At 33.5% G+C, this 144179-nt stretch overlaps 10 protein-coding genes, 2 long non-coding RNA genes and 1 other non-coding gene across 15 annotated transcripts in view; 5 read left to right on the plus strand and 8 right to left on the minus strand.

The window, feature by feature from the left end:
- Positions 1-7853: 7853 nt before the first annotated feature.
- LOC108991682 (exocyst complex component SEC3A) lies at positions 7854-31711 on the minus strand. The gene is made up of 25 exons (XM_018966017.2): positions 31422-31711; positions 29968-30038; positions 26367-26447; positions 26002-26069; positions 25757-25859; positions 25521-25666; positions 23481-23598; positions 23250-23354; positions 22441-22542; positions 22199-22336; positions 21195-21323; positions 21017-21097; positions 20830-20904; positions 15309-15482; positions 15072-15225; positions 14890-14954; positions 13888-14058; positions 13716-13795; positions 12470-12551; positions 10384-10481; positions 10154-10262; positions 9987-10055; positions 9221-9286; positions 9057-9146; positions 7854-8399 (listed from the first exon to the last, which is right to left on the minus strand). The coding sequence occupies exons 1-25, from the start codon at positions 31594-31596 to the stop codon at positions 8289-8291; spliced, it is 2661 nt and encodes an 886-aa protein (XP_018821562.1). The 5' UTR covers positions 31597-31711; the 3' UTR covers positions 7854-8288.
- LOC118344770 lies at positions 11076-11214 on the plus strand. The gene has a single exon (XR_004798519.1). It is a non-coding gene; the product is annotated as a small nucleolar RNA snoR83 (small nucleolar RNA).
- Positions 31712-35125: 3414 nt separating the features above from the next.
- Positions 35126-36008, minus strand: LOC108991684 (dirigent protein 6). Its single transcript, XM_018966019.2, has one exon. It carries the CDS (start codon positions 35684-35686, stop codon positions 35126-35128), a length of 561 nt encoding a protein of 186 aa, XP_018821564.1. The 5' UTR covers positions 35687-36008.
- A 310-nt stretch (positions 36009-36318) lies between these two features.
- LOC108991683 (protein DETOXIFICATION 33-like) lies at positions 36319-40899 on the minus strand. The gene is made up of 9 exons (XM_018966018.2): positions 40402-40899; positions 38855-39050; positions 38172-38517; positions 37994-38080; positions 37836-37892; positions 37350-37588; positions 37096-37214; positions 36813-36899; positions 36319-36692 (listed from the first exon to the last, which is right to left on the minus strand). Exons 1-9 carry the CDS (start codon positions 40660-40662, stop codon positions 36633-36635), a joined length of 1452 nt encoding a protein of 483 aa, XP_018821563.1. The 5' UTR covers positions 40663-40899; the 3' UTR covers positions 36319-36632.
- Positions 40900-44164: 3265 nt separating this feature from the next.
- Positions 44165-48265, minus strand: LOC108991704 (F-box/FBD/LRR-repeat protein At1g13570-like). The gene is made up of 4 exons (XM_018966063.2): positions 48125-48265; positions 45474-46319; positions 44988-45143; positions 44165-44765 (listed from the first exon to the last, which is right to left on the minus strand). The coding sequence occupies exons 2-4, from the start codon at positions 46278-46280 to the stop codon at positions 44484-44486; spliced, it is 1245 nt and encodes a 414-aa protein (XP_018821608.1). The 5' UTR covers positions 46281-46319; positions 48125-48265; the 3' UTR covers positions 44165-44483.
- A 2241-nt stretch (positions 48266-50506) lies between these two features.
- Positions 50507-54265, plus strand: LOC108991705 (type IV inositol polyphosphate 5-phosphatase 11). The gene is made up of 8 exons (XM_018966067.2): positions 50507-50572; positions 50712-50898; positions 51064-51200; positions 51982-52061; positions 52199-52327; positions 53273-53460; positions 53579-53716; positions 54002-54265. The coding sequence occupies exons 2-8, from the start codon at positions 50761-50763 to the stop codon at positions 54164-54166; spliced, it is 975 nt and encodes a 324-aa protein (XP_018821612.1). The 5' UTR covers positions 50507-50572; positions 50712-50760; the 3' UTR covers positions 54167-54265.
- A 13078-nt stretch (positions 54266-67343) lies between these two features.
- LOC108991703 (protein DA1-like) lies at positions 67344-77319 on the plus strand. 2 transcript variants are annotated; one of them, XM_018966061.2, is made up of 13 exons: positions 67344-67586; positions 68043-68209; positions 69003-69129; positions 69329-69419; positions 71279-71414; positions 71740-71860; positions 71978-72061; positions 73223-73342; positions 73443-73655; positions 74424-74486; positions 74603-74721; positions 76423-76481; positions 76806-77319. In XM_018966061.2, the coding sequence occupies exons 3-13, from the start codon at positions 69019-69021 to the stop codon at positions 77114-77116; spliced, it is 1428 nt and encodes a 475-aa protein (XP_018821606.1). In that variant the 5' UTR covers positions 67344-67586; positions 68043-68209; positions 69003-69018; the 3' UTR covers positions 77117-77319. The 2 variants fall into 2 exon arrangements, with proteins under 2 accessions (XP_018821606.1, XP_018821605.1); XM_018966060.2 differs by having other exon boundaries at positions 67344-68209; positions 68977-69129.
- Positions 77320-84410: 7091 nt separating this feature from the next.
- Positions 84411-86242, minus strand: LOC108991731 (probable galacturonosyltransferase-like 1). The gene has a single exon (XM_018966109.2). The coding sequence runs from the start codon at positions 85913-85915 to the stop codon at positions 84803-84805; it is 1113 nt and encodes a 370-aa protein (XP_018821654.1). The 5' UTR covers positions 85916-86242; the 3' UTR covers positions 84411-84802.
- Positions 86243-100995: 14753 nt separating this feature from the next.
- LOC118344664 lies at positions 100996-102114 on the minus strand. The gene has a single exon (XM_035685768.1). The coding sequence runs from the start codon at positions 102112-102114 to the stop codon at positions 100996-100998; it is 1119 nt and encodes a 372-aa protein (XP_035541661.1).
- A 22189-nt stretch (positions 102115-124303) lies between these two features.
- On the plus strand, positions 124304-127642 carry LOC108991652. Of its 2 annotated transcripts, XR_004798448.1 has the most exons (5): positions 124304-124723; positions 124865-124965; positions 125399-125501; positions 125598-125743; positions 127432-127642. It is a non-coding gene; the product is annotated as an uncharacterized LOC108991652 (long non-coding RNA). The 2 variants fall into 2 exon arrangements; XR_001996178.1 differs by lacking the exon at positions 127432-127642 and having other exon boundaries at positions 125598-127099.
- A 7793-nt stretch (positions 127643-135435) lies between these two features.
- LOC108991671 lies at positions 135436-141655 on the plus strand. The gene is made up of 3 exons (XR_001996191.2): positions 135436-135447; positions 138401-138408; positions 141559-141655. It is a non-coding gene; the product is annotated as an uncharacterized LOC108991671 (long non-coding RNA).
- Positions 141656-142810: 1155 nt separating this feature from the next.
- On the minus strand, positions 142811-143584 carry LOC108991625 (protein FAR-RED ELONGATED HYPOCOTYL 3-like). Its single transcript, XM_018965956.1, has 2 exons — positions 143054-143584; positions 142811-142960 (listed from the first exon to the last, which is right to left on the minus strand). Exons 1-2 carry the CDS (start codon positions 143582-143584, stop codon positions 142811-142813), a joined length of 681 nt encoding a protein of 226 aa, XP_018821501.1.
- Positions 143585-143655: 71 nt separating this feature from the next.
- Positions 143656-144179, minus strand: part of LOC108991626 (protein FAR1-RELATED SEQUENCE 5-like) — a 2297-nt gene continuing 1773 nt past the window's right edge. The window contains exon 6 of the mRNA XM_018965957.1: positions 143656-144179. This exon is cut by the window's right edge and continues 58 nt beyond it. Within this exon, the coding sequence (XP_018821502.1) occupies positions 143656-144179 (524 nt within the window).

The raw sequence follows: 144179 nt of genomic DNA on the forward strand, positions 1-144179 counted from the left end.
AACATAAATATGAACTTGGAATATAACATGAACATAAACTTCAACATAAACATAATATGACATAAACATGAACTTGAAACATATTTTTGTCTCATGGGGTCACCATGATTGAGTAATCTTATCTCATGAGGTTACCATGATTGCATATTCTTATCTCATGAGGTTACCATGATTGCATATTCTTATTTCATGGGGTTACCATGATTGACATGAACTTGAAACTTAACATAAATGTAAACTTGAACATAACATAACGTGAAACATAACTTGAACGTGAAATACATGAACTTGGAATCTTATTCAATAGACTTAATTAATAAAGGTGACTATACGGGTGCTACATGAGTCCCCTTAAGCCATGTGTCCCTGCCGATTACTGCATCACAACACAAGTGTCTATACCAGCTGTGAGTGCATTAATACATACGCCCCACGTATTCTACGTGTCACAATTGTTGTGTCTCACATAGTGTATGCTTCGCAATTATTGTGGCCTCATACTTCATACTCCACAGTTATTGTGGCCCTATAAATTGTTTGTGCCACACTTGTTGGGGACACACGTAACATAAAGTGTGACTCCATCGGCGTCAGTGTCTGGCGCGCTCCGGTGACCAGCTAATTAGCCACATTCACAACTTATTGACTGTATTTCATCAATCGAGAGAATTTCACACCTATTTAGACACTTCAACTTGAACAAAAGAGATCCACTAGGATATTACTATATCCTAACGCTTAGGGACGTGATTAACTGACATACATGACATTTCGTAACGTGAAGTAACATGAATTTAAGACAACAGACATGGCATACTTTGAGACATAAGTATAACAACCAACATTTCATAACATGACATACATGTAACAGATCATATTTCATAACATGGCATAGCATGTAACAGACAATATTTCGTAACATGGCATAACATGTGACAGTGAATATTACGTGACATGACATACATGTAACAGAATATAAGCCAGCCTTTCAATTATTTGGTGATAAAGATATTCAATGTCAAATACTTTGATGAGCATGGGGATTAAGAAATCCTAATGGTGATGATTGAGAGGTAATTTCTACTTTTTTTATTTTATTTTCTCAAGCTTTTTTACGAAGTTACATTGAAGTTATCTAATTCTTTGTATCCTACATCCCATGAGTTTTGCCAACAAATATGTATGGGGAAATAAGAATTAGACGACATGTGTAGGGGTTCCAATCTAAGGATGAGAGGGATGACATTGACCATGAAAGTCAAATATGACAAGTATTGGGGACATTTGAGTAAACTAAATATTTTGTTATATGTGGCTATTATTCTTTACCTCCATTTGAAAATTTCAGGCATGCTATATGGTTTGAGACTTGCGCACGATCAGGCATGGACTGATCTTATTGGTGATATGGCCCGAGATACCCTGGCTAAATTATATGATAAGTTTAATGCGATTAAGAGTGATATTGCATCTACTACACCTACACATACCCCAACGCCTTCTCCAAATATCGAGCTAACAAAGAAGTGTAGATTGGCGTGGACTAAGACCCTTGGACAGAATCACACACTAGTCCGTCAATCTACGGAGGTGGTTTCAAAGTTAGATAACTATTTGTCAATAGATCTTATTCAAGATGATGATGATTTGGAGGGGGAGGGGATTTCCTCCCCGTCCCCTACTCTCGAAGTGCAGGAGTGGGGTACCCCATCCTCGTATTAGGGTGCGGGTTGGGGAGGGGGTCAATCCATCCGCCCCCTACTGAGCCTTTGGCTTAAAAGCGGTTTCTGGGTCATTTTTTACTGAGAAACCACTGAAATAGGCCTAAAATGGCCCAAAAGCTTTTCTATTAGGCCCAGAAATAGCTTTTAGGCCATTTTGGGCCCATAAATTAGAAGTAAAAAAAAAAAGTTAAAAAATCAGATTAAAAAAAAATTACATCAATAAAAGTAATATATACATGATATAAATTTACTAATTTAGAGCAAATGAAGTATTACTACAGAGTATTAGTCTACTACCTAATAAACTAATAATAATAATTAAGCTATTACAAAATTGAAATTCTATAAAGAATTACAAATATAAAAGTGTCCAAGAGACATTGTATCAACCTTACAAATAATTGAATACATAATACGTACAAATGATTCAAATTTCAATATTCTAAGAATCTAAAGATAGAGTTGTTGAGTCATTGATTGTGACATTTGGGGCGGCCCGGGCAAGTAGTCATTTTTATTAACTCATTGTGATTTGAGGCTTGAGCACATATTCATATTGTAGTGGAAGTAGACGTCGTTTGAGTGGTCTCATATGTTTCTACAACAATTAATATTAAAATTAATACCGATGAAATCGAAATGAATATAAATAAATCAAAATAATAAAATAAAAACAACGATTACCAGGTGGTCCAGATCCAAACTGATCACCACCCTCCTCGTCGATCTCTTTAAAATCTAAAACATCTGGAACATGAATATCATTTCCCATCGTCCAACTCTATATGCATATCAAAGCCTTCACAGTTGTAGGAGACAATGAATTACGGAAAGGATCCAATATGCGCCCTCTAGTACTAAAGGCTGACTCTGAGGCAACAGTGCTAATAGGGATGACCAAAATACAGTGGGCCATCTTAGAAATGATGGGATATTTCTTTGCTGCCACCTTCCACCATCATAATATATCCAAATCATCATCATCTTGAATAAGATCCATTGACAAATAGTTATCTAACTTTGAAACCACCTCCGTAGATTGACGGACTAGTGTGGGATTCTGTCCAAGGGTCATAGGCCACGCCAATCTACACTTCTTTGTTAGCTCGATGTTTGGAGAAGGCGTTGGGGTAGGTGTAGGTGTAGTAGATGCAATATCACTCTTAATCGTATTAAACTTATCATATAATTTAGCCAGGGTATCTCGGGCCATATCACCAATAAGATCAGCCCATGCCTAATCGTGCGCAAGTCTCAAACCATATAGCTTGCCTGAAATTTTCAAATGAGGGTAAAGAATAATAGTCACATATAACAAAATATTTAGTTTACTCAAATGTCCCCAATACTTGTCATATTTGACCTTCATGGTCAATGTCATCCCTCTCATCCTTAGATTGGAACCCCTACACATGTCGTCTAATTCTTATTTCCCCATACATATTTGTTGGCAAAACTCATGGGATGTAGGATACAAAGAATTAGATAACTTCAATGTAACTTCGTAAAAAAGCTTGAGAAAATAAAATAAAAAAAGTAGAAATTACCTCTCAATCATCACCATTAGGATTTCTTAATCCACATGCTCATCAAAGTATTTGACATTGAATATCTTTATCACCAAATAATTGAAAGGTTGGCTTATATTCTTGGGCCTCCTCCAACATCAAGAAGGTTGAGTTCCATCTGGTAAAAATATCAGTACAAAGACCCTTCTTCAATATTATGCCCACAGTCTTCGCAACAACATTGAATTTCTCTAATTTAGAAGGAGAAGATCTCACAAATTTCACAGTCATTCTAACTCGTGCAGTTGAGTCATCAACATCTTTCAACCCCTTAGTCACAATTATATTTAAGATATGTGCAGCATATCTAACATGCAAATATTCACCACCTAAGAGAATGTCTTATTTGCCTCTCTAAGATAAGTCTTCAGATATCTCAAGGCGACATCATTAGACGAAGTATTATCAATTAAAACTATCAAAACTCGTGCCAATCTCCACTCCTTTATTGCGGCCTCCAATGCCTTCCCAATCTTCTCACCTTTGTTATCAATTATTTGATAAAATTTAATAATCTTTTTGTGAAGAATCTAACCAAAATCAACAAAATGAACAATCAAAGACATGTAATTTATATTTTGGACAGAAGTCCAAGTATCGGTAGTGAGACAAACTACCAAACTCGCCAATTGATCCCTCAAAACATCTTTATATTTTTCTGTACATCTTTTTAATATCATTTGCCACAATATGGCGAGAATGAAGCATAAATCTAGGTTTCAATTCTTGGACAAGTTCTTGGAACACTCTCTCCTCCACAAACTGAAAAGGTAGCTCGTCTATGATAACCATACAAGCTAACTTCCTTCTACACTCATCAGTATTATACTTCTAGATTGACTCTTCTCCAGTAAAGATCTTAATATTGGACTCTTCTTGCATTGTTCCTCTAAATAAACCTTTAACTGGGATGTACCATGTTTCCTATAGTAACATTCATATATTTTCCCACAGTAATTACATTTAGCTTGTGAATTATTGGGGTCATCACCCTCTAGTTTGGTAAAATGAGACCAAACTATGAAAATAGATTTATTGCCCTGTGTGGGTTTGGGATGGGGCAAGATGTACTCCCACTCCCAGGGATTGGAGTAGGGTTAGGTTCTCAAGTAAGGATACTGGTAGGGGTTGGAAAGTGCAACACAATTATATTCGTATTTTCATAATTTGTTTACATTGATATGCTCATATGTAAACTCCAAAAATAAGGCAAAGTGCAAATCCAACACAATTATATTCGTATTTTTTGTTATGTTGTTTATATTCTGATTGTACCTCCCAAACGCACTAAGATGGGCCCTCAACGAAGACTTGATATTTATATTAGTTTTGATTCTCCTTCTATTATTAAATATCTTGAACCTTTAACTAGTGATACTTTTAAGACACGTTTAAAAAATTGTTATTTTGATAAAACAATTTTTCCACCATTAGAAAAAGAAAATGTCTCTGAAGCACAAAAAGAAATAACATGGAATGCATCAACATTATCTCATATTGATCATCATACAAATTAATGTGAACTGAAAGTTCAGAGGATTATTCATTTACAAGGTATTACAAATACCAGATGCATTTATTGATAGTAAGAAAATAATAAAATCTCATATCTCAGCTGCTAATATCTCTATGCAAATTGAAGTCTCTATAGGACAATTAAGAAATCAAGTAGCAAATGAATCTAAGATTGAAGCGTGGAAGACCTATTGGTACAAAGGATAAGATTTCCCAAAAGAGAAAAGCAAAAGAAATTGGTATTCTTGAAGAAACCATACCCATAAAACAAGCAACAAAATCAATTTATCCATCCAAACTTTCAACACTAAATTCTCCTGAAACAGAATCTTCTGAAAAGAAATATCTTGAAGAGATATCTCCTAAAGAGGAACAGGTACCTAAAAATAAAGAGATATCAATAAATTATGTATGTACAAAAGAATTATGGGATAGAAATAAATTATTTTCAACAATATATTTTCATTTAAAGTTGCAATTGAAATTACCAGAAGTAATAATGAAATTGAACCACAAACCGTCACAGAATATCGACGTAGAAATGATTGGCCAAAATGAAAAAATGCAATTAATGCATAATTGAATTCACTTACAAAACGTGAAGTATATGGACCTGTCGTCCAAACATTTAAAGGTGTTACACCTGTTGGATATAAGTAGGTATTTGTACGAAAACGTAATGAGAAAAATGAAATCGTGAGATATAAAGCACGACTTGTCGCACAAGGTTTCTCGCAGAAACTTGGTATTGATTTTTAAGAAACATATTCTCCTGTAATAGATTTAATTACATTCAGATTTTTTATTAGTTTGATAATAATGTAAATTTTGGATATACATTTAATGGATGTGGTTACGACAAATTTATATGGATCAATAGATAATGATATATACATGAAAATCCATGAAGGATATAAACTGCCCGAAACATATAATTCAAAATCTAGAAGTATTTATTCTATCAAGCTACAAAAATCATTATATGGTTTAAAGCAATCCGAACTCATGTGGTACAATCGTCTTAACGAATTTCTATTAAAAAAAAGATTTGAGAATAATACAATTTGTCTATGTGTTTTTATTAAGAAGTCAGAGTTTGGATTTGCAATTATTGCATTATATGTGGATGATTTAAATCTCGTTGGGACTTCAAAAGAGCTCACGAAAACTGCAACTTGTTTGAAAAATAAATTTGAAATGAAAGATTTGGGAAAAACCAGATTTTGTCTTGGTTTACAAATTGAATATTTTTCAAATGGAATTTTAGTTCATTAGTCTACATATACAGAAAAAGTCCTAAATTACTTTTATATGGATAAAGCTCTCCCTTTGAGCACTCAAATGGTTGTTCAATCACTTGATATTGGGAATGACCCTTTCCATCCTCAAAGAGAAGATGAAGAAATTGTTGGTCCTGAAGTACCATATCTTAATGCAATTGGTGCTTTAATGTATCTTGCAAATTCTACAAAACTTGATATTGTATTTTCATTCCAACTTACTAGCAAAATATAATTCCGCACCAACTGAAAACATTAGAATGAAGTCAAATATGTCCTATGTTACATTCATGGTATGATCGACATGAGATTATTTTATCCAAAATAATCAAGCACACAATTAATTGAATATGTTAATGCAAATTATTTATCCGATCTGCATAAAAGGCATTCTCAAACAGGATACCTATTTACATATGGAGGTACATCTATTTCATGGAAGTCTGTCAAACAAATAATAGTAGCTATTTCTTCCAATTACTTAGAAATTATTGCAATACATGAAGCAAGCTGTGAATGCATTTGGTTAAGATCAGTAATTCAGTATATTCAAGAAAAATGTGGTTTACATACAATCAAAGGCGGCCCAACAATATTATATGAAGATAATGTGGCATATATTATGCTAATAAAAAACAGCTATATCAAAGGCGATAGGACCAAGCATATTTCACCAAAATTCTTTTATACACATGAGCTTCAAAATAGTGGCGACATTGATGTCAAGAAAATACAGTTAAGTGATAATTTGACAGACTTATTCACTAAAACTTTATCAACTGAAAGATTCAAAAATTGGTACACAATATTAGAATACAAAAGCTCAAGGATTTTTCATCATGAACAACTAAAGATTTGCATACCTACGAGGGGAAGTTAATTATCATATGGATTGTATTCTTTTTCCTTCGCTAAGATTTTTTCCACAGGGTTTTACTTTGCAAGGTTTTAATGAGGCAATCCTAAAGCATTCAAAGACACATTAAAATATACTCTTTTTCCTGCGCCACAAGTTTTTTCCACTGAATTTTTTTTGGCAAGGTTTTAACGAGACATATTTTTTGTATATGGTCATCCAATGAGAAGTGTTGTAAATTCATGGAATGAATTTAATGAATGATCATTAGAATTCTTTTATATTCATGTATCTCTATTTCCCATGTTCATGCATCCCTTTGATTTATGTATTATCATTTCCTAAGTCCATGTACTCATTTAATATCATGTATCATTCATACCTATAAAATGGTGTCTTGAAGATCATTTATAGTAAACTTACAACAAGGATGTTGAAAGAAATCATATTTAGTTCTTGAAGAACTACTTCTAGATATTGTGATCTTTCAATTCTCATGCTACTTTTCTTTAGTTTTACAACAATTTTCAAATTTTACATAATTACCTTCCATTTAAAATAGAGATGTACGTATACCACATAATATACATTTATTTAAAATAAAAATGGACGAAAACCACATAATGCACATACTTTCCGACCCGGACCCGGACCGAGCCACCCCCTATCCCCCATCTAGCAACAAAGTAACAGGTGAGGGAAAAACAGCCAATGTAGCATGAATTTGTTGAGATCGGATATATAAATCTCTAATGTTTGTCCACTAACATGGTAGCATGTTTGAATTTGGCTGATTTATCTAATAGCATAGATGAGATTGTAGATAACTCTTAGGCAAAGAGAATATCCTGATTTTTAATCTTTTTTTGTAGAGAAAAGAGGAAGTGAAAACTGATAACAATTATAACAGTACCGTGAAAAGCTAATGGAACCCCCTTCAATAATCAATACAATATTATACAATACTAAAGAATGGGTGCAAATCATTGAAAACATCCAGAAGAAACAGATTCCGGGGCAGGAAGGAAAACATCCTCTGATGCAATCACTATTTGCATAGACCATGAAAAGCACTAAGCACAAACCAAGATACATGGACGCTACACATAATATATGCATATTCCGTCTTCTCGAGTGACAATTATGCGCGAGTTTTACACAACCTATTCTGACTATGAGAAACACCCGAAATATGCAAAAGCATATGAAAATAATGATAAAACACCTCTTTCCTGAAAAGGGAACGTTCAAGATCAACTCTCTCCACATGCAAGCCGGAAGTAAAATAACGATTACAACAAGCCACCCTTTTGCTGAAAAGAAACATTCAAGCCGAATACTCTTTCTACATGGAAGCCAGAAGTTCCCTCATTTCCACAACCGACGGAATGGTCTCTGTGGGGTAAATCTTGGCAACAAGTTGAGCAAAACTTTCATACTTATCCAGAAACTCCTTCTGGTAAAATAATAAACACCCTTGATTAGATATTGTCAACAAGCAGCATGTTAAGCCCACTACTAATTATTTATTTATTTTTTATAAGTAACATGCTAAGCTCATTATTGGTGTTCACAACATGAGGCCATTAGGAATCAAACCCAAAACAGCAATTAACTCTTAAAACAAATGAAAAGTCTATTTGGGTAACAAAACTGGATGACCATAGAAATATTCAACTTAACCAATGGAAGAGGTAAAGGAAATAATGGTTTTATGTAACAGATTCATCATGAGGCATGAGCTACGGCCATACAACCAATATCATCAAGACACAATGTTTTATATTTACGACTGCAAGACTTAAGGGTCACTTCCTATACTTTTGATAGCATAGGTTGAGAGCCAAGGATATTGCTTTTGAAAATTTCATAGGGCTCAAGGCTTTCTTTCACTTTCTTTTCCTTTCTTGTTCTGTGCCAATATTTATGTTCCAAAATTGGGTTCCTCCGTACTTTGCCCACCAATCAATTAGATTTCTACTTAATGCAGCAAAAGAACATTAGAGTTTGGCACATATCTATTCACAATTATGCCAAAGACCTTTCAAAAGAGCATTCAAATACCATGTCCTGAACATATTGTAGAAAAAAAAAAAAAAAACACCCAACTTACCTTGCACTTATCCCATAAAGAAGGCAACAGTTCCTCTGAAGTCAAATTCTTCTGCAACTTCTTATACATTACGCTAATGTTCTTGTCAACCTGTATCATGGAAGCCACAATATTATACCAAAGCATGTTTGAGAGGAAGGGATAATCTAGTAGTAGCCACTTACCGCAGATAAACTAGATTTTACCATCTTCCGGAGATCCATTTTTGACAACCCAAGCTGGAATGGAATCTGAAATTTGTGAGGCCATAACATCTGGCTCAATTAATAATGTGGAGAAATATAACAAATGAATAACGTAAAATAAATGGCTACCACAAATTAAACGTCTAGCAACTACTAGAACCTAACAGTTCTTTAAAACAACTATTTTATCAGAAAAAGAAAACTAGAGCCATAAGTGCTTTCTGATTGAAGTCCTAACATGGAGAACAGCACCATGGACAGTTTCAAAAATTATCAAACAAAAGACTACAGAAGATGTGTCAATGGCATAAACTGATGGTGTAAGCATTTCAAGCTAATTATGAATTTCTTGCTTGCCAAAACTTAAAGATACACACACACACACAAAAAGACGTATATATGATTAAAAAAATGGTGTTAAACTTAAAACAACTTTTAGTCCAAAAGAATTAGTTGCATACACATAGTAATTACTTCTGCAACAGCAGCAATGAAGATATTTTGAAAAGTTATCTAATGGAACATTCTTGACAAATTTATGAGCATTTTTTTTATTGGCACCGGGTGTCCGAGAATAACGTCCAAACTAATCCTAGGGGAGCACAGGCCCTTGGCACCCACAAGTGCACCTCGGGTAATTCAAGGGGAAGTTCACCCAGTCCAATGACCCCTAGAAATTGTTTGCACCCAAGAGGATTTGGACAAATTTATGAGCATAGGATGATACAATCACCAACACACTAACCTCTTCTGGCGTGATTGTGTACATTAGATCCTCTATTCTCCGAGTAAACTGGAAAAGTCGTTCAAATTGCTGCAAAAGCCAAAATGAGGATGTGGACCTTCTAAATAAAATACTAGGGATTGCATCAAAGGTGCAAAACCCCAAGGCAGTAAAGGTGGATTACTTACAGAATAAATAATCACGGTAATGTGCCGGGTGCAAGCTTGTTCATAAGCTTCACTTGCCTGATGATAAAATTTGGCTAACGTAGGCACAACGTTGGCTAGATCATACAAACTGCATGTAACTGATTCTAATCAGCTAACTGAATTCGATAGAGATTGAGACGCATAATCTCTTTGCAAAACACTAAGAAGATCAACTTATAGCTACACAAATTTGAAGGGAAGAAAAATACCTATTCTGAAAAGCTGCATAGTTCTCTAACAGAAACATGTCGGCATTTTTTGGATCTGTTTGTGCAATTTTCTCCAATGTAACAAACATTATGCTAACCTGTTAAAAAATTAAAAAAAAGTTAAAAAAAAAAACCCTCTTTACCATATCAAACTATCAAGCAGTAGATTCAATCCACCATTATATGATAAAAAGAAAAAAAACAAATGATATCATCTGCAACGACTATCACACTGAGGCCACTTTTCCAAAATATGCAGTCCCAGATTTGATATATTTAGGACCGCACCGGAAAAACCGACTGGACTGGACCAGACCAATAGTCTTATTAGTTGGTCTCGAAATGGTTTTTTTGGACAGAACAGGAGCGAGACCCAGCCGAATGTGTGTATATATATATTAAATATTTTTTTTATATATAATATATTATTTTATATAGTAGTTGTATAAGTTAATTATGTAATTTTCATTCAAGGGATCACCATTGACCATATATACAATGAAATTATTTAATATTCATTAACCATATATAAAATGTTAAAGAAATCACTTAATTTCATTAACCATATATATATAATAAAAAAATTTTCATTGACCAAATCAAACCGAATGGACCAACCGGTCCAGTTTTGGTTCGTGACTCCCTCCGGACTGGACCGATTACACCCCTAGATATATTGTTTGTATTTTGTAATACTAAAATGGAGAGACAAACCAAGGTTTTTATTGATTCATGGGAGACCAAATGCAAAGTTGGGAAGTTTCGCTGATTAACGCCCTTTTTTATATTCATTGCTTTGAGGCATTTACTTAGTAATTTTTCCATACATGCATTTCAATTTTGTAGTACTTATAAAAAAAGGTAATTAACAGGAAAAAAAAGTTCCCATTAGTATGGGTTTTTGTCTAAGTGAGTACTTCGGTGGACGATTGGGTTCACCACTACCTCCCATCCCCAATTATCAGTAGAAACTTGAGCAAAGTCATTTCATATCAAAGAAGCCAACACTTGATAATTAATGAATTACTATTCTAATTCATTACGGTTTTGCTATAAGTTTGAATTAAGTTTTGAATGAAAGGACCTAATTAGAATAGGTTATGGACAGCCAGAGAGAGAACAACAGCTCCTTTATACACTTCTTGCATGCTTAGGCTTTTGCCCTTTCATTTCTCTTAGTAAGATTTTACTAAAAGAAAGGTGGAGCAAAGATAAAAACTACGCAATAAAGGCATATTCGTTTTGAGAAATGCTTTAAAGACAAGAGAGTTCACAATAGTAAACTCACAAATAGCGTGGCTTGATATGGTATATTAGATTGTAAAGCTACTTTTATTATAAAATAGATGTAACGTATCATATGAAGCCACGTCAGTTTGTGAATTTACTTTTGTAGAATCTCTTTGTGGTTATATCACTTCTCTTTGGTTTTTGCACCTTGGTTTGGGTTTTCTTAGATATTGTAACTCCAAGGTGTTTTGAACTGTAACCACAGTATTCCTCTGCCATTAGTGAGAGTTTTTTAATAAAATTAGTGGGGTATCATCATATTTTTTTAATAATTTTTTTTTTTTTTTAAAAAAAAAGAAGGTAAGGAAGGCCTCAACAAGATGATGGGAATCTTAAATAAGTGAGAAAAAGCAAAATTTTAATAGGGCCCAGTATTTACTTAGGCTTTCTATTGTAAAATAGTCAAATGGACTCTATGGTTTAATGACTAGTGGTGAAGCACCAATACCATATTCATCTCCGAGTCAAGGTCTTGTATCTAGTTCTACAAGCACCTAAAATCTGTCTAAGAACCCTAACCAAGAAAAAACTTGTTTTATTTCAGAAAAAGCTTTCAAGGGCACAAAACACTACCACAAGAAAAATCAACCTGACTAGATTAACGCTTAAATCAAAAAGCGCTAATGATACTTTAGTTCCCATTGCAACACTGAAAGAAAAAAACCGCTGAACTGAATACACTCTAACCCAACAACTCACATTCCTGCATTGGATTTCAAGTGATAAAACAATTATTTTGTTATATTGAACCACTCATACAACAACATGAATACATCTTTGAGAAGAAAGTACTCACAAATTTTGTGTAAGCTTGATCAACTAAATCCCGAGATTGACCCTGGATGTACTGCTCCATTCGTGTTGCAAGAGTTGCAAATCTACCCAAAAGAATGATGGAAACATATTGATAAAAGAAAAAAAAAAGTGGTATTTATTGTCAATACCATTAATTAAATATTCCAGGTCTTTGGCCCACTTATTGAAGGGTAGTATAGCTCACACGTGAGGGGAGTGTTAAAGTTAAAATATATATTATTGAATCTACCTCTTCCCATCAGCGTAAACTCTTGGGATGAGTGGAGATGTCACAAAGTGTAAAATAAATTTTTTCCTACCAAATCGTTGTAGTAAAAGTTGTATCTGTACATAATTATGTTTTTTTTTATCAGTAAACAATTTATTGATAATAAGGATAGGCAATAACCCGGATACACGGGACATATCTGTAGATAATTATGTTAATGAATTAAAGAATGTAAATTCATACAACTGAACTAGAACGTTTGGTAATATTTCTGAAACCAGTATGCGCAGGCAACAAATTATTGAATTACTTTGTTTAAAAATTACTGAAAGCATCACCACCAAACAAAAATTCCTTACTTCTGCAGATAGCATGCTCTTCAAAACATATGAAGAGTACTCAGCCTTGCTTTATATATGTTTCATGCTTTTGAATCATGTTGCAAAGCAGACTTCTCTTACTTATTACTAGACGTTTTGGATCCTCCACCCCCTTGTTCAAATAACAATTTTTTTAATAAAGGCATTGCCCGAGTAAGGAAGCATGCAAAAGGAACTTGTTCAAAATAAAAGTTATTCTGCATCTAAAAGTCCCATGTACTTGGCTCTTGCCTATCCGTATTATCAATAAAATCTTTCTTACCGATAAAAAAACAAAAAGTTACTATGCATCTATGCCATAATCACCCTTTTATGGTTCTCATAAATAATTATATCAGGTGAACATTATCAGGTGTAGCTCATTTGTAATTAGTTGGGCTCACTGAAGACAGTTAGAAAAAATGAAAAACAAGCAATATAGATATTCCCAGCTTGGACAGCTCACGTGTATTTTCAGGAAATCTTGAATCCATAAATTAGAAACAACAGCCTCTGACTACTGCTTCCTTTTTCTGTAACTTATATTTTGTATCAGCTAGACAAAAAGTGTGATGTTTCAATCTCCCATTTCCATATTCTCAAAAAGTAGTCAATTTACACGAGATAAAAGAAGCTTAAGCCTTGGGTTTCAACTTTACCGTGAGATGTATGATAATACACCCATCTGCTTAACATTGCGCTCATTTCTTTCAATCTGGTGACAAGCTTCATCTACGAACTGCAACACAATTCACAAGTTACATGGGCAACTGAATAACATGCTCTTCAATGCGGCCATCATCTGTTTACACTTTTAAGTTTAAATCTTACACGGCTAAACTGTGTAGAAATTCTCAACTCTAGGTCACCAAGCAAGAGACGCACAAATCCTGCTGCATCAGCTTTCTGCCCTGAGAGATAGCGCTCTGTAATTCCATGCATTGATATGCATCGTAAAGGATCAATCTTGTATGCCCAGTCAACCACAGCATAAAAATCTTCCTGCAATTTATATAGAATGACACCTGCTCTCAAAACTAAATTACACACCTCCAAGCAGTGCCGAGTACTAAACAACAATTTTATAGGTAGAATATAGAAGACCAGTTATGAAGAGGATGAAAGCCACTCAAAACCCAGATCCATGTTATAAACTTAGAAAGATGGAAATATAAGAAAACCTTTAGATAGAGTGAACAAGGGGCACCCAAACACATAATTAGGTTCACTCTAGTAAATTTTGGCGCATGTATTTTGTTATCTCAAGATTTTCTAGCACATTTTGGAGAATATCCACTTGTCCAACCATCATCACTCCATCTGTTCCTATTATTGAGTTGATAATTTGGTTATCATAACCAAACAGAGAGCTGGGAGTTGGACCTTGACATTTTAAACCCCTAGTCTTTAATATCTTATTGAACACGATGAATTACTTTGCATACGCGGAAAGCATTAACAACCGTCCATGTATAATCTTCACAACAATCTTGCGAACCAACCAGGTACCACTATGTAAACTGCCCAGATCACTCTTGAAAAAGTAACCAGCTGGCATTATATTCCACTTCTAAGCTCCTTAGTGGTCAGTCATCATCCATTGAGCTTCAGATCTTGATTGGATGTCACAATAACACAAATAACAGAAAGATTGGTTTTGCAAGTCTTGGCCAAAGAACAGGTTTTGAATTCTGAAGTCATATCCACAATTAAAGATGGGCTTCACTTTCTAGAAATTCATGGGAACTTTCAGATAGGGTCAACATGTTATTGCATAACAAAAGCAACTACAAATGAAATGGACATAAACAAGCAGTATCTTTTGTACATTACTTGGATTCCCTCAAGTAAATCCTGAAGAGACTCATTTAATGCTGCAAGCTCTGCTGAGCTTTTACCTGCAGAAGATAAACACTTCATTAATACAACAGTTATAAAACTAAGGGCTGCAGAACTTCATAGCATACATTACAGACAAACTTAAACAGCACTACAGACAACAGGAAAAAAAATACCAGTTTTACTGTCATTGTCATCAATATCCATAATCCCCAGATCATCATCATTGACATCATCATTGTCATATGCAGTTTTGTTACCATTGACAAGACCTCCTGGAGGAACAAGTGCAGGAACTTCAAAGCACATGAAGTGTGCAAAAAAAGAACTCTGCAGTTTGAGAAATAAAATAAATCTTTTGCACAGAATATAAGTAACATTTTACAACATATGCATATAATTAGGTTTCTGACCTCATCTACAAGAAGTGGTATAAAAATTGTCAGCATCTTAGCATAAGCCTCAGAAACTGTAGAAGTGTCTGCAGCATTCGAGTTTTGACCAGAACCAGTGGATGCTTCAAGCCAGACAGTTGGATTTCTTGAGGCTTTTGTACTAGCACGTAGCTCATTTGCAAACTCACGAGCCTGTAAATTATTTAAAGAAATTCCAAAAATTAATTTAGAATTGATACTGCATAAATACTACAAATAATATCAAAGACAAGATATAAATGACAAGAACAGTGCATTCGCCAGCATAGAACACTATAGCAAACTTGCAACCATGTATCAGCATCCTTATTTTTTTTTTGATAAGTAAACAAGTATTATTAATTCAATAATGGGCAACAAAGTGCCAGTTACAAAGGTCATTATGCCCTATCTACGTAGGCGCATTAGAAACTAAGAAATCATGAAAGTTCATGCCATTGAAGTCTACAGCAATAGCCCAAGTACAAAGAGTCCTAAAAAAAGAAAACTTTAAGCTCTGCCATAGATCTTTCTTTGTCTTCAAATGTCCGCTCATTGCGTTCCTTAGATAGGCACCACATGATACAAATCGGAATCATTTTCCAACCCGTTTTGATCTGTTGCACATCTCGAATAGGGGTCCAACTTGCCAACATTTCCACCACAGATTCTGGCATCACCCACGCTAGGTCCATTCTGTTGAGCACCTCATACCATTATCCTCCTCTTTCTCAGATTATCTGTAGTGAGAATCTTACCTAAGGATGCTGTCCACACAAAAAATGAAGCTTTGGGTGGAGCCTTGTTCTTCCAAAGCCTTCTCCAAGGAAACTGTATCTCAGGTACTTGTGTGAGAACCTTATAAAATGATCTAACTGTGAATACCCCTCTTCCTGCAGGAGTCCACCACAAACCATCTTCCTGCTGGACATTCGGACGACAAGAATACAACAGACTATACAAATCTACAAAACTCTCCACCTCCCAGTCTTGTGCCACCCGGATGAAATTGATATTCCAATGTGTGCTCCCACCCGCACTTCCCATAACCTCCGCCACTGTAGCATCTTTATCACTTGCAATCAAGAAAAGTAAAGGAAACAAATCTTGAAGGGCACTGTTACCACACCAAGCATCCTTCCAAAATCTGATCCTAGACCCTGGACCCTATACCCAGCTGAAACCGAGTATGATGATGGAAAGCCTCCCACCCTCCTCTTATATGTTTCCATAGCCCCACTCCATAGGTGCCTCTAACTTCTCTAGTACACCAACCCTCCCCTAAACCACCATACTTCTTCTCAATCACTACTTTCCATAAGGCTTCAGGTTCTTTAGTATAACGCTACAACCATTTTCCAAATAACACCCGATTAAACAACCTCAAGTTTCTGATACCCAAACCGCCACTGGAGATAGGACGGTACACCTTCTCCCACTTGACTAAATGAAATTTAAATTCCCCTCCTAAACCACCCCACAGAAAATCTCTTTGTAGCTTCTCAAGTCTACCGGCCACACTTACCGGTATAGAGAATAAGGATAAGAAATAGGTAGGTAGGTAGGTTAGAAAGTGTACTCTTGATCAACGTAATCCGACCCCCTTTCGACAAGTACATTCTCTTACAACCTGCCAGTCTCCTTTCTATTTTTTCAATCACCGTATCCCATATCGAGCAAGTCATCGAATTTATACCCAACGATAGTCCCAGGTACATCATAGGAAGAGACATTATCTTACAACCCAATATCCCTGCCAACTCCCGAACATTCTAGACTCCCCCAATTGGCACCAACTCGGATTTATCATAATTCACTTTTAAGCCAGACACAGCTTCAAAACAAAGAAGCAACGCCTTCACAGCATGCAACTGATCGGGATTGGCCTCACACATAATAAACATATCATCTGCAAATAACAAATGAGAAATAGTAGTAATACCCCTACTCGAGGATCCACCTTGAAAACCACTTAAAAAAACGTTAGCCACCAAAGCCGAGATCATCCTGCTTAGTGCCTCCATCACAATGACAAAAAGTAGGCGAGATAACGGATCCCCTTGTCTCAAACCACGAGAACTCGCAAAAAAACCTTCTAGGCTGCCATTGATCAATACAAAGAATCTTGTCGTGGAACTACACCAGTTGATCCATGACCTCCACCTCTCCCCAAAACCACACCTATCCAGTAAATATAGAAGAAAATCTCAATTAACATGATCATACGCCTTTTCCATATCTAGCTTGCACAGAATCCCTGAACTCCCAGCCTTCAATCTACTGTCTAGACATTCATTAGTAATAAGAACGGCATCAAGAATCTATCTACCATTTACAAAAGCATTTTGCGGCTTAGTAACAATCTTCCCCAACACCACACTCAACCGATTAGCTAGTACTTTAGAAATAATCTTGTAGACTCCATTCACTAGACTGATAGGCCAATAATTCATAATCTTACACACCCCCACCTTTTTAGGTATTAAAGCAAGGATAGTGGTGTTAAGACTTTTCTCAAATTTCTCAACCGAGTACAACTCCTGAAACACCTTCATAAAATCATCTTTTATCACCTCCCAACAATCTTGGAAAAACCCCATAGAGAAACCATCAAGTCCAGGGGCCTTATCTTTTACCATATTCCTTACTACATCATACACCTCATCCTCCTCAAAAGCCCTCTCCATCCTAGCTACATCTCCCGTCTCAATGGTGTCAAAAACCAACCCATCAAGAGTAGGCCTCCACCTCACCTGCTCAGTAAGGAGCTTCTCAAAGAAATCAGTAACATGATCTTTAATAACTTCTTCTTCCCTACACTCCACCCCCTCAATTTTCAGTACCTCTATGTTATTGTTTCTTCTATGCGAATTTGCAATGCAATGGAAAAACTTCGTACTCCGATCCCCTTCCCTTAACCATAATGCTCTTGACTTTTGTCATCAAGACATTTCTTCTTATAAAATAATTCTCTCAAGATCTGCGACCAACACAGTTCTTTGTGATTGCTCCTCCTCATAAAGTGGCCTCCCATTTTGAAGTCTATCTAACTCCTGAATCTCCAACCACTTGATATTTTTGTTCTCCCTTATGTCTGTAAACGACTGTTTATTCCACTCCTTCAGGTCTCTTTTTAAGGCCTTCAGCTTGTTCGCAAAAATGAAACTAGGTGTACCATTGAACTAATAAGAAATCCAACTATGTTTAACCCTCCCCACAAAACCTTCTGATTTCAGCCACATATTCTCAAACTTAAAGTATCCTCTCCCACTATGAATGCCTCCGCAATCTAGCAAAATAGGCCAGGATCCAAATTTAAGCGTACCAAACACTTTTGCCATACCTCAGGAAAATGGCTTTCCCACTCAGGTGAAATTAAAAAGTGATCCAAGCGAGACCAAGTCTGGTTATTTGACCCCTGCGAGAGGAAGGTCTATCAAATTCAAGTCAAAGATACACTCTAAGAACTCCACACTTGCAGGCCTCACTCTTCTTCTTCTGAAGCTTTCACTTGGAAATATCACAACATTGAAATCACCCCCAATACACTATGGAAGATCCCAACAACTATGTACCCATGATAGTTCATCCCACAATAATCCTCTGTCAGCGTCTAAGTTTGGACCATAGACACCTACAAAAGCCCATAAGAAATTATCGAACACACTTTTAAAGGAGCACGCTATCATATATCTCCCTATAAATTCCTCCACTTTCTCCACCACCCTCCTATACCACATCACCACAATTCCTCCCGATGCCCCTATAGAGGCCAAGTAAACCCAATCCACATGAACACCGCTCCATAAACTTCGCACAATCTTTCTATCTATCATTTTCAACTTCATCTCCTGTAAACACACAATGTCCGCTTTCCACTCACGAAGCAAGTGCCAAACCCGGTGGCACTTATCTACCTCGTTAAGCCCACGCACATTCCAAGACACAATCTAAGGCTTCATTTGGGAACAGCCAGCCCCTTCCCTTTTACCCTACTCCTACTGGAACTTCCCTCCGAATTCATCGACCACGCCAATTTTTTCAGTTCCCGATTCTTCTTCGAATCCCCTTTCCTTTTTTGTTGATGTCCAGCTTCCATAGCAGCTAACACTGCTATGAACTGCTCTTCATATCCTTCACAATTAATCCACACATAATGTTGGATCTCTTTCACCTTATTTATGACCCAATTTGAGGCTTGGGTTGGATAGCAGTAGTTTAATGGAATAGGAATCCCCGTCCTATCAATCTGAAAATTCTGGAACTCTTCACCCATCAAAATCCCTTCCAAGCCCACCTGATCACACGCCTGAGGGAGAAAAAATTCATCCTCCACCGAATGCAAAAGCTGGTCGCACGACTCAGGGAGAAACAACTCATCCTCCACCGAATGCATAAGGTCGACCGAATCATCCTCCTCCTCAGCCACCTCAAAATCCTCATACAACTTGACAGACAGGTTCGCCGGAGCAAGACCCTCATCTCCTCCAAACATCGGCGACATCTGAGCTTCCTTTGGGGGAGAGAAACACGATAATTTTAGATAAGTTCACCATCCTTATTTAGCATAAAGACTTGAAAAACAATAAGTTTTGGACATCAACTCAGTGGATGATTAATAAGACAACTCTTACATCTTTTGTAGGTAGATTAGTTGAGATTTCTTCTTTGAAACATGGTGTGACATTGTATGAAGAAAAGGTTCTATCTACTACTCATATTAGCTGTGTTTTGACCATATTTGATCAGCGTGGCCCAATTTTAAAGTCAACCATCAGTTAGACTATATATATATATAACTTGCTAGCTGGCCATAATACATGCCCTAAGTTCTGAAAGGGTATTAGTAGACAGAATGCACCAAGCTAGTCATTGTATCTTCTGCTAGACAGAACAATGACCCAATCCATCAACTAGAGCTTTTTAAGTAAGATGTTTTCCACTTTTTTTTTATAGGTAAGTAAGATGTTTTCCAATGTTGTGGTGGGTCTTTAACAAAGTATGGATTATAAGCAAATATATATCCAAATATAAGCCTCTTCCAGCCAAGCAAAGATAGGATAGAAATAGACAAGCATGCCAAATTGTTCTCATATCAAAGGATAGCTAAAATGGAGCCTTGCAGTTCTAGCATCAAAGTTAAAAGTTGAAACCACTCTCCCTAAGTAAGGCTGATAGCTGAACTCTTATGCAATGATGCAAAACTGAACTAGTTGAACATGACATTCACAGCATCCTATGGCCAAGAATGCAGATATTCTCTTCTTGACTGGAATGTGAGTACAGAAACCTAGCCTGTCCAAGAGAAACCATAATGTGTACAAGCCATTATAGCACCCACGTCCTCACTTGGCTAAGGGGAAAAAATAGGATAAAAATATGTCCTTGCTTGAAATGAGATGAAAAGGAAAAAAATAAAGTAACTAAAATAAAGTTGCACGACCTTAACACTCATATGTTGATCGTGCCAAAACTCAAATAAAATCAAGACGATGCTATAAGAATATTTCTATTCTCTGACCTCCCGACGAAGAAGCAAGTTAAGGGAGCCACAATAAGCTTTTCTCAGAGCACCCAGGCAATTCTTATCAAGACTCTGCACATGTAAACAGGTAAAAAACAATAAGAAAATGAAAATGAGACATATGTCGGCATGCGAACTCAAAACTTGACTTTCTACATGTACTGCAATTTGTCTCACAATTGACCTTTAGATGTTGTAGAAGGCGAGCATATGTCCTGCATTTGTACCGCAAGTCAGCATGATCAGGCCTCTTCAACTGTCCTCGCTGTAAAATAAAACCAGACGAGACATATTTCGACTTCCAAATCACTAAAAAATCTGGTAGTAACAAGATTTAAACACGAGGGTGGGGAAAAAATTACCTGAGAGAAGTAACTCTTGTCACTTATCATGAAATCCACCAAGCTGGCAAAGTAGTTTCTCAAGAACTCAGAAGCTCTCCTGACAAATGTACTTCTTAACTTTTCAAGTTCTGCTCGCTTCTCTTTGACCTGAAAATTTTTGTTACTACAATTAAAATGAGCCAGCATCAATGAGAGTAAGAAGTTAATTCATAGTTGCACATTCAGGTTCAACTAATATTGTCAGTTTGGCAGCTAGAGCTATGACAAATATGGAGCCAAGATACTAGCAGTTGAGGTTGGAACCAAGATTAGAAATAAAGACTGGTCAAAACCTGGAACATTTGAAAGTAAAAGTTAAAAATAGAGAGTGATGGTACAAGGATGCAAGATTTTCATGTCCTATGAGTATCTGCTGTGGAGTCGGAACAACAGATTTTCTGTAGCTCTGCTCCATTGTTATAGCTTCTATTCTCTGAACTACAGCTATAAAAGAGTGAACACAAGACCTCGACTTCCCTCACTTGTTCTATGGAAGGAGATATCATCTGGTCCAACAACCATGTGCAGCTAAAGTTCTCTTAAGTTCTGATTTATTTCTTTAACACTCCAGCATAAGTATGGAAAGGAGGATGAATGAGATCCTACATCGCACGGGAGGGAAAAATTTTCGTGATTTATAATGATTCAAAGGAGCTCCAATTGTAAGTTGAGTCCTTTCGGAGTATAAGCCAAATGCGGCTTGGGCTTTTTCTTAGGTGGTGACAATAGCAAATCATAATCCATTAGATCCTACCACAATGTTAGTCCATTCTATAGGTTATGAAAAGATAAAGATCATCAAGCACAATCTCACTTTTTAACAAGCATGTGGGAATAACTTATACATATATAAGTGCATATTGGAATAAGCATAAATATAGAATAATGGAAAGTCCTATATTGTCTGGAACAACAGTCTGCTGGACCAGATAATTTGTTTAAAGAAAAAAGATGATGAAAAAAGAGAGAGTCAGAGTGCATACAGCTCGCATTTTTGCATAGTTACGATCCAACTTAGGTGCTTCAAGGCCACGCAAAGCACCAGTTAACCACTCACATGCTTCTATATTTTGAAGCATGCGAGCCTCATCAAATGAACCTCCTGTTAAACTTGCTGCATACTACAACCGAGAAAATTTCATTAGAAAGAACAAAAACGGTAATAGCAAGCTAACCAACTCAAACTAAAAATCTGATTTTTACAATGAAACAATTGACAAAGTACCTCCGAAGGGACACGCAATCGCTCAAGAAGCTTATCAAGTTCCTCAATGAGACCTTTATTATTCACAGATTGCATCTCCAACTTGTTATTACGGGTTTCTATCTGTATGAGTCAAGAAGGTTAGAGGATAACTTGAGGTCATGGCCACAATTAAACAATATTCCTATGCTGAAATGAAGCTAAACACATGTTTTAGAAGCAAAAACAGAAAGAGTGATGATACAGAGATGGAACAGTGCTCATGAACAGTAAATTATTTTGCCTGTTCATGAATCCGTCCCATAGTAGCAACTAACCCTGTTCGTGGGTCGTCTTCAGCATTTTCCAAACAGATATTTGTATGAAAAAACTAGCCCCTTTTAGTTACATGGCATATAGCACAATCATTCTTTAGACGACCCATAGTAGCAACTCAAGTCAAAATCCAGGTTACTACCATCAAAGAGATTGTTGGGACTATAATTGAAACATAAAAACAAAGAGGATGAGACATAAATAACTTACATTTAAGAATTAGAAGAGAAAAGAAAGTAAGTTAGACACCTGAGATGATCGACATCCTTTTAGAATAAATTGCAATGTAAAGACAAAAAAATCAGGCAGAATGAAGCAGCATGGCCTCGAACAGAGACACAAAGAAAACTGTGCATGCGTATGTGCACTTGCGTGCATGTGTTTTTGGAAGCAAGGAAAGGTAACGGGGAAAGGATGAAAAAAATTAATCACGTGTACTGACAAGCTAGGTAAAAAAAAACATGGTGGGCCGGAAGAGAAACATCACATGAAGGATAGTATGGAGAAGTCCCTACCGACTCAATGTCCTCTCTCATGTGTCTCAGTTTGACATTAAAGATGCCTAACCATTCATCCATGTCGTCAACACAATTTGTCGCTGCCTCAAGCCCGTGTAATACCTGCAAGACCCCCAAATCAACAGAAATCACAAAAATATAGTTGTCACTGTAAAGAACTTAATACATGATAACCATAAACAGCAAAACCATTCACCAACTGCACTGAAAAAAGAGAGTCAAAATTACGTCATCTATCAAAGGTTCACTTTCCAAAATGGCATGCACATTTGCTGCTTCCAAAGCCTGGAGTTCCCGCTTCAACCTTTCAGAAAATGCCTCTGCCTCGCCAATACCCATGACATAACTGCAAGTCATACCATTTTCAGAGAACTTTTCTTTTTTATAAGAATACAATTTTCAGAAAACTCGACTATATTGAGATAGTTTGAACAAAACAACTAAGAGAGATGCAAGAATTTAGCTTTCTTTCTAATAATAACCAAAATCAGCTTCAAGGCAAAGAGTAGTATAACTGGACTCTCAAACTCCTATTCATCAAATTGAAAACCTTGGAAGTAATTGGTCATTACTTCTTCAATATGCGCATGAAATATTACTCTCTACATCTATTAAACTTTAAGACCTTAACAGAAAGTGAAACTTAAGTTTTTTTTTTTATATAAGTAAGCTAACATGTTATTAACAACCAAAGAGGGTGATACCCCGGTATACAGGAAGTATACAGAGATCCACCAAATTAGCAAAGAAAAAGTGCTAGAAGTTCGTGGAAGGTAGAAATAGAAGACTCTACACTACTGTGGACCGCTATTCAATAATACAAAGTATAAAGAAAGGAGGACTTAGGCTGCGTATAGATGTTGAGCTGAGCTCAGTTCTTTATAAATAGTAGTGAGTTGAGTAGTGGAGGGAGTTCTGTGGGGCCCATCTAAACTGAGTTTAAAGTGTGTTTGGATGTTAAAATGAGTTTCGTACTTTTTATAGAAAGTTGAAAAAGGTTGTGGGTTTCACGTATAAAGATGTGTTAAGTTGAAAAGAATTGTGGGTCCCACTTGTAGGAAGGTTTTGAGTTTAGATGAGTTTAATAATTTGAGAGTTGGGTGTTTGGATGTTAGACTCGGCTTAAAATTAGACTGAGCTCAGCCGAGTCTTGCAACCAAAAGTAGCCTTAAGCTCCAACACCCTTTTTTCACAATTTTCGGACTTACACACATTTCTTTCCTTCCAAATACACCACAACAAACAAGCCGGTGTCGTATTTGACAAGAGTGCACATTGATGGCTCTTAAACTGCAGTTTCCAACATGCTAGGAGATCCACTACCCAAGAAGGCATCACCAACTCTATCCCAATTAGGCCAAAAAACATGTTACATAAAGCACTAGCAACACCTATTAATTACTTCAATGTCCCACTCCTTCGCATTATCCAATGTAAGAATCCTCTCAATGCCACTGTCCAAAAAACGAAATTCATCAAAGGGAGATCCTTATTCCTCCAAATAAGCTTCCAGGGGAAAGAGGTCCTATCGTGTGAACATAGGACATTGTAGAAAGAATCCTTTTCTAGATGGGCCCCGTGGCATTCTATCACCACTGTTGCTTCTCACTGACTTACATACAACGGATCAAAAAACAATAAGAAAAGATCTACTTCCCAATCATTGGCTCTCCAACAAAATTTACACACCAATGGAGAGAATACTGCAAGAGTTGATAGTGATCCCTCACAATACATATTTGAAATAACTCCAAGAATACATATTTCAAAGATTTGAAATAAGAACCAGCAAATATTCCTATGGAAAAGCTAGATAAGATCAAAGCAAGAGGCCCACTGGGCATTTTCTTAAAGCACAAAAGCTTTAGGAAATGTTTAATTGCATTTTCTTAAAGCACAAAAGCTTTAGGAAATGGTTAATTCTTGAGCACGACATGGTTAACTGGTGCCTAGAAAATCAGAAGAAAATTCTACAAAACCTATATGGACAATGGTGCTTGACAAAATAAAACTTATACTGCACCACAAAAGAAGGGCATTTTAACATGCATTCTGAATAATTGAAGTTTTCCTAAAAGAATTTCTAACTTTTTCCTCATATTCACTTCATACCACTAAAGGAATTTCTAGTTTTGTATTGTTAATATAAATCTCAATTCAACTGAATCCTCAATGTTTATCAAATATCACCATACATCTCAATTTAACAACAATCAAATGCACAAATGCATAGTTCCACCCCAGAAAAAAGAAAGTAAACAGACATACGTGCCCAGAAGAGCCTCCATATCCTCCTCCTCAGCCTGGGAGACAAGTTCTTTTTCGACAGTCACTTTCAAATCACTTTCAGTCACAGTCGCTGCAACTGGCCCATCCTGTAGGTTCCTTTGAGTAACAACCGAGGGTGTGTTTTCCTATCGAGCAGGAATGAAATAATTGAATTTTTCAGATTGTGAAGATTCACATAAGATAATCATCAGCAGGGAGAAGATCAGCATATACACCTTTGCCCAAAGAGCCATCTCCACAACATCTACACCAACAACTTTAGGAAGACGACCCAATACATCTTTGCAGATATTTAAGATGCAAAGTAAAAGGCGGTTCCTACAGGAAAAAAAAAAAAAAAAAAAAAAAAAAGAGGTTAAAAAATGCATGCAGAAAATCTACAACTAGAAGCCTGGTTTTTTCGCAATAACATGATAAAAAGCAGGATATCTTTAAGAGTATATTGCTCCCATCAAATTACCTGTCATCAATATTGCGCATGGTCCACTGAGATGGAGCAACACTCTGGCTCCTAAGGTTATCGAAACCCTATAAGAAGTTCAGTGAAAAGCTAAAGGAAAAATAAAAGGTGTATGCACACGTGTATGGGTATACATGTAGACTGTAGGTATATACAAATAATTTTTTTTTTAATAGGTAATCAAGAAGTTTTATTCATAAAAGGAGGCAAAGCCCAATTACAGGTATATACAAATAAAATGAAAAACCATTCTTCTGAGCTTTCAAGTAAAAAGTTGCTTTTTCATTTTGTTTGGGTGCTAGATGTGTATTCTTTGATACATGTAACAAAGTGTCCCAAAGGTACATCAAGGATTGAAAAAATACCAGCATAAATGTGCATCCACTGGGATCATTTCCTACAACCTCAACCTTTGACAGATGCTTTAACTTGTACAATTTTGCAGGCTGTAAGCGCAAAAAATATCCCAAAAAAGTTGAACAGAAAAATAAGATCAACACAGAGGTATAGTTTTACAGAAATCAAGATTAGGAAGGAAATACTGCAGCACGTCTTTTACACTTCTATAGACCTACTCATTGTTGGTGTTTACAATCCCTATCTTTTTATATCTTATTTGAGTGGATAGGAAGTCAAATTGCTTTTATTGCCAACTCTTATTCAATTTGTCCAGAGTGCATATTTTTTCAGATCACACAAGCCTAGAAGTCAGCGGCACCAGAATCATGAGGACAGACAAGCTGTCAGCTTAGACAACTTTTTGTGGGCTTTTGCAGGTGTCCATGGTCCAAACTTAGACAAGAACAAAAGATTATTGTGGGAAGAATTAGCTGGAGTATATAGCTGGTGGGACCTCCCTTGGTGTATTGGGGAATAGAAGAGTGCAGCCAGCAATGACAGAGTTCTCGGAGTGCATCTTTGATTTGAACTTAGTGGATTTTCCTTTAGTAGGGGGTTCAGCCACGTGGTCTAATAATCAGACTTGGTCTCGACTAAATCATTTCTCAATATCCCCAGAATGGGAAAGTCATTTTCCGGAGGTATGGCAAAAGCGTATGCCTCGTCTTTGTTCGGATCATTGGCCTATCATGCTTGATTGTGGTAGTCTCCGAAGAAGGCGGTATTTCAAATTTGAAAACAAGTGGCTGAAATATGAAGGTTTGGTAGATAGGGTGAGACAATGGTGGTCCTCGTATCAAATTCAAGGTACCCCTAGCTTCATCCTAGAGGGTAAATTGAAAGCACTAAAAAAATATTTGAAGCTTTGGAATATGCAGTCTTTTGGAGATATAGGGGAGCGCAAGAAAAGCAAGGTGATGGAGATCTAGGAGTTAGAGAGACTACAAGAGACTCGGCCTCTTACACGGGAAGAACTAGCACGAAAGACAATCTTGGTTGCGAACCTTGAAAGGATTATATTATTAAAAGAGACGTCATGGCGTCAAAAATCAAGAGTCTTGTGACTGAGGGAAGGAGATCGAAGTATGAAATTCTTCTATAGAATTGCTAACTCCCATAGGAGAAATAACAACATTGAGATGCTGAAAATTGACGGTGTTGTGTCGGGAAGAGCAGGTAATCCACAATCATGTAGTTGATTTCTTTTAGCAGCTACTAACCGAGCAGGTGGGATGGCGACCTACCCTTGATGGTCTTGCTTTTGACTCCATTGGGTCGAATGATGTATCTTGGATGGAGAGGGCCTTTAAGGAGGCGGAGGTTTACAATGTAGTGAGGAAAATGGTTAAAGACAAGGCATTAGGGCTTGATGGTTTCTCTTTGGGCTTCTTTCAAACTTGTTGGGAAGTGTTAAAAAAAGATCTTATGAGGGTGTTTCGGGAGCTATTCTCGGTTGAAAATTTGAGAAAAGCCTTAACACCACTTTTCTTGCATTGATACCCAAGAAGGTGGGGGCTACGGAGATTAAGGAGTTTCGGCCCATAAGCTTAGGGGTATATACAAGATAATATCCAAAGTTCTTGCGAACCGTCTAAGTGAGGTTTTGGGGAAGATCATTACAAAACTCCAAAATGCTTTTGTAAAAGGGATCATTTGCCAATGAATGTCTAGATAGAAAATTGTGAAGGCTGGCACAACAAGGATCATTTGCAAGCTAGACATGGAGAAAGCATATGATCACGTTAACTGAGATTTTCTTCTCTACCTTCTTGGGAGGTGTGGTTTTGGAGAGAGGTGGCGGTCGGGGATCCATTGGTGTATATCAACGGCAAAATTCTCAGTGTTGATAAATGATAGTGTAGCTGGTTTTTTTCATAGCACACGAGGCCTAAGACACGGAGATCCGTTGTCACCATTGCTATTTGTTATTGTGATGGAGGCGCTTAGCAGGATGACCTCGGCTTTGGTTAATATGATTTCATGGATGGCTTTTCGATCGGAACCCCGGAGAGGGGAATTATTAACATATCTCATTTATTGTTTGGGAGACTAACAAGATGGAAAATGATGTATTTGTCGAAAGGTGGTAGGCTTCCTTTGATTAAAAGTACTTTATCTAACCTATCAACTTATTTTTTTATCATTGTTCCCTATATTTGCAAGTGTGACATTTCGAATTGAGAAACTCTAATGTGATTTCTTGTGGAGTGGAGTGGGGGGGAGGAGTTCAAGTTTCACCTAGTCAAGTGGGAGACGATATGCCGCCCCATTTCTAATGATGGATTAGGCATTAGAAATATGAGGATCTTCAACCGGGCGTTACATGGCAAATGGCTGTGGAGATATCACAAGGAACCAAAAGTCCTGTGGAAGTTGGTGATTGAGAACAAATATGGAGGTTTATGGGGGGGATGTACACTAAAGAAGTAAAAGAGGCGCATGGAGTGGGGTTGTGAAAACACATTAGAAGAGGATGAGAGGTCTTGACTCGACACACTAGACTTCATTTGGGGGAGGGCTCCAGGATTAAATTCTGGAGAGATATTTGGTGCGGTGATAGTACTCTACAAGAGGTATTTCCTTCACTTTTTCATATTTCTAGTGATAAAGATGTATCAGTGGCAGAAGTCATGGAAATATCAGGGGGCAAATCTGTTGGAACACCATTTTTAGTAGGGCGGCACAAGACTGGGAAATGAGCAACTTTGCGGATTTTTACAATCTTTTGTACTCCATAAAACCGAGCAATCAACAGGAAGATGTATTGTGGTGGATACCCGCTGGTAAAGGGGTTTTCTCAGTTCGCTCTTTTTATAAGGCTCTCACACGAGCCCAAAATTCAGTTTCCATGGAGAAGGCTTTGGAGACATAAGGCAGCCCCCAAAGCTGCTTTTTTGTGTGGACAGTCTAGTTGGGGAAGATTCTCACAACCGACAACCTAAGGAAAAGAAGGGTAATCCATGTAGATTGGTGTTGCATGTGTAGAGAAGGGGGCGAGTCTGTAAATCATCTTCTACTACATTGTGAGACAGCTAGGGTATTATGGAATGAGGTGTTCAATAGATTAGACTTGGCTTGAGTTATGCCGGAGACAATGGTGGCAGTGCTGGCCAGCTAGACAAATCTAAGCGGCATGCAACAGATTAAAGCTATTTGGAAGATAATTCCTATATGCATATGTGGTGTTTGTGGCAGGAGCACAATGACCGGACATTTGAAGACAAGGAGAGATCGTTAGAGGAGCTTAAAGATTTATTTTTTAGAACACTATGTACTTGGGCCATTGTTGTTGGCTTCAATGGCATGGACCTACATGATTTTCTTGTCTATAATGCGCCTACTTAGCTTAGGGCCTACCTTTGTTTTCTCTTTTAGAGTTCTATACATGGCTTTGCCTATTCATTGATCAATAAAATTTGTTTACTTATAAAATAAAAAAATATATATTGGAATTTGATAAGGCTTGATTTCTTATTACTAGGTCTCTACTTATTTTGCAAGTATAGAATAAATAAATATTTCAAACAATTTTTGAACGAATTAAATTAAAAGAAATTCAACAATTACCTCTAGAACTCCTCCATTGGAATATTTTAAGACTCGAAGAAAAGCAGTTGTCCGCTGACCTTTCGATATTGCTGCACAAACCACATGCATTCATTAACAATACCATACAAATTAAATACCATAAACTGACCTACAAAATCATTTCTTTAAAAGGCAAGATGCCACATTTTACTGAAGACCGATAGAGGGTGCAGCCCAAGCATACTAGGAGTAGAAATAGGAGGAAAGCCTACATTAATAAGGAGCAAGAATTCAAACAACTCTACAAAAGAAAAGAAGCAGGTCATATGGGAAACCTCAAAGATGCAAGCGTTATAAAGATGCGAGCATGGTCAAATCATACAGAGATTTAAGCATAGAGGTTTTTAACTCTGGCAACGTTCACTTGCAAACCTCAAAGATGCAAGCATGGTGCTTGTTCCAAACTTCCCATTAAGCACAAAGAATTTTGCAGGCATGCATGAGCGGAATGTGGGTGTGGAAGGAGACAGTTATGGGAAGAATCAGCTGGGTTAATAAAATGGACTATTCCATGGTGCAATGGGGGTGATTATAATATTATATGGTATCCAACTGGGAGATCTAGAGATACCATCATATCCCCCAGCTCAGAAGGAATTTTCTGAGTTCATTTTCTATCAAGGCCTTAATACACGGCAGATAAAATATCCATATTTTCCCGTATGTTTGAGTGGATGTGTGAATTTCTATCTTCATGCATTATAATTTTTGCAAATTGTTAAATTTATTTTTTATGATGAGTAATGATATTTAAATTTTCCTTAGGATAGATTTTGACTTCTGCCTTAAAGTGCTTCGGCAGTACTTACAGTAAGATTAAAGTGCTTCTATGAACTTAGGCCTCTGCGTGCTTCAGTTTAGTACAAACCAAGGATTTATGTGCCATTCTTATAATTACTAATTGTAATGAAATATGCACAGCCTTTTGCTTTTGATTAACAATTGGGAACAAATTCATACCTTCACCTTTACGCGTACATATCTATTGGTTCCATCGTTACAACGGTTCCCACAATTTTCCAACTATTCTAACAGTCCACTGATGCAACAGCATTTTCATTGTCTACAGGTCTAGGTAACCAACTTAAGTAGTAATCCAATGAGATAAGATCTGAAATTTAAAATTCTGACTTTTCATTTCTTTTCTTGAGAATTCTTACAGAGATAAGAAACCTAAAAATGATAAGGAGACGAATAATTGATTGATTACCACTTTTGGGTCAACACTATGGGGCACTAATTTGAGTTACCAACGAAACCCATTGCTCGCTTTCAACATTCCAAAAGTACATAACCAAAACCAATAGAATCTCGTTCAAATAGAACAAAGCTTTATATCCTAAATTGGGATAAAACTGGCAACTAAGGAAATCGCAAAGGTAAAGAGCGTAAAATTGGAAATAAAGAGTAGAAATAAAGGTAGAGATACGCACTGGAGAGAGCAAGAACCCTAGGTTTGGCCATCTGACGGCCTAACTTGCCGGATTTGCCCCAGATCCCTCGGCTCTTGGCCACACGGATCGACATCACGATCTTCTGCTTAGTGCCTTCGATTGCGGCCTCGCAAGCTCGCCTCAGCTCCTCATCGTCAGCACTCGATTTCGCCATTTCTCGATTCCAATTTCTTCTTGTCTCTTGCAGAATCAGAAGTACAGAAGTATCATACTATCAGCTACAGAATGATAATGGTCGCAGCAACGATGAATCCGTCCGGGTTTATCCGGTCATTTATCCGGTCTTCGGGTCGAATAAAACTTGGTCCACCAGTATGGAAAGGTATTCCGTAATCCGTAATTGCCATTAGAAATACTTTAATCACAATAAAATTATATAATGAAAATGCTAATTTGTCTCCTTATTTTAACCGCTTGTTTATTTAATTTTTTTTAATTTGTTTACTTAATAATTAAGAAAGTAATTTTTAATATATTTGTGTATTATTTTATTTTTTAAAAATATTTAAATATGTTAAAAACTATATAAAAAGAAAAATAATAATAATAAAAACAGACATTTGTGTTATGCAGCACGCCCAGCAGTCAAAACTGGGCGGCAACCTAGCACAAAGAAAACATATAAATTAATGTGATTTTATATAATTTATTAAATTATAAATTTATTTTTATTTTTAAATAAATCTAACAGATTCATTAAGTCACGTTAGTTTCTAAGTTTATTTTTGTATAATTTATTTATATATGTAGTACTCCTTTTTCCAATTTTCAGGTTGAAGTTTTGTTTCTTAGCCCTAAATTCTATGATTAGAGTAAATTATACAGCGTTCTCGTTCTTTCACTTTTACTAAATAACATTCATTTTAATTTTATGTAAATTCAGGAGAAGTATTATAGCAACAATGAGATTTTATAAAAATAAATTAATAAATTGACATAATTTTATATAATACGTTAGATTTTTATTATAATAAAAATAAATGTATTATTTAATATACCGTATCAAATCACGTTAATTTATATATTTACTTTTTTAATATTTTCATATGACAAAAGTATTTCTCTTTGAACATTCTATTTTCAAAAAGTATTAGATTGACAAAGAAAAAAGAAATATTAGTTTTATAAACTTGCTTATAGACGTAATAACGTGTTTTTAATTTTTTTTTATGACTTTTCAAAGTCATACAATAATAGGCCTTTTTTTTTTTTTTTTTTTTGACAGAATTAGGCTTGATTTAGATAGTGAGTTGAAATAAGATAAGTTGAAATGATTTATAGTAATGAGATATTTAAGTTGATATGAGATAAGTTAGAAATAGTTTGAGTTAAAATATTTTATAGGGTTTTAGAAAATGAGAAAAAAAAATTGAATTAAAATATTATAAAATTACAATATTGTTATGATATAATTTTTATTTTAGGATTTGAAAAAATTAAATTATTTTTTATGTTTTGTTTGAAAGTTTAGAAAAATTATAATAATTACGTAATGATTAAATGAAAAAATTAAATATTTGAAATCGAAAAGCGTTTGTATCGTAATAGTATTTGAATATTGAGATAAGATGAGATTGAATGAGATGAGATAAAGAGTTTTTACATTAATTATTATTATTATTATTATTATTATTCGAGAGAGCCTCTAGCTTTACCATGCTTTTAAACTCTTCAAATATTATAGAATTGGTTTCGATTTTAACTATCACTTTCAAATTAAGGAAAATATATATACTATGGTTATCTTATTTTTATGTCATTATAATAAAAGTAAGAGATGATTCAATGATGATCAAAAGTGACACATTTATAAGAGACATAGGCTTTGTTTGGTTCCTTAACTACTCTCAATTCATCTCAACTCATCATTACAACCTTTTTAAATTTCAACATAAAATATAATAAACAATTTAATTTTTTTAAATTTTAAAATAATAATAATATTAAAAAATAATATTTTATTATCTCAATTCAACTCACTTCAACATCCAAACACAATCATAAAGTGCGGAATGTAACGTTACTCTTAAACTTAAAAAAAAAAAAAAAAAAAAAAAAAAAAATCCTGATTTTCGCACTTACATTAGAGATGGGAGACATCGCCCGATCAATTGTTACATAAAAAAGTAACGATACATGAACAATAATTTTTATCATCATTATTTACAAGTATGTTTTAAAATGAGAGTATTAAATTATTTTACATAAATATTCCTCATTTAAAAAATAATTATATAAAAATGATCACGTATTTTCCGACCTTCAAATCCTTTGCGTGGGCCGTAGATGATTTACGTGTAAAAACAAGGTTCAAGGGATACGCAGTGTCTAAACTCTGAAATTCATAAATATTGTGCGACTTTACTATTGTCGATACTCGACAACTTGCAAAACCGTAACTCATACTGTCGCAATTGGACATAGTATGTTCTGTTACAATTAGATTTTGAGATGAGTTAAATTAAATTATAAATAGTAATATTTTATGAGTCTCATTGAAATAGATTTAATTTTTTTAGATTGAGATTGATTTAACTTTTTAAATTATATGTATAAAGTAGATTGAAATGAGTTTAATTTTTTTTTTATGAGAAATTGAAAAAATAATGACTAGTAAGTCCCATCAATGATTAGCTTGAAATGAGTTGAATTTAGTTCAACATGTTCGTTTGGTTCCTCAACTCCTCTCAACTCATCATTATAATTTTTTCAAATTTCAATACAAAATATAATAAACAATTTAATTTTTTCAAATTCTAAAATAAAAATAATATTCTAACAATATTTTATCATCTCAACTCAACTCAATTTAACATCAAAACGTAACCTCAAACAAATATTCCTTTTAAATACTTAAACATTTTGGACATTCACCTCCAAGAAAGAAAGCATGAAGTTATTGTAAATCAAAAATACAAGTGTTACAAATACAAATACAAATATAAATAAATCATATAAAAATAAATTCACAAACTAACATGATTTAATATATCTAACGTACCATATAAAATCATGTTAGTTTGAGAGTTTATTTTTATAAAATCTTTTTGTGATTAAAATATTTCTAAAAAAAAAAAAAATTAAGCAAGCTAAGGCAGTAACATCAATCCATGGTCAAGCTAAGAATGATTTGCTGCCTTCATAATACCTTGAGTTGTGCTCTCCTCCAAATCCATATATATGCATCTCCCCAAGTGTTAAACCAAAAAAAAAAAAAAATACTTCATTCTATTCATAAATCTGAATAGAATAGGCTCAAGAGACACTCGTTCAGGTGGTGGGTCAATACATCACTCGTTCTAACTAGTATTAACTGAGTTTTGGTGGGTCAATACATCACTCGTTCTAACTAGTATTAACTGAGTTTTGGTGGGTCAAGATTCATTATAGTTACAAAAATATTGAAGTTGCGTTTGGACAGTGGGATTCTGTGGAATTTTGTGAATAGTAGTTAAAAAATATTAAAAAAATAATTTTAAAATATTAAATAATAAATAAATAATAAAATAATAAAATAATAAATAATAATAATAATACTTTAATTTGGGCGTAAAACACTAATATTTTAATCATCATTATATACCCAATTCAAAGGTGTATTGAGCGTAAAAAATAAATGTAATTTTTCATCTTCCAAATTTAATTTTTCAAAGAAAAGAAAAACAGTGATGACATCTGCATGATCATCCCGGTATAGTCTGGGATCGATTCGGAAATTTAAGCTGAAGTTTAACGCGGTAGGTTGCATCCACAACAGATGGATGGCGATCAGTCTGGGTAAAAGCAGCAAGCCCACGAGCAAAAGCAAAAGACCCTGTGCCGCCCACCACATTGAGGAGTTGCATGTCCTTATGAGCAACATGCCTGGCCTCGACACTAAGGCTACCCGAATACTCGGATGTGTCAAAGGTCAGATAAATGATATTGAATGCCGAGTGTGCAAACCCTTCGACAGGAACTATGAAACCCTGGGCTTTACCCACAACCCGAGAAGTGTTTGTAGGTCCCTCTGTGAGCGTTTGATGAAAAATAAGCGCTTCAGCATCTGATCTTGCCTTGGGAAGTGTGCTAAAGCCTGCAATCTGCGGTTGTTGGATGTACAAGGACAGTGCCAGCCATGGCGGCCGTGTGTGGTGGTGGTTCTTTGATGGCTTTCCATGGGGACCAGGCGAGAGCAAAGCCAAGAGAACGACTACCAATATAGCCAAAGACACTGCAGTGCAGAATACAACTCTAGGTAGCATCTTGCACCAAGCGGCATGGAAAATGTTGGCTACAATCTTTGAGTTGGATTTGTTTCTTATACAGTTCGATACATCAATGGATGAAGTGAAACTACTACTCTTTATTGTGTGTTTGGTAACCTAATCCTCCACTTTTTCATTATCAAAATCTACGTTCTTCACAAGTAAGTGGAGTTAGTGGCAGATTTTGGCTGAGAGGCTTGTCACTTGTGTTCTGCTCCTGATCCGGGGAAGGGTTGGAGTGTTTGGCATTCTTTCTGCATCAACTTTATGAATCACATTAAGCCGCGTCAGGTTGAGTTGAGAAGGGACCAAATGGTTAGTTTTGGATATTACCAACCTGGAATCTAAAACCAAATATAAGTAGGTTGTGTGAATGGTAGGAGGTTGTGAAGATTTTTTGATATAATTATATTGGGATTTATTATGCGTAAGTCATTATTCACTCTCACATCGCACACTTAAAACTTTTTTATAAAGTGTGTAGGTATTTTTTATAAGATATTAGGTATTTTTTATAAGGTGTAGGGTGTGGAATGGTAAATAGTAGCTGATGAAAATAATTTTTTAATTATATTTTAGTCGAATTGTCAAAAAATCTTGATTCAACCCAAGGGAGGATGAAGCATTACTTCCCTGTAAAAGATTGATAACAAAACTTAAAGTAGCGGAATGATAGAGTGAATAACAACTTATTACAATGACATCGATACACCCAAGATGAGATTCTGCAATGTGCAATCTATTACTAAGCTCAACAAAATTACATGACGAAGAAGCACATCTAAATATAGGGCAGTGAAAAGTATTTAGCTTGATCAGATGACATGGTATTCTTTCACTCCTCAAACTTTGCATAGAATTGACCGAAGAAAAAAATGCTTAGCACAATCATGTGTGAAGCTGTCAGTGGTCTCAATATCGATGTCACTCTACCAAGTTCAGGTCAATGCTCTCCAGCTGACCCTCCTCCCCATCTCTTCACACGGCTCTCTGCTTCTTCAGCCTGCACATTTGGATTGATAGGGTGACAATTATTCGTTTCGGTTCGGTTAGAAACAATGAATAATTTTAGGATTCCAAAGTTATAGAGAATGCAGAAGAGTATGTATAGATATAAACTTACTTCTTTTGTCCAGTTGGTAATTGAAGTGACCACTACCAAGATTATAGTTTGCAGAACAATGCCCCCAATCATCCCTGACCAAATACCCTGCAATTGGAAGAAGTGGAAATAAGGCAAGGGGAAAAAGGTTCAAGAACAAGTGAGATTAACTTGCTTTAAAACTTGGTAAATCATTTCTTAAATGGGGGAGTAGTACTTATCTTACTGCATTGTAAAATCTCAGCCTTTGAAACACAGATTCAGAGAAAAAAAAGTTCAATAAAAAATGATTCTAGTAACTCACCTCAGCTCCAAAACCAAATGTGAATCCCAGGAGTATGCCAGCAGGCAATCCAACAATGTAGTAGCATCCGATGTTGATGTAAGCGACAATGGCTTGCCATCCGGCTCCAACAGCAACACCTTAATCAGCAGCAGCAGTAAGGAAAATTAATTAATTAGCAGAAACTTTATTTTCGAATCCATGACACAAGGTTGTGTGTAAATGGTATGTGACCCTGTTTGTTTGCCTGAAAGATCGTGTTTCCTTCTACTTACCTGATAAGACTGGTTGAAGGCTGTTTAGAAGCACCGTGACTCCGAGCAAGACAGCAAGGTGGGTAGTTTCCTCACCAACAGCTTCACTGGTGGTGAAAAGATAAGGGAAGTAGTCCCTTGTTGCAAATACTACAGCCATGCAAACAACCCCTATGGAAACAGATGTGACAGAAACCACCAGCACTGCAAATTTTGCAGCCCGAGCATTGCCAGCTCCGAGTTCATTTGATACCCTCACACTGTTGGAAAATCAATAGTAAGTTCATAAACTTTTCTTTGTGTTGCTTGAAAAGGAAATAGGGAAGGTAAAAATGGAATCATACAACTGGATTTCGAATGGTCTTTGTTAAGATTCCGAATTTTACACCATCTTGTAAGCATAAAAATTGGGATATAAACGAATCTCCATGTTGAAAATCTTCTTGATTGACTAGTAAATGATTTTATCTAAAAAATTAAGACCAAAGCATGCAGGGAACACATCACCTTATCGCAGCATTGAACCCAAGTGCAATCATGGCATCCCATCCGTTTATGTTCATGCTGCAAAATAATGAAAATGAGGTTTAGGAAACCAATTTTTCATCATGCATGAAGTTTTGAGCATGCACATGCAATAGGGAGGTGATGAAAAAGTACCATACCAAATAGAGATGGCGTCAACTGGTACCAGAGGGTTCGCCAAACGGCCTGTTATCACCACCAGTATCATCAAGTACCAAAACTCCAAGCTGCATTTCAATTTACAGTCCAATTTCAACATCTCCTAACATGTATGTATAAAATGACTCATTAGGCAAAAAAGGTTTGAGAGAAACATACCACAACATTACAGCAGAAGCCAAGGAAAGCTTCACAAAGCCCCACAAGTCAGCAAATGCTAGCCATGAGAATCCAGCCCAAGCACCATCGGACTTGGTGACGAAAATGTAGACCAATTGAGCAATAACAATAATCCACCATGATGTGTTGAGAGTGATTGCTGCTCCAGTTAAGCCCCACCCAAGCTTCAATATCAGCAACCAACTAAAAAATATATGTATCACCAATACCACTGCAGATATCCATGCCATGACTAAGACTTTCCTTTGTGCTTGTAGAAACTTTTGGATCGGGAAATTCATTGCATACGCGAACAATTGTGGAAGCATCCACAAAGCAAATTTGCCTGCAGCAGAAAATCCAGTTCACATGATCATTCATTCTTGTTGTTTTTAGTTAAAATTAAAGTCTGCAAAACCTATTTACGTACAAATAAAAATTCACTAATTTCAGGCATTGGTCATTAGCAGATATCATCAAGCAAAATGCATGAAATGTTTAGAAGATTTCTCTGTTATTGAAAAATTAAGGAGTAGAGATAAATCATTACTCGTTAAAGCAAGTATATTAACATCATGTCCATGACTCCATACTCCATTAATGAAAGCACTTCTAGTTTTCTGCCATTAATGCAAGCAGTTCAAATGATTCAGAGAAGAGCTAAAGAACAGAACAATACTAACCAGCAGCCTCAGATATCTCAGTGGTCTCCCCAATGACTTCAAGAATGGGAGGAGACCAAACGTAGATGGGAACTAAAACGCAAGCTGTTGTCAGCAAAATGACCCACGATCTCTGCATGTAAATCCCCAACATCCTTATATGCCCAGCACCGTATGCTTGTCCACACAGCGTCTCCAATGCACTTCCCATTCCCAACTGATTTCAACCATAAAATTTCATCATCATCAGGTTTTTATATGTCATTTTCCAAGCTGTGTATTGAGAAATAGGATATAATTTTCTTTAATTCTTTGTCAATGGTTTAATTCATAGAAAAATAACAAACGCTTAATATTTACATAGGATCTCTGCATTATATGAAAAAAGTCTACAAAGACTGTTAAACATATTGTAAAGTAAGTTTATTAAATGTAGTAAATTTGAAACAGGCGCTCAAGAACTTTTAAAAAAAAAAGAAAAAAAATAGAAAAGTGAGATCCAACATAAAAGATAAATTTTTCAAATAGGTCTCATTTTTTTAACAAAAAAATTTATGTACAGTCATTTTTGTATAATTTTTACGAATTATTCTAATATGATTGGTTGCATTATTTTTTTAATAAAAAATAATTCTTTTAACCAATCACATCAATAAAATACACAAAAATATACAAAATTAATTGTATATTACATAACTCTTTTTTTAAAGAGCTTGCAAGGGAATTGTAGGCCTTGAGTTATACAAATAATTTTTTTAATTAAAAAAAAATTAAATACAACTCTAAACATAGTGCTTTCATTTTTCAACATCTCTAAAGTGGGCCACCGTGATATCTATCAGGTTATGTGACACTGTGACTTCTGGACAACCTTTATGAAACATTTAACACCTATGGAAGTTTTGTTACACTTTTGAGGGCTTTGACTTTTTGTTTCTTAACATTTTATTTCTTTGCACCCTCTTAGGTTAGTCTGGATTCATAACTCATCTTAATTTATTTTATTTTATTATTATAATTTTTTAAATTTTTATATAAAATATAATAAATAATTTAAAATTTTAAAATTTTAAAATAATAATAATATTAAAAATAATATTCTAACAATATTTTATACAATTCATTTAAAACCATCAACCCAATTCTAAATCCAAATTGGGACTTAACCAGGCTTTAGAGACACGGATAGAACAAGGCTTTTGTGCTTTAGTTGGTTTTTGGCATTCTGTAAAGATGAGCTAATACTCTTTCTTGCACATAATCTTGCAGTCCTTGAACTCCAACAGTAAATGCTAATGTGCAAAAAAACACACAGAAATGGAATATGGGCATCTTTTTTCTTTTATACCAATATTTTGGAGCATGGATATTGTTAAAGAAGCCATTACCCTTTCTATTAAAAAGCTATAAAGTTTAAGTTTTTAAACTATTTTTACAAACCAACTTCTGCAAATTGCAATGATAAGAAAATGCATATTCAACCATGCAAACAAACTCAAACAAGATAAGCACAGTTTTGATGGAGAAAGTTTCAAACTTTCAAACATGAGTAAAAAAGAGTAGAGTACCATGATACCGAAGGCGAGCCCGGCGATGACAGAGTTTTCGACAGACACGGCGGCGAGCTCGATTTCGCCGACGAGACCGGCGAACGTCTGAGTGAGAGCACCGAGTGAGTACTGACAAATGGAGGTGAAGATGGCCGGGCCGGCGAGCTTCCATAGCTTCTTTGACTCGCTCCCGAACGCCTTAACACGGCTTTCTTTCTCATCCTCCTCATAGTTGCTATGATTATTAGTCAGAAGTGGAGTAGTGTCTGCGGCGCCCATGGCTGCTTTGCTTCTGTTCAAACACAACCACTTCTTCTTCTTCACTACCACCAACAATGCTGCCTAAGCTGCTGCTGCTGCTGATCAGTCTATCTCCATCTTATATTGTACAGATCTTTTAAGTGAGGATGAAAATTAGGAGAGGTTTGAAATTAGTTAAGGGTGATCTGTACTTCCTCGTCAAGCTGGAGTTTCGAAACAGCTTTGGTTAGGTTTGGATCAACTGCCATTGGTCGTGTTTGAAAGGTTGTTGCATGGTATCTGTTTTGTCTACGCATAAAAAGATTGTGACGGCTCCTGACTCGTCTGTGAATCTAGCGGTGCTACCGCTAGGTTACATCACTAGTTATTTTTTTGTTTTTTTATTTATTCTTTCTTTATTTTTTAATATATTTAAATATATATATTTTTTAAAATACATCAATACATTTAAAATTATTTCTTAAATTATTAAATAAAAAAAACAAAAAAATAAAAATCAGAGCGGTACATGTAGCGGTCAATTATGGGCGGCATACAAGATTTTTCAATAAAAAAAAAAAGCCATTTTGTCAGGTGGAATTGTAGATCCCGTCTTACCAACTCTACCTAAGCAAAATTGGAGACGACCAAAAGTGTTAGCTAGGAATAGGGAATCACTTTATTTATTTTTTTGGCATTTCAACACGTATCTTGTTTATTTGCACTCTATTTTGTTAAGAGAAATATTTTAGTAATAAAATTATTAAATAAAAATAATTTTATATAACTTATCAGATTATAAAATTATTTTTATTATAAAATATATTCGATAAATCTCATAAAATTAAGTTAATTTGTAAGATTATTTTTATATGATACATATATAGTAATAACACTCATTTTTTGTTATTTTAGCGATGATTATTGATGTGATACATTTTAAATGATGTAATGTTTATATAAAACAAATTAAAATATACCATATGAACATGTTTAAATTGAGATAAAAAAAAAACAATTTAAATTCGCAAAGTCGATCCGTATATTGACATACAAAATACAGTACTGATATGGAAGTATGTCTTATGAGAATATATATATATATATATATAAAGGTAGTATATATGGATTTGGGCATGTGCCATAACATTCAAGGTCAATGTGATAAATATAGTCACTTCCAAGATAATATATGTTTGAATTTGAAAATGACAAATGCTAATATGATAAAAATTGATATTATTGAATTTAAGAGCACTTTTTCATCTCTCTCTTTGTTTTTTTAAGAAATCATCAAATGGATTTGGGAATCTAAAAGATATTAATCAATTGAGAGGGGAAGTTGATAAGGACAATATTGGACTCACTGAATCTAATTGATATGAACACACTGAAACTACTTCATTATTATTCATTATTATTTACAAATTATTCATTATTTTATTTTTTTTATTTTTTATTTTTTTTATTACTATTCACAAATAATCTGAAATCACCTCAGCATGCTTAAATAAAAAATTAAAGTACCACCCATAGAGTAAAGAGCGGAGAGTTTTAAACTATCAAAATTGATACATTACATCGAGTTATAAAAAATTGGCACTTGACATCCTACATTGAGATTTGATTGAAAAAAATTATGCCACATCACTTATTTTTGCATTCGGCTTACATCCAAGACATCCAATTAAAATGTGAGCTGATAAAATATATCAATATATTCATTTCATCTATTGTTTCTTATAATAGTACATGATATCAAGTAATTATTTCTTTTTAAGCCAAACTCTTTATTTTTCATTCATTCTTTAAAAATACTATGGATAAAGTACAAAACTATATATATATATATATATATATATATATATGTATATAGAAAGTACTGCAACTGTTGATGATCACTAAAACCCAACTTTTGCATGGAATGGCTGTTGTCAACCGTATGTCGTAAACGCCCACAAAATTATACCTATATATCCGACCCCAAAGCCGTGCATCTAGATCCTGAACAAACGTACATGGACCCAAATCTCACTGACCACTTTTTATTTTTATTTTTAAAAGAGAATATGTACTATCCACAAAATTTTTTTGAAAAATATATTTATAACTGATATAATTTAATACGGTATGTTAAATTATAAAATTATTTTATCTATAAAAAAGTTTTATAAAAATATATATATTTATAAAAAATATAATTTTATATAATATATTATATTATCACATAAAATTACGTCACTTTATAAATTTATTTTTATAAAATCTTTTCACATATATATATATATATATATACAACACTTCTCTTTCTTTTAATACTGCTCATTACTGCTTTGAATAAAATCCAGAAGCAGTACAAAGGGCCCAAAAATTGGATAGCTACACTCCACTGACACACATAGATATGCTATCTAACATTCTCTGTGTTTAAAAGTGGATTTCTAACCAAAATCTCAGATGGGGTTTGACCAGAAAGGCAGAAAGGTAGTTTCCGACAGATTTTAGGTTCAAGAAAATATCAAATTTAAACTATGTTCATAAAGTAATTAAATACTATCAATTCATAATATATTTATTTTACACACGTTGTTTTTTATTTTATTGTGCTATGACACACATTTTTTCAGTTTCTCGTTCAACCCTAGAGTTTTTTTTAGGTAAAATATTCTATTTTTCATCTTTTTTTTTATTATACATTCTACGACTGTATATAACATTACTCTTTTGTATTTATTGCCTTTTCTTTTCCAACTTCTTTTGAACCGATCCAACGCTATTCTATGGGATCGAGGTAATTTCAATTCGGACATCGAAAGTTTTAAATCAGAGATATTGATACTTAAAATGAATTTATATATTATTTATTATTTATTTAATATTGTCAAGATAATATTAAATAATATAAAATTTACTTGAGGTGTCTACCTCAAACATTCCTCAGAAATGTTTTTGCTGTAGTGGGTCCATGGGAGCAACCAGATTTGGTGACAACAAACTTTCTTAATATTCTTGGTATGATTAACAATCTTTGTAAGCCTTGTTTTTTCTGTTTTAATGTCAAACCAAGCAGACAATGTAAACTGAGAAGTTGATTATGATATTGTTACTATGTGATTATTTTTATGATTATTTTATATTTTTTAGTTATTTTATGTAATGGGTTATTAAGAAGATTAGGAGGGTGTAAATCTAAATTTTAAGTTTTAAGCCATGACTTGACAGCAAATGCTCTCTTTAATCATTGAACACTGTCTGATTTGGATAATAAAATCATCTCAACTTATTATCCGGTAGTCCATATGGGTTTGAGTGTCAAGATATTCTCAGGTATAACTTTCTTAGGTATTCCGAGAATACCTCACTACTATTTATTATTTTATTATTAGTTTTCACCTACTTTTTACTATTATTCGATATTCTATAATTACTTTTTAATTACTATTCACAGAATACCTCACCATCCAAACGCGAAAGAAAGCAACCTATGGTCACTAGTACCCAACTTCTTAATTTTTTTTTTTTTTTAAAATGCCATACATATCAGAAAAATTTATGGTATCTTCGAGATCAGACTATATTTTTTGTTTGAACAGGCCACAGCTTGTTTGTCCGAAAGTAGTTGTACTAAAGCACCTATGATGCAGAAAAGAAATGCAAGAGCTTCCTTCTTACCATACTACAATGATTTCTGCCAAATACAGATTGAAAGTCATACCAGAACACTTCCAACTTTCACAGCACCACAAATGCCAGTATAAGGGTTCCCATACCTTCTCCAGACCGCCGTGAAATCCAGGTTTTTTTTTTCTCTTTTCCTTTTTCAAATAAACCTACTTTCAGTTGCCAAACTCACTGATGAGTTATGGGTCCAAGTAAATGACTTCTGCTATCATGGAGGCTCGCCTGAATCGCAGCAATTCTTTAACCAACTCCCAGCTTCCATCAATGGAAGCAGGCTTAACGGTCATTCTTTCGAGTACAGGAGAAGCCAATAGCACTAATTTGATGAAATTCAATTCACGTTGTGTACCAGAGATGCCAAAGATCTTCACTAGTTGCAGTTGGTTGAGTGTACAACTCGAATGGTCATCTTCCTGAAAGTTGATGACTTTCGCCACAGCAGCCAGCTCCTCCGGGCGAGCCTATATAAGTTACATGGAATAAAAAAGAATTATGTGGAATTAAAATCTTGGAAAATTTCCAAAATTATCTCCAAAATGAAGGATTTATTATTTGGTCTACAATTTAGCAGAACAAACACAAGGATCGATAGAAACAGCAAGGCCAGGTGTTTGACAGCATGCACATGCCTGCTATGTTGATTTTGACGAAGCTAAAGTAAATAATCAATAGAAGAAACTCACCAAAACTTCTAGTTCTTGTAGATTAGGTGAACTTCTTAACAGGGACAGAGCTGTTAAAACCTCCTCTGAATCGTTGAAGTTTATGCGCAAGGAAAGATAGTTAAGATTGACACATGGGATAGGCAACCTTCCTGGCAAAATTCCAACAGCCAAATACTGGAGAAAAAGAAGATAGAGAACATATAAAAATCAACCTCAAACATGTGCAGTAAAGTAGCATTTGGACCTGCCCATGACAAGTGAATCTGTTCCTTGGGATTTAAGCAGACAAGTTGATGGTGGGAATGCCAAAAAATAAGTAAAATGACCAAACAATCACATAAACGAGTTCAATAACTGAAATCTGGAAAAATCCCTTCAGCATAGAAAGAGGAAACTTCATTTCAAATCATTGGAAATTTTTAAAGCCCAATGAACTCAAGCACTTTCATGTGGCACGCCACATGTGAGAGCCCCTTATTTATCTTACACTATCATACTCATTACCTTCAAAAAGTAACTCTGAACCTCCAGCCTTCGGATAAGGGGTAGATGAACAAAAAATTTAAGCAAATTGCTAGAATTGGAATAAACTTGCTTTTTGTCATCGCCGACATTTACGTATAATCCAATGGCAACAACAGCTAAACGGGAGGTATGTTCAAAACTAATATCCTCAAAAACACCTCCAATATCAAAATATTGGAGATTTGGTGCATTAATGTTGAGATGGGCGAAACCATCAAAGTTCATCAATGTCAATCTTTCAAGCAGAGGGCAGCTAGAAATCAGACTTTCAAACAGATCTTGGGCCAAGGTCACATGCTGTAGATCAAGGCTCTTCAAGCTCCCAAAGCCTTTAAATGTCAACGGAGGTTTTAGGAAACAATTAAATAACTCTAAGTGAACCAGATTCTGGCATAAAAATAAAGAAGAAGGCATCTTGTAGCGCTGCCCTTTCCAAATTTCAAGAACAAACTCTTTGATAGAGCACCTTGATAGATGGAGAATCCACCGATCAATGTCGGTAATTCCTAGAAGATCTCGATGCGAAAGCTTGAACTTGTATATCGGTCCATTATGAAGTAAGAGAACATGATCAACAATGCTCACAAGTTTATTCTTGACAATAGTTTGATCTTGAGAAGAAACTGGGAAACACTGATTATCAAACACAAGATGTGGAAGTGTAGCCCATTTGAACCTCCACTTGCTTGACAAAATACTTGTCTTTACTGCCTCCTTAATTGACAACTGTGACAAAATTTGATCTATAACATGCCCTGGTAAGTTGCTGATCTTATCTAGCTCCATCTCCACTTAGCACTGGCACATTGATGCTTATCTTTGTTTCTGAAATATTTGAGGAAAAAAGATTTCAGAAATCAGATATCAGATATAAAGACTAGGGGTACCTGGTCATTTAGATAGTAACATTTCAGAGAGAGAGAGAGAGCCTTTACAATGATTAGGGAAGCAAGTCATTTAAGAGAGTGAGATATGGTTACCAAAATGTCTTTAACCAAATTAAATAATTTCAACTAAACAAATTAAGTGCCATCACAAAGCCCAGGAAATAATATAATACAAAAACCTGTACCCTATCACATTACATTTTCTTCATTAAAAATAGAGCACTCTTTCTGAAGCGACTCTTGAACATGACTGTCATAGTCCAGACAGAGTTCTAATTCAACAAGAGTTTGATCCAGGTATAGTGGTGTGGCTTGGGGCACTTGTTGAAGAAAATGAGCAAATCCTTGATGGTGTAATCAGAACAAAACTGTCCATGCCAGTGCTGGTATTAAAGTTTTTTGTTGCTGCTCTTTATTGGTTAAAACAAAAGCCATATCTTAGTAGGAGAAAGAATTTGAACTGCAAATAATAGTGTTGGGTAATGGAAAGTGTAAACTGGCAATTGAGACCCAAAGGAACACCACTAGTTTTTCCATAACTAGATAAGAAAAAAATGTGCAGTCAAAGTCTTTAATATACTTGTAAAAAACTCAAAAAATTAAAACCCTGAGTGCCCAAAGAAAACATTTGAAATCCTGGAGTCATAAGCTGCAAGACCACAAGCTGGTGGCACCATATCTAACTGGAAGAACATAAAAGATATTAGTTGGGTAGAATTGTCTAAAAAGACAATGATCGCTCATGAAGTCATCAGAGCACTTGAAAGGTTTATCTACTCTGAAAGCTGATTCTAAAACGTTCATTACTAAACTGAGGAGCCATTTTCTATATCTTGTGAACAACCCCCCCCCCCCCAACTGCGCGCGAACCCGCCCCAAGAAAAGAATTATCATGTGAAAAGCTATTGAAATGTTGTAATAGAAAACTCCGCAAGACATATTGTAATGCCCCAATGGAAGACCCAAACCACTCTGGCCTATACTCTAAAATGACTAGTCAATGATACAATTGGAGTCCCATTGAAACATTATAAAGAGCAAGAACTTCTCCTCCTAAGCAATATGGGATCTCATACACCACCTACTCTTATCCTTATTATATGGGGTATCACACATATTGTTTGAATATAATCACCATCTATTGCAAAGAAACATAAACATCGGTTTCAATCAAAGGATGAAAGCATGAATTGCCTTTCTACACGAAATGAGTGAACCTCCTACTACCAATTCATTGTTTCCGGAGAATGAAATTGTTTGATAAGCCATTCAAGATGACATGAGGGAATGCACAATCTTTCTACTCTTGTAGTGATTAAAACCGGATCTGCTAAATCTTTCTACTCTTCTAGTGATTAAAACCCATAACTTGGGGTGGATGGCTTAGTATGCAAGCAAACCACACTATTCTCTCACAGTACAAAAACTGAAGCTTTCAATCATCGAACTTCGAAAGATAATTCAAGCTCTAATCGTTACTTCTAAGGCTATGCACCAGCATTGGAGTTAGCTTATCTCATAAACTTGAGATAAAACCCAATTTCCAACAACCATTATCTGTTTCAAAATCTCTGAGAAGAAAAAGTAAACCCATGATTTTCTTACAATCCAAAGCTGAATTCTTGTGTTCTTCTTGAGTTTGAGAAACCCAGTATGAAAAAAAAAAAAAAAACTCCCGAAATATTCAAATTAGTGAACTCTACGGAACTGGAATAGAAGAAAAGATTAACTTTTTTCTCGTACCTGTAAAAGCGAGGAAATGGGTTCTAGTTGAATCTTCGAACTCGAAGAAGTGAAATCGATAAAGAGAAACAGAAGACTCACATTGACCAAACCTACTACATTCCTTCGCGGCTACGATTGCACCATGGAAGAATAGACAGGCACAACGCGAATTTTATTTTTATTAATTTTCCCTTTTAGCTTTTTGTTAATCTTTAATTCGTTTTTTGTGATTATTGTTAATTGAAATCTTATATACATATCATAAATTTATAAATTGATATAATTTTATATGATACGTTAGATATAATTTATAATTAAAATAATTTTATAATTTAACGTATTATATTAAATTGATCAATTTATAAATTTATTTTTATAAAAAATTTTTATAACTAAAATATTTTTCTATTAAATGTAATTTTGATTAGATATGAAGTTTATGTAAAAATATTATATTTTTAATAATAAAGTCTATTATTTTTTATAAAAATACGTGAGAGTTGTATATCCTGAACAATATCTAACATTACTCTTTTCTATTATCTTTTATTATCTTTTAGTGCTTTGCTACACAACCTCCACCACAATCCACACTCTACATTTTTTTAAATTTTTAATATTTTTTTAAAATTTTTTTTTTAGTTTATTCTTTTTAAATTATTTTAAATTTTTTATTCATTATTTATATAAGTTAATAAAAGAAAAAAATAATAAAAATTAAAAATAATGTGAAGTATGGAGATTGTATGAATAGTAGGAGGTTGAGTAGATTTTTTGTATCTTTTATGACTTAGGGACGTTTTTGTGTTTAAAATCTACACGTGTAAAGTATCTATTGGCTATGACACTAGGGAAATATCAAATGACAAAGTTTGTCGGTAGATAAGCCCGATTCATTTGTGAAACCTAAAGTCTAATTTGATAAAAGTGAAAACTTAAGAGAGAAGATTTTGAAAAAGGTGTATAATTTAAAAAACCATTTTAGGAGTTGAGCTTATTATAATTTAACATATGGGCTTGCAAAGCTTGTGAGACGTCTCCACCTGCATTTGGTGGGCTCTTCCTTTGGGTCCCAAACAATTTATTAAATTTCCACTAAAGTTAACACATTAAAGTTAAAAACCATCTTTTATTTGCCAAAGATATAATTTGATTTTAATTAAGAGAAATGATAAGTCGAAATTATATAAAATTAAACTCACAATTTTGATCTTAGTCTAAAAATTTGGTTGCATTTAAATGCTGAGATGAGTTGATTTGTAAATAGTAGTATTTTGTGAATCCTATTGAGATGAGTTTAACTTTTTTTTAAATTGAGATGAGTTTAATATTTTATATTGAAATGTATGAAATAAGTTCAGATGAGCTTAAATTTTTTATGAAAAATTGAAAAAATAGTGAATCTCATTAATGATTAATTTGAGATGAGTTGAATTTGGTTCAACAATCAAACATAGCTTAAAAATTGATTTAACAATCCTGATTTTTAACTTTCAAATAAATTTTCGAAATCAACGTTCTATATATGTTAGTACTCTTTCTAGTACATTTTGCCACCTCTAATTACATTTTATTTTTTTAATATGACATATTTTAAGTGGTTTAATATATTGCCCATTTAAAGAAATCTATATCTAAAATGCATTACATCAATAAGTATAATTAAAAATAAGAAAATTTAAGAAGAAGAATATATAATCATATTAAAAAGGAAAATTCATACTGTAAATATTGAAACCAAAAACTTCCTTTCCAATATATATATATAAAATAAAAATGTAAATTTCGAACTTCAAATAATGATATCAATCATGATGTGCATCATTGCATATCATTATTGGCTTGGAACTATTAAAAAAAGAAAAATACTAATTAAACCTATAAAAATGACTGATAAAAGTGATCGATCGTTTTTTTATTTTTTTTATTTAATAGTTAAGAAAGTACTAAATATTAATTAATTTGTATTTTTTTATTATTTTAAAAATATATAAAAAGTAATTAAATACATTTATACTTATCGATTAAAATCTTTGATTGAATTATCGGTCCATGTGGCATTACCCTTAAAAAAAATATTAGAAGCCTGCATGGCTGGGGATCGATCATGGTCCTTTTCAACTTTGATATATCTTCTTCATTTTTCAAATTGTCAATGAATACCAACTAACATGTGGAGAAAGAAGTAATCAAATAAGAGAGATATCCGTAATATCCGTTACTCTGACTTTTCTCCGACGTCTTCACCGCCAAAAGCCCACTTTTCCAATACCTATATCCTTTTATGGTCCGAGTCAATGGCTTCAAAATCTCTCTCTCTATCTCTCTGCAACATTATTGGGCTCTCTTTTCTTCACCTTTATTCTGGACTTTCACATTTGGGAAACAGCTGCAATCCTGTCAAGAACTACTACATCCAGATAAGAGATAAGATCAATGGGAAATTTGAACAGTATTTCTACTGGGGTGCGGTTGGTTCTTTCTTCTTAATATAATTCCTTTCGCCAATTATTTATATATATATATATATATATTCTCATTTAAAGTATAATAAGATTGTTATAAGTTCATGTGAAATGGGATTTGAGTTTCTGAGGTTCTGCAGAGGAGGAAGAAGAAGAAGAAGAAGAGCAGAGTACTTGCACAGAAAGCCGATGGTTTATATGAACCCCAACGACACAGCAAATCATGATCATGAAGGAATAAAGACAGTTGGGGCAGATAATCTATGCGATTTCTCGAGCAGTTCGGATCTCTGCATTTGCATCGTTACATGGAACATGAATGGGCAGGTAATATATACATATATACATATATACATACATATATATATATATATCTAACTCCATGCAGAAGGAACCTTAATTGCAAAGCAACGTCGTTCTCTCTATATAATCTTGATATGTTTCCTTGTGATATTTTATCTTGTGATTGAAAGGTTTATTTTAATGAATTAGGTGTGTTACGAAGATCTTGCAGAAATAGTAGGGAGCGGATCACGAAAGTTCGATCTTCTGGTTATAGGGTTGCAGGAGGTTCCCCAGAACAACATTTTACAGCCATTGCAGGCCGCTCTTGTGGAAACTGATCACATGTGAGATAAGAGGCTGCATGCCTGCCTTTTCTTTCTTCTATATATAATCTCCTTTATTCATATGATCACTGTCTGTATATTTTTCCATATATATATATATATATATATATAACTCTTGAGATGAGAAGCAAATTAATCGTATAGTTCATTTCAAAAAAGAAAAAGAAAAATCCTATAGTTGAATAATTTGGTATCCAGCTGCATGGTGCAGACTATTCGCTGTAAGGACAAATGCTATGGTCATAATGTTGAATGAAATTTAAAATGCATGCATGCCTCGAAGATTAAGAAAGTTCATTGTTCTATGTCCACACATTAATATTGATAATGACAAACCTATATATTTATATATAGATACACATTATAACGTCTGAATTATCTTTATACACACACACACACATCCATCCTCAAGTACAGCACATGAATCATGATCCGGTACTGCATAACTATTATTTTAAAATAAGAATAATTTTATTTAAAAGAATTTACACCACACAGTACCATATATCCAAGTGGTATATATAATTTGATTTGGAAAGTCAATTATAAAATCTTAATTTTACAAATCAAATTATACTAAGTGAATTATGTGTGGTGAAAATTTGATCTCTAGGTAGCTGTATAGCTAGGATCAAGTACTCTACACTTTTTCTATCTTTTCTCGTCGTATCTTTTTTTTTTTTTTTCCTTTTTCTTTTAGATTGCAAGTTTTTTTATTAAAATCCCGGCAGCCGGGAGGATCGAAAAACTGATCATTGATTTTATTTTGTGATAATTGAAGTCTGTTAGGAAAATCAATTATGCAATCTCTGCAGCTGTATGTCTTTGGACCAAAGAAGTGCTCAGATTTCTTCAGCAAAGGTACCAAGTCTATTTTCTCCTGATCTCATTAATTGATCTTGAGATCATTCTTTTCTTTTCTTTTTCATTTTGTTAAGGACTATCGCTTTGATTTTTATAAGATCTTAAATAATTTGAAATACTGTTTAATTTTGTAGAAGTACTTCAGGTAGATAAGCATTCTATTGGGGGTTTTGGGGGATTAATTGGGAGAAAGAAAGGTGCTGTGGCAATTCGCATCAACTACAAAGGCATCCGAATGGTGTTCATTTCATGCCATCTCTCTGGTAAGCAGCTAATTAATTTGTTCTTGTATTATTTGCTTTGTAATATTTTCGCCTAAGGTCTCTCCCCTAATTAAATGGGAATATTTAAAGCCTTAGCTTTTATGATTTGTTTCTTTCTTCATCACCCCATGGAGACAAGAAACAGCGCGCCTTTTGTTTGAAAACCATTAATTATTGGAATAATAATATCATGGGTTCATGTGAATCTTAAGTTAATAAATATTAGGGTTTTTCCATAAACAAATTAGTGTGTGCATCCTACATTTATTAAGCATATGATTAATGCTAGTACTTGAGAGTCATATACAAACAACATTTATGAAATGAGATGAGTTGAGATAAAAGTTGAAATTAGTTGAATAAAATATTGTTAGAATATATATTTTTTAATATTATATTTTTTGTTTTGAGATTTGAAAAAATTGAATCGTTTATTTTATTTTGTATGAAAATTTAGAAAAGTTGTAATAATTAGATGAGATGAGACGAAATGAGAATGATTATAAAAACAAACGAGACCTAAGTAAATTAGTTGTATTTTTCTTTGGGATTTGCTTTAATATTGTTCTCTAAATTAAACTCAATGGTACAATATATGAATATGTAAATTACAATATTTTCTACTGTGAAAAGGGAGAATATCAGAATATATATATATATATAATTCATTTTAGCTTCTTTCACTGCAAAACATAGAGCATTTTACATGTTTCAAATCTGTTTTACTTACCATAATAAGGGGATATATATTCAGATGCTTATTTCCAAAATTCTGATGGCCAAATTATTAATTTATTGATTAATATCTTTAAAGACATTAAGGGGGGTTAGGCCGGGAGAGATACTGAGATCTATTCCTTAATTTAAAACATGATTGCGTAAAGAGTTGTACGTATTTATGATTAATATCCTTTGACATATATAAATTATAATATATGCATGCAGCTCATGCACGTCGAGTAGAAGACAGAAACTCGCAGTGCAGGCACATGTCACACTCACTCTTCTCCAAGAACTGGAACCCTTATGCCAGACCTGCTCACATCACTGTCTGGTTAGGAGATCTCAATTACAGGATACAAGGCATCGATACACATCCAGCAAGAAATTTGATACACCAAGACCTTCACAGAGTAATTAAGTTGTGCCAAGATTATATATATATGTTATATATTAATTATTAATCTAATTGATTTATAATTTACTGTCTAAATTAATATTAATGTTTGAATTATATATAATTGTATGCAGATGCTCATAAGCAAAGATCAACTCTTACAAGAGGCTGAAAGAGGACATATTTTCAATGGCTACTGCGAAGGGACATTGACATTCAAGCCAACCTATAAATATAATGTTGGAAGTAGCAAGTACGACACTAGTTACAAGGTATATATAATCGTTTTTCTTGTGTTCTTAATTACACATATACGATGATCGATGCATTCTTTAATAATGAACCTAACTCTTTATCAAAATGATTATGCGGTACTTACGCACTTTACAACTGTATATAGCATTACTCATAATATTTAATTCTCTAAATGCAAAAACTTCACAATTAGGTTATAAATTAACAAACTTAATTATTAATAATTTCTCATGCATCGCACGGGTGTATAGTACGACTAGTTTCTCTATATTTATGAAGAAAATCTTCTTAATTATTTGCAGGTAAGAGTGCCATCATGGACAGATCGAATATTGTTCAAGATAGAAGACATGGAGAAAATCAATGCCAACTTGCATTCTTACGAGTCAGTGGATGAAATAATCAGCTCTGATCATAAACCAGTTAAAGCTCACATCTGTTTAAAACTTATTAACAATAAACAGTAGACTGACTTTTCTACTGTTCACTGAGGCCATTTTTTTAGTTATTATTCTTACAACTGATGTAAATTAAGGACACATATTCATACCGTTGATATAACAATACTTGATTTGTAGGACATATTCATATCTGCCGTAGTAATTAATCGGTGTAGAGATGTTTATGTCACATTAATAGTTTGTAAATATAATCTTTCTTTTCTTTTCATGGTGCGCGCAAGCTAAGGTCTTGTTTGGATAGTGAAAGTATTACATTTTATCTCATTTTATTATTATAAATTTTTTAAATTTTCAAACAAAATATAATAAACAATTCAACTTTTTCAAATTCTAAAATAATAATAATATTAAAAAATAATATTCTAATAATATTTTATTCAATTTTCATTTAAAATCATCTCATCTCATTTTACTATCTAAACGGGACTAAGTCCAAGCAAACAAATGACCCTGCATTTTTTTAAAATTTTTCCAGCATTTTTATTTGTTATGGTCAACTACGTGTGTTTGTGTTATATATATATATATATATATATATATATATATATATATATATCCAGATTTTTTACAATATGAAATTTTTAATTAAAATATTATAATATCCATCTCATACCCGCCATCCAGATCTCTAGATCTTATGCTCTAAACACTGAAGTTTGAATAAAAGTACTTATAAAAAACTAAAATTCTAATTTATTTAAAAAAAAAAAGACATTTATTTCGTTAAAAGTCCTCTATTAATTGGCTGTACTCAATTATTTCAGTTCACATCATAAAATTAAGGAACAATATAATCAGCAGTACATTCCTAATCCAACTGCGTGTGCATCTTATATATAATTGTGACGTACGTTGCATGTGGATATTAATACGGTCTAAATAAATATTATATTTAAATAGTCTTTTCAATCAATTCTAGTAATACTATACCTCACACTACCATCTTACTTTCATCTCATTATATAAAATGTGTCATATTTATCACTATTTGATAATTTATCATTTAATGGTGATAAATATATCACATATTATATAATGGAATGAAAGTGAGATGTAGTATGATGTATAAAATTTTTCTTCTGCTACAAGTGCCACTGCACAAGTGGCATGTAACCGGGGGACGTGTCACAGCTTATGTAAGGAAAAAAAAACAAAAATCAAACTCATTTCTCCACCAAGAAAAACAAACTCATTTCTTGCATTTTATTTGGAAAATAAGAAAAATACTGAATTTCATGATTAATAGATTCCTCCCAAATCCATTTCGACAATTTCTCAAACTCATTGCCATAATTTTTCCCAAACCCAATTTTTTTGTTGCTTGTTGATTTCTCCATTAATAGATTTCTCCGTTTGTTGATGCTGGCTAGTTGTAAGCGCTCCCAAATTGTAAGCACCAGATTGTAAAATGTAAAGAGAAGAAAGATGGATTGAAGATGAAACTGAGTGAATTATATATTGAAAATGAAAAATTAGTACGCCTGCTTCAAGGGAGGCTCCTCCGAAATAGAAAACAATCCAAAATATTCTTGATAACTAACTACATCTCTTGCAGATCTAATATAGTGAAAAAGTAAAATATTATAATGTCCTTCTTAACTAAAAGGGCCTATGGGCCTTAACTATTACAAAACAAATAAAAAAGGTTGCATTCCAGGTATCACGAGCCCAAGACGCTTCACAGCCCAGCTGAGCCCAACATCCCTTTAAGCTTTCTCTGCTACGCACGACCATTCAGACTTCCAACACTTCAGCCTTCTCTTGAACCCTTGCACAAATACACTCCTTGATTGTTACGCCTCTCCCCTGCCATATCTAGGTCGTATAACAGTTTCCCCTCCCCTTAGAGCACCTTGACCCATAAGGTGGAGAAATTCCTCACACAAGCGATGATAGGGTTCCCACGATGCCTCCTTCAGTGGTTTCCCCTGCCAACGAATCAATAATTCCACTAAAGGTCTATTTTTACCTTTCGCATCCTCCTAGTTATGACTTCTTCTGGCTCTAGTTTGAAAATCCTCTTGGAATTTACTGGGGGAAGAGTAGGTAGTGGGTTTATGTTCTGACCTAATTTTCGTTTATCAATTGCGAGACATGGAAAACATTGTGAATCTGCGTTGTATTGGGTAGTTGAAGACGATAAGCCACTTCTCCGACCCTTTGAAGAATTTGGAAGGGACCATAGAATCGGGCGGCAAGTTTGAGGTTCTTTTAATGGTGGATGGAAGACTAGTTGTAAGGCTGCAAGCGTAAATAAACACAGTCTCCAACTAGGTGCTGTGCCTCTTTTCTCCTCTGATTAGCGTATTTTTTCATTCTTTCTTAAGCCCTAACCAAATTGTGTTTCAACAGGTTTCACAATTGGTAACGCTGTTGCAAGGTGAGGCTCACTTCTTCAATTCTAGCTGTGTCTGTAGTGTAGTTAGTCAACTTAGGAGGTTTGTAGCCATATAATGCCTCAAATGGGGTAATTTTGGTTGATGCATGTTGTGAAGAATCGTAGTACCATTCTATTAATGGGGCCCAGTTAGACCACTCTTTAGGGGTATCACTAACATAGCTCCGTAGATAGTTTTCCACCCATTTATTTACAGCTTCTGTCTGATCATCAATTTGAGGATGGTAGATAGTGCTAAAAGCTAGATGTACACCCTGTAAGGAAAAGAATTCCTTCCAAAATTTACTTGTAAAAGTAGAGTCTCGATCTGAGACAATGGAATAGGGCATTCCATGTAACTTAAACACATGCTTCACAAATAATTGTGCCACCACCTTAACTGTGTATGAATGAGAAATAGGAACAAAGTGAGCATATTTGGTGAATCTGTCCACCACTACCCCAGAGGACATTAAATCCATTGGAGGCAAGTAATCCCTCCACAAAGTCCATGGATATGGCTATCCGTGGACAATAAGGTATAGGTAATGGCTGTAGAAGCCCACTAGGAAGAGTATTATCCACCTTCACTGTCTGGAATGTTTCACAACCCTTCAGAAACCTTCTTAAATAAGTCTTAGCCCCGAGCCAATGAAAGTCTTTGGTCACTTGATGTATTGTCTTATTAAAACCCAAATGACCCCCCATAGGGCTAATGTCCACCAAGTGTAATATCTTGTCAATGAGGGCTGAGTTGGCATGAATATAAATTCTTTCTTTGTAAAATAGAATATTATTTTTATAGCATAGTGATGTGGCAGCTTCCCTTCATGCCATTGTTTGAACAGAGTTTGCACCTCCTCATTTGTCTCATAGCAAGCTTTGATGTCAGTGACCCAATCCCAACCAGGAAAGAGATATTAAAGCCATTGAAATGTCATTTTCTGTCCCTTGTCTAGACAGTGCATCCGCCACCAAATTATCCTTGCCCTTCTTGTATTCAACCAAAAAATCGTAGCCCATAAGTGTAAGTATCCACTTTTGCTACATAGGAGTCTCTATTCTTTGGTCCAACAAAAATTTTAAACTTTGATGGTCTGTTCTAACCACAAAGGAGTGCCCCAATAAGTATGCTCGCCACTTTTGCACTGCAAAAACCAGTGCCATTAATTCTTTCTCATAGGTTGACATCCCTAGAGCTCGACCCTTTAAGGCTTGGCTGAAAAATGCTATGGGTTGACCGTGTTGCATCAGTATACTCCCAATTACTTCTTCGGAAGTATCGCACTCAATAACAAATGGTAGTTGAAAATTTCACAAAGCCAAAACTGGAGGTTGAGTCATGGCATTTTTCAATTCTTCAAAAGTAGTTTGGGCTTGGGCATCCCATCTAAAACTATCTTTTTTCAGTAACTCTGTCAACTTGGCAGTAATAGCTCCATACCCCCGTACAAACCTCCAATAATACCCTGTGAGGCCCAAAAAACCTTGTAGAGCCTTAATAGACTTAAGCACAGGCCAATTCAGCATGGCTTTAATTTTATCAAGGTCAGCTTTAATTCCCTGTCCCGAAGTGGCCTAAATAGGCAATTTCAGATTGAGAATGTAACAACCCGACCCAAATAGTTTTAGAGATTAAATGCGAATATTTTGATATTTCAATTTTTCATATTATTGTATAATCCTCTTATTGTTACTATTAGTATTATCATTTTATCGAGTTTTATGACATTAATAAGTTGTTCATTTTTTTTAAATATGGATTTTTATTATAGCTATTATTTTTATTATTTTTATTATAATTATTAATATTTTTTAATAATAATATTTCTTATTTAGCTTAAATAGTTTGAGACCTTCCATCATCTTTCAAACAGTTTTCTCTCAAACGTTCTTATTTAATATATAAATTATTATACGTCTCTTTTCATCATATTATTTCTTTTCTTATTCATTTCATATTTTGCAACCGTTTTAAGCCACATATCTCTGTTTGAATATAAACACTTTTCTTCTTGCAACCGACGTACTCATGCAAAGGAAAAATCCTACACGACTCCTATTTTTTACCCACGTAGCAATGCACATACCACCACACGTTCAACCCATAATGCACGACCTTCCCATGAACTACCTCGCTTCAGCCACCATTGTGTGTATATATATAGACCCAGTGTACGTTCATCTTCTTCAAGCTCTTTGGTTGCCGCTCAACCTCCCATCGACTCGGGTGGAGAAGAAGAGCCCCAGCTCTTTCCAACGAACATGCATCATGCACTCAAGCCATGGTGGACTCTCGCCGTTATCGTTGCACACTATCATGACTGCGACATGAGTTACATTACTCCTTCACTACAGCCAACCACAAGGAACCACCAAATATGCCCAAGGGATATCGACGTAGCCTCTGTTTTATACCACAAAAAAGAACATATCCATTCAATGGAAAGCTGCAACAGATGCGGCCATGCTGAAAGACCACCGAAACAGAGCCCACATGCGTGAACCTATTATTCTAAGAGGTGTGATCATCAAACTGTGTACCCCTTGGAATGACACCCTCTAACATGACAATGGTTCCCATGAGGGGTGAAGTTTAAGGAAGTGTCAAGAAACCTTTTGATTTAGTCAAAAGGTTGTGTATGACTAGTGAAGTGTCAAAAGACACAACCTTTTGATTTGGTCAAAATGTTGTGTCAATTCTTAAGGTTGTGACCTTTGAGTTACTATTGGATTACCAATAGTTATGCCCTTTGCCAACCGGTGCATGATGTTCTATAAATAAGGGTCATTGGTGCACAAATAAAACCACTCAATTCATTTTGTTCATCATCAACTTGTGGGACAAATACCCTCACGGAAATATCACCATATTGCCAAAATTCTACTTCTATTTGTTCTTAATAATTATACAGTGGTATCAGAGAGCCAAGTCATGACAGAGAAAATTTTTTCGCGCATTGCGAAGATGATAAATAAGCAAGTGCTTGGTTTGGCAACCACACTTACATATTATAATAATCTTCGTTTGCTTGAAAATCCAAAAGAGAAAATTTTTCAAATCACGGTGGGAGGATTAGAGTATACTGAAATCTTCAAAATCTTGTAAGTTGTTATTATTTTGAAGAAAATTATTGGAATATTTTTATACAAAGAAATAATGCATTTTCTAACTTTTTATCACCCATTGTTACTGTTCTGGGGGGGTTGCCGGAGTTCATCATCGCTGCCAGACGTCGTGGACCTCGGGAGTAGGTCAGAATCCTCAAAGCTGGTGACCATTTCACCGGACGGAAGTGAAGATACAATTTTTTCTGTTTTGGAAGAAGTCCAGTGCGAGGAAAAAGAAGGTGGACGAAATCGTTTTGTTCAACGGTAAATATTTTCAAACTTATCTTGGCTGAACGACATTTGCCAAGGGAGGATAAAAAAGGGCAAGAAAGACATTGTCGTTTTGCCCAATTCTGAAGAACCAAATCTGAAGCCGAGCCGATATCCAAGCCGAGATTCAAGCCGTTCTCTGAGCCGAGCCACGAACGAAGCCATTAACCAAGCCGTCGACTGCCGGTTTTCTCCAAAACTCGGTTTGAACCAGTTTACTCGGTTTCCTGACCGTGACAGATTTGTTCAATTGGACCGTTCGAGATCATTGTAAACCCAATTTGGTCCGTTCAAAAGCAGTTGTGCCTCGAATTTCGTGCCAAAACATTACAAAGCACCTGTTGGTCGAAATTATAGCCATAAATTCTTTGAAATAGGTGAAACATTAAGGAAATGTCGTGGATATCCTCGATCGGGGCGTCACTCTCATTATTCTCCTTATTTAAAATATCGTAGGAGAATTTCTAGATTGCCACCTTAAATTAAATCCAAGGGCTATTATTACTATTAAGTTTGTAATAGTTTTAATTTTTTCATGGTTGAACTATTATATTTAAATAGTACACATTTATTATTTCTACATTCTTCTTGTTGATTAATTGTTAAGGTTTATTATTTATGGCACCGAAGAAAAGTATTGATCCCTTGGTAATAGAAAAAACTGAACGGAAGAAATTTCTGGGCATGGAAAAGGCATGTAACTTTTCTTCTAACACATGAAAAGACCTTATATATATTAAAACACCAAAGCCATGTGAAGAAATTGTATAAAATGATGCAAGTGAAAGTGGGAGAAGCGTTTCAAATAAAGATAAATGGGAAGAACACAATGCATGGGCAAAAATTTTAATTTTGCATTGTATGAATGATCACATTATTCATTTATTTGAAAACTATGAAACTGCTAAAGAAATTATAAATGCAGTTGAAGCAAAGTATGGTTTAAGGTCGAATACTTGTATACAGTTATTATTGGATAAGTATAACCGAACTTGTATGAAAGAGAATGATGATATTGGCGATCATGTACTTCAAATAGAGTTAATTACAAAAGAATTACATGATGCTGGTCATCCTCTAATTGATAAAATGTAAGTTACAACCATACTAAATAGTCTTCCTTCATCTTGGGATCGCATTGTTACTTCTTTAACATACAGTGAAAATGAAGTAACAATGATATCGCTTCTAGTACTTGAAGGAGAAATGATGAAAATAAGGAATAAAGATAGTGAATCATCCAATTTATTGATGGCTCAGGACAAACGTTCAACACATAACAAGATGAAGTCAAAACAGTTTAAGAAAAAAAAAAATAGTTAAAAAAGGAAACATAATAAACCATTTTCTGGAAACTGTTTTAAGTGTGGAAAGAATTAACATTACAAAACACAATGTTCTAATAAGGGAAAAACATAAGAAAGTAAGGAAATTGTGATGACAGTCTCAGAAGTAATGCTAGTGGAACCAGAGTCAGATTCATAATGAGTTGACTCTGCAGCAACAAGACATATATGCAAGAACAAAGATGTGTTTGTCAAACTTGAAAATAAACAAACAAGAGAGAATATAGTGTATATGGGCAACAATATATACTACGATGCCTTGGGGCAAGGTACATGTAAATTCAAAGTGAATGGTTCTTTTATTTTACTTAGTGATGTTTTATATGTATCTAGTATTTATAGGAATTCAGTATCAGTGCCTGTACTAGATCAGAAATGCTACACAGTTGAATTTAAGTTTGGAATCGTTATAATAAGTAAGGGCTATGTGTCAGTGAAATGTGTGAATGATTACCATTTAAGATTAGACCATATAAATAAAAATAAGATGATCAGAATGTGTAAAAGGGGATTAATACCACAAATAAATTCAGATAATTTTGATATATGTGAACCATGTATTAAAGGAAAAATGAGTAGTAAATCTTTTTCAAAAAGCTAGAAATCTATGGATTTACTAGAAATTATATATTATGATGTTTGTGGAGCTTTTAAAACAAAAACCTATAGAAGAATAAAATACTTTATTACTTTCACTGATGATTATTCAAGATATGGACATATCTACTTACTCAAGCATAAATCTGAGGCAATTGAGAAATTTAAAATAGAAGTAGAAACCCAATTGGGTAGGCCTATTAAAAGTTTGAATAGTGATAGAAGAAGAGAATTTGAAGCTTTAGATAATTTCTGCAAATTAAATAATATAAGACATATTTATACTATGCTATATAAACATCAACAGAATGACATTGCAAAAAGAAGAAATAGAACTCTATTGGATATGGTGTGGTCGATGATGGCATATGCTGATCTACCAATACATTTTTGGGGTAAAGTATTATCGACTGCTATATATATATTAAATAGAGTTGAAACTAAAGCAAAACCTCTCACATCTTACCAGTTATGGACGAGACATAAACCAGACTTAATCAAGCTCAAAGTGTGGGGTTGTAAGGTACAAGTGCTTATCCCAAGGTCACTAAGTCGTGTAACACAAACCCAAAGCTATGGTTGTTGTGGTACAGAGTAAGCTCTCATGAAAAAATATTGTAGTACAAAGCATGATATTCGCTGTTCTTAGCACTTTTTTTCTTCTTGTCGATCAGTTTCATTTTTTAGCTAAATGATATTGTTCCTCATAAATGGAAAGGGAGAGGGATTTCATGGAACACACCATTTTGTTTCTTAGAAAAATCAGATGAAACACAGTTGTTTTATAAAGAGTATTGGACATGACCCACCACATCAACGTTTACACGCTGGTTGTGCTCTGGCTGCTTGCCTCTAGCGTTTTTCTTTTCCTATATAAAGAGTATTGGACATAGATTTTTGGCCTACACGTTATCTATGTATTTATGTTGATATTGTAATTGATGGAGAATCACAAACTTATATATAATTAATAGGCCAAAATCCTTATTCAGAGTTTTCTAAGCATTATTTTATTCTATCAAATTAATCTTATAACATTTCATTAATTTTAACGTTTCCTAATAAAAAATTATATTTATTTATTTTAATTATCTAGAGTTTAGTATTAATAATAATTTTTTTAAAATAATATAATATATAATAATTTACTAAATGTGTGGCACATAAGTTGTCAATTAAGTAATGCTAGATACAATTTTGGATTATGCAAGCACCGTACACTCATTTAGAATAAAAGTGGAATCTATTATTACAAAATTAATTTTTTCATATAAGTCTTATCTTTACTTACTTTTTTTCAAAAGAATGTGCGGCGTTTGCATATTCCATGACTACAAATATAATTTCTCTTTATGAATTTAATTTTGTGCAAAAAGAAAGTATGATTTGATTTTTTCTTTTAAGTAAAACTTTTATCATTCATTCATCAGAAAAATTTAATCCATGACCGAATACATTTTGAGACATCCTCATATCAAACATGACATCATAAACCAAAATAATGCATTTGAAGTTTCACCAGTACACTATTACCTTTTGTGATTAGTCCGGTCTTCACTATTACTAGTACTCTCTATAGACAAATATCTAAGATACAACACTCTTTTCTTAAACAGAGATTCAATTTCATCCTTCATAGAAAGAGATGACTTAACCTCTAAAAATCAACGTTCGAGAAACAAACTCTTTTTTTTTCTTTTTAATTAATAATAAGGAAACCAAAAAAGAAAACAATAAGATAAATGCGAAAAAGAACGTATTATAGTTTGGACAAACTTTGATAGATTTCAGAATTTGTGACGGCTTGTGAAGGCAACACACTTATCACTTTTCAGCCACAAATGTCAAATATGAAAAGTCAAATATGAAATGTCTAGTAGTGGTGAGTCCGGCATGCGTGTCGAGAAGAGCTGCCGGAAGGGATGACACGTGAGGACCACACATAGATGTGGGCGGAGCGTGAGAACCACGGGCGGTGATTTTTGCAAAACCACCACTTTCTTTCAAACGATTTTTGATCTGTGAATCTACTTGTGCTGCGTGTGTCTCTTTCAAGTTGCCAGAAAGCTGTAACTTTGTATTTTTTGACATTGAAGAAAGCAAAATAAAACTAAACAAAAGAAACTTTGATAGACAAGGTGGGTGAATGGAGGAATGAAGTAAGGAAATGGAGAAGGAGGAGGAAGCAGATGCCTCCTCCCCTCTAGCGAAAATTAGATCTGAAGTCCTTGATGTTTTACAAGAGAGAGAGAAAGAGAGAGAGAGGGGGGGGGGAATCAATATGATTCCTATTATATATTAATTGAAACTTATTGATTCCTATTATATATTAATATTTAATCAGGTTTTGATTCCTATTATATATATATATTTAGTTTTTTAATAAACAATACACAATTCATATTGTTATGATAAAAAGCCTTAATAAGTAATTTTTAACACAATTCTTTAAAATAGATATTACTCTTCTAAGATTTTAAAAACACAATATTTTTTTTGTAAGAAATTATTGAAACATGCACATAAAAATAGTGTAAAAAAATTAAAAATGGAAGTAATTAACCGTGACACTATATAGGGGAAAATTCATGTTCTAGCTAATCATTCATTATTAATTTTAAAAAGAAATTAACAGGAGGCTATAATGCATAATGTTTGGTCAAGAAATTGGGAAAATTCCACCTCCATAGACACACGAAAAAGTCCATAAATGCGCTCAGGAATGTACTGTGGCCACGGGAATTTTCGTTAAAATTAAATTTTGGAATTGTTGATTAATTTTTTTAAATGAGATTTTTAAAGGGTTTATTATTATAAAAGTAATTGGGTTGTTAAAATATTAAATAATTCAATATACAATTTTAGAGTATGCAAATATCGTTTACTTCAATTGAAAAAATAATAGAGTCTATTAATATTACAATGTAGGTTTTTGAAGGAAAAATATAGGGAATGTTTGGTAATAAATTTCATCTCATTTCATCCAATCTCATCTAATCTAATTTCTTTTTCAAATATACTCAAACACAAAAAATTTCAAACTAATCATTTAACATTTTCACACTAATCATTACAACTTCTCAAACTTTCAAACAAAAAATAATTCATTTTTTTCAAATTTCAAGACAAAAATAATATTAAAAAATAATATTATAACAATATTTTAATTTTATAATATTTTTTATTCAATTTATTTTTCTCTCATCTCAACAAATTCAAAAAATATTTAACTCAAACTATTATTACTATTCATAAACCTGCATCTTACTTGTTAGATGGAGGGGACGCCCACGTGGGGCTGACCCCCTCCAGCAGCTGCTTGTAACGTAAGGCCAACCGTGTATAGGAGGACTATATATAATCCTCCTCAATTGTGTTTTGACACTATCTGAAATTCGAAAAAGGCTCTCTCTTTTTGTTCTCTCTTGATAAAATATTTAGGCTGTAGATTTGTTAAATGTTACTCTAATTTCATACTACGTAATACACTTTTACCACTAAAAAGAAACGCTTAAAATTTATCAATTTGGAGAAACTTGTGGAGCAATTTTATAAGTTGAGCTTAAGGTACTTTTCTGTTGTGCATTCTAACATTATTATTATTCACAAAATTCTCATCACTTCTCATTCTCCGAGCATCTTTTATACACGTTAAAATTGTACAAATCATTCCTTTTAAAAAATATTTTTTGATTGAAAGAGTTTTAGGATGTGTTTTCTTTTTGTATTTTTTTAAAGAAAAAAAAATCTCAAAATGTTTTTTTATTTTTTTCTTCTTTTGGTCAGACTTTCACGCTGCGATTTTGGTTATTATTTGAAAATGGTGGATTTGTTTCACACATAAAACTATAGCCACCTTTATTGACATTTGCTAGTTTCTCTAAGACTCTGAGGTTGTCCGGACCCAAATTATTGTTGATGTCAACTATCTGTGGCCAATTTTGGCCAACTAAGGCTGCGTTTGGTTGCATCGAAACGCAGCCTGAAACGTGTCGGCCAAAGTTGAGATATAAGATTTTGGGGACTAATATTTTTTCAAAAACTCTTCTTATCAGTCACTATTCGTCATTTCATACTTTACACTCTATAAAAAATACTTCATATCTTATAAAAAAAATTATAAATATAGAAATGTAAAAATAAATAGTAGCTAATATATCATATTTTTTAAGATAGATAATAAATTTTGAAAAAAAAAATATTTTTGCATCATAAATTATCATTTCTTTTGTCGCGTGGTAAATAAACTATTGTTTTTGATATATCTGATTTTCAGATTATTAAAAAAATTATAATATATTCTATTTATTAATATTTAATCATCGAGACTTTACATATTCTTGGTTTTTGTTTATCTTCACGTTAAAATTGGACAAAGAGTATTATTTGACTAAAATGGTCATTAGCCAGAGGTGCGATGTATACTTTGCTTTAAAATTTATATTTAAAAAGAATTATGCCATATATTACATTCATATCTCATTCTCATTCTAGTTGTGTTGAAAAAAAAAATTGAACGGATATGAATACTTTCATATTTGCTGAATGAGATAAAAAGAAAAAAGGTCAATGAAGTATAGTATATAATATTTTTTTATGGCAAACTTGTATTTTTTTACGAGTGGTCAATGAATGAGTTTAGAATATAGAAAATTATTTATATAGAATGTACAAATATCTCATGCTCATTTAAAAGGATAAAGAAAATTGATATCTATATTAAAAAAAACTTATTTTTTCTATGATAGATTCCACCTTCTTCAACGAAAATACATGAGACTTGTATACTTTATAACTCTATCCAATATTACTCCACGAAAATACACTTATTATTTTCAATAAAACCTTGTTTATTATTTAAAAAGAAAGTAGCAAATAAATTTATCCATCAAAAGAAAAAAAAAATTATTAAGGCTCCGTTAGATTGTTAGAGCTGCATTTGAATACTAAAGTGATCTTAGATGATCTAAGTTAATTAGTAAATAATAGTATTTTTTAGATTTTATTGAGATGCGTTTGAATGTAAATAAGTTAATATATATATATTTAAATGTATGAAATATGTTAAAATCAGTTTAAAGTTGAAAAAAGTAGTAGCTCTGATTTGAGATGGATTAAAATGATATTGACATGTAAACATAGTCTCAGAGTATTTTAGATGGATTGAAGTGATCTTGACATCTAAACATAATCTTAGAATATCTCTGATCATCTAATAATAGTAAAATAGTTTAAAAATAATAAAATAATAAAAATAAATTATTTATAAATAATGATAAATTATTTATAATTTTATAAATAATAGTAAAATAATTGGATGAGTTATATTTCCAAACTGATCTTAAGAATTTGAGTTTTTTGTTTTTTTTTTAGAAAAATCATTGCCTCAAAAGGTCCGTGTGATTGGTTCTCGTATTAATAAAATAAAAATAAAAAGAAGCTTCCTTCCTTGATTCATCTTTCTTTGTGCTCATGAGAGAATCATGACTGAACTTTTCCCACGCTATTTCGTTGCTAGATGGTGGGCTTGGAAATTTGGAATATCTATCCAGCCGTCATCTTCTCGGACTCTTGCTGTTACTTTTTCTCTTTGAAGTTTTCACCCTTTTTTCTTGTTCGGAAAATCTAACCCTTTTCAGCTGCTGTTCTACGCACTTTCACCTTAAACCAGCACGTTCATTTTTTTCCCCTCAGCTCCTCGGCTTCTCCACAAAAAAGCTTGATGGTTCCTTTTCTTGAACTTCATTCTTTTAGATTTTTGTCATAGATATTCTAATTTAAAGAATCATTCTTTGCTTTTACGGTTTTTCTCACCTACCTTTTTGGGGTCTTCCTGAGGAAGAGTTTACAGAACCTCACGGCAGCATATGTGATTCATACATACATACGTCTTCTAAATATAGCAGAAATTCAATGCCCAGCTGGGTTTGATGAACCTTGATCAAATCCCTTATTGATGTATCATAAATTAAACCGTGTTTTCTCCTAGTTTGACTTTTAAATTGCGTACAATCCAAGTACTCTTTCATTCTTTACACATTTCTTCAGATTTCCTTTTAAAAATTTTCTCTTTGCCATTTTTCTTCCTGCAACATCTCTTTTGTTCTGCTAGATTCTGCTTCGGATTGGGATAGATAAAAGGGTGCCTTCGTGTTTCTTTGATTGCTGCTTTGTTGAATAGATTATGAACTTATCGTAAAAGAGAGAACGAAAGAAAGAAAGAAAGCAGGGAAGGGTGGTCAGAACCATTTCTACAATCGTCATAGCTGCTTTTGGGCGAATTGGTATCTAAGTTGATCTGGGTCTCGTCTGCTTCAACCATTTCTGCAAGTTCGGAATTTGTTTAGGGTGAGTTGCCCTTCCATAAATTGATTATCCATCTCTTTTCCTTTAACCTGAAATTAGAAGTTATATGTGATGAATTTAATGAGCATGTTGAGCTGGAAGAACCTATCTTTATTTCTTTACCTCCTCTGCGAGTCTATGCTATATTGATTTAAGGTGGCGAGAGCATTGGACGTTCTGTCAATCCGTTTTTTTTTCTTTTCGTCGTTGAAATGCCCGGTGAGGGTTTTCTTTCCTTTCTGTTTTCTATTTTTCCCCCGAACTCCTTATTGAAGTGCAATCAGTGAATCTGGATCCTTATTGGTGGAGATGAAGAGTGCATGCAAATATGAAACAGATATGAAATGCAGTATGTTGACTTGATTATCGGAAGAGCACTTGCAATCTTATTATTTATATTCTCCACTGGATTGCTCGAACCCATTTGACCTTTTCCTTGCCCCATGGGGTTGACTTGATGGGGCCATGATTCTTTTCCCGTTCTATTTGGTTATCATCAAAATCGGAACATGCAATTTTCCTTCTCATGAGTTACCGATAATTGTTCGCATGAGTTCACGCACGCAAAGAATTGCTTAGAAAGTTCCCCCATATTTGAGAAGCATGGACTTGGATTTGTTTTGTAATGAATGTACTTTTTGATAATGTTATATGTGGCTACTTAGAAGTTATGGGATCACACAGACTAAACAGAAATATCTTAATCTTCTGTTGCTTCTAGTGTTTAATTTCGCCACTTCTTTGCTTAAATCAAAATGCTTTATGAGCAGGTAAAAATTTCATTGACCTTGAACAGATAAGCACTACACATTATGGGTTGGCTTAGCAAAATATTTAAAGGCTCAGGACACAAAGATTCAGAAGAGCATTTCCATGCAAACTATGGTGGAGATTCAAATTATTATGCACCTGCTAGTTCAGGGGTAATTACATCTGCCACTACTTGCCATTCTTTTAATTGCTATCTCTGCAATAATGTACTATTGAACTAGCATGCAATCATGTCTGATGCAACAAATATTGCTGTTTTTGAACAAAACATTGTTTCCTTGACAGCAGTGATTGGTGTTCTTTTCTTTGATATGGTCCTCCTTGTAACACGTTTCAGTGGGGAATATGCAGGATATGTGGGCAGAGAGCCCAAATGAAGATATGGATCGTGCTATTGCACTCTCTCTATTAGAAGAAAGTCAAAAGGGAAAAAATGTGATTGGTAAGTGATGTGCCTTTCAAATGCTTGCAAATGCTCCTGCCATTGTATACTTTCTATAAGTTCATGATATTGCATCATTCATGCAAGCCGGTGCTCATTTCAAATTTTTCTAGATGTTACAATTTTTTTGCATGGTTTCTTAGGAATGGTACGTGACTCACAGATACTCCTCGGGGTATCTTTGCTAGTAGGTTTTATTTTCAAACCTTTTATTTTATTCTGTGATTGGCTTGATTTAATGAATGTGGCCCTAGTTTTGTTAGCCAATCATTGAGTGTTAGATGAATTTGATGAAAAATGTTGATCTTAACCTTTGATACATGTAGTCAAGGACTTGTTGTAAGATTGAATTTTTACCTTTTTAGTTAAAATGAGAAATTTTCTCCGTGACTTTGTTCTGTTGGTACAGTTTAATGGCAAAATTCATAGCAAAATTTGCATAATGGCTTCTTCGAATGATGACAAGGCATCCACTTTGTGGCACTCTTTTTTTTTTATCAGTTCCTCTGTTATTCTGCAAAAACTGTAGCCACCATAGGGAATACCTGATGCAGGACTTCCGCTTGAAAATAGTAGTCACGTGGTCTATCTTACTATGATAATGGTTTCTACCAAGGATGCAAGTCATGTACACTGTATGGGCATTGGAGGAAGTATAATTCATATGTAATAGAGATCTTAGCCTGAATGGTTTCCTGAGAAGTTAAGCTATATTGATTCTCTAGATTGCCTTTATAAGAGACTATTGTAGATTACCGCACGTATTCTTTCAGATATGCTTTAAATTTAAATATGACTAAATTCTTTTAAATCAACTTCCAAAGCATGGACAATGCAAGAGCATGTTTTTCTGCAATGGAGAAATAGAAAAGAGGCACATTGGTGAGCCATGTTAATAATAAATGACATTGCTGATGGTGGGAATATGTTCCATTTTGCAACTCTCTCTTTAATTATGTTTTCAAAAACTATATTACTAGGTATCTAGTATTTCATACACTTGCTGCAGAGTCCATAGAGCCATCCATTGATCAATTTTAAAGAAGTGGATATAGGTTTAGTTTCAAGGTGGAAGCACACATTTTGAAACCCCTTGTTGCAAGTGAAGGCAGGATTGGCCAGAATATTTTGAAGTTTCTGGCACGATATGTTAAAATATTAGGAATCTTACTTTGCTAAAAAAAGTTAAAATTGTATGTTTTTGGGTATGTGCATCTAGGTTTTGGGTCTTTTGGAGTCATCATTAGCTCCAAATCATACATTGATAGTGATTGATGCTCTCCAATTATTTGAAATTCATAAAGGAAGTAACAGAAAGCCAAACACTACTCCATGAGGTTGTAAGCGTTTTCATTTTTGTGCCAATTTCTAGCTTCTAACCTGTATTCAAGTCTCTAAAGACAACCACAGATCCTGCATGAAATTTGGTCTCTGATCTCCTGTCGTACGCCATGCACTTGTTATCGGGGTTAGTGTCATGAAATTAACAAGTTGTATGTTGATGAAGTGGAAAAGTATGTAAATCTCTGTTGTCTGTTTTACATAGTTATTAGGTACTCTTGAAGTATATATCTGGTACCCTGATCCTATCATAGAATGCTATATCACTAAACTGTATGTGCCATATGTATCTTATAAAGAGTAGTTATTAGGTAGTTTCGAAGTACATATGCAGTACTCACATCCTATCATAGTATGCTATGTCATTAAAAGTTAGTGCTTATTCTAAGTAGTTTTTAATGGCATGGCATTTTATGATAGGATGATAGTATCACATCTCCACACTCCAGGAGTACCTAATAATTTTTCATACACATATATGACTATTTGAATTAATTTGTTTCTGACATTTTCTTTAGATCGTGATTCTCAATTAAAGGATGATGAACGACTTGCTCAAGCTATACAAGAGAGCCTAAATGCGGAGTCTCTTCCTCGATACGAATATGGAAATGCATATCAACCTGCCCCTGTTGACTTCCCTCCGGGGTTAAGGTATATTACTTCTGTTTTAAATCGATGTATCATCTCAATCTTCTGTTCTAGTTTGTTTAATTCCTCATTGTTTCCACGCGAGTGCTTTCTTCAACCATGTTTGTATTGAATGTTCCTTTTCTTTTTTTATGGGTGTGTATTGAATGTTCCTTGACAAGCATGAACTAAAGCTAATGAGTGCAATTATCATTTCTCGTCTATTTTTAACTTTTTGACATTTAAAATTATAGATCTAGCTTTTGTTGGGGCTTAATAAGTATATGAGAACCATAATCAAAGAATGTCTTTCTATCTTTTAGGTTTTAAATTTTTGGTTTTACTGTAGGGTTTGTGCTGGTTGCTATGCTGAGATTGGTTATGGACAATATCTGAATTGCCTGAATGCAGTTTGGCATCCTGAATGCTTCCGGTGCCATGCTTGCAACCTACCGATATCTGATTATGAGGTAAAAAAACACCCAAGTAACTTTCATAGCACTCTAGTTTGTCACTAATTCTGTTATTGCTTTTTTACTGTACGTGTAGTTTGAATTTTCCGTATCTATTCTTTTTGTTGCTTACAGTTCTCTACGTCTGGGAATAAACCATACCATAAATCTTGCCACAAGGAGAATCACCACCCCAAATGTGATGTTTGCAAGAAATTTGTAAGTATCTCTGTACTAAGCCATATATTTATCAATTCTGATTTTTCATAAGCTGGTTCTGCTTCACCTTTTGTGTTGGTTGCCAAGAAGAATAGAAGGGTTTTCCTTACCTGTCAATCATCCTAGTTGAAGCTAAACGATTAAAAATTGGTACAAAACAGGTTATAATACTAAAATGTCACAAAAATGACTTTTCAGTTCCTGGAGGAGAGGGAAAGCTGCAAATGCAGGTTGAAATTTATATAGGTTCTCTCAATTTCTTCTACATATCCCTTGAGTAATATAACGTGTCTACCTATGACAGGCACAATCTCAGCCCTTACATTTGTCGGAAAATATGCCATGCACCCATAGGGTTTAGTACTTTTGGTTTTTTAGTCAAGTCTTAGAAAGCGAGCATATGAGAACCCAGTTTTTAACTTTTAATTTTAAAGCCCTTTTACAGTTTTTTAGATGCAAGTACATTTATACCCTCCCAAAAAGAAAAAAGAAAGCTTTGAGCAACTACACGTAGTGGAATGCGGCAGTGGGATCCCCCCTCCGCCTGCCCGCAGCCCCACTGTGCCACTCACCAAGGTGAGATTTCTCCCACTTGTACCCCATGAGGTGAATCACCAGCAGGGGGTGGGTGAAGATTCCCCCCACCTTGGCATTGGGGGTGGAAGGAGTTTCTCCTACCTCTCTTGTGGCCCACATTTTCAGCATTATACCTCAACACAGGGGTTTGTTGTTGGGGGTGGGAGGGACTGCTTGGCCTGCTTTGGGGGGATGGTCGCTACTCCAGTGTGGGGTGGCCTGCTTTTAAAGTTAAGGTCTCAGAACCCAAAAATGTCAAACCACAAGAGATATAGGAGTATGACATTATTTTCCCAAATTTTATGTTTTGATCAGTATTTTTAGTTGACAAACTGAACTCTGATCCATTCACCTGAATATATCTGAGAATGGTTGCTTCTTACTTGAGCTTAGTCAACTGACCAACATTGGAGGAACCTCATATAGCAATAAAGTGAGATCTTACCGTGGTGTGTCATGTTTGAAAGATCAAAACCAAAATATTTCAATCAAGTGACACATCCTGATCAATTTCTTTCTTCTTTAGATAGATTACTTCTTGTAAGTTGGTGTTGGTTTCTTCAATTATATATATCTTTTCGACAGATTCCAACAAACCCTGCTGGTCTAATTGAATATAGGGCACATCCATTTTGGGTCCAAAAATACTGCCCTTATCATGAACATGATGGCACTCCTCGGTGTTGCAGCTGTGAGCGAATGGAGGTCTGTGATTGAAAAACTTTTATCTGCCAAAATGACTGTAAACCAGAAAAGTATCCTTGCAAAAACTAAATGGCATGATATATTTGTTCATTATATGCAGCCGCGAGACACAACATATGTTGCCCTTAACGATGGTCGGAAGCTCTGTCTGGAGTGTCTGGACTCTGCAATTATGGATTCCAATGAATGCCTACCCCTCTATACTGATATACAACAGTTTTATGAAGGTTTACATATGAAAGTGGAGCAGCATGTTCCATTACTCTTGGTTGAAAGACAAGCACTAAATGAAGCAAGAGAAGGAGAAAAGAATGTAAGGGAAAATGCATTGAAACTATTTAATATCAGCTATTATATGCACGGTATTTCTCCTGGGATGCCAGACATAACATGAAAGTCCCCGACACTCATGTCTGATGACTACTTGAGCAAATACCAAGAGTCCACCCTAATTTACATAGGAAACTGTGCAAAAGTGAATAATACTTGGGGCTTCATTTTGAGATGAGATGAGAAATCTGTGAATAGTAGTGAATAGTTTGTGAATAGTAGTGAAATGGTTTGAGTTAAAATGTTTTATGGGGTTTTGGAAAATGAGAGAGAGAAAGTTGAATAAAAAAAATTATAAAGTTAAAATATTGTTAAAATATAATTTTTGTTTTGGGATTTGAAAAAGTTGAATTGTTTTTTGTATTTTGTTTGGAAGTTTGGGAAAGTTGTAAATAATTAGCTAATGATTAGATGAAAAAGTTGAAAATTTGAAATTGTAAAGTGTTTGTACTTGAGTGATATTTGAATGTTGAGATGAGATGAGATGGGTTGAGACCATCTTAACATCCAAATAGGGCCTTACTCTAATCTTAGTAATTACTATTTGGTAAGTGTTTTAATTTTTTTTGTCTGAAGTGTTCTTACCTTAGACAGCACAGAATCCTCGTATACTAATTTGTCCCCTATGGTTATCGACATGTACACACAAAGTCTGTCATTCGAGTAATTAGACATGTTTTTCTTACAGTTGATTCAGAAGAGCATGTCTGTACATGTCCAAATTGGAATTTATTTGTTTTTTCTTGGCCAGGGCCATTATCACGTGCCTGAGACCAGAGGACTCTGCCTTTCTGAGGAGCAAACTATCAGCACTGTAAGGATTTTTTTAGAAATCTTCACTAGAATTATACACAGGGATATACAGAGCTGCATTATGATTATTTGTTTATGCTGGGCAATTTATCTTATTTTTTCCATGTAAATCTCCAGGTTTTAAGGCGACCAAGGATTGGGGCAGGAAATCGAGCGATGAATATGATAACAGAGCCCTACAAACTACGTCGTCATTGTGAGGTCACCGCAATTCTCATATTGTATGGTCTTCCAAGGTATTGAATCTTTGTTTCTACAACTTGTTCTTGAAGGAAGCTCATGCCAAACTCAATAGAATAAATGGATTTTTAAATACATCTATTCAAATTTCTTAGGAGTAATATGACAGGGTTCAAAATAAGTCCAGATCAAATGGTTACTAAAAGAACTTTTTCCTTGATGATAGGAGCTCCAAAAATAGCATGATCAAATGCATTTATTTCTACGTAAAATGACTTCACTGCTACTTGGGTTATCATAGAACGAGAACTACATTTTAACAAGTGCTACCTTCTAATGAATCATGTCAGGGGGCTGGGGGGAGAAATGAGTCATTCTTCTCAAAGATGCTACAGCCCTACTACCGTTATTGATTTCCTTCTTTATTTCTAGGTTCCGTGAACCTTGGTGAATTTGTGAAAACCGTACAAACTTTAAAATAAAAATAATATTAAAAAATGATATTTAAATAATATTTAAATTTTATAATACTTTTATTGAATTTTTTTCTTCTTATATTAAAAAATTAAATAAAATACCTTATCCTAAATCATTGCAATAGTATTCCCTTGACTATATATACTCAGTTCCAACGATCACAATACTCTGTTTACACGAAACATAAAAAGTTTGGTGGAACAGAACCCGCACCCATGAATATTTTTGTACACTTTCCACGTCAATAACATAAAAAATTCTAGTATTAAAATCTTTTCAAGAAAATGTGTCTTTGCCAAACACGATTTGAGGCGTTAGAGTATTGTTATTGGATCAGTCAAATGTCTATTCAAAGAAAACACATGATCAATTTTATCCCAATACTCAAATTGAAAATAATAACTTTGTTCTGCAATCAAAGTTAACAAGTTGACAGAAAAGATGGTTAGCCCTGAACAATCAGCAAACACTGCAGAAATTACTCTCTCCCCCCCTCCTCTCTCTCTCTCTCTCTCTTTCTCTCTCTCTCTAAGTAATTGTTGAATCCAAGTACCCAACACCAATCTGCCCTTTTACCACTTGAGCCAATACACAGTAGCCTCATGGAAGTTGCTTGACAAAAGCATGTTGCTTTTAAAGTTTTGTTGTCTATATTTTTTGTGTTAATGCATTCATGATCATCATACGGCACGTGATTTTCCATGAAAGCATATGTTATACCGTGTTTCCACTCAAAGAGCTCAGGAAATATGGTAATTGGGGGCGATCTGATGACTGAATTGCCTTAACCTGTATTTGAGTTGTGCATTTTTCTTGGCACAAAATAAGTAAATTTTTTCTTAAATTCGATATTGTGGAGCTCTGGTGAGAGATCAGGATTTAAAATTATGACAATTAAATAGTTAAATTGAAACGAATTGTAGTTGCATGGTCTTCTGATTATATGGGACTACAAATATATCGTCAGGGTTATATATGATATTCATATAAAATACAGATTAGGGGAAAAAGAGAACATGTTTTCATTCTTCCCTAGTCTCTCTTTCTTTCATTTTTTCCCTCTTTCAGTTAAAAACCAACTGATTCACATCGTAGTATATTCAGTTGGAAGTGTGACATGGAGGTTTAACATTTATTTCTATATGTGCGCACGTGCAAATTGCAATAAGATTATCATGAGAATTCACCCAGAGAGTTGAGGCTTTGGCCACACTGTCTAATCTGCAAATGTAATTTGGCTGAACCTTTTGATACATGACTGGACTTCTCTTTGCATGCAGGTTGCTTACTGGATCAATTTTGGCTCATGAGATGATGCATGCATGGCTGCGTCTTAAAGGTGCTTCTGTAATCCATGGCACATATTGTGTTAAAAGGGAAATGTGAAAATATAGAAAATTAATTATTTCCTCAGGTTTTTAAAGGAGTCTGCTGTGCTTAAAATATCTTAAATATATCAACTTCTTCCTATAAGATCACATCAAGGTTTTGTAGAATGACCTCAATTATAATAATGTGTGATCGATTTATGTGGAGTTTGCTCAATCAACTATTGCACAATAGAAAATGTTCAGTTGTTTATTTGTAGGTTGTGACTCTGAATTAACATATTATGAGTCTGTGTTTCTTAAAGATACTGAAATATATGCTGTGTATATGACAGGTTACCCGAGTCTCAGTCAAGATGTTGAGGAAGGTATCTGTCAGGTTCTCGCTCTCATGTGGTTGGATTCCAAGCTCAAGTCTGGATCAGTCAGCAATCTTGCATCAGCCTCATCTTCTTCCTCTGCACCAAAAAGGGACATGATATCTCAATTTGAAAGAACGCTCGGGGAGTTCTTTAAACATCAGATCGAGTCAGACGGTTCACCAGTGTATGGAGACGGATTCAGAGCTGGCCAACGGGCAGTGGGTAAATACGGTCTTCAGGAGACCCTCAACCATATATGGAGGACAGGGAGCTTTCCTCATTGAAGTCTGGCTCCCCAGATTTCTATTTGTGCTTTTCTTTCTTTTCACTGAGATTTCCCCAGATCCAAAGGCCAAAGCGTGCAGAATCAACTCTGTAGATTTTTTTTTTGAAAAATTCTCATTTTTTGTATAGAATAAACTAATTGATTAGTTATTATCAATATTATCTTCCAGGCTACAGGATGAGTCTTCTCCTCTCTCTCTCTCTCCCTGGTCTGATGCATGAATTATATAGCTGTCTTTAGGGTGATTTTCTTTTGCAGCTGAGATTTTCTTAGCAATGGCTTCCAGTCTATGATTGCTTTTTCCATAGCAACTCATATTTGTTCATTTATCTTTGATCCTTTGGTCAACCTGTAATGAGATCGAAATTATCCAAATCTTGGCAAAAACGACGTGACGTTTTTGCAACTTAGATTAGACATTTTCATAGATTACATTAAAAAAAAAGAAAGAAAGAAAGAAAGAGATAAAGAAAGACGCTCTAAAACGTTTAACATGGTCGGATTAATCTGTAGATAATTAGTTTTTATGGTTAATAAATTATTTAATAGATTTTTTCATTTGAACTGAGCTCTTAGATGAAAGGTACTTCTGATAATTACAAGGTTATTCAGGATTTTTTGTCCTAATTGAATATGAAATATCTTATTTATATGTCGGCGTGGATAGCACATCTTCTGCAATTCTGAGTCTCTGACATTGCAAAATTTAATTTATCAAAAATAAAAATTAAAAACCAAATTCATTATAAATCAAATTTATCATATCAGTAATGTGGAAGTAGGAGAATTTCTTGTTATACTCTCGGAGTAGGGAGATGTAATGCTCTTATCAGTTATCATATCACGACATGTCATGTCAATTAAAACGAGTGCTAATATATGTATTTTTATTTATATGATATAGTGTGATCAGACTATAGAATCATCACATCATCCATGCTCCAGAAGTACTTAATAATTTTTCTGTATTTAAAATGCAAAGTCAAGCTTAAATTAGGAAGTTCATGGCTTAGAGCTACATAAAAAAAATGACTTCAAACCTATGATATTTTTTGGAGTTTTGGTGGGTAGTAAGCTCCTCTCAGAGCTCCATGGTTTGTTTACGTGTATTCTACGACAATTGAATGAATTCCCCATCAAAAAAGTTTAAAAAATAACAGAAATATATAGTCAAAAGACTCACACGTGCTATTAAATGATCCATCCTACAGAAATCTCTTTCTTTGTGTTCTATTTATTGTCTAGAAAACATCATAACCTATTCATTAATTTACAGTAATTAATGCTAACACATGTTTATATTACATGCAGATCCGTCCCAACCGAGTCAACTCTATTAGATGAGAGGCATAATTTAATTTCTTCATAATAGTTTATTTAAAAAAATAATAAAAAAAAATAATAAAAGAAATCATAATTTTATTGGGTCTTGAAGATTAATAGGCATAATATGTGAACTTCACAGTATTTAATGCTAAAGTCCATACCACATCGACAAAAAATCTTAAAATCTTATCAGATCTATATAATGTCGTATCTATCTCTCTTCTAATTATAGAAGATATTTAGGACAAATAAATATAGATTGCGATTGGATGAAGAACTCGATTCAAATCTTGTTTGGCTCGGGTGCATATCCAAATCCAAATCCAAACTTAAATATATGATCCAGGAGTAAAGAAAGTCGTTAAGGGATACAATCCAATTGATGTTGCCATCAAACCCTAGAGATAGAGGACAAGTGATGACATGTGTGATAACTGGAAGTAGAAGCTTTGATCTCTCAAAGGAAAAGAATATTGGAGTGAAAGCTGGTCCTGATCTCTCAAAACCAGAGCTGCTTTGCTTAGAATAAGATAGGTAGAAAAGAAAGGCACATCTAACAGGCCAGATAGATACATATATACAGAGAATAACAGAATATTCAGGCAAACTTCATGTGAAAGAATATAGTAATTAATTTGGAGCTGTGTACCTTTCAAAATAAGCCCATTACGACACCCAAAAATACCACACATGCATGGTTTGGTAGGAAGGAGTAGGTGGTGATTCTGTGGAGTGTGAAGGTTTTTATATGTTTGCTCATTAAGCAATATTCGTCGTCTAAACGACATATAATAGTATGCTCTCTTTTCTTTTTACTTTTTTTGAAATATTCTATTATCAAGTCTGTGTGTAAAGCACACTTAATAAAATGCTTACGTGACATAATTTGATTTAAAAGATAAATTTTAAAATTTGAATATTACGAATCAAAACTTACAATTTAAATGATGTGGATAGTGTGTTCAACATACCGACTCGATAATAGAATAACAGGAACTATATCTTATTACATCGGTTTGTTTGGAAAAAGTTTCTATTCCAAAATTCTCATTTCATCTCATCTCATTTTCTTCCCAAACATGATCACTCAAATACAAATACTTTTAAACTGATCATTACAAATTTTTCAAACTTTCTAATAAAAAATAAAAAATAATTCAATTTTTTCAAATCTCCAAACAAAATTAATATTAAAAACTATATTCTAACAATATTTTAATTTTATAATATTTTTTATTCAACTTTTTCTCTCTCATTTCTCAAAATTTCGTAAAAATAACTCAAACTATTTTATTACTATTCACAAAATTATCATTTCATCTCTCTCCAAATTTGTCTAATAAATTTATTTGCGAATCAATTTATTGACACATCAACCACATCGCTGATATGAAAGTGCATATCCGCTTACATAAAAAAAAAAAAAAAAAAATCATATTTTGATTCATTTTATGACTATAATAAATTCTACAGTATGTGATGCATTATATATACACCAAACTTGAAAATAACATAAGGAAATTCTTAAAGCAAGTATGGTTTCTATTTTAAGAAACAATCTACAAAAATAGTTGCAGTTCCATATGAATACAGCCTAAACAGAATAAAACCTTGGTAAACAAACATAATGGTCCTCAAACATTTTTCCCATAAAAATGTTTTCTTTTGTTCTTTTTTTTTTTTGTTTTTTGTTTTTTGTTTTTTTTTTTTGAGAAAATAATAAATCATTCCAAATTAATTGGAAACTTTATACTTTCAACAATATTTTTTTAGTACCAATAATTTTTGACACAATTTCTATGCTCTATACAGGTTTAAAGTGTTAGAAATCTAGGATTAAGATGTTTAATTTTAGGATTAAGATGATTCATTCACAACTCCAATCGACCTATTTTATTTCTTTATCGAAAAAAAAATAGACTTTCTTCAAATGTACTTAATATATTATTGATGTGAGAGTTTTTCGTATCAACAAATTATGTATTTATTGTCTAATAAATAACATAATTTATGAATAAAAAAGTTGCAAGTCTCACGTTATCATGCATGATGCATGCATAAAAAAAACTTGACTAATCATATATAACTTTAATTTTACTTGCATAAAACGTTATTTTTTCCTTATATATCCTTTTCAACCATTGAAGGCATGATTCGTGGTTTTTTTAAGCAACCTTGTTGTATTTTTTGGCATGATTAGTGATGCTACTTCAACTAGGTTCTTCCTAACTTTCTTTTAGTAGCAAATTAAATATTAATTAAGAAAGTAAAGAACACAAAATTTGTTCTGATCCAACTAATTACAGTTAGTTTGTGTTTAATGGTTTTTTTTTTATTGTGTCCTCTTGATATTTTCTCATCTCATCTTATTTGTTTAATCAAACGAGACCATAATATTTCTTAGAGCTTCTTTTGGAGATGTCTTTATTTGGAGAAAAATAATTTTTATAATTTTAAAGCGTGTAAGCTTTACACATTTTTTTTTATAAAAAAAGTGGACAAATTTTGGATTCACATGAAAAAAAAAACTCATTTTTTAATAGCGGGTCTCATTATTTTTTCAAAAGCAATATGTGGGATTAACACACTTTAAAACTTTATCGAATATTATTGTGGTATAAATTTATATTCGTTGATGTATCGCATCAATATGAAATTTATTTATTTTTTCTCTCTTCTATCTTTTATTTTTAAATAAATATATAAATATTATATATAATCCTTGAGTGTATCATTTATGCATATTTCCTTTGAAAAAAAAGAGGTGCTACCATTAAAAAATTAATGTACTTTCATATAGGTCTTAAATTTATCTACTTTTTAAATAGAATAATATATATTTTAAAACTATAAATATCATTAGTACTTTGAATAATGCTACACACATAAGCATCACATATTTAAAAATAAATAAAAATTTACTAATAAAAAATTAATTTTTTTCTATATTTAATCATTTTTTTAAATATACGTAATTTTAGGCTATATTTAGATGTTGAAGTGAGTTAAATTGAATTGAATTGAGATGATAAAATATTATTAAAATATCATTTTTTAATATTATTATTATTATTTTAAGATTTAAAAAAATTAAATTATTTATTATATTTTATATTAAAATTTAAAAAAATTATAATAATGAATTGAAATATTAACGATCCAAACGAAGTATATAAATATCTTTTCTCATCTTTTAAATTCTATAGCGGGGTCAGATGTTTGGATTTCCAGTGACCGAGAAAACGTGTGCGGACCGCGTAGTCGGCAGACATCCAACGGGGAAATGGGGCCCCCACGTTCGTACGACCGACTATTCCGGTCTCATACGGACTACTTATACCGTACATAATTATTTCTTCCCTCTTTAAATGCATGCCACGTTTTTTTTCATCCATATTATTATTCATTTTTTAAATCACAATTCTCTTCTTAGTAGAGTAACGACATATGCACAATTTTTCTTTTATAAATATATTAAAAAATGATAGTATTTATTTAAAAATAATAATTTAGGCTATTGCTACTTAGTTTATGAGTTTGTCCCCTCAAACTTAATATTAGTACAATTATACCTTTTTTTTCTCTTTCTTTTAAATATTTTTTAAACATTTTAAAATATTTTTAAAAGATAAAAAAATATACAACTTTTCTAATAGTTACTTTTTTTAATATTAATAAAAAAATAAAAAATAAAATAAAATATCTGAACGTTAAATTTGAGGGGCAAATTCATGAGGCCAAATATCATTTTCCAAAATTTTAATATTCTCAATAGAGCTTACATAATAAAGTTTTAACTTGACATAATTTAATGAGAAATATTATAACCACAAATCAAATTTAATTTAGAAGATAAATTTTAAAATTTAAATCTTACAAATCAAATCTTATAATTTAAATGATGTGGATGAGTGTACTCTACACCGGTTTGAGAATAAAATAACTCTTTATATAAATTGATGCTATTTTTATAAGTTATTTTATAAAAATTTATCTCGTTTAAACATTATTTATAAATGATTGTAAAAAAAAAAAAATGTATGTCTATTATTTTTCAATTCAAAATGCACATCAAGAAAAATGTAAATCTCAACAAATATTAAGCAAAGTAAAATTTTAAAATCAGTGAAAACGAAAAGAGAAAATAAATAACAATAGTACCAGCAAATTAGTTTGAAGCTCGTTAATTCATTGGTCAACCAATGTGGCCGCATCGATCCAAACATTGGGATGACGGATCGGTGGGCGACCAACAAAAAAAAAAAAAAAAGTTTATTTTTATTTTATTTTTTTATTTTTTAGCGAAATGGACGACTTGGAAAAGAACAAAAAAATCATATAAATGGAAACAAAAACAGGCCAAAAAACAAAAAAATAAAATAAAATAAAATAAAATAAAATGAAAGGTGATGAAAAACACATAAAAAGACTTTTACAGAATGAAAAATGATAATTACAATCATAGAGTTTATAGTTATGAGTTTATATAAAAAAATTAATTTTTTAAAGAAAATATATAAGACTTGTATATCTTAAAACTGTATTTAATATTATTCATAGATGTAAAGTGTTGGTGCTTATGCTTCTACCGACACTTTCTTTTGTCAAACTTATTTTTTCATATATATAAATATATATTCGAAAATATTAGAAAAGGGTATTGTTGGCAATTGCACACACTTCTGATTGACCAATAAAATGTCGTATAAGGAGGCCACGATGAATAAATAACATTTAACTCGTTTTCTTTGTATTGCTAAAAAAAGTTCAATTTATGGTATTCTCAAAGAAAGCAGAATTAATTATATTTATATATATATATAAAATATTAAGAAACAATTTGGTAATAAGTCAGATTCTGGAAATAGTAGTGTTGATGAGATTGCATAATATTATATTTAGAAATAAGCCAGTTGGCATTGCATTATTTAATGACATGGAAATGATAATAAGGGCAATTGGCAATGAATAGGTAAAAAGAGAGAAAAATATCTCAAATAAATTTATTATTTTAATCCTATTTAATCCAACATTATATTACTTTAAGATGGTTGAAAAAGTCTTTGTTAAACTAATATTTGAGAGATATGGAAATCATTCAAATAAAAAGATTAACATTCCTTTTAGAGTTGTTTGAAATCTAATATTGATAGTCGGCCAATCTTAAATATCATGAAATAATAAGAGGGCGATAAAAAAATAGATGATGGATATATTTTTTTTAACATAAATATCATTTGAAATGGTATTTCCTGACGACAACAACTATTCTACTAGTTAAGAGCATGCATAGGTTTTGATCGAGGACGATGCTACATTTATTGAGGATTAGTATTGAAATTAAAGGTATGTGATTTGATTGATATAATTCTCAAAATTTAAAATGAAAATTTATCTCTTCTTAAAAAAAAAAAAAAGAGAGAGATGAATACCGAAAATGGTATCGATTATTGTTAAAACATTTATTATTATTTTAAAGCATATTTTTGTGTAATTTAAAAAATATCAAAAATTAAAAAATACAAATGCTAAAAAAAAACACTGATAAGTACACTCTGTATTACCTACTATTTTCCTTTGTTCAATCAAATTGGTGAAAGAGCAAAACAGCTGGCTTAAGTGTCTTTCCAGCCACAACCCATTACCAAGCATTCAATATCTGGCTGAATTAAAATAGAAAATATTTTTCTTAGCTATAAAAAAAGAAAAAAAAAAAAAAAACTGATTGAATGAGGAAGAAAAACTAAGACCGTACTGTTAATCTTATTGATTAGACAGTAAAAAACTACTCAAATCTTTTCAAATCTGTCAAAGAATTGACCCTTTAAGCTTTTCGTTGATCTAGACGACTATGGTACACTGATTTACCAACTTAATGATAAACTGCAGGGAAAATAATGGCCATTAATGCCAACTGAATAATTGGAAGAAAAAGCAGATCAAGAATATGAAAAGCATGAAAGAACTTGACATAATTCTTTTCTTATTCATTAAGTATTAAACCAGGCAAAATAGCTCTTCTGCTGTACAGACTTCGATACAATTATCATACGTGCATCCGTGGTTACAAGACTTACGAATCCCATTTCTGGGCAGGATTTTCTTCTTCTTCCCTATTATTACACAATTGGAAGATTGAAACTTTAACATATATGAATTAATCCCAATACTTTTTGGGGTATATTGTGATCTCCCCAATGGGTTTGATAGTACCTGTATAATCTTACAAGAACAAACTGATCTCTTTCCAAAGACGAACAGTTCATCTCCTTAATTTTGGCTCTCTGACTAATTACAAGCGCCGGAGAGAGCATAATCCATGGCTTGGGAACTCTATAGAGAGTGAAATTCTTAGACTTTAAGAATCCAACGTAAATGGAGTCTGCAACAGATCATAGGGAGCCCAGAGTGCGTCCAACGGGCATGGCCGGTTTGCGTCCAGACGAGCCCAGGGTTTACCTTTCCCACTCCAATGCAAAAGACTAACCGGACCCGGGTGCAGATCCCGGCAAAGTCCCCTGAAGTTGTCGCCGCCCAGTCCGTGTTGGTTCCATTTGTGATCAACCGAAGCTATGTTTCCAGCAAACACAAGCAGAAATGGCGGTAGAGATCCCAGTTCGTAGATTCTCATCCTCTTCTGCAGCTCCATCCACTCCTCAATCCTTGTCGTGTAATCTTCATCTCTCCACCGGTCAAGATCGATTACCATCACCCCGGTGTTGAAGTAACACGGTTTCCGGTTGGCGAAAGTCAGGGACAAAGAAGGATTGGACCAAAACGTCGGGGTGAAATAGAACGTGAAATTGGCGTTGCAGTACTCCGGGGCGGCGAGGACCGAGCTGGCCCCCAACGGCGTGGCGGCGAGTTTGGCAATGTCATCCACGAGAATCAGGTCGGAGTCGAGGTAAACAACTTTACGGACACATGATGGCAGGAGTCTAGCCAAGTAGCTGCGAGCGTAGTTGAGGGGACAGTCCAAGGCAGAGCGGATGGAGGTGGAGATGAGGCCGGAGACATGAGAGTCGTCGAAGATGTAGACTTTGAATTTGAGGTAAGGGAATGAGTTGAAGAGGGTGACGCGCAGGAGGGAGCTAGTGTTAGCGGAGGCGGAGGCGACGAAATGGAAGAAGATGTTTTCTGGGCAGGAGGAGTGCTGGAGTACGGAGAGGATGGCAGCCATAGAGCCACGGATGTAATGGGTGTCCAGAGTCATTGCTACATGTACTGCTCTATCGGAGCAGACGATGTTAACGTTGCCACTGCTGCTGCTGTCATCTTCATCTTCGTCAAGGTCATCGTTGGTTATGGAAGGACAGTCGGGAGAGTTGTAGAACTGCGGGGCTTCTTTGAACTGCCGTGAGAGAGTAGTAGTAGTACCATTGACAATGGTGGCAGTGTCTGCTATGTTGAAGGAAAATAGACAAGCAAGGAGAAGGAAGAGAAAAGCAAGCTTCAGTGCTGGTTTGGGCATGGTGGATGTGTTGAGAGAGAGAGAGAGAGAGAGAGAGAGAGATATATACTTTTTATACAAAGATCTAAAAGCAAGAGGCTTTTGAATTGGGGATCAGGGTGAGTGAGGTTGTAAAAGTTTGAAACGCGGTTTTGGTTTTAAAAGGGAGGAATATATAGCTGGAGAAATGATGGCAGGGCTGCAGCCTAGCCTGCAGCACATTCCAAGAGAAAGAGGAGGAGGAGGTGGGGGGGCTGAGTCAAGGATATTCCAAATCCAATGCAAGAGTTCAGCTTTTTGAGTTCATATTGTTTGGTGTTGATGAGGTTTTTGTAGCAGTTCAGAGAAACCCAAATGAAAATGGAGAGAAAAGGGAAGGTTCTTGTACCTTTCTGGTGACGGATTCCCTCAGGTCCTACGTCTCTTTCACACGTACTTGTCATTTTTTTTTTATTGAAATAAAGAAAAAAAGAAAGGAAAAGAAAAATTGGGACTCTTTTTTTTTTTTAATAAAAAATTGGGACTTGACAGAAGCAGAAAAAGATAGGGTTTTCTTCTAAGGTCCAGAAAAATGTTCTTTTGTAAAAAGAATGAAAAAAGAGACGAGTTTGGGGTAGTTCTACCAACAAAACTTCAGTGATCAGTCACTGTAAATTAAGCTAGGCTTTGCCTTTCGTGGACCATCACAAGCTCTATACTATAGTCCTTGGTCACTAAATATTAATTGGTCTGCTTGACTATATATCATCAGCTTCAAGCAGTATCTACAGCCAAAGAAATACTCACAATGATTACACCTAAACTCGGTTAACTTTTAAAATATATTATTCATTGTCCTTTTAACTATTATCATTTCATTACCGTATTTAGTGATTTGATGCCACATCAGATAATGAGATTAAAAAAATTTATAAGTCTAACTCATCTCATAAAATTGATTCAACAAGAAATGATTCCTCAATACCCTCCCTTATATGCAAGTCAGTATTTTTTTCTGATCCTTGTCACGAGATAAGTAGTGTGGACCCTCATTCGTCATGTGACAGGTTTTGATAACATGAAGAAATTTATAGACCTAACTCATCTCATAAAACCGGTTCAACAATAGATGATTACTCATTTCTTATAAACATATCTAAGATTTTATCCATAAGTAATGTGAGATTATTCGTTAAATTTTATTATCGCCAGTCATTTCTTGGATGGACGGGTGCAACAGATCTCATGTGGACAATGTGTTCAAATGGGCATGGTTGTTGATGCTTAATAGTCATAACAATCATAGTATGTTGAACTATCGCTCTCCTGGAAAAATTATTTCTGCAGCGATGAAGTCTTTCAAATGAGATCGCAGCAGCATTTAGAATTAATCAAGCATGCATGCATTAAACCAAAAAAAGAAAAGGAAATCATACTTTATAACCAAGTTTGCTCTCTTCTACAGCTAAATCCCACCTTCCACAGAGGTGAAGCGAAGGATTCTCATATATGTTACATTCCATTTGTGTTGAATTTGGTGTGGGAGCTGGTAATCGTACTTTTACAGCATTTTTTTTTAAATACAAAAAAAAAAAAAAAAACAAACACAATACTAAACAATAAAAAAACATAAATGCTAAAAAAAAAAACTCATTTCGATAAGGAAAATCAATAGACTCCTTCAGTGAGTGTATCATTTTCATATATATATATATATATATATATATATATATATATAAAACATGAAGCCACCACAGGATTAGTCGTTGTGTTCCATAAATTTTTTTTCGTGGGATTCTTTATCCAACGTTTACAAAATCGATCATTTCTCTCTCTCTTTATGGGGGAGCACGAAAACTCTTCTATTGCTGGGCCCAAAAGTAGGTGATACTCGATGGTGGTACTATTGCAGAGTACCTTCGGCTTTGTTCATAATTTTCTGATCTCTTTTTAAGTATAATTTAGATAATAAATTAAGATAAGATGAATTGAAATAAAAATTAAAAATTAAATAAAATATTATTAAAATATTATTTTTTAATATTGTTATTATTTTAAATTTAAAAAAATTGAATTGTTTATTATATTTTATCTAAAAATTTAGAAAATTAAATTCTAATAATTAGATAAGATGAGTTGAAATGAATTGAAATCATGTATCCAAACCAGATTAAGTCTTATAGTCTACATGATATCGGTATGGAAACTCATAAACACAAAAAATCACAAGAATTTGAGAAATATTGATACGAGATAGGGTTTTTCTTCAAATTTGATTGGAGGCTGTTTAAAAAATTGACATTTCTTCAATTAGCATATGACAAGCACTTGTTTTTATTTTTCTCAATGAAGGGACTCATGCCGAATTTTTAAGTTAGACTTTTAAGAAGGTTGCGCTTATCACATGCTTAATGGGAACTTGCCATATTTATATACGGTTTAGACGAAAATTTTGTTCTATAGACACATATACAAAATGAACTTTATAATAGTATTTTATTGTTGATTGTGTAAATTTTTCACATAATATTAAATTCTCAATAAATATAATAGAGCCATTTTATATGTTTTTTTCTTTTTTCTAAACAAGCTCGATATATTATAATTAAGAGATACAGAAATATATGAGTAACGGGTAGGGGACCTCGACAAATACCCTTTATTAATTGGTACAACACTATATATATAAAAAAAAAAAAGGGTAATGAAAACAAATAAATGTTTCATACCCTTTCCTACTAAGAGGAAGCTGCACAATGTGGCGGTTTTTATACAATTCGCGAGTGGAATTGTAGTTCCATAACCTTAGGACAAGGTGATTGTAGTGAAGGCATTTTGTCTTGAAGTGGCTATTGGGGAAGTCTACTCCATCTTCACGATTTTGTGGTCCAATAGGACAACTCTTATAATAAAAAGTCAGATAAAAAATCTGAACAACATCGCGTTATACATCGTTGAAAAACTCCACACTCTTCGAATATTTTACTAACCTCTTTAGATATAAGAGTATCCTAGCAAAATCTAAGAAAAAAAAGAGGTAAGGAAAACAATGAGGAAAACAGTAAGATAGAGGCAAAAATAAACGGATTACAGTTTGGACTAACTCTAGTAGACTTTGAAATCTGTGATGGTGCGTGGGGTCCATGCACCTGTCTCCTTGCAGCCACAACAATTAGATCTAAAAGATCTAATGGTGGCGAATTTGTTGGTCTGACACGTGTGATGAGAAAAGCTCCCGAAAGGGATGGTGCTGAAGCCTACGCGTGGCGATTATCATGAAACCGTTATTTCTCTTCGAACGATTGGTGACCTAGAAGCCTTCTCGTACCGCGCATGTCTCTCAGATATTGCCCGAAAGCTGTAAATCTATCTTCATATGTCTATCTTTCTCAAATTTGAAGTTCTTAAATCCTTAAAATAATCTTAATCTGTCGATAAACTCAAGATACTAACAACCGAACTTTTGTATCAATAGTGTTAAAGTAATTTGTCTTTTTTGATTTTTTACAGCATTTTTTGTATTTTTTTTTAAATACCAAAAAAAAAAAAAAAAAACAAACACAATACTAAAAAAAAAAGGAAACATAAATGCTAAAAAAAAAACACATTTCCGTAAGGAAAATCGATACTTCCTGAGTGAGTGTATCATTTTCTTATATATATTTATATATATATATATATATATATATAGAACATGAAGTGCCATTAATTTTTTTTTCCTGGGATTCTTTTTCCGACGTTTACAAAATCGATCATTTCTTTTTCTCTTTATGGGGGAGCACGATTAATGAAACTCTTCAATTGCTGGGTCCAAAACAAAAGCACGTGATAATTGATGGTGGTATTGCAAAGTACCTTCGGCTTTGTTCTTAATTCTCTCTCTTAAAAGTGCCGTTTAGTTACTGAATTGAGATAAGATATATTAAGATAAAAGTTAAAAATTAAATAAAATATTATTAGAATATTATTTTTAATATTATTATTATTTTAAAAATTAAAAAAGTTAAATTATTTATTATATTTTATTTAAAAATTTAAAAAAATTATAATAATTAGATAAGATGAGTCGAGACTATTATTTCTTATATCCAAACAAAGTCTTATGGTTTACATGATATCGGTAAGGAAACTCGTAAACACAAATAATCATAAGAACTTGAGAAATATTGATACGAGATAAGAGTTTTTCTCCAAATTTGATTGGAGACCGTTTAAAAAATTGACATTTGTCCATATGACAAGCACTTGTATTTATTTATTTTCCTTAACGAAGGGACACATGCCGAATTTTTAAGTTAGACTTTTAAAATGGTTGCGCGTATCACGAACTTGCCATATTTATATACGGCTTGGACTCTGGGAGGAAAATTTTGTCCTATAGACACATATATAAAATGAACTTTATAATAGTATTTTATTGTTGATTGTATAAATCTTTTAAATAATATTAAATACTCAATAAATATTATAGAGCCATTTTATATGTACTTTTTTTTTTATAAACAAACTCGATATATTATAATTAAGGTATATAAAAATACATGAGTAAGGGGTAAGGGGACCTCGACAAATACCGTTTATTAACTAGTCTAACACTATATATATATATTTATATAAAAGAAATGGGTATTGAAAACAAATAAATGTTTCATATCTATCCCTGTTAAGAGAGAGCTGCACAACGTGACAGCTTTTTTATAATCCGAGAGTGAGATTGTAGTTTCGTGATCGTAAGTCATGGTGATTGTAGTGAATGCATTTTGTCTTGAACTAGTTGTTGGGGAAGTCTACTGACTTGTCTTCACGATTATGTGGCCTAATAGGACAACTCTTATAATAAAAAGTTAGATAAAAAATCTGAACTCTATCGCATTATACGTATTCGCAAAACTCCACACTCTTCGAATATTTTACTAAACTCTTTAGATATAAGAGTATCCTAGCAAAATCTATAAAAAAAATTAAGAAAAACAATGAGGAAAACAGTAAGATATAGGTAAAAATGGATGGATTACAGTTTGAACTAACTCCAGTAAACTTTGAAATCTGTAATGGCGCGTGGAGGCCATGCACCTGTCTCCTTGAAGCCACAACAATTAGATCTAAAGGATCTAATGATGGAGAACTCGTTGGTATGATACGTGTGGTGAGAAAAGCTCTCAAAAGGGATGGTGCTGAAGCCTATATGCGACGATTATCATGAAACCATCACTTCTCTCCGAATGATTGGTGACCTGAGAGCCTTCTCGTACCACGTGTATCTCTCAGATATTGCTGAAAAGCTGCAAATCTATCTTTATATGTCTATCTTTCTCAAATTTAAAGTCCTTAAATTCTTAAAATAATCTTGATCTGTCGATAAACTCAAGATACAAACCACTTACTAATGTGGCCAATAAAAATGAGGTAGTAAATAAAATATTTTATTACTATATCTTAATGCACACACAGACAATATATATATATATATATATATATGTATGTATGTATGTATGTAATGGAGATGTTAAAAGCATGTACTTAGGAAAGAGATAATAATGGTTTTAAGCTGTCGTTTATTTTGTTCAACCATATGATCCCCAGTCTATACCTCTCATTAAATTATTTATGTGTTAGGTTGATCTACTCATTGAAAATTTATGCTAAGTGATAGTTTATTGTGGGATAACACCATTAATTCAAGACACTCAGGGACCATAGCATAGTCTCAAAACTCTGTTATTTACCAACAGTAGTTCTGTCCCCCAAAAGATGAGTTGATGGTTTTGTCAATGCATGATCGGTAATACTTGCAACAAGAGATTACCCCGTTTGTTTTTACAAATTGTCTCATCTCATTTCATCTCATTTTAACATTTAAAATTATAAGAATACAACATTTTTCAATTTCAAATTTATCAAATTTTTAATTTTTTTTATCTAATTATTAAAAATTTCCTAAACTTCTAGACAAAATGAAAAAAAAAAACATTTAACTTTTTTAAATCTCAAAATAAAAATAATATTAAAAATTTATATTTTAACAATATTTTAAATTTATAATATTTTTATTTAGTCTTTTCTTTCTTTCTTTTCCTAAAATCTCATTAAAAAATCTTAATTTAAATTATTTCATTAATATTCACAAACTCTCGTTACTATTTTCAAATTTCTTATCTTATCTCATCTCATATGTGTAATCAAACGAAGCCTAAAACTCTTTCCATATTTTGAACCATGATTCATAATTTGGTGTGAAGATGATCTTTGTTATCACAACTAGGTAGTCTTCAAAAGTATAGTACTATTAAGATACATATGATATAAATTATAATTAAATTCATTCTTATAATTAAATTCATTCATTTCCATAACTAGTCTAATCTTTTGGGATAAGTAATAATTGAAGATAATGTTATAACAGAAGTCCTGGATTCAAATCTTAACACTACAGTACTTCCCGAGCTTAATTCTCAGCAACTTAATTATAGTAATTTAACAAGTAGTAGTTTGTAATTTCAGGATCACTTTCTTGTAAAAAATGGGTGCAATATTTACATGCGTATATATTAGGCCGAAACGTACCTGTTGAGGTTATTGACCGGTCCCGGATCATACCTATAAGTTGATTAGCCTCACTCAAAGAGCCTAATAATTTGTGTAAAGAGTAATGACTCATACTTAAACGAGTAGCAATTATTCAAAGTACTAATTATATATATAATATATATATATGTATGACAGTGCTATTATTTGACGACATTTACACTGTACATTATACATATGACATAATTTAATTTGTAAGATTCAAATTTTAAATTTATCTTCTAAATCAGATTATATCACGTGGGGTGATGTAAAGACTTTTAAATAGATTTATTCATGTATATATATAAACCATGGCTAATTTATGTCATGAAAGGATTGAGTACTGATCAGTGACTCGTGTTCTCAACCCATAGCTTTTACTACCACCATTAATGGAATTCAAAGGATATTTTACATATATTATAGAATATGTATTTATCTATATATTTATCAAATATACTATTATAGTTATATAACTAGAACTTATATAGTTAAATTTAATAATATACTAGTATGAACTAATTATTATAAAAACTATAATATAAATTGGCTAATGATAGTTTAGTATATGTAAACATCATAGTATTAGTACCATATATAATCAAGTATAGAAATAAGTTAGATATTAGTATTTAAATAAGTCTAGTATAATAAGTTAATAACACATATACTAATTTACTAAAGTATAATAATATGTAATTAGACACTAAAAAGTCTAGTATATAATTAAGTTAGAAATAAGTTAGACATTTGTATAATAACATGTAATACTAACGTATAACATGTAATTAGACACTATAATATAAGTCTTTTATATAAATAAATTAGACACCAATATAAAAATAACTAATAAGTTAAGTATAATCAGTTAATAACACATAATATTAATTTACTAAAATATAATAATATGTAATTAGACACTAGAAATAAGTCTAGTGTAGAAATAAGTTATAAATAAGATAAACACTAGTACTATAATATAATAACATGTAATACTATAGTGTAATAACATGTCATTAGATGCTAAAAATAATATGTAATACTATAGTATGATAACATGTAGTTAGACACTATAATATAAGTCTAATATAAAAATAAATTAGATATTAGTATAGAAGTAAATTAGCAGTGAATTATTTATTTTTAATTTTTATAAAAATTGAAATTTAAAAGTTCACAAAAAATTCTTTTTAAAATGAACTCAATATGAAACTAAAAAAAGTCAAACGCTAAAAGCCAAAATCTAACTTCGCTCTGACAAATCGGAGTTGGAGTCGAATCAGAGCTTATACAATTCGAAGTCGGAGTTCAGATTTGAACTCTGACAAAATTAGAGTCAAAGTCAGATTTATAAGAGAATTCGATTTTGAATAAGTCGATACTCACCCTTATGACTGCTTAGCTCGAGTATAATGCATATAAACTCGAGTACTTGAGAATTCGATTCATTTGCTAAATAAACTATTTATTGACCAAACACAACTTTTATAAAATTGGTTTATTTAGTCATAAGAAATCAGAGATATCAATAAAATTAGAGTTACAATTCATCTTCTCTAAAAACAAAATGAGGTCCAATTAGTTGTTTAAAGACAAATGAGTCAAAACTTGAACTTAGTTTATCAATGAAAAAATACATGCAAAATCCGATTTTAAGCATTTAAAACTCATCAACATATTTCTTTGAGAGAACAAATGGAGTCATGAAAATCACCGACATTTATTGTCCATATTCCAGAAATGCGTGTGCAATGTGCATGCATGAGTCGTGAAGGTCAATAAAAGGGGCTTGTATGAGTTGCACATGGGGAGTAGAGGTACGTCGGTGCATGCTTTTAGTACAATCAAAGGAACAACAACTGCAATTGCATGCAACAACATGGGGTCCAATGTTTAATCATTCTATTGGCAATCTAACCTTTAACTCTTTTTTTTTTTTCTTGACTTATGGTAAGACTTTTTTTTTCTTTGAATTTAATTTTTTTTTTATAAATCTTATTTTTTTATATACCTAACATATCGATGATGTGGAAGGCTTCTATATTAATTATATTAAAAAATAATTAATATTTTAATTTTTTTTTAAAATTATAATAGATCTCACTATATATAAGTCTGTAAATGATATGTTAACACATCAATTTATGTGTAACAAACCTCGCTCATCTTTTTTAAAAATAAATTATTATCTTTAATTATATCCATTTTAAATTAAATAGAAAATTAAAGATAAATAAAATCATTCAACGCGACTAAAAAATATATCTTATAAATTTAATATGAAAAATAATATTTTTATATCTAAAAAACTATAATGTCGAGCATATATGTCTTACTATTATCTCCAAGCTTCTGAATGATTGAAACCAACCCCATTTGTTTATTCTCCTTTTGTTTTTTTTTTTTTTTCCCTCTTGATGTACTAATTCTCTTCTCCTATTACTTTTTTTTTTTTTTTTTTAAATTCTGATTTGTTTTCTTTCCTTCCTCCAATTAATTCGATATTATTAATTTGTGGCTATTAGTATGCTTTACACGATATGTTATTAACTCGATTGGACCCCTAGGGTTCATTCACATCGATCGATATCATCATGACTTTTCAATATTCGATTTTTTGTTTTCTACAATGTTGGAGGAAATGATAATGGGGTATCCATATTGGTATTATATGCTGCATGAGCTGCAATCAATCAATTATATTACAGTCGATATTATGCCTAAAATATCAATATTGGTACATGAGGACATCAAAATTTAGATCATGAATTCATGATAAGTTCAATTAATTCAAGAACCTCAAGAACAGGTCAATCATATATCAAATTAAATCACTTTCCATTAACTTTATTGTGATAAAAAAAAAATTAAATTAATTTTATGTAACTTATATCCTAACGTACACTCATCCTTATCAATATTATAACGGCATAAGTTGACAAAACCAACAATTTTATGTGTCACAAAGACCTCATGAAAAAATCCCGTCAACGATGATCATCGTTATAAGAGCATTCTCAATGAATTATGAATTTCGCATTTGTATATAAAATAGAATTAACCATCCCTAAAAAAAACCTCTTCACGTGATCAATTTGTCTCTCCCTCTTTTTCATCTCTGCTGTTATTCCTCAAAAACATATTTAAAATAGATAAAATATTGTTTTGATTAACAATTTAGGAAGAATATTTTTACATGAAATCACTTAGTGGGAGGGTTGTTAAGCATGATGATATCAGGACAAGTCATGAATCCAATACCTATTTACATGAAATTGTATCCTTCGGCTTTGTTCATAATTCTCTCTCTTTAAAAGTACCGTTTGGACACTGAATTGAGATAAGATAAATTGAGATAAAAATTAAAAATTGAATAAAATATTATTAGAATATTTTTTTAATATTATTATTATTTTAAAATTTAAAAAAGTTAAATTATTTATTATATTTTATTTAAAAATTTAAGAAAATTATAATAATTAAATAATATGAATGGAGACCATTCTTATATCCAAACAGAATCTTATGGTTTACATGATATCGGTATGGGAACTCATAAACACAAATAATCATAAGAATTTGAGAAATATTGATACGAGATAAGAGTTTTTCTCCAAATTTGATTGGAGACCGTTTAAAAAATTGACATTTGTCCATATGACAAGCACTTGTATTTTTTTTTTTTCCTTAATGAAGGAACAGATGCCGAATTTTTAAGTTAGACTTTTAAAATGGTTGCGCGTATCACGAACTTGCCATATTTATATACGGCTTGGACTCTGGGTGGAAAATTTTGTCCTATAGACACATATAAAATGAACTTTATAATAGTATTTTATTGTTGATTGTATAAATCTTTCAAATAATATTAAATACTCAATAAATGTTATAGAGCCATTTTATATGTATTTTTTTTTTTTTATAAACAAACTCGATATATTATAATTAAGGTATATAAAAATACATGAGTAAGGGGGTAAGGGGACCTCGACAAATACCCTTTATTAACTGGTACAACACTATATATATATATAAAAGAAATGGGTATTGAAAACAAATAAATGTTTCATATCTATCCCTGTTAAGAGAGAGCTACACAACGTGACAGCTTTTTTATAATCCGAGAGTGAGATTGTAGTTTCATGATCGTAAGTCATGGTGATTGTAGTGAATGCATTTTGTCTTGAACTAGTTGTTGGGGAAGTCTGCTGACTTGTCTTCACGATTATGTGGCCTAATAGGACAACTCTTATAATAAAAAGTTGGATAAAAAATTCGAACTCTATCGCGTTATATGTATTCGCAAAACTCCACACTCTTCGAATATTTTACTAAACTCTTTAGATATAAGAGTATCCTAGCAAAATCTATAAAATAACATTAAGGAAAACAATGAGGAAAACAGTAAGATATAGGTAAAAATGGATGGATTACAGTTTGAACTAACTCCAGTAAACTTCGAAATCTGTAATGGCGTGTGGGGGCCATGCACCTGTCTCCTTGAAGGCACAACAATTAGATCTAAAGGATCTAATGATGGAGAACTCGTTGGTCTGATACGTGTGGTCAGAAAAGCTCTCAAAAGGGATGGCGCTGAAGCCTATGTGCGACGATTATCATGAAACCATCACTTCTGTAACACCCCAATGGAAGGCCCAAACCACATTGCTTATACTCTAAAAGGACTAGTCAATGATACAATTTGAGCCCCATTGGAACCTTATAAAGAGCAAGAACTTCTCATTCCCAAGCAATGTGGGATCTCATACACCACCTATCCTTATCCATATCATATGGGATATCACAATCTACCCTCCTTAAATTCCCGACGTCCTCGTCGGGCCTGTCCATTGTAGGTGGCACGGCTCAAGTCCCACATTTCTGGTTGGGATTAGCTCTGATACCAACTGTACCGCCCTGACCACGAGGGTCCGGAGAGTTAACTCACATCACCCAAAAATCATTTCTAAATAATACTTTTAAAATCAACCAGGGTCTCCATAACATATTAACTTATTTGTTCAATACAAATATCCATTACTCAAAATACCAAAGTCACATACAATATTAACACTACCAAAAGAATCTCCAACAATCATTGTGCCCTAAGGCACTTAGTCTTCTATGATCAACAAACTTGCAAGTACTTCCTATTCTTGATTTCCAGTTGTTGCATCAAAAATATCTGAAACATATTATGGAGATAGGGGTGAGTTATCAGCAACTCAGTAAGCAGAGAATATATACTAGTATGCAAATATGAGCATTTACAGATTTCATGATGCAGAACAAAACTCTTTATTTTCAAAATGCAGAGTCAGAACATATTATAAAAATATCAGAGCGAAAGTTCAAAAATATTCTTATTCAAATTCTTTTGGCATAGCACAATTGGCCACCATCGTACCAGAGCATCATATCACATCAGAGGCCATGTTTAACCCCCGTGGTAGGGTTGTGCAAACCCCGGTAGTTAACTGAGCAGAAACAGAATGTGAATCTTCCCCTTATTTATTCTCGGAGCCCCAAGTGTGCACACAGGAAAGACCACTAGAAAACCACTTTGTTTCCAAAGTGGGTGCACCAGAAACAGAACAGTTGGTACCAACCCAAACAGAAGCCACTATTAACACTCGTGGTAGGTCAAATAGGTCACTATCCACCAACCACATCCCAATTCAGAATGTCATGCCAAAAGTTTTCAGAAATCACATCATATCAGAATACGGAACACCTTCATAACAGAACAGAGTTTTCAGAAAGCATATCATATCAGAGTACAGACCATCTTCAGAACAGAACAGAGTTTTCAGAAATCACAAAACATTATTTTATGTACAAACTTTCATATTCGCTCTCTTTTTCAGAGTTTAGAAGCAAAATGCAAAATAGCTTATGTCTACACCAGTCATGCCAGAAAATACTTTATTCTTAAATAGAATTTCATGAGTAATGCAGAACAAATAACTGAGGTAGTTCAAGTATATTTTTATAACAAAATATGTTCATTTTCAAAAATCAACCTCAGTCCATTTTATTTTTATGCAAATCTAGCATAGGAATCCCGCTTACCTGGAACTCTTTAGTCTTTCAAAAAATTCCTCAACAAAGCCGAACAAATATTAATTTTCACCTATTACATAATCACGTAATTTTCATAAATATCCAATCGAAAACGTATCTCAATATTTAAGCCTAAGATGCTAAAATAACTTATTTTAATTCCTCGAAAATCTAAATTCACGAATTTCTAAAAATGTTAACACTTCTCAAATTCCAACTAAATCTCTGACTGAGGTATTAACTCTAACTTATTTACTAATGAAGAATCAAACTATCGGATTTAATACTACATAACATAATTATGCCAAAAATTTCTTTTTAAGTTATACATAAAATTTATTTAACAAACTATATCATAATAAAATTATAACATTATCAATTGCTTTCGAAAGAGGCTTTACTCAAAATAAATTAAACTTACCAAGATCATTTTGGTAAATATGGAAAATTTAGACTTTACAAAATACATATCAAAGTTTTAAAACACAATAATGTAACTTGAAATTCAAAGGTAACAACGAAATTTTCTATTTATTAGACCGACTATGCAATAGTTTCTGTAGTACTTTGTTTGAAACATGATCAAAGGGGTATAACGGTAATAACATCTAGCCTATTAGATTATAGACTTCCTCACACACCTATATATTTATATATATATTACCCTCTTTAAGTCAGCAACACGAAAAAAAAATAGACAAGAGGAAGTGGAGTGCAGACTTACGATTAAACCGAGTTGTACGTGGAGGGGCAAGGCACGACGGCTGGGCTGGAGGAACTATGGTGGTGCTGCTGGGCGCCGAGGAGGGCATGCAGTGGTGAGGCCACCTACGCTGGACGGCGGAAGCGAGAGAGATAGAGAGCACGGAGAGTGCGAGATGAGGGAGATACGGTGAGAGAGAAAATAGAGGGGGAGCAAAGCCGAAAGGGGAGCTACAGCGAGGGGTGCCGGTGGCTTACGGAGAGACCAAGGTGGCGTGCAGCAGACCGAAGGTGACGGGACGATGGCTGGTGGCTTGGGTTGGCAGGTTAATGGCGCACGGAGGTGGGAAAACACTCCTCTATTTCTTGGTGTAAAAACAGGGGGTGGGGATAGTTGGGAACCGGACGGGGTACTCGGAGGGACGGTGGCGCACGGCCTGGGTGGTGAACTGGGAGAGGCTGAGGTACCGTGTGCGTGGATTGAGTTCGGCGGAAAACGACGCGTTGGCCTGGCTGTGGGGGGGTGGCTGGGCTGCTGAACGTAACCGAGGCTTGCGGTTTGGGTGCTATACGGAAGTGTAGGGACTGGCTGCAAAGGCCATGGTTTCTTGTGTGCTGGGGGCGTGAAATGAGGGCAGCGGCAATGAGTGGGTACAGTGGGTGAAGGAGGCTGAGACGTGAAGAGAAAAATAACAGCAATGAAACTTGCTAGCACAGTGGAGAAGGGATCTAAATTTGGCGAAGAGGAGGATGAGCGGCACTTAGTCTAGGGTTGAGGTTGCTTCACATATATATATAGACTATAAATAGAAAATAGATCAAACCTAAATAACAAGGGAAGAAGAGCGTGCATGGAAATGGAAACGGCTTGAAGTCGTGCGACGAGGAGTCTGGACAACACTTCCACGGGCTGGGCTCTCAAGTCTTAAAAATATATTTGGCCACATATTGGATCTTGAATTATTGCATGGATTTACTTAAGTCTCGGGCCTTGACTAAACCCAAAAAAATATATGCATTTGTCCCTTAAATTTTTGAGTAAAATATCACTTGGTCCATTAAAAATTTTAAACTTAATTATCAAGCCTATTGAATTATTATATTCCACCAAAAACATCTTAGGCTCAAACTCTAAAAAAAAATTAAAATTACTCATAATCCCAAATGATTTAACTATAAACCCAAGCATTTTGTAAAGTGGCTTGGCTGGCCCGAGTGTTACATCCTCCCCCCCTTAAAAAAATTTTGTCCTCAAAATTTGATGCACTCAAAATCACGTCTAATACACCAATCCTTCATATTTTCAACAGTCCTAACTTCCTACGCTCCTCAACTCAGAAATCTCTAAAATCCAAGGGTTGATTTCAAACTCGACCTTAAATCTAAACCTAAAAGTATGAATCTTAACCATAGATTTGAAGTCCCAATTTAATAACTAAAAGAGGACTAAACCTCGCCAATAATTATACCTCACAATTAACTAAAAGGGGAGCTCTCAAAATAATATTTAGAATCTCCGAAGAACAATACAATCAAAAGTTCCAAACTTAAGTCCTAAGTAGTTTTAGTTCACAAAATTTCCGGAATGCATAGAAATTTACTTTCAACCATACCTTTCCTAAACTTCTCACTTCCAAAACAAAAACTAATCCATCAAATACCTAAATCTAGAGGAGTCTCGTAGATATAAAATATTAAGTCTACAACCCCTTTGCAAACCTCTTCAACCAAAATCAATATTCTAAACTATACTACTAGAAAAGTTTCCAGCAAGCATGATTAATCCTAACTCAGCTAAGACATAAAGCTTTCAAGGAGAAAAAGAGTGAGGTACCTGTGATTGCTTTGTTGTCATCCTCTGCACCTTCAGATGTCAATGCAAACACTCGGGCTGGTCCCATTCTACGTTGATTATTTCCTTCACTTGTTTGTTGGGAAACTGGAGGTGGGTTAGGCTTCCTGTTATCCGACAGAAGCAAAGGACAATCCTTGATAAAATGTCCGGACTTTCCACATCGAAAACACGTCCTCATTTCTTTTCTGCACTCTCCCGTGTGTGCATTATTACAAAAATTGCAGAGGTTATTCGATTGAAATCCTTGCATTCGCTTTTGACCTGAGTTGCTCCCTTCATTTCTCTTCTTCCATGACCCTTGATCCATACCCGAGGATCCTTGTGGAGTAGTTCTCTTTCTTGTTTCTTGCAATTCCACACCCCTCTTAATATTTTGTTCTACTAAAATTGCCTTGTGCACTAACTCCGAAAAACTCTGAATCTGCAAGACCATTACCCGTTCATATATTTGGTAATTTAGGCATTCTTCAAACTTCCTGGCCTTCTTCTCTTCATCCGGGATCAAATATGGGGCGAAGCGTGATAACTCTGCAAATTTTGCAGCATACTGGCGTACCGTCATGGTCCCTTGCACCAAGTTAGCAAACTCTCGGGCTCTAGCTTCCCGGTCGGCCCTCGGAAAGAAACGGTCGAAGAAGTTTTGCTTAAAGTGAGGCCAGCTCACAACTCCAGTTCCATCAGCTTCTCTGATGGCTTTCTCAAAGTTCCACCATCTCTTCGCTTCTCCGATTAATTTAAAAGTTGCAAATCGAACTTTTTGTTGATCGGTGCACTCCAAAACACTGAATATCTCTTCAATGTCCTGCATCCAATCTTCAGCTACATTGGAATCGCTTCTTCCATCAAAAGTGGGGGGATGGGTACTATTAAATTGTTTGAAAGTGCATCCTCCTTCACTATTGTTACGTTGACGACTCGAAGGATTCTGTGCGAGATCGTCTATAAGTTGATGCGCTGCTGCTCGTAGTACTTCGGAAGAACTCGTATTTGCTTCCCTCTCGTTATTGGTTGCATTCAAATCTGACACATTTCGTTCTCGACGGCGAGGTGGCATCCTGGAAAAATTTTAAAACTTTACAAATTGTTTTAAAAACAAAATTATAGAGTTCATGAATAAAAAACGTTACCCGTAAAACAAACCTATAGTCTAAACCTTAAGAAGTATGAATTCAACTCATAAATCTGTATAAATCCTATACATATCTACTCTGGTTTGCAGAATTTCAAATCTTAATTATCCACATCATTAACTCTCTATCCTCAACTTCTGACGTCTTAAATATGGAATTACTTCCTAAACCTACAGATATCCAAAAACTTCATAATTTATAGTTTGCAAAATCTCAAACCTTCGATCAAATTTATGTAAACCTCAAATTCTAGACCTCCAAATCATGTCTACAACCTTCAAAATAAGCCAATCAAATCTGAAGCCTCAAATTCCTAAAATCTCAATCCATATAGTCTGCAGAATCTCAAACTTGTCTCTAATACCAACTGTAACACCCCAATGGAAGGCCCAAACCACATTGCCTATACTCTAAAATGACTAGTCAATGATACAATTAGAGCCCCATTGGAACTTTATAAAGAGCAAGAACTTCTCCTTCCCAAACAATGTGGAATCCCATACACCACCTATCCTTATCCATATCATATGGGGCATCACAACTTCTCTCCGAATGATTGGTGACCTGAGAGCCTTCTCGTACCACGTGTATCTCTCAGATATTGCTGAAAAGCTGCAAATCTATCTTTATATGTCTATCTTTCTCAAATTTAAAGTCCTTAAATTCTTAAAATAATCTTGATCTGTCGATAAACTCAAGATACAAACCACTTACTAATGTGGCCAATAAAAATGAGGTAGTAAATAAAATATTTTATTACTATATCTTAATGCACACACAGACAATATATATATGTATATATATATATATATATGTATGTATGTATGTATGTAATGGAGATGTTAAAAGCATGTACTTAGGAAAGAGATAATAATGGTTTTAAGCTGTCGTTTATTTTGTTCAACCATATGATCCCCAGTCTATACCTCTCATTAAATTATTTATGTGTTAGGTTGATCTACTCATTGAAAATTTATGCTAAGTGATAGTTTATTGTGGGATAACACCATTAATTCAAGACACTCAGGGACCATAGCATAGTCTCAAAACTCTGTTATTTACCAACAGTAGTTCTGTCCCCCAAAAGATGAGTTGATGGTTTTGTCAATGCATGATCGGTAATACTTGCAACAAGAGATTACCCCGTTTGTTTTTACAAATGGTCTCATCTCATTTCATCTCATTTTAACATTTAAAATTATAAGAATACAACACTTTTCAATTTCAAATTTATCAAATTTTTAATTTTTTTTTATCTAATTATTAAAAATTTCCTAAACTTCTAGACAAAATGAAAAAAAAAACATTTAACTTTTTTAAATCTCAAAATAAAAATAATATTAAAATTTTATATTTTAACAATATTTTAAATTTATAATATTTTTATTCAGTCTTTTCTTTCTTTCTTTTCCTAAAATCTCATTAAAAAATCTTAATTTAAATTATTTCATTAATATTCACAAACTCTCATTACTATTTCCAAATTTCTTATCTTATCTCATCTCATATGTGTAATCAAACGAAGCCTAAAACTCTTTCCATATTTTGAACCATGATTCATAATTTGGTGTGAAGATGATCTTTGTTATCACAACTAGGTAGTCTTCAAAAGTATAGTACTATTAAGATACATATGATATAAATTATAATTAAATTCATTCTTATAATTAAATTCATTCATTTCCATAAGTAGTCTAATCTTTTGGGATAAGTAATAATTGAAGATAATGTTATAACAGAAATCCTGAATTTAAATCTTAACACTACAGTACTACTTCCCGAGCTTAATTCTCGGCAACTTAATTATAGTAATTTAACAAGTAGTAGTTTGTAATTTTAGAATCACTTTCTTGTAAAATTTATTAGGCCGAAACGTACCTGTTGAGGTTATTGACCGGTCCCGGATCATACCTATAAGTTGATTAGCCTCACTCAAGGAGCCTCATAATTTGTGTAAAGAGTAATGACTCATACTTAAACGAGTAGCAATTATTGAAAGTACTAATTATATATAATATATATATATATATATGTATGACAGTGCTATTATTTGACGACATTTACACTGTACATTATACATATGACATAATTTAATTTGTAAGATTCAACTTTTAAATTTATCTTCTAAATCAGATTATATCACGTGGAGTGATGTAAAGACTTTTAAATAGATTTATTCATGTATATATATAAACCATGGCTAATTTATGTCATGAAAGGATTGAGTACTGATCAGTGACTCGTGTTCTCAACCCATAGTTTTTACTACCACCATTAATGGAATTCAAAGGATATTTTACATATATTATAGAATATGTATTTATCTATATATTTATCAAATATACTATTATAGTTATATAGTTATATAACTAGAACTTATATAGTTAAATTTAATAATATACTAGTATGAACTAATTATTATAAAAACTATAATATAAATTGGCTAATGATAGTTTAGTATATGTAAACATCATAGTATTAGTACCATACATAATCAAGTACTATAGAAATAAGTTAGATATTAGTATTTAAATAAGTCTAGTATAATAAGTTAATAACACATATACTAATTTACTAAAGTATAATAATATTTAATTAGACACTAAAAAGTCTAGTATATAATTAAGTTAAAAATAAGTTAGACATCAGTATAATAACATGTAATACTAACGTATAACATGTAATTAGACACTATAATATAAGTCTTTTATATAAATAAATTAGACACCAGTATAAAAATAACTAATAAGTTAAGTATAATCAGTTAATAACACATAATACTAATTTACTAAAATATAATAACATGTAATTAGACACTAGAAATAAGTCTAGTGTAGAGATAAGTTATAAATAAGATAAACACTAGTACTATAATATAATAACATGTAATACTATAGTGTAATAACACGTCATTAGATGTTAAAAATAATATGTAATACTATAGTATGATAACATGTAGTTAGACACTATAATATAAGTCTAATATAAAAATAAATTAGATATTAGTATAGAAGTAAATTAGCAGTGAATTATTTATTTTTAATTTTTATAAAAATTGAAATTTAAAAGTTCACAAAAAATTCTTTTTAAAATGAACTAAATATGAAACTAAAAAAAGTCAAACGCTAAAAGCCAAAATCTAACTTTGCTTCGACAAATCGGAGTCGGAGTCGAATCAGAGCTTATACAATTCGGAGTCGGAGTTCAGATCTGAACTCTGACAAAATTAGAGTCAAAGTCAGATTTATAAGAAAATTCGATTCTGAATAAGTCGGTACTCACCCTTATGACTGCTTAGCTCGAGTATAATGCATATAAACTCGAGTACTTGAGAATTCGATTCATTTGCTAAATAAACTATTTATTGACCAAATACAACTTTTATAAAATTGGTTTATTTAGTCATAAGAAATAAGAGATATCAATAAAATTAGAGTTACAATTCATCTTCTCTAAAAACAAAATGAGGTCCAAGTTGTTTAAAAACAAATGAGTCAAAACTTGAACTCAGTTTATCAATGAAAAAATACATGCAAAATCCGATTTTAAGCATTTAAAACTCATCAACATATTTCTTTGGGAGAACAAATGGTGTCATGAAAATCACCGACATTTAATATTGTATCCCAGAAATGTGTGTGGATGCACGAGTCATAAGGTCAATAAAAGGGGCTTGTATGAGTTGCACATGGGGGAGTAGAGGTACGTCGGTGCATGCTTTAGTACAATCAAAGGAACAACTGCTGCAATTGCATGCAACAACATGGGGTCCAACGTTAATTATCTATTGGGAATCTAACCTTTAACTCTTTTTTTCTTGACTTATGGTAAGACTTTTTTTTTTAATTGAATTTTTTTTTTTTTTTATAAATCTTATTTTTTTTATATACCTAACAGATCGATGATGTGGAAGGCTTCTACATCAATTATATTAGAAAATAATTAATATTTTAATATTTTTTAAATTAAGTCTGTAAATAGTATGTTAACACATCAATTTATGTGTAGCAAACCTCATCTTTTTTTTTTAATTTATTATCTTTAATTATATCTATTTTAAATTAAATAGAAAATTAAACATAAATCAAATCATTCAGCGAGACTAAAAAATATATCTTATAAATTTAATATGAAAAATAATATTTTTATATCTAAAAAACTATAATGTCGAGCATATATGTCTTACTATTATCACCAAGCTTCTGAATGATTGAAACCAATCCCATTTGTTTCTTCTGCTTTTGTTTTTGTTTTTTTTTTAAATTCTGATTTGTTTTCTTTCCTTCCTCTAATTAATTCGATATTATTAATTTGTGGCTATTAGTATGCTTTACACGATATGTTATTAACTCGATCGGACCCCTAGGGTTCATTCACATCGATCGATATCATCATGACTTTTCAATATTCGATTTTTTGTTTTCTACATTGTTGGAGGAAATGATAATGGGGTATCCATATTGGTATTATATGCTGCATGAGCTGCAATCAATCAATTATATTACAGTCGATATTATGCCTAAAATATCAATATTGGTATATGAGGACATCAAAATTTAGATCATGAATTCATGATAAGTTCAATTAATTCAAGAACCTCAAGAACAGGTCAATCATAGATCAAATTAAATCACTTTCCATTGACTTTAATGTGATAAAAAAAAATTAAATTAATTCTATGTAACTTATATCCTAACACTCATCCTTATCAATAATATTACAACGGCATAAGTTGACAAAACCAACAATTTTATGTGTCACGAAGACCTCATGAAAAAATCCCGTCAAGGATGATCATCGTTATAAGAGCATTCTCAATGAATTATGGATTTCGCATTTGTATATAAAATAGAATTAACCATCCCTAAAAAAAACCTCTTCATGTGATCAATTTATCTCACCCTCTTTTTTATCTCTGTTGTTATTCCTCAAAAACATATTTAAAATAGATAAAATATTGTTTTGATTAACAATTTAGGAATAATATTTTTACATGAAATCACATAGTGGGAGGGTTGTTAAGCATGATGATATCAGGACAAGTCATGAATCCAATACCTATTTGCTTGGAAGCTGAGTTTTGGGATGGAAAGGGCCATGGAAGGGGACAGCCATGCATCTTTAAACTGGTGGATCAGATCCTTCAGGAGAGTACTACAAGTTAGTTAGGGTCCACCTAACCTCATATTCAAGACCATATATATATATATATATATATATATATATATATATGGAACAAATGGATAAGCTTTGGAAGTATTAATTAAAACGATGTTTGACTGTGACAAAGATTGCCACCAATTTTTATTTTCTTTCAACTGGGTCCTAGCTAGCTAGCTATTGAATCAAACAATTCAAGTGCTGGACATTGATTCGACAAATAATTGCTATCAGACATATATAAACCTCTTGCTTGGTACCAATGCTAGCCGTACGTTTAAGAACTTAGAGGTCATTCTACATTTTTGGGGGAGTTTTTAGAAACCTTTGGAATTTGTTTTCATATTTGCTGTCGATATTTTTGTTAATTTCAGGGTACAAGTTTTCAAGTACAGCTCAAATTAGAGACATTCGTTTTAATAAGTTATTCATAAAGAACTCAATGGCCGGCCTTGTGGTCATGTGACATTTATATATCCCTCAATCGATCATAAGAAGTCATTTAGAAGTTCAGATAATGATTTGAGATAAGAGTTAAAAGTTTAATAAAATATTATTAGAATATAATTAATATTATTTCTATTTTAAGATTAGAAAATGTTGAATTGTTAATTATATTTTATTTTAAAGTTTGAAAAAGTTGTAATGATGAGATGAAATGACTTTTGAATCTAAACAAAGTAGAATCAAGTCTTTGTGTGTGTATGTATGTATGTGAGTTGTGCTATCCATAAACCTCACACTCTACACACCCACTTAAAAATATATCATTTTATTTTTTTATTCTATTTTACTCACAAATATGTTTGGAATCATTTTCATTACGTGGGGATAAAAAAATAAAATGACATATTTTTAAGTAGATGTGCAGGATGTGAGGCTTATATCTAGAATTTTTCATTATAATATATAAAACAATCGACATTTTCCCCTAGCTTAGTTGTCAATAACATAGTCGCATAAGAAAATTAGAAAAGAGAAAAAAAAAAAAAAAAAAACACATTTGCAATAACACGGTTGGGGCAAGCCCTACCCTTAGACCGGGGGGGACTAGAACCCAAGGGCCTACATCTACAACACGATACACACGGGAGTACTAAGATGTATCATGACATCAAGAAGTGGCATTGGTGAAAAGGGATGAAGAATGACATTTCTAAGTCTTTTGAAATTCTGAATACAGACCGGTTCATCCAGTTTTTTTGTTGGGCTATTTGGTTTCTCAGGCCCAAATGAAAATATTATACAAAAAATATACTTATTAAAATGTATTTATCTTATGCCTTAAAAGTCACTACAACGTAAACAGTAATAAACAGTGATTACTGTTCATGTTAAAGTGCAAAAGCGGCTGCCGTATGGGTAATGATCTGACATAGCCCTAATTTGAATTGTTTTCGGAGACTTGATTTGGTGGGCTGATCAATAATTCTAGACTACCAAAGAAAGCTACAAAATTGGATATCCACGGCCCACATTTAGTTAGATAATTAAAATATAAATTCAATTTTAATTTATAAAATATTAATCTTTTATCATTAAATAAAAAATAGAGTTTTGTTAAATATTTTTAAGAGAATAAAATCATGTAAGTAATTAAAGATTTTAATATAATTTAAATCTCATAATATTCTTAATTAACTAAAATTATTTAGATAAAATAATTTTTTTAGTGCTCCCTGAGTTATTGAATAGTGTGGTTAAATTATATAATTTATATATTTTGTTAAGAAAACTATTGCTAGAATATTTAAAATCTTTTAATTTTTATATTACTGTAACATTTTGTTATCATGCTTGTTAAAATTTATTTCTCTACTCTTGTACATTAAATTATTGACTAATTAATTTTATTTAAAAAAACATATTATTTTTACATTTTGTGAATATTAGTCACTAAGAAAACGTGCATTGTACGTCACTCACTGCTAATTTATCTTATATATATCAAAAGTGTACTCTTAGACGTATACTATATTATATATTTATGTAACCCAATATATAAAGACAAATAATAACAAATTAATAACTTAATATTAATATTCATGTTTAAGAGTAAGTTTATATTAAGGAAGCATAAATAATAAGAATAAAGTTTCATGTTATATTAATTTCATAATATATATAATACAAAAATTAATATGTATGTATATATATATACTAGTTACCTGTTTCCTTACCACTGTGGGTTTACTTGCCACAGGGACTTCAATTGTCGGTGCATGGATTGCTCGTCGAGAGGTGTAGCTCACCAATTACTTAACCACAGACACTCCTTGCCAGTTACGCAATGCACAAAGTGTTCTTCGCCAATTGCTCTCCTACATGGTGCTGCTTACTAATTGCTCACCACATGAGGTATTCCTTGCTAGTTGCACATCATACAGAGGGCCCTTCACCATACACATTATTTTCCATGCCATTTGCATGAATTTTACTCAGCGATAGTCCCAAAAGAGTAGAAAAAAAGGGAGCTAATTGACTTGAAAGTGAACTCGCTAAAGACAAAGAATTTTCATTGCTATAAAAGTGCTCAAGGATGAACAATTTCCCCATGCAAAAATCATTCAGCAGCGAATGATCTCAATCAGGACAAATTACTCTGGTTTGACTCCTTCAAGTTTGTTATTTTATTTTTACTAATAAAACTGATTTTTTAAAAGACTTTTCCCACATAGCTCTTCAAGGTTCCATGAGAATCTTGGCTGCTACATGTTGTGGGAATATATTTCATTAGAAATGAATCACATGGTGCGAAGCACAACAATGAAACGAATCTCGGGCTCCACTTGTGCATCTCAATTTATCTTCAATAAAATAGGTCATTCGGTATCGCAGACTCCATTTATTCAAATTTCATTCTTATTTATTTTGCCTCTCGGTTGATCTTTATTTTCCTATAGATCTCAACACATCTTCACATATTATATTTGTTATTATCTCAAATTTGAAATCTGAGATGTTATTGTCTGAGATGTTAATATTGTTTGTTTGTCAGATGTGCAGATTTATTTCTATTTTTTTCTTCTATTGTGAATCTGTACATAAATGAATGGATGTTGGTTTCTGTTGCCTTTTTTTCCCCTATAGATCTCAACACATCTTCACATATTAGATTTGTTATTATTTCAAATTTGAAATTTGAGATGTTATTGTTTGAGATGTTAATATTGTTTGTTTGTCAAATGTGCAGATTTATTTCTGCATTTTTGTTATTTTCTAAAATCTAAAATCTTAGATGTTATTATCTAAGATATTAATAAGTCGAAGTGCAAAATATTTGGCAACCCTGTTTAGATGATGTTTTTTTGGGTAGCCGCAATTTTTAGTTTTTACGTTATTATTTGTAGTTGTAACTTTTTCTTTTTGTCACGTATATGCCTATTATGTTATGAATTTACGTTATAATTTTTTAGATTGTAAGTATTGGGCCTCAAATTATTAAGCTAAAGTTTTTTGAAAATTCTGTTCATGGACAATTTTTTTTAGTTTGCAATTTAAATTTTTGTAACATGCATGTATATGTACTATTTCGTGAAAGCATATAAAAGTTTATATTTAACTGAGCACAAAAGCAAATAGAAGCGTACCGAGTTGATTCCAAAATCCACAAATGAAGAAGTAAATTTCACAAATAACTCAGAACCTAGAAGCGAACAAATAAATTTGGAAAAATTAGAACAACGAGAGGATCGAGTTTTATCAGAAGCAAACAGTAGAAAATAAAGAAGATGACAATCACTTTTATACTAAGGCACAAGCAGTGAAAGCAATGGAAAAAAAATAAAAATAGAATCAGATAAGAGCTGCGGAAGCAGTGGGAAAAAAATAACAACTGGAGAAAAAAATTGGTAGAACTTAGGAGAAAACTAGAACGTAGTAGAAGTCAAGATCAGAGCAGGAAATGAATAGAAAGTGGAGGGCAAAATCGAGAAAAATATTTAATTTAAACCAGTCGGTGCAATCGGTGCAAATGGTAATAAAGAAGATAAGAACTGGAGAACAAAATTAGCAGAACCTGGGAAAAAATCAGAACATAATAGAAGTCAAGAACAGAGCGAGAAAATGAATAGAAAGTGGAGGGCAAAATGGGAATAAATTGTTATAGGACACGATAAAAAAGAAAAAGAAGGGTAAAATTATAAAAATACATATAGAAGATAAGAAAAAATGAAGGACAAAAAGAAAAAGTAAATATAAAAGCAGGGGCAAAATCGATATCAATGTTAGAACTAAAACATAAAGGGAAAATAAATATACAAGCAAAGATAAAAATAGAAAAATGGATAGACGAAGATCTACATGCTTATTGACGTTTATTATATATAAGATATATATATATCAGTTCGAATGGATCCAAATCGGTTTTCGATTCCTAGAAAACGAAACCGGACGAATTGGTTGTGAACCAGATCGAATCGGGCAGTTTTTTTATTTTTATTTTCTTACATCCCTATGCAAAACCACGTAACGACAAAAGAAGAAAAACCCAACCAACGAGATCTCCTGAGATATTTTCTATGAAACCTCAAAAAACATGTTTAGTGAGATCGCCTTTATGCCGAAACCCTCAAAGCCTTTATGTCGAAACCCTCGTCTATGTGTTGAGAAGTAATCTGAAAAAGGAAAAACAAAAGAAAAAAAAAATCTAAAGGAGAAGAAGAGGGAGGACGAGAAGAAAAAATAGAGAAGAGAAAATAGAGAAATAGAAGAAATGAAAAGGGGAGGCATGAGGAGTATGACTGTAAGACTATCAATCCAGTCAATCTCAGGGTGTAGTTTTTATGGACCGGACCAGACAGAGACCGACCGAATGTGTATATAAATATATAAATATATTATATAGTAGTTTTATAAGTCAGTTATATAATTTTCATCCAAATGATCACCATTGACCATATATACAATGAAATTATTTAATATTCATTAATCCTATATAAAATGTTAAATAGATCACTTAATTTTAATTTTACTAATTTAATTAATTTTTTTGTATTAATTTTTCTGTCAAAACAAGAAAAAAGAAGAAAAAATGTTCATGAATGAAATCAAACCGAATGGATCGACCAGACCGATAGCTAACAGTCCGGTCTAGCAACAATGATGGATCAAAATTTTTGATCCATGACCCCCCTCGAACCAGACTAGACCGATTACACCCCTAGGCATGAGGAAAGTGGAATGGGAAGAGCGACAGAAGACTAAATGTAGATAGTAAAAACATAAAAATCTAGGTTTTTTGCGAGTAAAGTGTAGTGGGGTAAAATCCAACTCACTATCCCCCCATTTTGAATTTATCTTCCAAGGCATCCACTCGCCCGCCTTTGGGTCGGGAGGATTGGGAGGGTTGGAAACATGATGAAATGGAGATGAACTTCATAGTAGGATTGCCACGGACAGTAACTGAATAGAATTCCATGTAGATGATCATTAATCGATTTACTAGGAGTGCTCATCTCCTTGCCATCAAGAACCTAGAGTCTTAGGGAAAAACTAGCACAACTATATGTATGGTAAACTGTCAGGCATCATGGGGTACCAAGAGCAATTGTTAGACCTAGATGCTCGATTTACCTCCTCATCCAAGAAGAGTTCGCAATCGGCTGTGGGGACTACGTCGAGCATTAGTAGTCGCCGAGAGACTTCCTAGGAGTGTGTAAACCACCAACCATAAAAAGGGAGATTGTTGTGATCACTTTTCTTGTGTGAATCTTTATTTCATACTCGAGATTTGCTTTAACAAAAAAACATCGGGGAAAAAAGCAAAAAGGATTCAAACATATGAATCCTCTAGTTACGACAAAGTGTACTTGCTAGACAAATGATCAGCTTGAACCCAACATTCAAGTCCTCCATAGGAGAGAGTCGGGGAACTTATTTCCTAGTAGAGGAGCAGGGATCACCATAGCAGGTTTTGCAGGGCTAATATAACTCAACTATTGGGAGGTTAGAGTTTCCCCATTGGCTGTTAATTATCCTTAAACGGATGTCCGTCTAGGAGAAAAATCGCAGTACACAGATAACAAGGAGCAAATAATGAGCAAGCAATAATGAACAAGCGAACATACAATCAATTATTATCAAATGAAGTAGATATCAATGGCCAAAACAGTGATCATCAAACTTATTAATATCAATTATTGTAGCAATTATATCAACAAATTCTTTTTCCCTCCTTAACTTGCATTATCTTGAATTGTCAAATTTATTCTTATTTGCTGTTCAAGGTATCTTGTAACCTGCACACTTGGTTTCAGCCTCCAAATGGATTGTACGCCCTTTACTCCCCTTCATCATCTAGGGCTGTCCTCTCATAGGACTTAGTGATCTCCATGGAGTATACATACCCCTAAGGACTACATCCTCCGTTGGATGTATTGCATTGTCTCATAATCAGCATAGTGCTAGTCGTAGGATCAAAACATCCTTTGCTGAGTCTTTTATTACAAAATGACTGAAGCTATGTTCATAATTCCATCAATCTATTATAAGGGCATGATCAAAAGCAATGTCATCTATACGAACATGTGCAATGTTTGATGAGTGAAGGAAAAAGAGCACAAGTTGTCAATTCACTTGTCTGAATAAAAGCATATGATTTCCATCATGATAATATGCATTTAATATCAATAAAAACCCAACATGAGACCATACCAAAATAAAAGAAAATAATAACTATGACAACATAATCATGGTCAAGCTAACTAGATTATAAAAATGTTAAGGGTAGCCATAGTTATAATAAACTGTTAGGTGGTTAGTCAAATCTAGCAAAATAATAAATAATGAGTCAGAAAAAATGGAATAACAGTTGGACTAGTCAATAGTAGTGAAATAATAATAGTTATGGAACAACAAGTATTAAATTGTTCATAGGACTTTGTACAGTTCCTACTTACATTGATCAATTGTAAAATCCTTTTCTTCCTCGCCTCAGCATACTGATGCACCTACCTCTACTTTCCATTTTTTTTTCTCTTCCTCGCCTTCCTCACCCACTTTGCACCTCACCTCTTTACGCTCTCCCGCTTTTCTATTTTGTAGGACACCCGACATTCCTCAAGAGTTAACTAGACCAGAAAATCAACCATGTTTCAACTTTAAAGTTGTTGTTGTTTCTTTTTTTTCTTTTTATTTTCTCTTAGGAAAAAAAAAGAAAGATAAGTTGAAAGTTGTAGGGATAAACTTATATCTACAGTTTAAATAACCATCATAAAGTTTTGAACCGTGACACTTGCACCAGCAGTGGGATGGAAAAAACACACGAGGGGAGTTTGTGTTACTATACACATGAATAGTATTAAGACGTCTTAGGTTTAGTTTGGTTTCACAGATGGTCTCAACACATCTCCTCCTATCTCAGCTCATCTCAACATCAAAACATCATTCCAATATACACAAGTTATCCAATCCTCCCCCGATTTATAGCGTCAGGCGCCTTACTGCTTAATTAAAAAGTGCAAAGAAGGTTAAGTAGGGCTTATCTATTGCCAGCCTGCAACCTAGTCCTAAAATGAGATTGCAAGTTGCACAAAGGAAATCTCAATTGAGGGTTTCAGTTGTGGAAGATAGTGATCATCCCAAATCAGACTCGAGGGAGGATTCAGCGAGGCCACAAGTTGCCCTGTGGAGGAGCACGATCTTCATGCAATAAACTCAGGCAACAAAGTTTGCGATGCTCAGACTCAAGGGAAGACCAGCCGAGGTTGCTAAGGCAGGGTCAAATTGGGGGGGGGGGGAATCAGGCAATAAAGTTTGCGGTCTTCCAAAGGGAGACTTGACAGAAGACCGAAAGCAACCTTCGTTTGTGAAGGGCCTCACTAATCGCGAAGTAGACTCAAGAGAAGACTGCAAATATATATAAGAAGTGCTACATACACAAAAAGAGTACACAAAAATAAATTTACAAACTGATATGGTTTCATATGATCCGTTAGATCTTTACAATAAAAGTAACTTTACAATCTGACGTACTGTATCAAGCTACATTAGTTTGTAGGTTTACTTTTGTGTAATCCTTTTGTGGCTAAAGTATTTCTCTATATATATTAAGGTTCAAACATTAGGAAATTGGGCTATGTAAGGCCCAAGTGAGACTGCAAAAATAAAAAATAAAAATAGTATAGTATGTTATAAAATCTAGATCTGAACATTATTTGAAAACTAGAGCACTCTCAATGGTTTCTTTATCAAGTTTAAAATACATTACCAAAACCCATTTTTTCTATTTTATATACTGACTTTACATTAGCTTATCCTTTTTTTTTTTTTTATCTCTATCATTTAATCGATCTTTTTCTTTTAATTTTTTTATTCATTTTAAATACTTCCTCTAACTACCCATGATATCCTCATATCTTGTGATATTTACAATTTTACAATATCTCTCCATATACAATGTCATATTTCAGATCAATCCAAATTTATAAGCAAAATCAAAATTGATTCAAAATATAAAACAAGAGATTATATTCTCAAGATATATTCTTCGGCATATTCTGAAAAAATCCATTTTCGATAATTGTGAAAGACTATTCTCAATATATTCTTGGCTATATCGTGAAAGTATCTCATCTATGATAATTATGAAAGATATTCTCAACATATTCTTGAGTATATTATGAGAATATACCTTACTTTGATTTATTCAAAACTTTTAAGTATAAATAAAACAATTTGTTCTAAAGTTTCAGCAACATTTTCAATTTCCATTTCTTTGCACAATTCTTCTAGTTCTCATTTCCAGTCTTTATGAATCAATTCTTTTAGATTTTTTACTATTCATCATCTCATGATGAATTGATATTAAATTTAGTTATTGCCATGAAAGAAGAATGCTAGGGTAATGAGGACGTTGCACTCGAAATTTCTTACGAAATACATTTGGAGGATATATGGTGATTCAGCAAAATAATCCAAGAAAAGGCGTTGGTTGACTTCAAAAGCATTTCTTCAAATGAAAGCAAGTTGCGGAGTAAAATTACACGTCTTTCACTACCCAAGCATTATTTTTTTTATAAGTAAAAATATTGTATATATCAAAAGGAGAAACCAAGTACACTGAATGTATACAAAAAAACACTTTACCCAAAATAACCCAACAAGCCCCTAATAACTACCCAAGCATTATTCTTCCATGACAATTACTAAATTTAATACAAACTCATCATTAGATGGTAAAGAGTCAAAAATCTCAAAGTTGAGATCCATAAAGAATAGATTGAAAGGAGAATTAGAAAAATTGTGCAAAGAAACTGAAATAAAAATATGAGTGAAATTTTAGAACAAATGGTCTCATTTATAGGTGAAGTTTTGATTAAACCAAAGTATGGTATATTCTCTTAATATACTAAAAAATATATGAGAATATTCTTTCACAACTATCAAAAATTTATACATATATAATATTTTTTCACAATTATCAAAAATGGATATTCTCAAAATTTGCAAACAATATCTTGAGAATATTCTTTCACAATTATAGAAAATAAATATTCTCATAATATAATCTCTTTATTTATATATATATTGAACCAATTTCAAGTTTGGTTTGACTTATAAATTTAGATTAGTTTGAAATAGAACATAATTATATGATATTGTCTATGAGATATTAAAAATATCCTATGATATGAGAATGTTATTGATAGTTTGAAATGAATAAAAAAATCCCCACTTGAGTTTTCCTAAGGGCAACTTGCTGCTCTGCCTAATCCTCTCCCTCAAGTCTACCTCAAGACAATCACATATTCTATAGCCTCAATTCCCATTCAACTTTGCCTCGGGGCAACTTGCATCCTAACCCAGGTCTTCCATCGAGTCTGTCTTGAGGAGCCTGTGATCCTCTATAGCCAAAGTCCTTTCTCAAGTTTGCCTCAAGGCTACTTGCGACCTCACCCAATACTTCTTTGAGTTTGCGTTGGGACAACCATAGCCCTCCATTGATATTGCCTCTGTATGACTGCAACGCTCCACAACCTAATTCGCCATATGAGTTTTCCTTTGTGTGTGACTTGTGGCGTTGCCAATCCCTACCTTGAGTTTGCCTTAGGATGACCAAGGTGTGCACAACCAAAATGCCACACAAGTTTTCCCCACAACAACTTGCGTACTCGCCCGGTCCTCCTTCATGACAATCAACTTCCATAGTTAAAATCCCCCCTAAATTTCCTTTGGGCAGCTTACGACCTCACATCTCCCTCAAATCTACCTTGGGATAGCACACCCTCCACAGCCCAAGTCCCCTCTCAAGTTTGGCTATGGGCAACGAATCTAAGTCTGCCTCGGGATGAGAACAAACCTCATACAGAAGTTCCGATTCGACTTTGCCTGGAGTGACTTGTGGCCTCATCTGATCCTCCATTGAGTCTGCCTTGAGATGATTGAAATCCTCCAGAGCCCAGGTCCCATTTCGTGTTTACCTTAGGGCAACTTACAACATTTCCCCTTCCTCCCTCGAGTTTGTATCGGTATGATCACGATGTTTCAGATCTGAAGTCCCCCCTTGAGTTTCCTTAAGCAGCCTCACCTAGGCTCCTTTGAGTCTATCTTGGGACAATTTATGGCCCTTCATAGCTCAAGTGCCCACTTGAGTTTTCCTAGATTTTGTTTGGGGACAATCCCAACCTTCCCCCCATCGATTTTTCCTCTAGGCGACTTGCAGTATCATCTGCGGCCTCGAGACGACTGCAAACCGTATAGCCACTCAACTTTGCTTCAAGTGACTTGCGGCCTTGTCCAGTCCTCCATTAAGTTTGCCTCAAGATTTTTGTAATCGTCCATGGACCAAGTCCCCTTTCGAGCTCACCTCAGGGAAACTTGCAGCTTTTCCCCATCCTCCCTCAAGTCTATCTCAATACGGTTGCAACCCTTCACAGCCGAAATCCCCCCCTTGACTTGGCCTAAGGGAAACTTGCAACTCACCTAGTTCTAATTCGAGTCTGTCTCAAGACGATCACAACCCTTCACAGCACAAGTGTTTGCTCGGGTTTTTCTCGTGGTGACTTGTAGCCTCACCAATCCCCCATGAGTTTTCATCTTGGCGACTTGTGGCCTCGCCTAATCCTCCCTCGAGTCTAGCTCGAAATAGCCGCTGACCTGATTACCTCAACTTCCCACTCAACTTTGGCTCGAGCCTTACACTTTATATATAGAATATTGCTGAGAACTTTAGGGTATTAATTTTCCCATCAAAGAGTAAATGCGCAAAAACTAGTAAGTGAGGAAATAAGTAATGATATTTGGAAATTAGACCATTTTAGGTTGTGAACATTCTTCATTAAATGGCGAGCATACTTTAGAATCTCACAATTCCAAGTCATTCATTAGATGTACAGGAACGTGATATGCTATGGTTTGTTAAAAAATAAAGGTTGAAAGTACGTAAGATTTTCGGCCCATGAATATTAAGATGGGGCATATGCTAAAATGAAAATAGAAATGTAGGATTTGGCAATTAGCGTTTGGTCGTCTAGGATTTTAAATGCTTAATATATAATAAGTATATAAACAAATATAGGAGAAATAAAATCGAAAGTTTATGGGTCAAAATGCAAATACCAACAAAAGAATCAGAAGTTAAGGGTCCAAAACTTTAACCTATCAAAATTTTAGGGTTGTTAATAGGGTTGGTCATTTCGGGATTGAATCATTCAGGGTCATTTCTGAGTCAACGTGAACACGACCTAAATAATTAAATAGGTCAAACACTTCAACCCAAATTCAACATGCCAATTTTAGTGGTTAACCCGACACAGCTTGTTTTCAAAATTAAAAGCAAAAAAAGGAAAAATTAAAAAATATTCACAAGCATTGATCATTCCTACTATTCAATAATTAGGCAAAATAAGTGCTATATTTTAGCATTTAATATACAATAACTCGAATGACCCACATAATTGTTTTTGTTTGGCTAATCAACTCACTTGGGTTAACCCAATTATTACTCAATGGGTCAAATTTGAGTCGACCTGAAATGATCTAAACTCGATTATGCCCAAACCTAACCCTATTATATTACGTGTCGAGTTCATTTTGAGTTTGTGGGTAGTGTAAAGAATTGATAGCCCTACAAAATATTCAACTCAATTGTCTTTAAAAGCTTCCTATACAAAAACTATGCAAACACCATGCCAATCGAGACTATTGTTTAGCACTAGCAAAGGAACCTTGTAAGTTTGGTTGAGTTATTTTGCTAGTTTGTAGTCAAGTGGGGTGAAATATAGTGACTAAGTGGTGTTGATACCCTTATCAACTCTCAATGGTGGGGCAAAGAATGCTCTTTGTAAAAATCTAGTGACTAAGTATGATTAAATAGGTTGTACCAATAAAGAGCACACAATCCATCTAAAATGATTTGTAGTTGTTACTTGTTCAATAATGGCCTACAGTTTTACATCTACAAATGGCCTTGTCTGCAAATGTTGTGTTTGTAATACATAATATAGTCTTCTATATTTACTTCCTGTGACAAAAACATGTAACTTTTTGTACAGAATATAATCTTATATAACATGATACAATAAACTTCAACCATAGCTCAACCATAGCATTACATGCAAAAACTTCTAACATCACTTAGATTCACACAAGGGAATTCTTAAAAAAATTAGTAAACCGACTATAAGTTGTTATTATTGGTCATAAAATCCTTGAACCAATTTGGATGGGGGAATGCAATTACCCAAGGGAAATGGAATGGAGAGAATAACAACATTCCTACAGGGGACAAATGGAAGAGAACGCTTACATCATTACATTTTTTCATTACCTTCCCATTCTACAGAACAAAATCACTTTAGTTTGTAGTAATATTAATAGTAATTATCATTATTGGCAATTCCTTTCCACTCCTTAAAAATAAGAGGCTAACTAAATCTTTTTCCAATCACATTCATCGCCTCTTCATTTTAACATTTGATATGTTTGCATTATTTTGTAAACTGCTAGATGCACCCTAGACTCAACTAGAAACATTTTGACCATTTTCCAAACTAGTACACCCCTAGACTCAACTAAAAGTTCATTTCCATGTTTACTGCTTTCATTTAAATTCATTCAGTATAGCCTCTAATTCCTGAATCACTAACATTTTAGTTTATTTCCCAAAAGAAATTTTATTAATCCAATCAAATTATACAAAAAATGCTCAAGCTAGCAGCACCATACTCACAAAACCATGGATTGTATTCATTTGAAATAAAGATAAAGCAAATATAAACACCGTATAGCAATTTGATCTAACTGGGTGAAAGGAATACACTTACTGCAAGTTACAAGACCACTTTCAAAACCCCTTTCAAAAGCTATGCTGCAGCTCTATCAAACCTGCAGGAAAATTAAATCTCAATCAATCCAAGTGGGCTTGAGGCTCACACAGAGCATTTTTTTTTTCTTAAGGTAAAATAAGATTTTATTTGATCAAGTAAATATGCAATTAGTATCAACTAAGCTATGTCATGGACTACAAAACAGATGAACTCAAGCATGAATCCAATTTTGTTTTTAAAATTCCTGATCTTACGTATTGCAATACTTTATCCAATCACCAACACTGGCCCATCAAACAACTACATGAGGCATTGAGAAGAAATTTGAACATTCAACCCCGAAACAGGAACTCTTGGTGAAGAAAAAATATCGCAACTTTGAATAATCTCTTAAAGCTTTAGGGCATGTTTGACCTCTCCAGGAAATTCAAGTTCTCTATTTTGTTTTTTTTATAGAACTTGGCATGTTTAGCATAGCCAATAGCTTCTTGTCATTTTATATTCTTTAAAAATAAGAATGCATCAACTATTCATCAAAGGAATGTTTAATAGATGTGACTAATCTTGCATTTTGTATATTATTCTTATGATTTAGATGTACATAGCATTAAAATATAAATAAGAATTACATATTAAGTTTAATCAGGTATTAAACACTTCATTTAATGAAATATAAAACTATTACATTTTTCTCTTTTATTCCTAACCTTCTCGATCAAATTGTCTCTTTAGCTCATCTGTAGATAAGTGTGTCTGTGATGCATCCAACATCTACAAAGAAACACCATGCACACTGATAAGCAAATTATGATTCAACTTTCAATAGATATGAAAAGCCTGCAATGTCACAAAAATCTTATTCTTAGGGGTCCAACATAATTTCCCACACCCTAAAAGTTAGTCGTTAGGTTTTGACAAGATAATTTCCTTATGTCACTAAAAATATGGTGCCAGATTCCAGCTTCACAATTCACATAGCCAATCTAGATCCCAACATGCACCATATTGTTAAATCTCATGTACATTTCCAGAAGTGCTACATAAACAGGTTAAACAGCAAAAAGATAACAACTGATTTTATTTTTGAAACACTCAAACAAGACCATTACACTATACAGATCCAAAATTGAGAACAATTAGTCCTTTCCCTCAAATTCCTAATTTGAAGATTTCAAACAACTCTCTTTCATGCAATTTTCTCATTTCATAAAATATGACAAAAAATGGAAACTATAGTCGAATATAAAATTTTAATCCAAGAGATTTTTTAATCTTAGATAAAAATATATATATATATATATATATATATATAACTTTTATTATTTTTTCTATGTTTCACTTCCCTCACAGACAGCATCAAATGTTTAGTTAAAAATATCTAAACTATAACCACAATCCCTAAATGTTAAAAATACTTGTCATGCACTAGAGTTCCCAGAAGTGCCACATAACAATTTATGCTGCAAAATGTTAACAAATGAAACAGTTCTTCAACAAAACCAAACAAGTTGGAAATTTAAGGAACTGGTCCTTTCCTTCAGATACTAACATTTCTATATAACAAATCAGTATCTTTCACATAAAAAATTAAAACTGTGTGAAAGAGATTTATTTCTTACCATACACAAACAATTTAATAAATATGTATTTTATTTTCTCTGTTTCTCTCGTTCAGTGACTGCATCTCTCATGTTTTAAGCCCAATCCCTAAGTCTTTTAGGCCATCACAACCAAAGGACACCAAATACCAATTTGAGCTACCTGGATGAAAGGAATCACTCACTGCCTGGTACATGACCACTTTCTTAAACAAGGCTTTATTGCAACAGCATCAAACCAGGAAAAAAAAAATATATCAATCAAGCTAAGAATGTTGCATTAAATATAGGCATTCTAAAGAGTAGCCAAAATTAAAATTGCAACTGAAAAATGAAATTCTTGACAAATTAACACTGTTAACTCTGGAACATCCTCGGCCATGCTCAATACCTCAGGGGAAAGTGATAACGATTTCAGCAATCATGGGATTGTGAATCGAACATATCTAATCATATCAATATTTAGTTCAAATTAAAAAATTAGTATTGAGGCAAACAAAACAGATGGATTGAAGCTTAAATCCTATTTTTTTTGTGAAGTTCCTGATCTTAAGTAATGCAATACTTCACTCAATCACAAAAATTGGCCAAACAAACAACATGAACATAGAGAAGAACTTTCAACAGCCCCTAAATGGGGTTCTTGGAAATACAAATATACCAAATAATTTTATGTTCACTTACATTTGTTACTTAACATTGCCAATCTTATTGGGCTTACAAAGGTAGGGCATTTTGACCTCCTTTTGCCAAATAATCATATTGTTCTTTACAGAACTGGTATGTTTATCATCATATGCAAGAAGTTCTAATCAATTTGCGACTAACCATCTTGCCATTTTTTGTTAAAGGACGAGAACTTTAAATGAAACAATTAACTAATTGAGCAGAGACATTCGAGAAATAGAATATTAAGAAAAAAAAGGCCTATTGTTGACTACCATTCCACGACATTAGCCTAGAAGTGTTGCTTTCGATTTCAGACAGAGTCATGATTTATTTACTTTTTTCGACGTTATTAATGAGTATGTTAGATGTTTTAAAGAATCAGAGAAATGTTTCTTTGGAAATCTTCAACATGCTCGGCCTTTAGCTCAAGCAGTTCCAACAAAGATGCTTTAATTCCCTAAGAACTTGAAAGAACAACGAAAATTAGTTCGACAATCAGGGTTTAAGTATATGCCATAAAATTAAACAAACTAATTCGAGTTTTCTCTCTTTGATTTTCCTTTAAATTAAGCAAACCAAGGAAAGAACAACTTTGGTTTTCTTCCATAAAATTTTCTCCGCAACCAAATAGTCTATTTGGGATTTTCAAGTCAATTAAAAAATGAGAGATAGAGAAAGGAAGATAATTACACCTTTTCAGCCATGGGTTTGATTTTGGATTTGTCATCACGATTTCTAAATGCGAAGGACGTCCGAGATGGTGTCGGATTGCACTGAGTTCTTCCATCTCTTGATGATCTAGAAATTGAAATAGAAGTCTTGGATGAATTCCATGGAAAAAAGAATTAAAAACCTTTTCAGAAACCAAATAAAACGATGAAAATATAATCACAATAAAAGAAAACCCCTGAATAACAGTTGGATGAATGCTTTTCATCGCCATCTATGTGTTTTAGTAACTACTTTCCTCAAATTCTTTTCAACCTGAAGGAACACACATAAAAGACTATTGCAATGTTTATATTATAGAAAACGAAAGAAAATGTCGAAAAATATGTTATGGTTGCAGAAATTGATTGAGAAAACTTGTAAAATATATTCTGAGTCCGTTCTCTACTGAAATACCTCGAATCGTGTTCATTTCATTCATCAACTGATATTTAAATACATTAGGAAATACTGGAAAAAAAGACCCACGTACAACGTGGTAACAAGCCCACTAAAACTGACTCCAAATAATAACTAACCCACTAACTACAGACCCACGACTAACTGACTGACCCACGACTACATGGCTTTGGCCCACTATGGAGACCCATTCAAAAGCAACAACGAAATTAAAAAACAAGAACAGAAGCGACTACGTTTAATCTCATTTAGACACCCTTCGTATTTCAAGGGTCAAAACCCTAAGCACCTAACAGAGATCCAATTCCTTAGAAAACCTTGCCCTCAAGGTTAGGGTACCGTCGTCTTAGAGAGGCTAAGTCTTCCCATGTGGCATCGTCTTCCCCATGCCAGTCCACTGCACCAAAACCTCCACTCATGTTGTGTTTCCTATTCTTTTAAGCTTCCTTTGCATGATTCTTTTTGGTTCGGGTGCAAAAGCCCCCTCTCACAATCGGTAAGGTTGTACATGACTGAACCCCTTCTCACAGCTTCTTCTTAAGGCAAGAGATGCAAAATATGGGATAAATCCATGCCTCTCGAGGAAGATCTAACTCATATGCCACCTTCCCAACTCTGCGCACCACCCTAAGCGGCTCGTAATACCTTGGTGCTATTCCAAGATTCTGTTGCACAATCACCGTCATCTGCCTGTAGGGGCATAATCTTAGGTAAACATAATCCCCTTCCTTAAACTCCTTGTCTCTTCTTTTCAAATCTGCAATATATTTCTTTTTTGTGTTGGGCTTCTTGTAGATTTTCTTTTATTAGAGCTGCAATGAACTTACGGGTTCTTAACTCTCCCTCTAAAGCTTGCACCTTGGTGGATCCGTGCTCATATGGCAACATCCGTGGAGGAGGTTGGCCATACACAGCTTCATAGGGTGTCACCTTCATCGACGAGTGTACTGAGGTATTGTATGAAAATTGTATGAAAACTCATCCAAAGGTAACCACTTTACCCAATCCTTTGACCTATCACTGGAGAAACATCTGAGATAATATTCGAGTGTCTTGTTCATGGCCTATATCTGGCCATCTATTTGTGGGTGGTATGTTGTACTTGGTAAAAGTTCAATTCTACAAATCGTGAATAGCTCCTTCCAGAAATTGCTTGTAAATACTGGGTCTCGATCACTTACAATAGTTTGAGGCATCCCATGCAGCTCGAAAATGTTTTCCATGAAAACCCTAGCCACTGTCAGTGCTGTATATGGATGAGTAAGAGGCACGAAATGTGCATACTTACTCAATCTATCCACCACTACCAGAATTACAGTTTTGCCTCCTGAGGGAGGCAATCCTTCAATGAAATCCATACTGATATCCTTCCAATTTCTTGACAGGTATGGACAATGGTTGGAGCAACCTCGCTGGGTGAAGGATTTCAACATTGCTCCTCTGGCACACGTCACATTCCTTGACAAATGCCCTCACATCACTTCTTAAGTCAGGCCAGTAAAACTCTTTTTTTTTTTTTATTTTGACTTGTGTCTTATGTACTCCAATGTGGTCCCCTAATGGACTGATGTGATATTGTTGCAGGATCTGCTGCTGGAAAGCCACCAAGGATCCAAGATATATCATTCCTTTGTAAAAGAGGAGTTCATTTCGGACTTGGTATAGAGATTGGTCTAGGGCTCCATATGGTAGTGGCTGCTTAGAAGCTGCTACAACATGGGGTCCTACTGGTAAGCTTTCTTCAAGTCCGCCACCCACTATGCCTGCACTATGCTGATTACTTGGGTTTATATGGGATGATTTTTGGGTGTTTTGTTTGTGGTTTGTGTTTTGGAGGATGGTCTTATGGTGGTTGAGTTTATGGGTGTTGTTTGGATGGTGGATGGTTCTGGGATATGTGTTTGTAATTTGGGTTGGATAAGTGTTTGAGCATAATGGTTCTTGATATAGGACTCTTGAGAGAGGGTTTATGGGTGTTGTTTGGATGGTGGATGGTTCCAGGATATCTGTGTTTGTGGTTTGGGTTGGATAAGTGTTTGAGTATAATGGTTATTGATATTAGACCCATGAGAGAGCATTAGCCACAACGTTGCCTTTTTCACTTCTATACTCTACTATGAAATCATAACCCAATAATTTAAAAACTCACTTCTATTGTAATGGTGTCCTCACCCTTTGCTCTAGCAAATATTTGAGTAGTGCGTACTTTGAAGGATTATCTTAATAGGTAGTGCCTCCATTTCCTCACTATCATCACCAAAGCCAATAACTCATTTTCATAAGTAGAGAGACTTAGACTTCTCCATTTTAAAGCCTGACTAAAATAGGCTAGAGGCTACCCTTCTTGCATTAGTACTGCTCCCAAAGCCTCTCCTAAAGCATCACATTACACAACAAACATTTTAGCAAAGTTAGGTAACCTTAGAACAAGGGGACTTACCATAGCCTCTTTGAGTCTCTCGAATGCCTCTTGTGCCTTCTCATTCCAAAGAAAATAATTCTTCTTCAAAAGAAATGTGAGTGGGGTTGCTATTGCTCCATAACTTTGCACACATTTTCTGTAGTACCATGTGAGTCCTAAAAAATCCCTCAATGACTTAAGGTTTTTAGGACTTGGCAGGTTTTTAGGACTTCGCCAGTTTTGCATAGCAATTAGTTTTTGTGGATCTGCCCTTACTCCTTCTTTTGAAATGAGATGCCCCAAGTACTTCATCTCTCTGCTGCCAAAAACACATTTTGACCTCTTTACAAATAACTGTTTTGTTTGTAACACTTCTAGCACCCTTGTGAAATGTTGTACATGCTCTTTCATAGACTTACTGTATATTAAGATATCATCAAAGAATACTAGAACAAACTTCCTTAGATATGACCTAAACACTTCATTCATCACTCCTTGAAATGTTGATGATGCATTAGTAAGCCCAAAATGCATTACCAAGAATTCATAATGACCTTCATGAGTTCTAAATAGGAGCGGCTCTCCCATAAGGTGAGTTAGGCAGTTGCCTAAGGCCTCACAGTGGAAGAAGATCTCAAAAAATACTAAGAAAATAATTAAGTAAAAACAATTTTAAAAAAAAATTAAATTATCTATACTAAACAAAGAAATTAAAAATTCATGTCTAAAATAAACAAGTTGACGGTAAAAAAAATGCTAACAATTATAAAAAGAAAACATGAAGTTTTATTTAATTACAAACTCTGCAACTTCCCTTAGGAAAGCCAAAACTCACAATAATGACTGTAATTTAATGGTTCCAATCTACCTCTACAAAATCCAAAAAAAATCAACGGAACATTTCAAAAACTCTGCGCTTATACCTGAAATCAACAAATCTTATTTCATGGCTTTTGTACTCCACTCTCCATTCTCTAATATCTCTCTTGCATTTATCTTACTCGTATGCACTGGCAGTCTCTCTATTGTCTCCAATCGCACCGTCAAACATTGAGCAGCTCTACTGTGTAGCCTATGTTTTGGAAGGTAAGTAAAGCTGAATCGTTGATTAATACAAGGCTTGAGCTGCCGTTTGTATATAAAGTGAAGTTTTTGTTTTATATATATACGGTGAACTGTGAAGGTTTGTGGCAATAAAAGAGCTACGTGAACATTACTGCTTGGCATACTTTTCCAGAATATCTATGTCCCTTGGTTAATTTTTTTTTCCTTCTTCAAGACTTAATCGATGCTTTCACAATTCGCATTGCCCATGGGCCATGGCACCTGTTGAACTATTTTTCAAACTTTTATTCTTTCTCTTTTAAGTCTTCTAGTCTATACTTTATTTCTTGATTTTAGATATTAACATTAAGATATTTTATTTTATTGTGTAGATTAACAATTTTATGTAAAAGTGAAGGTCATTCGTTATATAAAAGTGTATCTCGTTTGCTAAATTAGGTTCTATTGTTTTATATTAATATTTATTTTTTCTAACCATAGTAAAATTTTATATAGTAGATATTTTTCTTTTCTACTAGAAAATATGTCTAATAGAAAATATACATTTGGATATGAGAAACTTAAAAAAAAATAGAAAAATTGATTGAATCCCAAAAATGATCTTTAAATAAATTTGTTACTACCAATAAACAAAACATAATAGAAAACTTAGATGAAACATTGGTAAATGATTAAGAAACACACCAAATAGGATCACAAGATAACAAAATAAATCAAGAAATACAACAAAAGGGATATGGAGATAATGAAACAACACAACAAACCCAACAAAAGGGATCTGAGGATAGTGCTCAAGCATCTATTGCTACAATTATTGCTGGAGAATTTGGGAAAAGTACAAACAAAAATAAAAATACGGAGGACATATTTGATTCTATTCCTTCAAATATTTATAACCCAGCTCAATGGAAATATGTTAATACAAAATTAAGAGATTTATAAGCAGAAAATGGTCCAATTAGATATAGTGATATAAATTTTATAAAGGATGAGAACTCTAGACATTTTTCCATTACATATTATATACGAAACTTATCAAATGGGGAGAAACATGATAGAAAATGAATAGTATTTCAAAAGTTGTTTAATTCAAATCTTAGTATAAGCCAACTAGCTAATGAAGGAATCAATGACCAGAAAAATCTTAGTGCTAAGCTTAGAAGTCATGAAACAACCAATGAACATATTACTAACATTATTGCTTGGCTTGATTTAGAAATGAGATTGTTAAGAAATAAAACAATTGACAAAAAAGTCCAAGAACAAATTAACAAAGAAAAATATCATTGAAAAAAAGTGTTATTGAAAATTGTTGGTGTAGTAAAAATCCTTGGTAAAAATAATTTACCATTTTGAGGACAAAAATGAAAAGATCTACCAAGAAAATAATGGAAATTTTTAAGTCTAATTGAAATTATTTCTAAGTTTGATCCAGTAATGCAAGAACACATTCGACGTATTCAAGATGGTGAAATTCATAAACATTATCTTGGGCATAATATACAAAATGAATTAATACACTTGCTAGCAACTGAAATTAAAAATCATATTATTAAAAAAATAAAGGAAGTCAAATATTTTTCGATTATACTTGATTATAAACCATATGCAAGTCCTCAAGAACAAATGTCTCTCATACGAAGATGTATTAATATTTCAACAAGCCCAATAAAAATAGATGAACATTTTTTAGAATTTATTAAAGTAGATGATACAAGTGGAAAAATGTATTCTCAATGAATTATTAGATGCAGTAAAAAGTCTTGAACTTGATATTAATATGTTTGAGGACAAGGTTATGATAATGGATCTAATATGAAAGGAAAAGAGCAAGGGGTGCAAAGAAGATTGGTTGATATAAACTCCAAAGCATTTTACACATCATGTGGTTGTCATAATCTTAATCTTGTTATATGTGACAATGCTAATTCTTGTCCTAAAGCTATATCATTTTTTGGAATAGTCCAACGTATTTATTCTTTGTTTTCTTCATCAACAAAGCGATGAAAATTTTTACAAGATAATGTGTCAATTCTAACTCTTAAGCCACTCTCACAAACACGTTGGAAAAATCGAATTGAAAGTCTCAAAGCAATAAAATTCCAAACTCCACAAATAAGAGAAACTTTATTGCAACTAGCAAAAATAACTGAATATTCTAAAACAAAAAGTGAAGCTAATTGTTTAGTAGCATATGAAATTGAGAACTTTGAATTCATATTAGGCATGACCATATGGTATGATATATTATTTGCGGTCAATACTATAAGTAAAAGTCTGCAATCCAAAGATATGCATATAGATGTTGTCATTGATCAGTTAAAATGTCTTATTTCTTTTTTTTTCAAGATTATAGAGAAAATGGATTTAAATCTACTATGATTTAATCGAAAGAGATTGCAAGTAGTATGGAAATAGAACCTGTATTTAGAGCAAAATGAATAATTCATAGAAAAAAACAGTTCCATGAAAATGTCAATGAAGAGACAACACAATCTGTTGAAGAATCTTTTAGAATTAATTATTTCTTATTTATAGTAGATCAAGCAATTTCTTCAATTCAAAATAGGTTTGAACAATTTCAAATATATGAAAATATTTTTGGTTTTCTATTTAATATCAAGAAATTGAAATCACTTAATGATGGTAGTTTGCAAAAAAATTATCTTAGTCTTGAAAGCTTTTTGAAATATGATATTGATGGTTTAGATTTATTTTCTAAACTAAAAGTTTTAAAAGAAATTTTACTAGTAGTAGAAAGCATTTCTATTGATATATTAAATTATATAAAAAGACTTGATTCTTTTTTAAATCCATGTATCACTTATAGAATTTTATTGACAATACATATTACTGTTGCTTCTGCAGAAAAAAAAATTTCAAAACTAAAATTGATAAAATCTTATCTAAGATCAACAATGTCTCAGGAAAGATTAAATGGACTAGTCATATTATCAATTGAGAATGAGATATTAGAAGAACTTGAATATTAAAATTTAATTAGTAATTTTGCATCTCAAAAAGCAAGAAGAAGAATTTTTAAATAAAAGTATATTTAGATATAACTTAGTTAATTTGATATAAGAAAAAGGCCACATTTTAACTTATTGCCTTAGGCCTCAAAATCTATCGAGCCGGCCCTGGTCCTAAAGACAGTCTTAGGAATGTCATTAGGATTCATTCTTATCTAATGATATCCTGACCTTAAATCCAACTTAAAGAATATTTCAGCCCCACCTAACTTATCAAACATTTCATCAATATTGGGAATGAGATATTTATCTTTAATGATGTATTTATTGAGTGCCTGGTAATCCACACACATCCTTCAACTCCCATCAACCTTTTGCACCCATAACATAGGTGATGAATAAGGGTTTTGACTGCTTCTTATACTTTCACTTCTTAACAGCTCAGCCACTAGCTTCTCTCTCTCCCTCCTTTTGATAATAGATACTTATAAGATATGATTCTTACAGAATTGAATGAAACATTCATTGTTCTTATTCCTAAGAAAAACAAGCCTGAAAAAGTTCAAGAAGTTCGGCCTATCAATTTATGTAATGTAGTCTATATTATTGCTGCCAAAATGTTTGCAAATAGGCTGAAATTAATTAGACCCAACATTATATCACATAGCCAATTATCTTTTGTACCTGGAAGAATTATTATTGACAATATTATTCTTGCATATGAGGCTGTTCATACTATTAAACAAAGATGGATAAGAAAATGTGGTGTCATGTCATTAAAATTGGACATGAGTAAGGCTTCTGATAGGGTGGAGTGGAGTTTTTTTGAAAATATTTTATTAAAATTATGATTTGATCCACAGTGGGTGGCATTGATTTTGTCATGTATATTCTCAGTTTCTTATTAGATTTTAATAAATGGTGTGTCTTCCTTCTCTTTTGTACTATCACGAGAGATACAACAAGATGGCCCTTTATTTGTTTGACTTGTGTGCTGAAAGCTTCTTCGCCCTTCTCCAAGATGCAGTAAATAGAAGAGTTATTTCGGGAATAAAAGTATGCAATATTGCACCAGTAATTAGTCATTTATTGTTTTTCAAAGCTAGTGTATTTGAAAATGAGGCTATAAAGAGACTGTTACAGGTTTATAAACAAGCTTTGGGTCAGCAATTAAACTTAGAAAAAATAAAATTGTTGTTAAGTAGAAATGTGGACCCAAGAGAAGTTGAAGCTATTAAAGATATATGGAGTGTTGCCTTTAAACAAGCACATAATCGCTACTTGAATTTGCCATCCTTTGCGGGGCGTTCTAAAACAGAAAAATAGTTGAAGTATTGTATTTGGAACAAGCTAAAATAGTGGAAAGAGAAGTTGTTATCGCAAGCGGAGAGAGAAATACCGATTAAAGTTCTAGCACAAGCTATCCCTACATTCATGATGAGCTATTTCAAATTGCCAAAAGTGTTATGTACAAATTTAGAACATTTGTCTGCTCATTTTTTGTGGGGTTAAAAAGGATATGAATGCAAAATGCATTGGGTCAGTTGGTGTAAAATGCTTCACATTTGCGTGGAGGAATGGGCTTTAGGGATTTGGAACAATTCAATATTGCTATTTTTGCAAAACAAGGGTGGAGACTCATGTCTAATCTAGATTCGGTTATGGCAAAGGTGATGAAAGCAAAGTACTATCCACATACTTCCTTTCTACAATTTAATATTCCTACAAATTTCTCGTATGTTTTGAGAAGTTTATGTTCAGCAAAAGATATCTTAAAGAAAGGGTGTTGTTGGAGGATAGGGAGTGGTGAGAGTATAAATGTGTGGTCTGACAAATGGATTCCAGAAGGTGTAGATCCAATTGTGATGCAAAATTCTGAGTTGTTATCTCTTGAAGCTACTGTAAGTATGTGGTTTAATGCACAAACAAGACAATGGAATTGTGGCTTGATTCAGAAAAAGAAAAAAAAAAAAAAAAATTCCCTCTATTATATCAGCAACAATTTTAAAAATTCTTTTGAATTTTTGGATAGTGGATAAGTTGGTTTGGGGTGAACATAAGAGTGGGCAATATATTGTAAAATATGGGTACCATTTTGGTTTGAGATTAAAATACAGTATTGAATTGAGGGAAAATACAAGTTCAAACATGGGTCCAATCGACTGGAAAAAATTGTAGCATTTAGCTTTACCTCTAAAAGTACAAAACTTTGCATAGATGGCTAGATCAAAAGCCTCCCAACAAAGGTGAACTTATTGAAGAGAGGTGTTTTATTATATGGGTGGTATGGTAATTTTCATGTGCAATTTAAAGACCAATTTCATGTCTTATGCCTATGTTCAAAGTAAATCAAATATGAGAAAGTTGAGGCAGAAAAGTGTTACCCTTTTTGATAATCCAAATTGCTTTGATGGGCTAGTTTGGGTTTTGATGGGAGCTAATGTGTTGTTGGTTTCATTATTCATTATTATTGCTTGGGGTGTGTGGAAATTTAGAAACTAAAATTTGTTTGAGCAAAAATCTGATTCACTTGAAGTGTGTGTTGATAATTGTATTGATTATGTAGAAAGCTGTAATAGTATTAAGCACTCTAAAGAAGGGATATCGCAAGGAAGGATTTTGGTATGGATACCTCCTCCCGTATGTTATGTTAAGTTGAATTTTGATGGGGCTCTTTGTAAAGAGAGTGGAGCAACTGGTGTGGGGGCAATTATTCTGGATGATAAAAGGATTGCGTTGTTTGCCTTAAGTAGGAAGGAGGTTGGGGATTTTTCTGTGTATGATATTGAAGCATGAGCAGCATTAAGAAGTTTACAGATGATCATTCACTTGGGGTACTCAAGGTTACAATTGGAAGGGAAATTTTACTTCTCAAAGACCTTTGATTATGAAGATTCAAAATTTGTTGCACTGCTTTTAGATAGTTGAAGTCCTTCATGTAGGAAGACAAGGAAATGAAATTACACACCTTCTTGCTCAACATGCCAAATGGATTGTGGATGTTAATCAATGATGACACTCTTATCCAAATTTTATATCTTCTAGAGTGTTGCTAGACTCTGATTTATTGTAAATGCTTTTGATGTTTACTCAATTTTGGGATGGACTAAGTATTTTACTTAAGTGGGTTGATTAATGTATGAAGTTCAGTTTTATAAAAAAAAAAAAAAAAATCTCTCTTCTAAATGGATCTTTTTGTATGTTGGTGGGATATTTTTTTTTTTTTACTGTTGTAGTAGTGGATAGTATTTTTCAGATATCTCTCTCAAAAGTAAGTAAATACGAGAATTGAGTAAAAAAATTAATTTTTTAATAATGAATCTCACTATTTTTCAAGACGATTATACGGTGTTTGCGCACTCTACGACTGTATGTAGTATTACTCTTTTTTAAAAATTTGAAAGGGATGGCATCCGGCAACTACCAACTGCTCCTTTTATTGCGATTATTTTTTAATATTATTTTGAATAGTAAGTTGAGTTGAAAAGGGATAAGATGAGAGTTAAAAGTTGAATAAAAAAAATTTTTAAATATAATTTTTATTTTAGGATTTGAAAAAGTTGAATTGTTTATTATATTTTATTTGGAAGTTTGAAAAAATTATAATTATTAGATAAGTTGAGAGTGTTTCATTATCCAAACCACCCCTAAATTCAATTCGGATGATCCAATGCCTGAATCTCTCTTCTAACGGGTTTTTTATATTACTGGTTTGGATAGAAAGATGTTTTCATTTATCTCATTGCATCTCATTTCATCTCAACATCTAAATATCAATCAAATACGAACACTTTTTAATTTCAAATCTTTAACTTTTTCATCTAATCATTATCTGTATCCAAACTTTCAAACAAAACACAAAAAATAATTCAACTTTTTCAAATCTCAAAACAAAAAAATATTAAAAAATTACAGTCTAACAATATTTTAACTTTATAATATTTTTATTCAAATTCTCTCTCTCTTCTCAAAATCTTATAAAATAGTTTAACTCAAACAATTTCACTATTATTCACAAATCATCTCAACTCATCTCATTACAACTTACTATCCAAACCAGCTATTAGGAATGCGAGAATTTGTATTACAAATTTGCAAATTTAAATTCTCGATTGACTCACAGAATTTTAATTGTTAGGTCAAATGCACAAAAAATAAATACATACAACATTTTACACAACTATATTTTAAATAAGGGATGTTTTTGTAAAATCATTTTATAAAAATACTCTCATTTTATAATATTATTATAAAAAACATGTTGTGTGTATCATTACTCCTAAATACACATGGTAGGCAGGGAAAGAGCTACAATCAACTAATAAGAAATTTCGAGTGTATAGCGAGCGAAAAAATGATGGCAGACCACCAAAGACGTATTCACAAGGGATTCACGTGACGTAAGGCGACTAAAGGATAAAACTTAAGGAAATGCATCTTAAGGTGCTAGGGATAGAGCCTAGGAATTGTATTTGATCCAAAATCATAACCGACTGAATTCTAATAAAACCAGGATTCATGGAGATAAGTTTAAAGTAGATACTTGCGCTGGATGGCCCCTATCCACAACCAAATCATTCCTAAAGGAATCTTACCATACCGGACTTTCCAGAATTACATTGCCGAAAAGATCGTATGTAATGGACCCAATATATCAACTATACTACTGGAAGGGAAGAAGTAAGAAGATAACAAGAAGATGTAAAGAGAGAGAGAGACTGAGAGAATTAGAGAGGATTGAAGAAGATTGAGATCGAGAGAGATAAGTTTGCATGAATAATATCTGAGTTTCCTCCTTCATTGAATATGTTTTTATAGTTACTGCATGTGCAGAACGACATCGTTTACAATTATATCAAAACGCACGTTTCACTTATTCACTTATCAACTAAATGACCATATCGTGCTTACCACTTTTATTTACATACAAACGACACTTGCATTAGACTTGCTAATAGAATTAACTAACATCTATATTAGACTTGCTATCTTCATGGTTATGTTTCTCCCAACACTGCATATTGCAGCCCCTTACACACCCCTCCCCTTTAAAGCACCTTGCCCACAAGGTGAAGATAATGCTGTTTGAGCTGCCAGTATGGTTCCCACGTGGCCTGGTCGAGAGTAGTTCCTTGCCACTGCACCAAAACTTCAACTAATGGTTGATTGTGCTGCTTCTTAGTTCGTCTTTGTAGAATAGCTTGAGGCTCAGGTACCAATTCTCCAAAACTATCAACTGGAGGTAAGGTTGAGAGGGGGGATACCTGCTGTCCAACTTTTTTCTTTAAACAAGAGACATGGAATACGGGATGTAGGTGAGATTGTGGTGGTAATTGCAATCTGTAAGCAACCTAACCAATCTTGTCTAAAACTTGAAAAGGCCCATAAAATTTTGGAGATAGCTTCATATTCTTTCTGATTGCTAAGGATTTTTGTCTATATGGTTGAAGGCGTAGAAATACCCAATCCCCTACAGCAAAGGATCTCTTAGTATGCCTTTTATCAAATTGAGTCTTCATTCTGTCTTGAGCCAGTACTAAATTGCTTCTCAGGTTGTCTAAGATCTGTTCCCGGGTTCTGAAAATCTCTTCCACAACTTCATTAGATGATAGGCCTGGAATATAGTCTTGTAGCTTGGTTGGTGGCACTCCATAAACAGCCTCATATGGGGTGAGTTTGGTTGAGGCATGGAAGGTGGTAGTATACCACCATTCAGCCAAGGGCAACCACTCAACCCATTGTCTTGGTTTGTCCCCTGAAAAACACCTCAGGAAATGTTCTAAACATTTATTGACAGCCTCGGTCTGGCCATCACTCTGAGGATGGTAAGCTGAAGAATATGAGAGGTTCACAGTTTGGAGTTTGAAAAATTCTCTCCAAAAAGAACTTGTAAATGTAGAACCTCTATCCGAGACAATGCTTTTAGGCATTCCATGAAGTCTAAAAATATTATTCATGAAAACAGAAGCTACTTTAGCTGCAGTAAAGGGATGCTTCAAGGCCAAGAAATGAGCATACTTAGATAATCGATCTACAACCACCATGATCACTGAGTAACCTTTAGAGGAAGGCAACCCCTCTATAAAATCCATGGAAATGTCTGTCCAAATTTGTTGAGGAATTGATAAGGGTTGTAGCAACCCAGCTGGAAGGATAGTTTCACTTTTATTTCTTTGACAGATCTCACATTCCTTAATAAATCTTCTTATATCAGATTTCATGCCTGGACAATAAAAATCACTTCTAGCTCGATGTAATGACTTGTGAAATCCTGAGTGACCAGCATTAGGACTTGCATGAATGAAGTGTAAGATTTTCAGTTTTAACTCAGCACAATCAGGGATGTAAATCCTTCCCTTTCTGAATAAAACCACTCATTTCCAAGAATAACTCACATTGGATGAGGAAGTCTGCTGTATTTGAGAAAGTTGTTGTACCATTTGGTCAGTCGTATAAGCTTTCTTGATGTCTTCTAACCAAAATGGGTTGGGAACAGTTATGGTGAGTAACATTGAGTCTTCTTCAGTTGCACATTGCCTGGATAATGCATCAGCAACCTTATTATCCACACCCTTCTTGTACTTGACAGAAAAGTCATAACCAAGCAACTTGGACAGCCACTTTTGTTGAGCAGGAGTGCCAATCTTTTGCTCCAACTAGGGGTGTAAACCGGTCAGTCCGGTCTGGTCCGGTCCGGTCCAGTGATGGATCGAAAATATTCGGTCCATCACTGGACCGGACCGGACCGGACCGAACACCCCATAGGGACCGGACCGGACCGGACCGAACACCCCATAGGGACCGGACCGGACCGGTAGTTATCGGTCCGATCCGGTCGGTCTGGCATATATATATATTTTTTAAATCAATTAATAAAAAAAATTTATTTAAAATACTAAATTAAATTAAGTGACTTATTAATATAGATTAGGTAACAAACTCAATAAAAAAATATTTTAACAAGCATTTATCATAAGAATATGATGATTTTTTCCCTTGATGTGCAAGTGTCGTTATTTCTTATAATTTGATATAAAGTTTTTTATTTATTAAAGAAAATAACGTAATATGAGACTATGGATTTTGAAAATTGATGGAAAAGAAAAGGACTACTAGTGAGAAACGGTGTCTTCTGTTTATGCAAACTCTGAGAAAGAAATGGAAAAAGGGCAGAAGGCCAACTAATATTGTGGTTTGGGCTGAACAACATTAATTTACTGAATAAGAGCCAAATGCCTAAACAAGATCTATATTTAGTTGCATGTCCATTTCTAGCAACCATGTCAGGTACTTCTAATTTAAGGTTGCCTAAGATTCTGATGGCAATGTGATAGGTTGAGATATAATTGGAGGACTTCTGGTACCTACAAGCCGATTTTACTACATGACCCTTTACAATTTATAAAGTGCCAAAATACCAATGCTTTTTCATACTAATTAATGCAAAATTACATTAATTGCAACGTTTTAATAGAAAGTCTAAATTATATGGTCTATAATCTAAAAAGACTAATAAATAATACAATTGAAGTATCATTAGAACATTATCAAAAGTGAAACCTTTTGTTTTTCAAACAATGTGTGATCTCATGCATCACTTACCCTTATATAGGGTATCACTTTAATACTTTGCATCCATCTTTTGTCTCCAAATAAAGAGAAATGATAGTTGCAGTCGTGAGTGCCCAAGTGTTGCACAATTTCTTTGAAAAAAGTGAATAAATATATGACTCATATAAAAAAAAATTTAATAATGAACCCTATTTTTTTTCAAAGCGACTGCATGATACATGTGCACGTCACGACTGTACGTAGCATTACTCTCAAATAAAAGAATAAAATGGGATATTTCAATTTTCCATTCCTAAAATGTCCTTACTAGGAACCCCCCCTTTAACAAACCAAATCTAAGGAAACATGTCTTTAGATTTTAGTTCAAATTAGTTTAGACTTTAGGGTTAAGACTTACTTCAACCCATCTTTCGTATCGTATATAAAGATATGTACTTCGTTTTCGGCCCATCTCATTATATGTACTTTGTCTTTAGCCCATTTTTCTTTGTTTTCAGAGTTAATTCATCCAAATTTCTATATCTCATATAAATACACGTTCTATTTTTAGCTCATCTTTCTTTATTTTTCGTCATTTTTTCTAGGGATGTTTTGACAAGACACACAAATATAACATGTAATATGAGTATTTGGGATGAATATAACGGAGTTTGAGTCAGCTTGAATAGACCCAATTAGTCAAAAATGGCTCTACAGTCACAGATGGGGCTCCCGACAGTGCATTTTATCCTTTTTTTTTCTTGCATTTTTTTCATACTTTTAAATATTAAAAAAAATCATAACATCATTAAAAAAAAATTTCTTAATCAGTACATAAAAAAAATTGTCAGAAGCCTCCATAGGAGCAGCAACATTTCTCAAAATATTATTTGCATCAATTCGATTTAGTCTGATATAATGTGAGATGAAGTAAGGCATGATTGAGTGTAAGGGGATGAGGCACAAGATGGCTCAAGTGCCTATTAATTTTCTAAGGTGTGGAATCACGAGGGATCTTGAAAATAAGCATATGAGCAATAATAAGGGAAGAGAATCTTGAGATTGGCATAAACGAGAGATGAATACTTGGCCACAACAAGAAGGTGCCACTTGGCATCTATGCATGCGTGTCCCTTGGGTTTTCAAGAAGGGTCTCTGTTGAAATGACAAGAATCCAGACAATGGCCTGATCAAGAACCGGGCCTATGCTACAAAGCGCATGGTATGCAGGGCATATCAATTCACCTACAAACAAACATTAATCTAGTCAAAGAAAATGGCGTGTACCATCGGTTCTTTTTTATTATTACGTATCAATTGAGCGTGGGGGTTGGGATCGGGTATGGGTAGTGTGGGTAATTCAAGAGTAAAATCTGTGACGATATTGTAAATGGATAGTCTTAAATGTATTGCTGAGAAATTTATAAAAAGAAATATTCTACTTATAGTCCGGTCCAGCTTCTCATACTCCACACGAACTTCCACCTGGCAAACCGGTTCAAAACATCATCCGGTCCAATGGTCCAATGCGAAATCGAAATCATTTCTATTTTTTCTGTAAACCCCCCCCGACGACTTCTCTCGCCTCTCCCTCCTTGAAACTCAACTTCTTCCTCTCTCAAGGCAACCCGACAGAGCTCCCCGAAACTCATTTCCCTCTCTCGCTACGTTCGAAACTCATTTCCCTCTCTTGAAATCCCCGAAACTCTTCCCCTCCGCGACACTCCCGCTCTTGCCTCTCCCTCCCTGAAAACTTCTTCGAATCAATTTCTTCCTCCCTTGACTACCCCTACCACGAAGGGAGAACAGAGGATCTTGACTCCCAAAGCCGCGACGACGGATTCAGGTTGACCCCCAAAGAAATCACATATCTCGACCCCAAGATAAGCTCCCTGCCACTGTTGGGCAATTGTTTCAAATGTCGTGTTAATTTATTTCTATGTTTGTATCTCATTGTTATGGTGATTGTAATGTAATCTGGGCTATGAAAATATGGAGGGATATGGATTGATAATGCCACTAGGAGAAATGAATAGCAAGTGTTTGTTAAAACGACTCAAAGAAAATATTGGCTTGGAATATTGAAGCTCTTTCAGCTGAAGTAATTTGTAAAAACAGTGAGTAGATGGGAAGGGATATGAAGCTGATAAATTGTAAAAACAACTGGAATAATTTGTAAAAACAACTGAAATAATTGGCTTTTAATGCAATTTTTACTTCATCAACTCTGTTACACTTGTTTGGGCCTTGGGAACATTCTCTATCAGGCTTGACTTGGACCCCATGTAGAAAATTTTATGGATGGATAAACAATTATAGAACTTTGATTATGTGGGGGTTTTATGAGATTTTTTTTTATATATTTGAGAGAGCTATATATAAATTACGGTGGAAGGAGGTACAGTGAGGGGAAATGTATACACTTATCAGCAAATTAGTGATGGTTATATTAATGGCTCTAATGAGCACTAGCCTCCAAGCTCCTCCAGGCTTGGAAGGCCATGATTTTCATCATAATTATACAGCAACGAAACCATTCTTGCAATATTAAGAGATGCCTTAGTTCTATTATGTTGCCAGAAATGGATTTGGAGAGAGGCACTCTTTGTGTAGGCATTTCCATGCATTTGAAATCATATTCACAACCTTCTCCCGTGCCTCTTTGATTGAACGATCTTGCTTTTCCTTCATGTAGTACTCTATGTATGATCCATCACGGCCATCTTAACTCTCATCCTACAATTGCATGAAGTGTCTGTGTGATGAAATTCCTCTTGAATGGTTCCAAGGATGAGTACTGTAATGTATGACAAGTCCATCTTTTTCAGTAAGTGTATCATGCACATGCAAGTTGTATACACATATAATTATTTCTTTTTCACGATTTATATTTTTCCTTCATTCTTCTCGATAAAGCATGGATATATATATCACAACCACTAGCCAGAAATTTTACCCACAATAGTACCCCACCTACTGCGCATTCCTTCATTCTAAATATCTAATAGCCGATTTATGGGTATATATATATATATGTATGTATACATTAATATATATGTGTGTGTGTATATATATATATATATATATTTACATACCTCATACCTCATCCGTTTGTTGCAATTGTAAGCTAATTGGTTTATTTTTGGATGATTTGGTAGATAATATTAGAAGCTTTAAATGACTCCAAATTAAGGCAATGACATAAACATGTGTGCATCTGGTATGTGGCACAAGCTAAAAATTTTCAAGTTTGGAATTTGTAGTACCAAAGGCAATGACATAGGCTGTTATTATTGTATTTGCCTTCAGTACTACAAATTCCAATAATGGTAGACCATTAAATGATAATATACTCAGGATACTTCAGACATAAATAAAGTGAAATAACCACAAGTTGCATGCATGCGTGAGCTGTAGTTTGGTAAATAGACTACGTGGTAAATACAGTTTGGATTCTTGAATTCCTATCTATATTGCACCCAAGGTATCTATTTATCAATGACACAGCAACCTATGTTTATCTATTTTCCAATGACAATGTTTATCTATTTTTCAGCAAATGACAAGTTCAAGTACCAATACCGGTTCAAGTTCGTGGACTTCAAGAGGAAAAGACAAACCAAGTTTGGACAGGCCACTTTGCTACTGTGGCATTCCATCCAAACTTCGAATATCTGAGAAGGGTAATAGTTTTAGCAGAAGATTTTATAATTGCCCAAACTATAAGATCAATAAACAATGTGAATATTTTGAATGGATTGATCATGAAAGTCAACAAAATTCATGCTGCAAGATGACATTAGAGTTAGCTCAATGAAGGAATGAGAGATTATTTCATGAACATGTAACGATCGAAACTGCCAAATATAAAGTGATGGAGAAGAAGTATAACAATACCTTAAAAGTGTGGTTGACATCATGGTTGTTATTTATTGCGATTTTTACTGTAATCGCTATGTATCCCAAAAACATTTATGTATGTCGGGCAGTGCTTCAACTCATGTAAGCTGTTTTAGTTTTGGACAACTGATTGTAATGAACATGTGATGTAATTAGTCGTGTTTAGTAAATGTAATGAACATGTGATGTAATGAGTAGGCTTTTGTCAATGTTTTAGAATGTTATGGACATGTTTTGACACAGGAGCCTTTTCACTCACTCTCACTCTCTCTCTCTCTCTCTCTCTCTCTCTTGCTAGTGCAAAATGCATCAACAAATTAATATCACTGCAGGCAAGAATATACAACAAATTAATTAAGAAGAATCCTGTACAAAATTAATTAAGAAGAATCCTATACAAAATTAATTAAGAAGAATCATGTACAAATTAATGCTGCAAGGAGGGATTGTATATACATGCAGCAACTGTACATCTACCAACCTTATTTTTTTTTTCTTTAAACAAAATAACTAGTTATTTTATGTACCAAAAGGTGGCATATACGAGAAAGACCCATACACAATAATGAGCAACAAAACAAAGCACCAACAATTGTCACATACAGCTAACGTGGTGCATTTCTAATTATGAAATGCATAAAAATATTTCACCAACAATTGTCACATACAACCACAATTCAAGTAGAATGTGCACTACATACTTCAAGAGTTCTATGATTTATATAATAATGATTTTTATACAAGTACTGCATTCGACTATCTGTACATTCTTTACAACCATAACTGCCAACAAAAAGGCTCCAGATTTTCACAAAATCTTTCTAATAACCCATCAACTGGGGTAATAATGATTGTCATACATATTGAACACCCACAAAAAATACTTCCCGAAACCCATAAACAATGTTTCACAAATTCTCATCATTGCCCGATAGTGCTTGTTGTGTGACAGTACTATATTGGGTTCCAACAACAACATCTTCAACGTTAGCACCAACTTGGGGGGTCAGGACCTCACCAACTCCAACTTGTTCATCATCAAATATTTTCATGCAAGCCTATTTTCAAAATGCCAGAAAATACACATCTATTAGAAAGGAAAAAAAACACTAGTCCAAAATATATAATTAATAGAAACAAAAATCGGGTACCTGTTTCTTCTTTCTCTTGATTGCAGCCTTCTCTACAGGTGGAACCTTTCTCTTCGTTGGAGGTCTCCCTTTCCCTCGAACAACGTTAGGGCTTAATATTTTCTTATCCTTATCCACGACGTCGCTCTCATTGACCTTAGTAGAACCAGACTCAAGTGGTAATCCTTTAAAATTATGCTCAAACTCATCCAAAATCCGCATAAATGCATTGACATGGTTGCCACTTGGAGATACACGCATCACTAATTTCATACATCTTTTAACCACAAGTTCATACCTTCGAGCATCCGCATTATCTCGCAAATCATCGTAGCTACTTTTGACAAGTGTGTATCTTCTCTTTAAGTCTTTCCTCCACCGATCCAAGATGTACCTCTCTAGCAACACATGAATCTTCTTCATTTGACAAACTTTAAATACACGCTTACAAATAATGCCTCTCATCTCAAACAGTGCGCACGTGCATTTCATATCACATTCCTCATCGTTATAGTAAACTATGTAATGGACGGTCTTGACATGGTCACCCATGGAAATTTCATCCAACACATCAAAGGTGGAAATACAACCATGTTTGCTAACAGGTATGCAATTACAACAAATCATCCCCCACACCTCCCTTGGATTTCTTTAAACTTTGCATTTATATACACCGCTTGGAACTGCTTCTCAAAGTGGAATGGAGTCACACATGGGATGGTTTGGTTGCACGAATTGAAATCAGCTGTCGTCTTTACTTCCACCTTCTTCCTTAGAGCATTGTCAAATTGATCCACAAATTCCTTCAACGTTGTACCAGAATGCACATATCTGTCGAAAAATGCATTCATGCTTTCAGACCGTTGTGTAGTGCTCATGTCAGCCCAAAATACATCCTTCAAGTAAATTGGAACCCAAAATGATCTCTCAGTATACAACCCTTCCAGCCACGTGTTATCACCAAGGTCATATTTCTGAATAAGTTTCCCCCATTTGGCATCAAATTCTTGACAGGTATGCGAATCATATAGGGCAGTCTGAATGTCAGTCTTCAACCCTACATTGAATTGGGAGTGGGATCTCAATTTCTCAGGTAGTTTCCGCATGATATGCCATAGACAATATCTATGGTGAGTTTCTGGGAATA

The sequence above is a fragment of the Juglans regia genome, chromosome 15 (assembly GCF_001411555.2).
Source record: "Juglans regia cultivar Chandler chromosome 15, Walnut 2.0, whole genome shotgun sequence".
Classification (NCBI taxonomy): domain Eukaryota; kingdom Viridiplantae; phylum Streptophyta; class Magnoliopsida; order Fagales; family Juglandaceae; genus Juglans; species Juglans regia.

Coding starts and splice junctions, on each gene's coding strand:
- LOC108991703 (XM_018966060.2), top strand. CDS start 69,019: ATGGGTTGGCTTAGCAAAATATTTAAAGGCTCAGGACACAAAGATTCA. Junction 69,420..71,278: donor AAAGGGAAAAAATGTGATTG/GTAAGTGATGTG, acceptor CATTTTCTTTAG/ATCGTGATTCTCAATTAAAG. Junction 73,656..74,423: donor CAAGAGAAGGAGAAAAGAAT/GTAAGGGAAAAT, acceptor TTTCTTGGCCAG/GGCCATTATCACGTGCCTGA.
- LOC108991705 (XM_018966067.2), top strand. CDS start 50,761: ATGGTTTATATGAACCCCAACGACACAGCAAATCATGATCATGAAGGA. Junction 50,899..51,063: donor CATGGAACATGAATGGGCAG/GTAATATATACA, acceptor TTAATGAATTAG/GTGTGTTACGAAGATCTTGC. Junction 51,201..51,981: donor CTTGTGGAAACTGATCACAT/GTGAGATAAGAG, acceptor TGATAATTGAAG/TCTGTTAGGAAAATCAATTA.
- LOC108991682 (XM_018966017.2), bottom strand. CDS start 31,596: ATGGCGAAATCGAGTGCTGACGATGAGGAGCTGAGGCGAGCTTGCGAG. Junction 30,039..31,421: donor TAGGGTTCTTGCTCTCTCCA/GTGCGTATCTCT, acceptor TGGTTTGTGCAG/CAATATCGAAAGGTCAGCGG. Junction 20,905..21,016: donor GCCTTCTACAACATCTAAAG/GTCAATTGTGAG, acceptor TTACATGTGCAG/AGTCTTGATAAGAATTGCCT.
- LOC108991731 (XM_018966109.2), bottom strand. CDS start 85,915: ATGCCCAAACCAGCACTGAAGCTTGCTTTTCTCTTCCTTCTCCTTGCT.
- LOC108991704 (XM_018966063.2), bottom strand. CDS start 46,280: ATGGAGCTAGATAAGATCAGCAACTTACCAGGGCATGTTATAGATCAA. Junction 45,144..45,473: donor TTCAGAGTTACTTTTTGAAG/GTAATGAGTATG, acceptor CTTTTTCTCCAG/TATTTGGCTGTTGGAATTTT. Junction 44,766..44,987: donor TACAAGAACTAGAAGTTTTG/GTGAGTTTCTTC, acceptor TAACTTATATAG/GCTCGCCCGGAGGAGCTGGC.
- LOC108991625 (XM_018965956.1), bottom strand. CDS start 143,584: ATGGGTGACCATGTCAAGACCGTCCATTACATAGTTTACTATAACGAT. Junction 142,961..143,053: donor TCAAGAGAAAGAAGAAACAG/GTACCCGATTTT, acceptor TTTTGAAAATAG/GCTTGCATGAAAATATTTGA.
- LOC108991683 (XM_018966018.2), bottom strand. CDS start 40,662: ATGGGCGCCGCAGACACTACTCCACTTCTGACTAATAATCATAGCAAC. Junction 38,518..38,854: donor TGAGATATCTGAGGCTGCTG/GTTAGTATTGTT, acceptor TTTCTGCTGCAG/GCAAATTTGCTTTGTGGATG. Junction 37,215..37,349: donor CCTTCAACCAGTCTTATCAG/GTAAGTAGAAGG, acceptor CTGCTGATTAAG/GTGTTGCTGTTGGAGCCGGA.
- LOC108991684 (XM_018966019.2), bottom strand. CDS start 35,686: ATGCTACCTAGAGTTGTATTCTGCACTGCAGTGTCTTTGGCTATATTG.
- LOC118344664 (XM_035685768.1), bottom strand. CDS start 102,114: ATGCCACCTCGCCGTCGAGAACGAAATGTGTCAGATTTGAATGCAACC.